This window comes from Ooceraea biroi, chromosome 10 (assembly GCF_003672135.1).
Source record: "Ooceraea biroi isolate clonal line C1 chromosome 10, Obir_v5.4, whole genome shotgun sequence".
Lineage (NCBI taxonomy): Eukaryota > Metazoa > Arthropoda > Insecta > Hymenoptera > Formicidae > Ooceraea > Ooceraea biroi.
In genome coordinates this window covers 7124377-7237806 of record NC_039515.1, presented here as the reverse complement: position 1 = coordinate 7237806, position 113430 = coordinate 7124377, and the positions used below count along the sequence as shown (strand labels likewise).

The 113430-nt window shown below is 39.3% G+C and overlaps 12 protein-coding genes across 15 annotated transcripts; 8 read left to right on the top strand and 4 right to left on the bottom strand.

Annotated features, from left to right (window-relative positions):
- The first annotated feature begins 4710 nt into the window (after window positions 1-4710).
- On the top strand, window positions 4711-8353 carry LOC105283769 (differentially expressed in FDCP 6 homolog). The gene is made up of 9 exons (XM_011346804.3): window positions 4711-5307; window positions 5522-5641; window positions 6036-6251; window positions 6330-6445; window positions 6516-6639; window positions 6786-7127; window positions 7216-7417; window positions 7501-7656; window positions 7854-8353. Exons 1-9 carry the CDS (start codon window positions 5209-5211, stop codon window positions 8102-8104), a joined length of 1626 nt encoding a protein of 541 aa, XP_011345106.1. The 5' UTR covers window positions 4711-5208; the 3' UTR covers window positions 8105-8353.
- A 697-nt stretch (window positions 8354-9050) lies between these two features.
- LOC105283770 (dynein regulatory complex subunit 2) lies at window positions 9051-15599 on the top strand. Its single transcript, XM_011346805.3, has 6 exons — window positions 9051-9781; window positions 9859-10111; window positions 14229-14452; window positions 14515-14910; window positions 15029-15160; window positions 15221-15599. Exons 1-6 carry the CDS (start codon window positions 9647-9649, stop codon window positions 15413-15415), a joined length of 1335 nt encoding a protein of 444 aa, XP_011345107.1. The 5' UTR covers window positions 9051-9646; the 3' UTR covers window positions 15416-15599.
- A 909-nt stretch (window positions 15600-16508) lies between these two features.
- Window positions 16509-21141, bottom strand: LOC105283771 (THO complex subunit 5 homolog). Its single transcript, XM_011346806.3, has 11 exons — window positions 20897-21141; window positions 20638-20775; window positions 20312-20526; window positions 20162-20237; window positions 19896-20081; window positions 19687-19819; window positions 19371-19610; window positions 19077-19179; window positions 18726-18927; window positions 16924-17221; window positions 16509-16848 (listed from the first exon to the last, which is right to left on the bottom strand). Exons 1-11 carry the CDS (start codon window positions 20990-20992, stop codon window positions 16532-16534), a joined length of 2004 nt encoding a protein of 667 aa, XP_011345108.1. The 5' UTR covers window positions 20993-21141; the 3' UTR covers window positions 16509-16531.
- A 2212-nt stretch (window positions 21142-23353) lies between these two features.
- LOC113562852 (zinc finger protein 182-like) lies at window positions 23354-29821 on the top strand. Its single transcript, XM_026973507.1, has 3 exons — window positions 23354-23971; window positions 25504-25650; window positions 26087-29821. The coding sequence occupies exons 1-3, from the start codon at window positions 23834-23836 to the stop codon at window positions 27911-27913; spliced, it is 2112 nt and encodes a 703-aa protein (XP_026829308.1). The 5' UTR covers window positions 23354-23833; the 3' UTR covers window positions 27914-29821.
- Window positions 29822-36996: 7175 nt separating this feature from the next.
- LOC105283772 (zinc finger protein 677) lies at window positions 36997-41101 on the top strand. The gene is made up of 4 exons (XM_026973510.1): window positions 36997-37427; window positions 38020-38247; window positions 39278-39459; window positions 39641-41101. The coding sequence occupies exons 1-4, from the start codon at window positions 37167-37169 to the stop codon at window positions 39735-39737; spliced, it is 768 nt and encodes a 255-aa protein (XP_026829311.1). The 5' UTR covers window positions 36997-37166; the 3' UTR covers window positions 39738-41101.
- Window positions 41102-41437: 336 nt separating this feature from the next.
- LOC105287043 (sulfotransferase 1C4) lies at window positions 41438-54093 on the top strand. 2 transcript variants are annotated; one of them, XM_026973508.1, is made up of 6 exons: window positions 41438-42126; window positions 42546-42645; window positions 52207-52402; window positions 52479-52605; window positions 53170-53264; window positions 53541-54093. In XM_026973508.1, the coding sequence occupies exons 1-6, from the start codon at window positions 41904-41906 to the stop codon at window positions 53850-53852; spliced, it is 1053 nt and encodes a 350-aa protein (XP_026829309.1). In that variant the 5' UTR covers window positions 41438-41903; the 3' UTR covers window positions 53853-54093. The 2 variants fall into 2 exon arrangements, with proteins under 2 accessions (XP_026829309.1, XP_026829310.1); XM_026973509.1 differs by having other exon boundaries at window positions 41449-42114.
- A 145-nt stretch (window positions 54094-54238) lies between these two features.
- LOC105287042 (pre-mRNA-processing factor 19) lies at window positions 54239-57603 on the bottom strand. Its single transcript, XM_011352428.3, has 8 exons — window positions 57500-57603; window positions 56881-57030; window positions 56496-56773; window positions 56188-56382; window positions 55947-56102; window positions 55643-55873; window positions 55145-55485; window positions 54239-54861 (listed from the first exon to the last, which is right to left on the bottom strand). The coding sequence occupies exons 1-8, from the start codon at window positions 57516-57518 to the stop codon at window positions 54717-54719; spliced, it is 1515 nt and encodes a 504-aa protein (XP_011350730.3). The 5' UTR covers window positions 57519-57603; the 3' UTR covers window positions 54239-54716.
- Window positions 57604-58088: 485 nt separating this feature from the next.
- On the top strand, window positions 58089-60883 carry LOC105287040 (selenoprotein M). 2 transcript variants are annotated; one of them, XR_895384.3, is made up of 5 exons: window positions 58089-58343; window positions 58579-58649; window positions 60002-60071; window positions 60144-60376; window positions 60454-60883. XR_895384.3 is itself a non-coding variant. In XM_011352427.3 (4 exons), the coding sequence occupies exons 1-4, from the start codon at window positions 58230-58232 to the stop codon at window positions 60249-60251; spliced, it is 363 nt and encodes a 120-aa protein (XP_011350729.1). In that variant the 5' UTR covers window positions 58089-58229; the 3' UTR covers window positions 60252-60883. The 2 variants fall into 2 exon arrangements, 1 of the variants encoding a protein (XP_011350729.1); XM_011352427.3 differs by having other exon boundaries at window positions 60144-60883.
- A 2168-nt stretch (window positions 60884-63051) lies between these two features.
- On the bottom strand, window positions 63052-65235 carry LOC113562818 (E3 ubiquitin-protein ligase RNF185-like; the record flags this gene model as incomplete). The annotated part of the gene is made up of 2 exons (XM_026973316.1): window positions 63052-64799; window positions 65022-65235. Coding segments are annotated over 2 exons (312 nt in total), but the record flags the coding sequence as incomplete, so codon positions are not given.
- A 1516-nt stretch (window positions 65236-66751) lies between these two features.
- On the bottom strand, window positions 66752-74082 carry LOC105287038 (E3 ubiquitin-protein ligase RNF185). 2 transcript variants are annotated; one of them, XM_011352424.3, is made up of 5 exons: window positions 73673-74082; window positions 70097-70260; window positions 69870-70001; window positions 68034-68203; window positions 66752-67811 (listed from the first exon to the last, which is right to left on the bottom strand). In XM_011352424.3, the coding sequence occupies exons 2-5, from the start codon at window positions 70246-70248 to the stop codon at window positions 67714-67716; spliced, it is 552 nt and encodes a 183-aa protein (XP_011350726.2). In that variant the 5' UTR covers window positions 70249-70260; window positions 73673-74082; the 3' UTR covers window positions 66752-67713. The 2 variants fall into 2 exon arrangements, with proteins under 2 accessions (XP_011350726.2, XP_011350725.2); XM_011352423.3 differs by lacking the exon at window positions 73673-74082 and adding an exon at window positions 73316-73666.
- Window positions 74083-76262: 2180 nt separating this feature from the next.
- Window positions 76263-112332, top strand: LOC105287039 (WD repeat-containing protein 78). Its single transcript, XM_026973195.1, has 5 exons — window positions 76263-79139; window positions 82618-83011; window positions 84158-84724; window positions 84871-85697; window positions 112205-112332. Exons 1-4 carry the CDS (start codon window positions 78676-78678, stop codon window positions 85675-85677), a joined length of 2232 nt encoding a protein of 743 aa, XP_026828996.1. The 5' UTR covers window positions 76263-78675; the 3' UTR covers window positions 85678-85697; window positions 112205-112332.
- On the top strand, window positions 76340-78319 carry LOC113562817 (DNA-directed RNA polymerase subunit beta''-like). The gene is made up of 8 exons (XM_026973315.1): window positions 76340-76391; window positions 76487-76633; window positions 76850-76996; window positions 77092-77238; window positions 77334-77480; window positions 77576-77722; window positions 77818-77964; window positions 78060-78319. The coding sequence occupies exons 1-8, from the start codon at window positions 76340-76342 to the stop codon at window positions 78317-78319; spliced, it is 1194 nt and encodes a 397-aa protein (XP_026829116.1).
- Window positions 112333-113430: the final 1098 nt, after the last annotated feature.

The window sequence follows — 113430 nt, the reverse complement described above, 5'->3', positions numbered from 1 at the left end:
GTATCTCCATTGAGAAAGGTTACGTATTGTGATAGATGTGAAGAGAACATAATTGTGATGAAAACACCGTGTAGTCGGAATTAAAATGGCGGACGATTGCGGTACTTTATCTATCTAGTGACTTTAGTGGACGGAGGCGGCGCGGCGCACACAGGCGAATTCTTACAAATTCAAAACCTAAAATATAAAATTAAGGTGTTTCCGAAATCTAGTTTAATAAATAATGTATTGACTATCAAAGAATCATTTGCAGTTATGAACAAAAATTAACCATTGTTTTAAAAAAATGCCATTTTTAATCTGACGAGTTCATATTTTTGTAAAAATTAAAAACTAAGTTATTGTTTGTATTTTAATAACATTAAGAACTCATCGATCAAAATGATAAGAACGTGCTAATAACATAAGTATCGCTAGCGTAAACATAGTATGTATACATACTAATATATTTTTATGTATATATACTATAATATTGTTAAAGCTAAATAATAAATAATAATAATATAAAATTTATTAAGAATATTTTTCAATATATCTATTTAATATATATATATAAGATATATTATATATATATATTTAATATATGATATATGGAAAGTTATTCAAGAAATATGTTTGAGACTGTTTCGACGTTATTAAATCTCTGGTGGCCCTGAAAAGGACCGATTTTTTCCGGTAAAGAGGTCGATAGTGAATAGTCCGTCAGTCAGTAATCAGTCCAGTATCCGTCACGATCGATAACTTGATTGAGTCGATTAGGAATCAATCAAATTTGCGAGGAAGTCGGGTTGAAACTGAAGTTCTTCCCAGACTTCTCTCGCATGGGCGGCTAACGCTGCTGTCGTCCTCTCCCTTCTTGGTTCCCATCGTTGAACCATTTGTGCCCAAACATTTTCGATCAAATTTAGATCTGGCGAACGAGTAGGCCATTGGATCAAATGAATCTCCGGATGATTCCGAAACCATGCTTGTGTTTCCCGCGATGAATGGACACTAGAATTATCCTGCGCTAATCGAATAACTGGCCTGTCTTCTGCGGGGTAGATTTCACGTACCGACGGAAGAAATACTTCTTCCAGTATGCGAATGTACTGCGCAGAGTTCATGCGTGTGGGAATGTCCACCAGCTCTCCGATTGTAGCGCCAGAAATCCAGCCCCACGTTGCACAGGAAATCCTTCCACTTCTGTGGATAGGCACAACATGATTAGGATTCAACCGTTGATCACGTAATCGCCATACGTGAGGTTGACGGTCGGTACACGATACAAAGACCTTTTCATCGGTCCAGATCGTGGCCTCCCATTTCTCACGGCTTGTCGCCAAGCTGTCCAAAGCAAACGCGACACGTTGCTCCCGATGTTCAGGAGTCAACGGAATTTTGTGAGCTGGACGATAGCAGTGAAGTCCGGCTTCGTTTAGTCGTCGTCTTGCAGTCCTGTCCGATATGTCGACGTCCGCAGTCTGGATGGCTTCTGCAACTGTGCCAAAAGGCCGTTGTTGCATTGAAGCGACGAGATTTTCGTCTTCGTCCCGTGTCGTCCGTCGTGGTCGGCGATCATGCAATGCATGATCACCGCCTTCAGCATACCGCTGTATCCACGTGCGTACTGTCTTTGTGGAACATGGAATATCAGCAGCAATATCTGCTACTCATCTTCTAGCTTGCCACTGTCCCACTATGCGACCTCTCACCTCGGGGCACAAATTTTTAAACACGACTTAACGCGCACCTGCAATAAGTCACAAGATAAAACGCATCCCGCGAGTTGTATTTATACGATTTGCGGGAAGCGCTGCGGCTCATTTTCAGATTGTGCATTGTTTTTCCGTGAAATCGTAACATTGGACTCGCTAATTAATCGCCAATAGGAATTGAAGAATTCGTTATATGCATTTCATTGGTTCGCATCGACACACCCCGTTGGGTATATAAACGATACGCGAGTCCAGTGATGTTATAAACAAAACGTCGTCGTCGAGAGAAGCCGGAACTCTCCCTGCTTATTTCTTCTTTTCGAGGCTGCGTAAAGGTTGTTCTACATTAGTCGCAAGCGATTGACCACATGCACATTAATCGCAAGTCGCACGAGTCTTATCCCAGCAAACACAAAGTAACAGGTAATATACATGTTAGTTATAATTTCCCACTCATTAATATAAATACAACATAACATACGTGTTATGTAACAATTACATTGTTGAGTGGGAAATTATAACTAACATGTATATTACCTGTTACTTTGTGTTTGCTGGGATTATATCATATAGTTGCCATGATAACAAAGTTCGACGCTCAGGTTATTGCAAATCGCAGAGACGCAAATGTCAAATTTGACCAAACTTTGTGACTGCTGCTTGCGAGCAGTTTACGATCGGAAGTAGTGCAGCTTACGTTCATGCGATTGCTTGCTTGCGTCTAATGTAGAACGACCTTTACTCGCAAACAATGAGGCTGTCATCACTGTATGCGACTAACTCGCATTATCTGCAGTAATATATATTATTTTTCAGGGCCAAAAATCGGTCCTTTTCAGGGCCACCAGAGATTTAATAACGTCGAAACAGTCTCAAACATATTTCTTGAATAACTTTCCATATATCATATATTAAATATATACAGGGTGTCTGAGACCACCCGTACATGCCGAATATTTTGATAACTGAGCGTGACAGATAAAAATGTTTTAATCAAAAGTTGTAGGGCTTTAACAATTACATGAAATGGTGATACATATTTGACCTTGACAGCAGTTATGCAGGAAGTCTCAAGGTCAACTTTAAAATCTTAAATGGAAACTCCCATTTTTTATTATATCATCTTCTTCTACCAATTAATTGGAACAACTTTTGTCTGAAACATGTTTTCTGAAAATGCCTCCATAGTGATACCAAATACTATGTTACACAAACCAATTATGAATACGTAAAAGCATTTAAAAAAAACTGAAATAGCTGTCCCGTATTTGGGACAGCTATTTCAGTTTTTTTTAAATGCTTTTACGTATTCATAATTGGTTTGTGTAACATAGTATTTGGTATCACTATGGAGGCATTTTCAGAAAACATGTTTCAGACAAAAGTTGTTCCAATTAATTGGTAGAAGAAGATGATATAATAAAAAATGGGAGTTTCCATTTAAGATTTTAAAGTTGACCTTGAGACTTCCTGCATAACTGCTGTCAAGGTCAAATATGTATCACCATTTCATGTAATTGTTAAAGCCCTACAACTTTTGATTAAAACATTTTTATCTGTCACGCTCAGTTATCAAAATATTCGGCATGTACGGGTGGTCTCAGACACCTTGTATATATATAATATATCTTATATATATATTAAATAGATATATTGAAAAATATTCTTAATAAATTTTATATTATTATTATTTATTATTTAGCTTTAACAATATTATAGTATATATACATAAAAATATATTAGTATGTATACATACTATGTTTACGCTGGCGATGCTTATGTTATTAGCACGTTCTTATCATTTTGATCGATGAGTTCTTAATGTTATTAAAATACAAACAATAACTTAGTTTTTAATTTTTGCAAAAATATGAACTCGTCAGATTAAAAATGGCATTTTTTAAAAACAATGGTTAATTTTTGTTCATAACTGCAAATGATTCTTTGATAGTCAATACATTATTTATTAAACTAGATTTCGAAAACACCTTAATTTTATATTTTAGGTTTTGAATTTGTAAGAATTCGCCTGTGTGCGCCGCGCCGCCTCCGTCCACTAAAGTCACTAGATAGATAAAGTACCGCAATCGTCCGCCATTTTAATTCCGACTACACGGTGTTTTCATCACAATTATGTTCTCTTCACATCTATCACAATACGTAACCTTTCTCAATGGAGATACAACGCAACGCTGCTTATATATATATTAAATAGATGTATTGAAAAATATTCTTAATAAATTTTATATTATTATTATTTATTATTTAGCTTTAACAATATTATAGTATATATATATATAAAAATATATTAGTATGTATACATACTATGTTTACGCTGGCGATGCTTATGTTATTAGCACGTTCTTATCATTTTGATCGATGAGTTCTTAATGTTATTAAAATACAAACAATAACTAAGTTTTTAATTTTCGCAAAAATATGAACTCGTCAGATTAAAAATGGCATTTTTTTAAAACAATGGTTAATTTTTGTTCATAACTGCAAATGATTCTTTGATAGTCAATACATTATTTATTAAACTAGATTTCGGAAACACCTTAATTTTATATTTTAGGTTTTGAATTTGTAAGAATTCGCCTGTGTGCGCCGCGCCGCCTCCGTCCACTAAAGTCACTAGATAGATAAAGTACCGCAATCGTCCGCCATTTTAATTCCAACTACACGGTGTTTTCATCACAATTATGTTCTCTTCACATCTATCACAATACGTAACCTTTCTCAATGGAGATACAACGCAACGCTGCTTCGTAGAATTGCACTTAGTGTGTTGATAAGTTGCATGTTTGCACTAAGTACACTTCCAACGCCATTTTTATTCCACGTATTTTACCACGGATTGCGGTACTTTATCAATCTAGTGACTTTACCGTCCGCATCACAGTCGTGCCATCTGCCGTTACCGACCGTTACTCATAACCGAAGGAAGGCATTTATGCCGTTGCTTGTACACTACACTGCTTGCACCTCCACAAATGCCTATGTTCAGGCTTCATACAAATAAAGAAAGAACGAGGTTATCGACTGTCGGAGAAGTGTAGAAAATGATGATAAACGAAGACGGAGTTATGGATATATGCGGCGTGTTTGCTTGAACTGCACTTTATTACATTCTTCGCGATTGAAACGAGATAGACGTAAGCTCAACTCTTTCAACAGCGAGAGGGAGAGAGAGGGAGAGAGAGGGAGAAAACGCTCAACGGGCAGAAAGTGCAGGAACGTACAATGATTATCTTAAACTCCCGTAATGATTCTGAACGTGAACGATATATGCGTCATCCGAGAGTGCGAGAGTGGCGAATGACAGGACTGCGAAGCATGTAGACACCGTGAGGAGCGAGCGAAGCGAGGAAGGAGGGTGAAGCGCGCCATTCCCGGTCATTTGGCGAAAGACATGCGCTCGCGAGTGTCGGCCAACACCAAAGGCGGTGCACGGACGCGATAGAGGAAAACGGGGGACACCTGTTGCTGCCGGCCGAGTCGCGCAACCGCGATGGCCTACCTGCTCAAAAACCTCACCAACAGCATCTGGCATGCGTTCCATGCGCTGCAGGCCGACGGCACCAACACGGTCGCCAAGTCGAAGCTGAAGGTGAGAACGCTGGAAGAATTTCGGAACGAAAAAAGTTCGGGCGTGGCGAATCTGTCGTTCATACATGTCTCATATTTTATTTATTTTCCAGGCATATTTTATTAAGAATATATGTTTCATTTGATCTTTTGAAATTTTTATCACTTAGAAAGTAAGATATTTTTTTACGTAATTGAATAAGGAATATTTTTTTATGATTGATACTCGTTTGCAGGTGTTGACAGCCAATATTGGCACATTGATGGACTTATATGGAGTAGAGAAGGGCTTGGAGCATTATCGGAGCACGCAGAGTCTGACATTCGACCAATATATCTACTATCTGCAGAAAGAAGTAAGATACCACGAGAAAGAAAACTGAAACTAGATTATCTGTAAAGTAGGGCAAATGTTACTGTTCTGTTGAAAATTGCTTGAGCATTTATCTGCATTTAAATTTTCAGTATTTTATAAAAAGAAGTGATTACAGTAAACATTAGAAATACAAAAATAAATTAGAGTATTTTAAGCATAAAATAAAAATAAAAATCAATTACTTTGAAAGAATTTGAAATATTTTTTACTTAATTTTTCTATCTTTAAATATTATTTTAAATATCTAAATTGTTTCAAGCTTTATTTAAAGTGTTTTTTCTTCTATTTTCAATTAAGAGCGTTAATTCGCTTCGCTTTCTCATTCAATCGAATACGTTTCATCAGTCACTGTAATTAATGTTTTATTACTTCAGGTATTCTCCTCCGTGACTGATAGTACCTCCATACAAACATTAAGAACATTAGAAGAGGGGATAGACGAGATTTGCTGGCTGGTTTGCAAGAAGCTGTATTTGGAAAGAAGAGATCCTCGAAGCCATCCTGTTTTCGAGGATCATAGTGTTTACCAGCTGTTCAGAATATTTTGCCTGTTGGCTGAGACAGAGCCGGATGCGACGGACTCTTATTTGGTTGGCCATTATTCCTTTACAAGTCGGATCACGAGAAAACTCTTTACGATGCCTGATACATTTATCTCTGCGACGCAGGTAGTGTTGCACGGCGATGAAGTGGCAAGGATTGCCTCACATTTGGTGATGTCTTTGGGTCTGCAATGGGACGCGGCAGATTTCTCGGCTCTATCAGCGGCTATCGGAATGTTCAGGTATCTTATCTGTCGGATCAAAGATAAAAATATGAGACACAGTTTGTTTACAAAATATTCCACGCGTTAGATTTCCCACGTTCCTGGCGGTTCTGGAATCCAAGTACAGTGGTGGCAACACTCTGGATACCATGGCACTGACGGAGGCGATTGATGATCTCTATCAGATTTACGTGGACAATGTGGTGAAGAAGGTAAGTGCGCTTTGCTCAAAACTGCAAAACTTACAACGGCAAATCGGGAAAAAATTAAATTACGTACAATTACATATGTAAATTATATTGTAATTATATAGCTATTATTTTGTTCTGCAAGTATGTGTTACGAAATTTTGTTACAGGGTTATTTAATGAAGAAGGGCTTCTTACTGCCAACGCTGCGGTACTTTTGGTTCGTGCTGCGTCCTGGCGAACTGGCGTATTACAAGGATTCCCAGCAGAAGGAGCCGTCCGGAGTGATACTGCTGAACGCCAACTGCTGGGCGGACACTTTGACCAACAGCGGAAGACCGGAGAGGAAATTCGTGCTCAGCACGCCTGAGCACAGATGCATAGAGCTGGCGGCGGAAGACCACAAGGGAAGGCTGCAGTGGCTCGCGGCTCTGCAAACGGCCATTCAACATGCCGGGGAGAAGATCGGATATCAGAGGAGCTTGGCGAACCAAAGGAGATCCTTACGACAAGTAAAAAGATAGAATAACTAGCAACTCAGCAAAGTAAAACAATGCTAACGATCTTATTCGTCTAATAACGTGTTTTTGCGGTTGTCAGGCGACCAAACAGGAGAAAGAAGAGACCAAGTTGGAGCTACAACATGAGAGGCAAGCTAGAATCGCAGCTGAGATCCAGGCTCGGAAGCTGGAGGCTCTGTCGAAGGAGGAAGGTGCGAAGGTCCAGCAGCTGGAGGATGTGAAACAGAAGCTGGAGCTATTGCTGCAAGAGGAGAAACAGGCTTTGCGTGATGAGGAAATAGGTAAAAGCATTTAATTTATACATCACGGTGTTTTTAACATTTTGTCATATTATACAACTAAACGCGCGCATTGCACGTTGCAGTGCGAAGTTTACAAGCGCGAGTATTGCGCGAGGAATGGGAGAAGAGGGAGCAATTGGAGAGACTGCAGCAGGAGCAGCAGGAATTGCTGGAAATGGAGAAGATGAAGAGGCTGGAATTCGAGCGAATGCAGCAAGAAAACGAGAGGCAATTGCAAGGTACCTTCTTTGAATGAAAAATAACACATTTCTTGATTAGAAACTCTTTTCACTTGCTACATTAAATTTTCTAAAATTCGAGTTTTTCTGTTCTGCACTTTTTATCTTATATTTTAAATCATTTATCTTATATTTTAATCATATTGTTTATTTTAATTTGATTTTATACTAATGCCACCCTTTGCTGCGATTTTTAGATGCCGAGTTGCGACTTCAGCAGCTAGAGGCGGAGAGGGGACACTTGGACGCCGAGTTGCGTGCCGCGTGCGAGAAGGTGAAACGCTCCGAAGAGGCCCAACTTCTATTAGAAGAGCAAATCGTGACTCGTTCTCTGAGAGGAGGCGAGAGGATCAGACGCACGCAGAGTTTCATACCGACGACGAAGGAACGACCGCTGTCCGTAGAAAAGATTGATGGCAGGTCTGTAACGTTACGGAAAAACGTCTGACACGTTTTGCACCGCTGGCAAGGGTTGAAAGGAAGTCGATGTTTATTGTTCGAATTGCATTAAAGTATTCCACCAAATAGAATAACACAAAGAGCCTATATAGAAACTATTATATACGTTGCGGGGCAGCAACACTATCTTTCGCGACGAGAACGCAAGAGATCTTCATGAGCGAGCTTCGATCAGAGTACGAATTTGATAGTTCCTTATTCGCGACAATCTTGCCTCGTCCGTAACCTTAGCCAAAAAGTATTTAGACTCGCGTATGCGAACTTTTAATTTAAGGGGGGAGCCTGCTTTAGAACGCTGAAAATAAGGTATATTTTACGAATTGTTTTTGGAGAAACTATACAGCGGATCATTATAAAACTTTGATGCATTTATTAGTACATGTTTAAAGATAAACAAAATTATTTCTTGATTTGAATATATCGCTTGTAGAGGTCGTCCTGGAGAAATCTTAGTGCAGCCGCGTCGCCGGCATTGCAAATTGCTGAGCATTCTCCTGCCTCCAAATTTCGTCCAAACTGAAAAATTGAAATATGTTCTCGTTATTTATGAATTCCCATCGTCGATGAACCAAAGAGAGAAGAAAAAAGTTGAAAAGTGCCAAAATGGTGGAGCTTAGAACACAAAAGTACGATTTTTAGGCAAAGTTGTTGAACTTTTTCATGCAAAAGTAATTGTTTAACTTAATGTTTTTATGAATATTAAAGGTTCATCGACGATGGGAATTCATAAATAACGAGAAAATATTTCAATTTTTCAGTTTGGATGAAATTTGGAGGCAGGAGAATGCTCACCAATTTACAATGCCGGCTGCACTAAGATGCCTCCAGGACGACCTCTACAGGCGATATATTCAAATAAAAAAATAATTTTTTTTATCTTTAAACATGTACTAATAAATGCATCAAAGTTTTATAATGATCCGCTGTATAGTTTCTCCAAAACAATTCGTAAAATTATACCTTATTTTCAACGTTCTAAAGCAGGCTCCCCCCTTAATTTAATTAAATTGACATGAAGTGTTTGCCAGTTTTGCAAACGTTCACTTCAAGTATTTTATAAAAACGTCTCAATTTGATATCCATGATATGACAGAATACCATATTTATATATACATTTTTCCCTTCGAACGTGTATTATTACAGATAAGAGAGTATTTAATGCTTTAAATAATTTTAAGAACTTACGGTTGATTTTGTTAGAATACAGAATCATTTTTAATACGTACGTGGAAATACGTTTTTATATTCTTATTTAAATAAAATGGCCTGAAGAATTGATTGTTAATTTAGCACTTTGTCCATGTCGAATCGGGCCTGATTCAAGTTGGATAACATTTTTATAACGTTCCACATAAACGATGTAATACTTTATACAAGTAAAGCACATGCTATTGATCAAACATGAGCAGCTACATATGGCTGACTCTGCCTAGTTCCACTGTGTTGTTATTTTTGAGAAAAATTTGTATCTTGTTAAGAATAAACGATCTGAATACTAATCAAAGTGTAAAATTCTTCATCTTGCCGCAAAATGCCGAAAAAGGGAAAGGGAGACAAACTGGCTCGTATGAGCGACGAGGAGCGCGCTCGTTACTTGCAACACCGAGCCGAATTGGAGATGGAGGCTAAACGACGCAAGCAACAATTGATTGCGGCGTTCACCAAAGTATTGCATGTTTCAAAACAAAATTATATTACAAAGCAATTGCACGTGTGTAAACTTTTTGCAATCTTGAAATACAGAACAAGTTGAGACGTGAGGAAGCGTTCTCGCGGCTGAATACCGCGAAGATTAACGAACAGTGGCGATTTATTCTGCGACGGATAAAATGTAAGGAGCTTCACGAGGATGTAGAATGTCTCTGGAGAAATTTCGATCGCATATTGAAGACCAAGGACCTCGTGATACAGCGTTTATATGATGAACTAAAGATGGCCGATATGGATCACAGAAGGCTGCAAGAGGCTCATATTCAGACGATAGATCTAATAATTGGTAGTTTAATCATATAATTTATGCGTAAAACAATTTTATAATTAAATCTCGAATTTATTTAATATAAATTTTAGTTTTCATGTAATTGCATATGCCGAGTAAGCAAAATGTGTGCAATCTGCCAGCAGATTGGCAACAGATTACTGCAGGAGTTGATAGCAAATTGGCATCCGTTATGTCCGCGTTAGGATAGTGTTCTGCCAGCGGAGCCTGCTAACAGACTCTGACGGCAGATTGGCGGCAGAAACCGAGCAGGATCTGTTAACATTTGACGGCAGATTGACGGCAGAAGCCGAACAGAATCTGCAGCTTTTGGCCATTCATATTCACGATATATTAAAGCACGTGTTTACTTTTAACACACTATAAATTGGCATTTTATATTACCATGTGTTAAAAGAACGCATTTGTTTGTTTGTTAAATTAAAGTACATTTGGTTTGATGTGTTTTTCTGACAGTTCGTTGCATAATCTCTCTCTTATTGTTAATTTATTCTAATCCGAAGTCCGAATTTTGCTTTCGAACTTCAGATTGCTCGTGGCGTGCGTGAACTACGTGGACGCTGTCCATGGGAGCCTCTGTGTCGCAAGTGCAAAAATTTTCAGAAAAATTAATATTATCATGCCAAGGCGCGTATATTAACTTATATAATTGTTAGGCTAAATCTTAACATCGAGTAAGAACTCGACGCGTGCACCGCATAGCGGTGCGGAGCGAAAACACATATTCATAGCCGTGTAAATTTGAATACTGTCAAAAGCTGCGGATCCTGTTCGGTTTCTGCTGCCAATCTGCCGTTAGATTCCGCGCGCGCAGATCTTGCTCGGTTTCTGTCGACAATCCGACTTCAAGCCATGTTTGCAGATTCTGCTCGGTTTCTGCCGCCAATCTGTTCTTAGATTTTGTGAGCAAGCTCTGTTACATTTCTGGCACCAATTAGTCGAATTAATCGTTAATAACGACTTCTGTATCAAATTTGTTGTCTTTTGGCTGGCAATAGTTGATAGAAGATAGTTGGCATCATCTGCTTTCGGCAGACTTGGCTATCCGGGTAAGCAAAATGTGTGCAATTTGCCAGCAGATTGGCAACAGATTACTGCAGGAGTTGATAGCAAATTGGCATCCGTTATGTCCGCGTTAGGATAGTGATCTGCCAGCGGAGCCTGCTAACAGACTCTGACGGCAGATTGGCGGCAGAAACCGAGCAGGATCTGTTAACATTTGACGGCAGATTGACGGCAGAAGCCGAACAGAATCTGCAGCTTTTGGCCATTCATATTCACGATATATTAAAGCACGTGTTTACTTTTAACACACTATAAATTGGCATTTTATATTACCATGTGTTAAAAGAACGCATTTGTTTGTTTGTTAAATTAAAGTACATTTGGCTTGATGTGTCTTTCTGACAGTTCGTTGCATAATCTCTCTCTTATTGTTAATTTATTCTAATCCGAAGTCCGAATTTTGCTTTCGAACTTCAGATTGCTCGTGGCGTGCGTGAACTACGTGGACGCTGTTCATGGGAGCCTCTGTGTCGCAAGTGCAAAAATTTTCAGAAAAATTAATATTATCATGCCAAGGCGCGTATATTAACTTATATAACTGTTAGGCTAAATCTTAACATCGAGTAAGAACTCGACGCGTGCACCGCATAGCGGTGCGGAGCGAAAACATATTCATAGCCGTGTAAATTTGAATACTGTCAAAAGCTGCGGATCCTGTTCGGTTTCTGCTGCCAATCTGCCGTTAGATTCCGCGCGCGCAGATCTTGCTCGGTTTCTGTCGACAATCCGACTTCAAGCCATGTTTGCAGATTCTGCTCGGTTTCTGCCGCCAATCTGTTCTTAGATTTTGTGAGCAAGCTCTGTTACATTTCTGGCACCAATTAGTCGAATTAATCGTTAATAACGACTTCTGTATCAAATTTGTTGTCTTTTGGCTGGCAATAGTTGATAGAAGATAGTTGGCATCATCTGCTTTCGGCAGACTTGGCTATCCGGGTAAGCAAAATGTGTGCAATTTGCCAGCAGATTGGCAACAGATTACTGCAGAAGTTGATAGCAAATTGGCATCCGTTATGTCCGCGTTAGGATAGTGATCTGCCAGCGGAGCCTGCTAACAGACTCTGACGGCAGGTTGGCGGCAGAAACCGAGCAGGATCTGTTAACATTTGACGGCAGATTGACGGCAGAAGCCGAACAGAATCTGCAGCTTTTGGCCATTCATATTCACGATATATTAAAGCACGTGTTTACTTTTAACACACTATAAATTGGCATTTTATATTACCATGTGTTAAAAGAACGCATTTGTTTGTTTGTTAAATTAAAGTACATTTGGCTTGATGTGTCTTTCTGACAGTTCGTTGCATAATTTCTCTCTTATTGTTAATTTATTCCAATCCGAAGTCCGAATTTTGCTTTCGAACTTCAGATTGCTCGTGGCGTGCGTGAACTACGTGGACGTTGTCCATGGGAGCCTCTGTGTCGCAAGTGCAAAAATTTTCAGAAAAATTAATATTATCATGCCAAGGCGCGTATATTAACTTATATAATTGTTAGGCTAAATCTTAACATCGAGTAAGAACTCGACGCGTGCACCGCATAGCGGTGCGGAGCGAAAACACATATTCATAGCCGTGTAAATTTGAATACTGTCAAAAGCTGCGGATCCTGTTCGGTTTCTGCTGCCAATCTGCCGTTAGATTCCGCGCGCGCAGATCTTGCTCGGTTTCTGTCGACAATCCGACTTCAAGCCATGTTTGCAGATTCTGCTCGGTTTCTGCCGCCAATCTGTTCTTAGATTTTGTGAGCAAGCTCTGTTACATTTCTGGCACCAATTAGTCGAATTAATCGTTAATAACGACTTCTGTATCAAATTTGTTGTCTTTTGGCTGGCAATAGTTGATAGAAGATAGTTGGCATCATCTGCTTTCGGCAGACTTGGCTATCCGGGTAAGCAAAATGTGTGCAATTTGCCAGCAGATTGGCAACAGATTACTGCAGAAGTTGATAGCAAATTGGCATCCGTTATGTCCGCGTTAGGATAGTGATCTGCCAGCGGAGCCTGCTAACAGACTCTGACGGCAGGTTGGCGGCAGAAACCGAGCAGGATCTGTTAACATTTGACGGCAGATTGACGGCAGAAGCCGAACAGAATCTGCAGCTTTTGGCCATTCATATTCACGATATATTAAAGCACGTGTTTACTTTTAACACACTATAAATTGGCATTTTATATTACCATGTGTTAAAAGAACGCATTTGTTTGTTTGTTAAATTAAAGTACATTTGGCTTGATGTGTCTTTCTGACAGTTCGTTGCATAATCTCTCTCTTATTGTTAATTTATTCTAATCCGAAGTCCGAATTTTGCTTTCGAACTTCAGATTGCTCGTGGCGTGCGTGAACTACGTGGACGCTGTCCATGGGAGCCTCTGTGTCGCAAGTGCAAAAATTTTCAGAAAAATTAATATTATCATGCCAAGGCGCGTATATTAACTTATATAATTGTTAGGCTAAATCTTAACATCGAGTAAGAACTCGACGCGTGCACCGCATAGCGGTGCGGAGCGAAAACACATATTCATAGCCGTGTAAATTTGAATACTGTCAAAAGCTGCGGATCCTGTTCGGTTTCTGCTGCCAATCTGCCGTTAGATTCCGCGCGCGCAGATCTTGCTCGGTTTCTGTCGACAATCCGACTTCAAGCCATGTTTGCAGATTCTGCTCGGTTTCTGCCGCCAATCTGTTCTTAGATTTTGTGAGCAAGCTCTGTTACATTTCTGGCACCAATTAGTCGAATTAATCGTTAATAACGACTTCTGTATCAAATTTGTTGTCTTTTGGCTGGCAATAGTTTATAGCAGATAGTTAGCATCATCTGCTTTCGGCAGACTTGGCTATCTGGGTGCTTTTGATTATTTTATATTTCTAATTTTAATTTTAATATTCGTATATAGGACAAATCTATATTTGTACAAATTAATATATTTTAGTTTTAATTAGATTTATACATTTATATATTATTATTTCTCTAAATTCCTTATATGAATATTTATGTGTGGTATATCCATATAGATTCATGTATTGCTTATCGTATTAATATGATACAGGGAGATACAAACAGAGATGCGAGCATCTGCACGAGTTTTTTGCACGCGAGCGCGATCGTGTTGTTTCAAAGGATGTAAACGAATTAAATAAAATACAGGAGAGCCTAGAGCAACGCTGCAGCCAATTACAGAGCATCATTTTTGGGCAGGAGAAGGAAATAGAAAACAGATTGACGCAAACGAAGATTCGGAACGCCGTTAACATATACGGCATTGTATACTTGGTAAGAATATCATGTTAATTTATAATGGATCAACTCGGCCCTTTCGATCAAAAATATTTCAGAAGGAAGACTCCTTATCGCGCTTGACGCAATACACGTCCAACGAGATTGAGAAACTATGGCGACAGCTTACCGAGACGATAACCGAGTACGAGAACATCACGGGGGAAGATATAAGAAAGCAGTATGAATACCTGAAGGAGCAGGATGACATTTACCGCGCGGACGCGGCACAATATCCGAGATTGCACGCGTACTTGCAAGGCACGATCAAGAGCCTGAAACAGGACACGCACGCGTTATCGCGGAAGAGACAGCAGAGAATAACGGAGCTGGGAGATCAGGTCGTGCGCATGAGGAAGAGAATTGAAAGTCTGAGACAGGACTTCTCCGTGAGTCAAATGCTGGACGCCACCCAGCTGAAGAAATTAACTATCGTCAGCACTAGCGTCCTAAAAGTAAGACTATCGAGTTCTAATCTCATCTAATTTAACACTGGACATTACTTGAAAAATTACAATTCGGATCTTGCCTGGAGAAGTGCAGGAGTGCCTTCCAATCGCATTCGTTTTGCAGGACTTGCGAAGGATGTCGGAGAAGGGCTCGGCGTTACTCTCGCTGCTGAAGATGTGTTCAAATTTGGAGCCATCCTCGTTAATTGTTCAGAAGTACACTTTGCACGAGCCGCAAGAGACTCTCACCGATTGTGTAAGCATTGCATGAGCAACCTATGCACGAAGTTCCTGCCACAAATGAGATGATTTGCAGATATCCGAGCCGTTCAATAAACTGGAGAACTTCTGGGAGCAGTTCAATTATATTAAAGCCGAGAACGTCTTTATGAGAAAGGAATGCGACAAACTGTCTTTCGAGAACAAGCAGCTGAGAAACACCTTACGCATGTATCTCCTAACCGTTTCTAGAACCTCGACTATAAGGCCACTTATGTCCGTTCCTGTATAAATCGACCTGCCTCCTGCACCGAAATAAGTTTCATTAGGTCGGAAGTATATTAATCTTTTAATTTATTAATCGGTTTTTAATCTTGAATTCACGCATTCACACGAATCTCGTCAAAAATATAATTAAAAAAAGAGTTCGGATAACTTTTTTATATCTCCCACATAAGTAGAGGAAAGTCCCCGATTATGAGATACCATATCGATTTTGCCGAATGTAAAGAAATCTATAGGCAGAATTTTTAAATGTAATACGTTATCTTGAAGAGAATTTAATAAGCTTTAGGTTGGTGAAATGAAAAATCGAATTTAAATATTATTTTTTCTGAAAATTAAACAAATTTGAAAAAAAAGCTTTACGCAGGATCGAGAAAGTGTGCTCCTAATATAAGATACTTCGAGAAATCGGTGTTAAAAGTGCAAAATACATCAGGATTGCAATTAAAATCTTTATTAGATAGTTTTATAAAAATACTGCTGCCACAGCCTTCGCCAAAACTTCACGATTCCACTGTCGACGCTTCCTCGTATCTCTAACCTCCATAGTCAGATTCTATAAAAATTAAATACACAAAAATTCGTAATATAAATTCGTATTAACTTTTCTTTAACCTTAAGTAGTATTTTCTTTCTTTTTATTACACTACATAATCTTCATATTCGAGCAATAATTATCTCATATTAAGAGGACCCTGAATATCTCATTATACGAGCCACACGCCTAGCGGTTCCGCGATCATGAAATCTAATCTCTACAATTAAGCAATTCAACAAATCGCGTATTTTCCTGTTACTACGATTCTACTCTATCATTGCATACTGAATTTATTGCCAACCATTTCTTTATTATATAATAAACAAGGTTAAAGACTTACCTCAAGTTCCTTTGACATGTTCACAATTTCACAAACCTTTTCTTGCAAAAGCTAAACGCAATAACGAACAATGAATTTTTCACTAAATACATTTTACACCAAGAGTAATAAGTTCATGGTGGAACTAACAGATGGTGCTCACTAGTTTAGCAGAAACCCCATTATCTCGTAATAGGGGATTCTCCTCTACTTTTAGACAGATGAAGAATTAAAAAGCACACGTTAAAAAATAATACGATTTTTATTTAACGATGAGTGAATATGCCTCCCCCCAATGACAAGAACTTGTATGGTCGAGCGCGAGTCCGGCCTCTTACGGGATGGAAAAATATCTTCTCCTTCGGCGCCATGCTCTCAGTCTCCAGGTAGATGTCGAAACACGCTCGCAACCGTTGTATTTGCGCCGTCAACGTCGGGGATTTCGTCCACATCACATTGACCTCTCTCTCGATATCCCTGACGATATCGGCGGACGCCGGCACCATCGGGCTGATGCTTACGTTAAACACCGGTGCTATCTTCGGGTAATCCGGCTTTATGGCGATCCTCGCTACGAGCTCACCTAAGGGAAGAAAGTTTCAAATGCAGATATTCGGAGACCGATGATTCGTGATAAAATGCAAGATGAAAATCGTACTGCTGCCACGGCGAAGCACGGCTTCGTAAAAGATGTCCACAGACGAAACCAATCCCCGTTGGCAGAACGTCGACGAGCTGATGAAGTTCGAGTAGCTCTTCCACGTCATGGTTGTGAATCGGTGCAGCGACGTGGAGATCTTCTGCGGCACTGGATCCGTCGTGCTGATGAAGATCGGCAGGTTACCCGATTCCAAGTGCCGTATCTCCGTGCAAAGATCCAGCCGCGCTTTTATGCGCCGCTTGATCTCTTTCAGCACACTCTCCACGCAGTCTTGTGCCAATTCCTGACTCGTGACCTGCAAGAAAAGATGATTGAAAAATTGAACTTTGATTGAACGTGTCGATGTAACGCGTACAACGAAATGGAACAAAGAAATTATCTTCAATTATTACAATTTTGCTTAGTGATGACATAATTCTCTTTCGCTTAAAGAAAGAATTGAAAATTGAATAATCTACTATTTCTAATATTTTAATTATTATAGACATATTGGGTTGGCCAAAAAGTAATTGCGTTTTTTTTTATATAAATAAAAGGCGAATTTTTCATGGGAAACAAAAACTTTATTAAACAATATATTGTCCATTTTGTTTGATTATCTTTTGCCATTTTTCAGGCAACTTCATGATTCCGCGCTCAAAACAGTTCTTATCTTTTTCAGCAAAAAACAATTACAAGAACGATTTGATATCCTCATCAGCAGTAAAGGTTTTACCATTCAAGGCGTTTTGCAAAGAACGAAACGAATGGTAATCTGATGGTGCCAGGTCTGGCGAATATGGTGGATGTGGTAACATCATGGTAACACATCCCATCCAAGCTGCAACAATTTTTCACGAGTGACCAAACTTGTACGTGGTCTAGCGTTATCATGGTGAAACACAACGCCTTTGCGATTCACCAATTCTCGACGTTTCTGTTTGATGGCATCATTTAATTTATCCAGTCGACGACAGTATACGTCTGAATTAATGGTTTGATTCCTCGCAAGCAGCTCAAAATACACAATACCTTTAAGTCCCACCAGACTGACAGCATAATCTTTCTTTGGTGAATATCTGCTTTTCAAGTGCTTTCAGCAGGTTCATCACGCTTGCTCCACGATCTCTTTCGTTTGACGTTGTTGTAGACGATCCATTTTTCGTCGCCCGTTATCATTCGTTTCAAAAATCGATCATTTTCCTCACGTTTCAAAAGAGAATCGCAGATGTCAATACGCTTAGTGAGACGAATTTCTTTGAGCTCATGTGCTACCCAAATATCGAGCTTACTAATGTATCCAAGTCGTTTTAAATGCTTTTCAACACTCGATTTCGATATGTTAAGATTCTCAGCAATCTCTCGTGTCGTTAAACGCCGATTGGAATCGATCAGTGCCTTTATTTTGTCATCATCAATTTCGATTGGCCTTCCTGAGCGTGGTGCATCTTTCGCATTAAAATCTGCAGATCGAAATTTAGTAAACGAATTTTGACACTGCCGCAGTTTTAAAGCATCTTCGCCATATACATGACATAGCTTTTTATGAGCTTGCACAGCGTTTTTCCCTTTTCGGAAGTAATAAAACAAAACATGACGAAAATGTTCTTTTTGATTTTCCATTTTGAAATCGACGGCAAAGAAACAATTGTTAACGAAATCGTGTACTTTCTTTTTCTAAAACAAGCTTGAACCGTGAGTCGTTAACCTACATAATGAATTTGCGGTTTAGAATGCAGTTACATTTCAAGACATGTATGTCCATCTGTTGGAAAAAAACGCAATTACTTTTTGGCCAACCCAATATATGCAATGTATACCTTCTGTTCGCCCGCATCGGGTGAGACGAAACGTAGACCCGCCATTCTTTGCGCCCATCTGTAGGGAATGCCTAGCCCCAGAGACGAGAATGTACCCAAATTATGTCGTGACAGCTGATACTGATTCGCGGGATTCGGACTCTGCAAACCCAAGTCTCCTGGGTACAATTCACGGAGGACCGATTCGGATACCAGCATGTCCCTGTTAATGAAATGCAACTCGTGTAAAAAAACGTTTGGAATTATAAACGAACGCGTACTTTCATACAGTATTAGAATAAATCTGATCATTAACAAAATTAATATTATAAGTTTAATAAATAAATATGTAAGTAAATGAATTTTACGTACCCAGCACTAATGCCACCCAGATCTTCCGTTTCTAGCTTCGACTCCACTGTCACGACTTTTAGGTAGATCATATAATAAAAGTGGAGAGTTAATCTCGTCTCGTCTGAAAAAAATTTATTTTATAGCAAAATCCGAATCAACATATTTCTAGAGAGATTAAGGTCGATTTAATTCAATCATCACATTACATAATAGAGTCATGCATCTTAATTTGCTCTTCTTTAATTGAATATATATCTTGGAAGCAATTGGCTTCTTGGAAGGAGTTTTATAATTATATTTCCCAGAACTCACTTTTTAATGTAATAACGATTTTTACATGCAGTGGATGTCGCTGCAGCAATTTAGATCGCTTCTCCTCCTGCCTGGCCTCCCGGGACAATCTGTGATGCCTCTTCTTGTGCACCGGTGCCTCCTCTACGACGTTCTCCGACTGAGCGTCAGCATCCGAGTCGGATTCTTGTAGACTGTCCTGACTGTTTGCACGTTTTGCTTCGTCCTCGTCGCCTTCCACTATGACTAGTAGTGTACTATCTGCAACATATTTCAACAATAAGAAACAATTTTAATTCAATTGCAAATATATGTCCAATATCCATGCTGATCGTACCATAAGCATCTCTGTAGGCGGATGCCTTTGCGTACAGAACGTAGAGCGGCGATGCGAGCAACGATGCTTTCTGATGCTCCTGTCGAATTTTGTCTAACGGCAATCCAAGGCTTTCTTGTAACGGTTTGCTTGCCTGAAAATAAATTTATCGCTTATATAAACATTTACTAATAATGTTTTATACGTTTTCTAGGATGATAGAGTTTTACCGCCAATATAGAACGTAATTGTGGCGCGAGATTATCCAAACGCGTCTGCTTCGTCTCGATACTCGACGCTACTGCCTTCTTACTCTCCGTCAATTCATCGCACAACACGGCCAGTTGCTTTCTCTGGGTCAATTCCCACTCCAGACGAGCCAATCTTAGTTGGTGCTGATTATTTTTTGTTGTCTCCTAAAATATAATTTGTCGTATACACATCGCGAGAAGAAATTTAATCTCGTGCATGAACTGTACAAAGTTTATATACATACAGGCCGCGAAATGCTCTCAGGAGCCTCCTTGTAGAATTCTTCCTCCGGAACGAGCTCTATCAATTCATCTTTAGACCTGACTCAGAGAAGAAATAATTGTTATTTAAATCTAATAAAAATCCCAATGTTTTTAAGATAAAAAAAACACACTTGAATTGAAGACATTTGACAACTTCTTTCTTCAAGTGCATCACCTCATACAACAGGTTCTGCAAATGCAAGTGTCTACTGTCTACGCTGCTCTTCGCAGCTACGAGAGAGTCACGCGCGAATTTCGTGCGGAACTTTTCCATGCGGTTTAGCTTCTTCAATTCTATGAAAGCCAAAGATGTCTGGACTTGAAGCTCGTGGATCTCATCCTTCACCTGGAATGTTTTGATAAGTTTCAGACAAGATAATAGAACAAATAGACTAATGCTTCGTGATAAAATATTTTAAATAATAAATGAAATATTTGTGGTGACTCTGTTACGTACATTTGAATCTCCGCTAGCTTTTAACTTGGCTATCTTGGCCATCGCTGCTCGAATATTGTTGCACGTAGTCAAGAAACATTCGGAATCATCATCAGGAAGCCTCTCGATAGCTTCCTTCTCTTCGTTGCTAATTATTGTCTAAAATGAATTACACGTTGCATGTACTTTACGGAACAGAAGGAATATGTGATTCATTTTCTGAGTATAATTATATTCATAAGATATGTAAATAATTATGCGATCCTTTCGATTGTTATACCTTGTACATGTCTCCGTCTTTCACTGACGTTCCACTGCTTGTATTCACCGATTTCCTCCTCTTCTTCGTGCCGTCCGGTTCGTTTTCTTTACCCATTTCGTCGATCGTACCTAAATGTATTTTCTCCAAATATATATTGGAGTGTTTTTAATTATATTAACGAAAAACCGTTGCAATAAATTAGATCTGCACAACAGGTTATATATATAATACAATCCCTAGGGCCATATCAGAGAGAAACCTGAGAGCGGCCACCAGCCTCCTGACATTTGGCGCCGCCTGACAAAGTCGACGTGAACTAGTTCGTTACGCTCGGTAATGATACAAGTGAGCATTTTCCAGCGGTACGGGAAAGTACATACCATTAACAGCTACGATTCGGCGTGAAGTGCGGTAGTCCAGTGGCTAAGCGCGAGACTCATATTTTGCCATCTGGGCAAATTGGGTTCGAGACCGAGTTGTGATAATTTTTTTTCGGATTTTTCTTTCTTTGTGTTTGCATTATATTTTTTTATTATGTAGATAATGATTTATTATGTTTTATTATATTTTGGAGATATACGTATATAATGAGACATAAACATATACATTTAACATTTGTAAACTTTTTATTTATTTATATAGTTTTTATACTGTCGAGTGTTTATTTATTATAAAATTCTGACATAACTGTACAGTGTTGCGGATGAAAATTTATATAAAAGCATTTATGCTTTTATATAAATTTTCCATCCGCAACACTGTACAGTCATAGGCACAGAGGTTGTGACACTTTTTTTTTAATGAGTCAGAATTTTATAATAAATAAACACTCGACAGTATACAAACTATATAAATAAATAAAAAGTTTACAAATGTTAAATGTATATGTTTATGTCTCATTATATACGTATACCTCCAAAATATAATAAAACATAATAAATCATTATTTACATAATAAAAAAATATAATGCAAACACAAAGAAACAAAAATCCGAAGAAAAAAAAATTATCACAACTCGGTCTCGAACCCAACTTGAGCGGATGGCAAAATACGAGTCTCGCGCTTAGCCACTGGACTACCGCGCTTCACGCCGAATGGCAGCTATTCATGATACTTTCCGTACCGCTGGAAAATGCTCACTTTTAGATGTAAATTTCTCCGAAACCAAGGCTCATACACCCAAACCCTCGAACACGACATTAATATTTTTACCTTCCCTTTCGAACGCACTATGACTCGTTCGAAAGTAGAGTTTACATGGGAAAGCTTCCTTGTGAATAGTTTGGACACGAATCATGTATCATTACCGAGCGTAACGAACTAGTTCACGTCCACTTTGTCAGGCGGCGCGTCAAACGTCAGGAAATGTGCCCGTGGAGGCTGGTGGCCGCTCTCAGGTTTCTCTCTGGCCATATGCAGAACGCGCTGCAACGATAAAAGCGCTTTCGTGGCTTCTCAGCCAATCAGGTTGCTCTTCAGCCATCTTTAGCTACTAGTGTTTTTCTTCAACTCTGGCGCTGATTGGCTGCTGCCGCGCGCGTAACGTGAACGTACGTATGCACGTTGGGGAGATGGCAGCGCTGGTCTGACTCGAGCGCGGTTAAGCCCGGTGTCCACGATGCTAGAAATCGGTCCGAGTTCTCGGTCCGAGAAATATGTAGCCAATCAACTTGCGGCTTTTTCGTAAAAGTGCAAGTTGATTGGCTACATATTTCTCGGACCGAGATCTCGAACCGATTTCTAGCATCGTGGACACCGGGCTTTACTCTCCCGTGGTTAAAGTCACTAGATTGATAAGCACCGCAATCCGTGGTAAAATACGTGGAATAAAAATGGCGTTGGAAGTGTATTTAGTGCAAACATGCAACTTATCAACACACTAAGTGCAATTCTACGAAGCAGCGTTGCGTTGTATCTCCATTGAGAAAGGTTACGTATTGTGATAGATGTGAAGAGAACATAATTGTGATGAAAACGCCGTGTAGTCGGAATTAAAATGGCGGACGATTGCGGTACTTTATCTATCTAGTGACTTTAGTGGACGGAGGCGGCGCGGCGCACACAGGCGAATTCTTACAAATTCAAAACCTAAAATATAAAATTAAGGTGTTTTCGAAATCTAGTTTAATAAATAATGTATTGACTATCAAAGAATCATTTGCAGTTATGAACAAAAATTAACCATTGTTTTTAAAAAATGCCATTTTTAATCTGACGAGTTCATATTTTTGCAAAAATTAAAAACTAAGTTATTGTTTGTATTTTAATAACATTAAGAACTCATCGATCAAAATGATAAGAACGTGCTAATAACATAAGCATCGCCAGCGTAAACATAGTATGTATACATACTAATATATTTTTATGTATATATACTATAATATTGTTAAAGCTAAATAATAAATAATAATAATATAAAATTTATTAAGAATATTTTTCAATATATCTATTTAATATATAATATAAGCAGCGTTGCGTTGTATCTCCATTGAGAAAGGTTACGTATTGTGATAGATGTGAAGAGAACATAATTGTGATGAAAACGCCGTGTAGTCGGAATTAAAATGGCGGACGATTGCGGTACTTTATCTATCTAGTGACTTTACCCGTGGTAACTCCGGGCCATTGCTGGCAAGTAGTAACGCCGATGTAATCGGCTCCAAGTCCATGTTCTCGCCCCTTGTTCTACGCGTCGACTTCCCATTCACGCGCATATCCAGCGACGCAACCGGAAGAGCACCGCCGCGTGCCAGAGGGGGATCTCGCGACGACGCACGCTGTACCCGGGAGGCAGGAGCGTTTACGCGGCGGGCGGACGGCATCGCGTCGTCGGTGCGGTAGCGTTTAAACGGCGCGAGACGGGCGGCGGGCGTGGGTCCGTCATCGTCGGTTGTCACGTTCAAGTAGTCGAGTTCGTATCTGAGCGGGCGTCTACGCCGATCGACTAATCGACGATGGACGGGGGCAAGGGGGACGACGCGAAGATGTGCAGGCTTTGCGGCCAGTACGAGAGGATTTACATCGACGTGTTCGGCGAGGAGGGCGTCAAGCGCTTCCTGGGCCGCAAGATCCACACAAAAATCAACATACAAGTGAGTGCTATGGCCGCGCGTGGCGTTGCCCTCACGCTCGACAACCACCCTCTCTCTTTGCTCCGTTACGGGGGTGCGCGCGAGGGACCGCGAAACGGAAAACGACCGGGCCAGCGGAGCGGTGAACACTCCTTTCCACGCCTTCTCCCGCTTTTCCGCGCTTCCCGGCGCCTCGTTCCCTCTCGTCGTTGCTAAAAGTCGCGGGCCTCCCTCGGCCCACCGCATGTACGAGCAACGCGCGCCTTGGCGTTCCCGTCACGCTTCTCGCGCGTCGCGGCGCGTTATTTTACGCCGTGCGTTTACGCCGACACCGCGAAACGCCGACATTCCGCTCGAAGAAGCGTTTCCCCGCGCGGCGCTTTTCGCTGAGACGGCGGGCTTATTGATATCCAGTTACGCCTGGGGTCGATCGCTTCGTCCGAGGAGCTTCTGCCGCTCAAACGCTTCCCGAAATTTGCCCACGCGAATGAATCTGCGTTCTCGTGATTTATTAGACACACAACTCGAGAATAAGAAAATGCGCGCACGCGTGTACGGCTTTTCACGATTTCCGCAAGATGTACTACTAACAAAGAACAAAAGCTGCTTTTTGTAAGTCATCGAAGTTACACCTGGCTGAGCTCGTCTCTGTACTATGCTAATTTTCCTCTCCTTTCCGTCTCTTTCGTTGAAAGATCAACAAAGCGGCCCTTAGCCGAGTAAAAATAAATAAAAATAAAATTGTATCTATGTATATGCTGTATATTAAAAACTAAAGAAATTATTGGGCCGACCGAGAAGTTTATGCCGAGTTTTTTTAGCAAAATTTAAACAGATGTGTATATTTGTAATTGCAAATTGAAGCAAACTGAAGAATGACATGACACGTTAGTTCTTTATGTGATTAACAGTCTTGTTAGGTCCAATAATGTCATTAGCACAGCGAGAATCAAATTTGCACGTTTAAATCTGTTATCACGTCGCTCCAATATTGGCAATCGGTATGACTTACCCGAATTGATTTATAGATGCTAATGTACACAAACTATTTTATCGATTAGCTTCTGCAGAACTTCCTGTAGGATTCTTGTCGGGAAGATGTTTGCAATCTGTCAATACTGATGCACGAGACAAAATTTTACAGTGATTCTTGAATACGCAAGTGCCTTACGGCTGTTATACAAATTAACTTTACATTTGTACAAATTACTTTTCTGAATCTTTCTGACATGGACTTTGCTCAAAATTGTAAGTGTGGATCAAACGTAAATCTAAGTCTCTCTCTCAACAACTGCGGCCTCCGGTATGTAGCTTTGGAGTTTAGTGGGTACCAGATAGCAATGGCTATGTATCTAACTGTATATGGTGTATCTATAGAGCAGAGCGGTAGCATACATACCTTGTAACTTGCACATTTAATTAATCATTTAATAATTCGTAATGACTGACACTTTATAAAAAAAGAGCATATGGGGTAACTATCAGATAATGTTTCTTTCTAAGCCTCGCAAACATGCTTTCAAGTACTTAGTTACTTTTGTTCTGAATCACAGATAGATGAGAAGGATCCTCTGCCTAAGGCGATCTGTGTACAATGTCTGGGCAAGCTCGAATTCGTTTGCGACTTCCAAGAGGAGTGTCTGCGTACCCAACAGGTGTTACGCGATCGGTACAATCCGCAGCCAGTAGTAACAGAGTCTGTAAGTCTCTGTACATATTTATATCTCATCTACCGCTCTATCGCTCTTTCACCATGCTACTGGATCATGTTATAATCAGCTCTTTTATTTCGCATTAATTTCAAATAGAGAGAGAAAAAATGTAATATAATCAACATAGTAAAAATTATTATATACTGTGACGATAATGTAATACAGTAAGCATATGCTGTGAAACTATATTATTATTATTTATTGTTTAATATTGAGCTTCATAAAACTTATTATACTTAGATTTCATTGGAAAGTGCAAGTAGAATATAAAGTATTATCAATGTAAAAATATTTAAATAAAATATCCAGTAATTTATGAGAATTTCCTTTTCCAATTGCTGTTAGACTCACTCGCGCTATCATTGAAGTAATAATAGCTTATGCTGGTACCCACTTGTACGTTTTTAATTGAATCTCTCTCCAGGTAGAAATAAAGGATGAAGACTCAACTTCGTCGGCAGGCACATCGTCGTTGGACAATAAGAACAGTATTGAAAAAGCTCTTGATTCCAATAGCAATGAACCCGAGGAAAGCCAGGGTGTAGTCGGCGTGGTCGTCGTCTCGATAGAGCAGCAGAAAAAGAGGCCTTCCACCTCCAAAACTCCTGCGCCAAGAAGCCTCCGCAGTCAGCAGCAGCAAGCGCAATCTTCCAAATACAGCAACGGGACTAACGCGGAAAAGAGCGCGCGGAATCATGGCCAGAGTACGGAAATGTCGCCGACCCGCTGGCTCAGAAGCAGGCAGAGCGCGGACTCGTCGCCCACCACGGACAACGAGAAAATGCGGAGTAGGCTGAGGAGTCGCGACATCGTGGAGCAGACTCGATCCGCAAACAGCAACGTTGAGGAAATCGACACGGATATGGACACGCAAAGCTCGCAGCACGATCCATCGACGATTCAGTTGCCGACCTCGGCATTGAACAAGTTGCTGACGATCGTCTCCGGTTCTCCCGATATCGAGGTCTCCGTGAAAGAGACGAAAAATCGGAACAGCGACGCCGAGGACATTAGCTTTACGGTGGAGCTGTGCAAAAAGCAGAACGACGATGTAATAACGGTGCGCGCGCGAGTTTTACCCGATCAGGGCTACTGCCTGGTCGACACGGTGATCATGGATCTGCTGCGCAGCGAGGACAGCACGGAGGTGAACGATATCGTCAACAACATCCTCAGCGGCACGTCCGCGAAGAGCGGCAATGGCGCGGCGGCGGCGGCCAAGCTGAAGGACCTGGTGGAATTGGAGCAACGATTAGAGGCTACGCACCCCGAGGAGCTCTTCAGGATCGACGGTGAGGAGATCAAGGTGGACGACAACGTGGAGCAGGTGATGAACGAGCAGACCGGCTACGCGTGCAAACTCTGCCGCAAGTTCTACGAGCGTCGCGACAAGTGCACGGTGCACGTGAAGACGCACCTCGGTATCAAGCAGTACACCTGCGTAGTCTGCAGTGCCAAGTTCGTCTGCAAGTCCGACGTGATGAAGCACATCCGATGCTCGCACACGAACCCCAGGCCGATACAGTGCCCGAAATGCCCGAAGCGGTTCAAGTCCAAGTTTTATCTAGCCGAGCACGACAACGTTCACAAAGGGGTGCGCCCGTATAGCTGCACGGATTGCGGGCAGAGCTACCACCACAAGGTGTCGCTGCAGATCCACATGAAGTCGCACCTGCCGCCGCAGAATCTCGCCTGCGAGTACTGCGGTAAGGTGTTCCCGTTCCGCACGCGGTTGCTCGGCCACATCGCGAGCGTTCACATGAAGAAGCGGCGGAACTTCCGCTGTCGCTTCTGCTACAATCTCTACTCGAGCCTGGCGGTGCTGAACGAGCACATCAAGACGCGTCACGCGACCACGTACACGTGCGAAACGTGCGGGAAAACGTTCAAGGTCTCCTCCAAGTACAAGGCGCACGTGATGCAGCACTCCAATCCCAAGCCGTTCGTGTGCCACATTTGCAACAACCGCTACGCGTCCAAGGCGTTCCTCAACGAGCATTTGCTGAAGCACGAAGGTCTGCGCAAGCACGTATGCCAAGAGTGCGGCGCGCGCTTCGCGCAAGCCAGCCACCTGGCCGCCCACCGCCACGTGCATGGCGAAAAGAGGCACGCGTGCCCGGAGTGCGGTAAGAAGTTCAACCGGCGCGATAACATGAAAGTGCACCGCAAGCGACACTTCGAGGAGAAGACTGGCAAGCGAAAAACCGTTGCCGAGGCGACCGCGTTGAACGCGTCCGCTAACGAGAAATAGCGGTGTGAAGACCCAATGGTGATGAGAGATCATCACTGGAGAGAACAGAAAAGACTAAAGATTTTCATAGAGGTCTACGGATACGATGATTGCGAACGGTCGGAGAGCGAAATTCCGAGACTGGACACGTAGCGAGAGACCATGGTAGATAGACGATTGCTCAAGCATGACGGCCTTTGTCTCCGGTTCTCCCGATATCGAAGTCTGCGTGAGAGAGACGAAAAATAGACGGAATATGCCGAGGACGTTTACGGCGGAGTTGTGCGAAAAGCAGAATGACGATGGTGCACCATGTCCTAGTGCTTCACCGAATTCCCCGGATCGTCTCTGACGTTCTTCTTAGCTTTAGCAATAACCGTAGTAATACGTCTTCCCTTTCCTCTACAAGAATTAAGTTCTACTCTTTCCACGCATACATTTCCCTTAAAAAACTTATTTCCAGAATTAAAATCGATTAAGATCCACGAATAAACTTTCTTTGCAGTTCCGTAATTGCTTTCTCCTGTTTTTGTCTTTGGATGATAGTTGATCATCGATTTTCGGACGTGCATGGAATGGTTTCTCGGCACGTTTGATTCCATTCGAATATTTACAGAAATATCAATATATTATTATATTTCTAGTGAATATCAATCTCAATAATTATGAATCCAGATTGATAATAAAAAAATTATGTACACGTCTTATCCTTAAATATTTCCTTTTCTGAGAACAGTGAATATTTGGATAGTATCCATTAGATCTTAATATAACTTTAACATAGATATTGCTTTTTTTATGCCTGTTCACAGCCAAGAATATAATAATCCGAGGATAATAATTACATAACTTTATTATGAATTTGTGAATTCAATGAGCATGCAGAGCATATGACCAGGGATAGGGCTTCCAAACCAATAATCCCACGGAGATATTTTCTATGTCTTTATACATGTTGTGTTCATGAAAAAACAAAATTGTGATGACGCCTCTCGAATCAGGCTTTTCGATCATTTTTTGGAATACCTTTTACATTAACCATCATTATATTAAAAGTATATGCATGATTATATGTAGAAAGGTATAAGAATAACTATTGGGTTATAACCAAAGTTCGTAGCATTATTTAAGCGAAATTCCAAGCATATATACATGTGCATAAATATTTATTCAAATACATATACACCATCTTGTTCTACTAACATTTGCTATCTTTGTGATAGCTTCATGATTCCATCTTTCCAAAATTTATCATTTTTTTAATTAAAAAAATTAAGCAACGCTACTTTTGTTATAATCCAATATAATTCATTAAATGTATATATATTTAATGAACAAAATGTACATATATATACGTTTTGTAAAATGTATATGTCACGTATATTTTGTTCAGTAATACTGATATAAAACTGATGTAAGGATAGTCCAAGTGCCTTGATCCAAATTTTTGATATTAAAAATCAATCTATCGCGCGAAGAAAGTATGATTACGTTTAATAAATACATTATAAATAGTGATTTGTTTTTAATTAAATTAAGAGAGCTAGACAGAACGTGACAACAAAGCATGAATTATAATTGGATATTGTAAACTACGAGTTAATTATAAATATTAAGAAAAGGAAGATTTCTGCTGTGCGACTACTATAGCACACGCTCTGCTGCAAGCGAGATTATAATTAGCCGCTTAATTAATATTGTAATTAATAATTAATTGAAATCTTCTTTATACCTAAGTTAAACGATAAGCAACACGCACTATTTTGTACATGTATAATCAGATAAAATTCCTTCTCTTCGACGAAAATATTCATGTTATTAATGATCGCGTAATTGGTAAGCGACGTATGTAGAATACAATTCTCACTTAGAGACACACTTGTTTAAAGATTCCATTCTTCTCTTAATAAAGGTACGATATTTTTGAGACGTCTTCTTTACTTTATTCTGCGCTCAATTTTAGCAAAGTGACATATTGGAGAGATTTAGGAACGTAGTTTTGTATTTCGCAATCAATCCTCTGTCGTTTACTATTCTTCAGAAATATAAATAATAACGTAGTAAGCACAATTAATGCTTATTAATATTTATATGCGCGCATCATTGTATTTATTATATTATTGAAATTATATAAATATAATAAATATAATTGCGTGCATTGTATACTGATGAATATTCTACTAGTGGAAATAAGAAAAAATTCTTATATCGAGTTTGCTTAGAAATGCTTTCTTACAAAGTTATAAACCAATATTGAAAAGAAATATGAGATAAGTACAACGGAACATAGTGTAGAATTTGGAAGGTCGAAGATGTTTATGTTATGTGTATTCACATGTACCAATTTTGATGGAAAATGTGCCGCTGCAGTTTCGCCAAAACAGCTGGATACAGTTAGACGGTTGTCCATCGCACTGTGCTAGACAAGCTAGAAACTGGTTAGATGAACATTACGCTCATAGGTGGATTGGTCGAGGAGGACCGGTTTTCTGGCCTCCAAGATCGCCCGATTTAACGCCTCTTGATTTTTATTTATGGGCAACTTTAAAAAATAAAGTTTACAGTACAGAAGTAATCTCGCTTGAAGATTTAAAGCAACGAATTACTAATTCGGTTACTGAGATGCAACAAAATTTTCAGGAATGTCGTACCGTAACAAATTCTGTACTACGTCGATGTCTAGCTTGTATCGATGTGCAAGGACAACATTTTGAAATGCGTCACTAAATCATTGCGTAGATAATTTATATTTTTGTGAAAAAATCCGTTGTTACTTATCTGATATTTCTTTTCAATATTGGTTTATAACTTTGTAAGAAAGCATTTCTAAGCAAACTCGATATAAGAATTTTTTCTTATTTCCACTAGTAGAATATGCTCCCGCAGTTTGTCGGTTAAAACCCGGGACACCCTGTATACTCCATCTAAATATTACTTGCTTATGCATCTAATAATAATCTTAGTAGATTTTGTGAGAATTTAACATTGTTAAGACTGTAATTCTTATTTAATTGTTTTATCAAATCACAAGCACAAGTTCTTTTTTTAACGCAAATTTCCTTTTTTACGCTGCTATAAAAAGATGACGCGTGATCAACATGATGAAAGGTATATTATCTATTACGAATTATCTGTTACTTTATTTTTAATATTGTTTTTGTGAGCGGCATTTTTATTTCAGTTTGTAATAAATAAGTATAAATTCTTTATCATTAAAATTGTATTGGATTATTTTAGATCTCGGAACACGATGGTCTGCCTCAACAAATTTGTAGACTTTGCATGGCCAAGATAAAGTTTGTGGATGACTTCTGTACGAGTTGCCATAACGTCCAGATTAAGTTAACTGCTGATGTAAGTACTATTCATTATTAATCCTTGGATTCCACTCCCTAAATATTTATTTGGTTTATTATAGAAAAGAAGCGAGATTGAACAATCGTACATTTACATATTTTGTGTTTCTATATATATATGCTTGTTGCGAAAATAATAAATAAAATAAAAGTCTGCATTTATATTACGTCGACGATCATCGATAATTTCGGGAGCGGTTGAGAGCATCGACTTCCTCGCGTGTTTTCAGTTTTTCATATCCTCAGCTGATCTAGTCTGTCTAGTGTTTGAATCATAATACTATGTTGTCATCAATTTGTCGCGGGTTTTTGTATTGTTATTTTCATGAACTCAGTTCCTCAGAATCCACCCAGCGTATTCTTAGATCAAATAAAGAAAGCTATCACATCGCTATTAATACTCACAAACATTTTACATTTTACAAACTTTACATTCCATTCTCTTAAAGAACCAATTCCCTGTTTCTCATCACAATGCCTAATATAACTTTTCGTAATTAGATAAAGCAGGAAAAGAAAAGGAAATATGATGCTGCTAACGACGCCGAGGCGAACAAAGAAAACACAGCACCATCAGCAGGCAAATGGAAAAAGAGAAGAACTTCGAACACGGGTCATATATCCAGCTCTCTCACCAATTTGGATGTAAGAACAGTTAATTGAGTTGTGTTCATGTGGATCATATTATTAGTATTCGTTTTTTTATAATCGAAATTGTATCGCTGCATAGAATCTGGAATTCTAATCTTTTCAGTTTTCAGCTTTAGAAGAGAAACTTTATTTTGTGCGTAGCCCAGCAAACAAACTAACAGGTAATATACATGTTAGTTATAATTTCCCACTCAACAATGTAATTGTTACATAACACATATGTTATATCGTATTTATATTAATGAGTGGGAAATTATAACTAACATGTATATTACCTGTTACTTTGTGTTTGCTGGGAGGTAATAGAATCTTTTTGAAATTCTCTCTTTAGCTGCGAGTGCATCTGACGATTTTCGATTGTCTATTGATGATCTCTTTAATTACCTGTTGAGAAAATATTATTCATAAACAGTATATTGTTTACTTAGGATTTTGCATCTTCCATGTTACATTTTCCTAAATAATAATGCGATTAATGCTACGCTCATCGAACTGTCTTCCATATCCTAATTATTCTGTCTCTCAATACCATTACAGACAATGTCCAAATTGGATGAGTCGCAAGAGAAAAACCCCGTACGAAATTATCTGTACGAGATCGAGCCGGCGGAACCCGACGTTAAAAAGGAACTCGACATCAAGGAGGAATGTGCGAACGAGGAAGAGTCGTCTTCATGCTGTCCGAATAATCCGATGGTGTGGATTCCCTCGTCGAATCTGCCTGCACATGAACCGGATAGATTCGAGCAGGGTGCTTCAAAAGAATCATTGCTCGAAAAAGCGGACGAGAGAGAAGATCTCGAGTCTAACGAGGCTGACGTACCGAACGATCCGAAGTCTTCCATGACCGTTTTGGATCTGCCGGAGGTTACTCCTTCCGAATCGGATCCGAATTTATCTGGCGTGGTGAATCAGCAGAACGCAATTACCAATCCCTCGTTGGTATCGCCAAGCAGCAGCTGCAACAACAACGACCGTAAGCCGAGGATCACCGAGCTGATGACGAAAGAGCAGAAGCAGATGATAGAACAATATTATAAGATAGACATGAGCATCGTGGACAAGGAGAAAGTGCAGAGCCACATGACCGTGCGGGAAAAGGCGAATATCGAGTGCAATATCTGCTCCTTCAAATATTCCAGACGTGACAAGTGCGAGGTGTGTTAAAACTGCTGCTCTTCGTGCTTCCAGAGCTTCCTAATGTTCTGATGATTTAATAATTAAATTAAATTTAATTAATTAATTAATTAATTTTTTAATTAATCTAATACCCAGATAGCCAAGTCTGCCGAAAGCAGATAATGCCAACTATCTGCTATCAATTATTGCCAGCCAAAAGACAACAAATTTGATCCAGAAGTTGTTATTAACGATTAATTCGACAAATTGGTGCCAGAAATGTAACAGAGCTTGCTCACAAAATCTAAGAACAGATTGGCGGCAGAAACCGAGCAGAATCTGCAAACATGGCTTGAAGTCGGATTGTCGACAGAAATCGAGCAAGATTTGCGCACGCGGAATCTAACGGCAGATTGGCAGCAGAAACCGAGCAAGATCTGCGCGCGCGGAATCTAACGGCAGATTGGCAGCAGAAACCGAACAGGATCTGCAGCTTTTGACAGTATTCAAATTCACACGGCTATGGATATGTGTTTTCGCTCCGCACCGCTATGCGGTGCACGCGTCGAGTACTTACTCGATGTTAAGATTTAGCCTAACAGTTATATAAGTTAATATACGCGCCTTGGCACGATAATATTAATTTTTCTGAAAATGTTTGCACTTGCGGCACAGAGGCTCCCATGGACAACGTCCACGTAGTTCACGCACGCCACGAGCAATCTGAAGTTCGAAAGAAAAATTCGGACTTCGGATTAGAATAAATTAACAATAAGAGAGAGATTATGCAACGAACTGTCAGAAAGACACATCAAGCCAAATGTACTTTAATTTAACAAACGAACAAATGCGTTCTTTTAACACATGGTAATATAAAATGCCAATTTATAGTGTGTTAAAAGTAAACACGTGCTTTGATATATCGTGAATATGAATGGCCAAAAGCTGCAGATTCTGTTCGGTTTCTGCCGTCAATCTGCCGTCAAATGTTAACAGATCCTGCTCGGTTTCTGCCGCCAATCTGCCGTCAGAGTCTGTTAGCAGGCTCCGCTGGCAGATCACTATCCTAACGTGGACATACCGGATGCCAATTTGCTATCAACTTCTGCAGTAATCTGTTGCCAATCTGCTGGCAGATTGCACACATTTTGCTTACCCGGATAGCCAAGTCTGCCGAAAGCAGATGATGCTAACTATCTGCTATCAATTATTGCCAGCCAAAAGACAACAAATTTGATACAGAAGTTGTTATTAACGATTAATTCGACAAATTGGTGCCAGAAATGTAACAGAGCTTGCTCACAAAATCTAAGAACAGATTGGCGGCAGAAACCGAGCAGAATCCGCAAACATGGCTTGAAGTCGGATTGTCGACAGAAATCGAGCAAGATTTGCGCACGCGGAATCTAACGGCAGATTGGCAGCAGAAACCGAGCAAGATCTGCGCGCGCGGAATCTAACGGCAGATTGGCAGCAGAAACCGAACAGGATCTGCAGCTTTTGACAGTATTCAAATTCACACGGCTATGGATATGTGTTTTCGCTCCGCACCGCTATGCGGTGCACGCGTCGAGTACTTACTCGATGTTAAGATTTAGACTAACAGTTATATAAGTTAATATACGCGCCTTGGCACGATAATATTAATTTTTCTGAAAATGTTTGCACTTGCGGCACAGAGGCTCCCATGGACAGCGTCCACGTAGTTCACGCACGCCACGAGCAATCTGAAGTTCGAAAGCAAAATTCGGACTTCAGATTAGAATAAATTAACAATAAGAGAGAGATTATGCAACGAACTGTCAGAAAGACACATCAAGCCAAATGTACTTTAATTTAACAAACAAACAAATGCGTTCTTTTAACACATGGTAATATAAAATGCCAATTTATAGTGTGTTAAAAGTAAACACGTGCTTTGATATATCGTGAATATGAATGGCCAAAAGCTGCAGATTCTGTTCGGTTTCTGCCGTCAATCTGCCGTCAAATGTTAACAGATCCTGCTCGGTTTCTGCCGCCAATCTGCCGTCAGAGTCTGTTAGCAGGCTCCGCTGGCAGATCACTATCCTAACGCGGACATACCGGAGTCTGCCGAAAGCAGATGATGCCAACTATCTTCTATCAACTATTGCCAGCCAAAAGACAACAAATTTGATACAGAAGTCGTTATTAACGATTAATTCGACTAATTGGTGCCAGAAATGTAACAGAGCTTGCTCACAAAATCTAAGAACAGATTGGCGGCAGAAACCGAGCAGAATCTGCAAACATGGCTTGAAGTCGGATTGTCGACAGAAACCGAGCAAGATTTGCGCACGCGGAATCTAACGGCAGATTGGCAGCAGAAACCGAGCAAGATCTGCGCGCGCGGAATCTAACGGCAGATTGGCAGCAGAAACCGAACAGGATCTGCAGCTTTTGACAGTATTCAAATTTACACGGCTATGAATATGTGTTTTCGCTCCGCACCGCTATGCGGTGCACGCGTCGAGTTCTTACTCGATGTTAAGATTTAGACTAACAGTTATATAAGTTAATATACGCGCCTTGGCACGATAATATTAATTTTTCTGAAAATGTTTGCACTTGCGGCACAGAGGCTCCCATGGACAGCGTCCACGTAGTTCACGCACGCCACGAGCAATCTGAAGTTCGAAAGAAAAATTCGGACTTCGGATTAGAATAAATTAACAATAAGAGAGAGATTATGCAACGAACTGTCAGAAAGACACATCAAGCCAAATGTACTTTAATTTAACAAACGAACAAATGCGTTCTTTTAACACATGGTAATATAAAATGCCAATTTATAGTGTGTTAAAAGTAAACACGTGCTTTGATATATCGTGAATATGAATGGCCAAAAGCTGCAGATTCTGTTCGGTTTCTGCCGTCAATCTGCCGTCAAATGTTAACAGATCCTGCTCGGTTTCTGCCGCCAATCTGCCGTCAGAGTCTGTTAGCAGGCTCCGCTGGCAGATCACTATCCTAACGCGGACATACCGGAGTCTGCCGAAAGCAGATGATGCCAACTATCTTCTATCAACTATTGCCAGCCAAAAGACAACAAATTTGATACAGAAGTCGTTATTAACGATTAATTCGACAAATTGGTGCCAGAAATGTAACAGAGCTTGCTCACAAAATCTAAGAACAGATTGGCGGCAGAAACCGAGCAGAATCTGCAAACATGGCTTGAAGTCGGATTGTCGACAGAAATCGAGCAAGATTTGCGCACGCGGAATCTAACGGCAGATTGGCAGCAGAAACCGAGCAAGATCTGCGCGCGCGGAATCTAACGGCAGATTGGCAGCAGAAACCGAACAGGATCTGCAGCTTTTGACAGTATTCAAATTTACACGGCTATGGATATGTGTTTTCGCTCCGCACCGCTATGCGGTGCACGCGTCGAGTTCTTACTCGATGTTAAGATTTAGCCTAACAGTTATATAAGTTAATATACGCGCCTTGGCACGATAATATTAATTTTTCTGAAAATGTTTGCACTTGCGGCACAGAGGCTCCCATGGACAGCGTCCACGTAGTTCACGCACGCCACGAGCAATCTGAAGTTCGAAAGCAAAATTCGGACTTCGGATTAGAATAAATTAACAATAAGAGGGAGATTATGCAACGAACTGTCAGAAAGACACATCAAGCCAAATGTACTTTAATTTAACAAACAAACAAACAAATGCGTTCTTTTAACACATGGTAATATAAAATGCCAATTTATAGTGTGTTAAAAGTAAACACGTGCTTTAATATATCGTAAATATGAATGGCCAAAAGCTGCAGATTCTGTTCGGCTTCTGCCGTCAATCTGCCGTCAAATGTTAACAGATCCTGCTCGGTTTCTGCCGCCAATCTGCCGTCAGAGTCTGTTAGCAGGCTCCGCTGGCAGATCACTATCCTAACGCGGACATAACGGATGCCAATTTGCTATCAACTCCTGCAGTAATCTGTTGCCAATCTGCTGGCAGATTGCACACATTTTGCTTACTGGGTATCTTCTTTTTCTATCTCTAACTGAATGGTATTTATTTATAGTTTGTCTCATTTGCGACAACACTTCCGTAAATATGTGTTTGCTGCGTTGCCATTAAGATTGTTTCCGTTAGGTACACATATGGGGGCACTTCAACATGAAGCCGTATCAATGTACAGCGTGCATTTTCGCAACTGTGACTCTCAGCAATATCCGTTGCCACATTAGAAAAAATCATCTAAAACTCAAGCCGTATCTCTGTCAGCAATGCACGAAACGGTACACGTCCTCCGTGCTCCTGCAAGAGCACATGAATACTCATACCGGTGCACGGCCATACAAGTGTGGGGAGTGCAATTTCGCCAGTAGCAGTCGGCAAGCTTTAAGTAATCATAAAGACACTCACAAATTGAACAATGTAAGTGAAATAAATTAACTTTTATCTCCTACTTTATCGTAATACCTAGAGGCAAGTCGTCGCGTCTGCCGATCTACCGACTCTCTTTCTATCTACAATATCTCTAATTTACGTTATCGCTTCCACGAGATTGAAAACTTAGTCGCTGGATTCGATATTTCGATTCGAGATCAGTTGCTAATTCGGAGATTTCTGAACAAATAAATCGAATTTACGGCTCTCTGCTCAAGCGCATCCGATTCTCTGTTGATCTTGTTTAATGGTTGTTTCTGTTTGCTTATCCTGTCTGCCTAAGTGAATCTGTCATTTGTCGAGTAACGTGAAAATTCCTGTCTGAACTCCAACAATAATAAAAGTAATTTACAGAATAAATCTCGCAAATATACATGTCTCGATCTTTCCAATTTTAATTTTAATTTAATTTAATTTTAATAGACCTTGCAATTTTTATAGATGAAAGCATTAATTAATAAATCAATTATTGTGCAATGTATTTCTATATTCATCGCGAATATTACATGCGCATTAGGTAAATCACACTTATAATCCCAATGTATAATTCGTTATCGATACCTTTTCTTATCCGTTACAGAACTTACCTTGCTCCGTTTGCAATAAGAGCTTTTCCTCGCGCGTGAGATTACGTGCGCACAAACGTATTCATAACGCTAATAGGATAATGTGCGAGCTCTGTCGGGTTCACTTGTTGAGCGAGAAAGCTCTGGAGGAGCATCGAAAGAAAGTGCACTCACAGGATTACATTTGCAACGTGTGTCAGAAGACGTTTAAATCCAGGAAGGCATTACACAATCATATGAATGTAAGAGAAACCTCGCTCCATTAATATTTATTTATTATTTATTTATTTGCGTTACTCACTCATGTAACTAAGATTTTATAAAACTATATAACGTTTCTTAGATATACAGGGTGTCCCGGGTTTTAACCGACAAACTGCGGGAGCATATTCTACTAGTGGAAATAAGAAAAAATTCTTATATCGAGTTTGCTTAGAAATGCTTTCTTACAAAGTTATAAACCAATATTGAAAAGAAATATGAGATAAGTACAACGGAACATAGTGTAGAATTTGGAAGGTCGAAGATGTTTATGTTATGTGTATTCACATGTACCAATTTTGATGGAAAATGTGCCGCTGCAGTTTCGCCAAAACAGCTGGATACAGTTAGACGGTTGTCCATCGCACTGTGCTAGACAAGTTAGAAACTGGTTAGATGAACATTACGCTCATAGATGGATTGGTCGAGGAGGACCGGTTTTCTGGCCTCCAAGATCGCCCGATTTAACGCCTCTTGATTTTTATTTATGGGCAACTTTAAAAAATAAAGTTTACAGTACAGAAGTAATCTCGCTTGAAGATTTAAAGCAACGAATTACTAATTCGGTTACTGAGATGCAACAAAATTTTCAGGAATGTCGTACCGTAACAAATTCTGTACTACGTCGATGTCTAGCTTGTATCGATGTGCAAGGACAACATTTTGAAATGCGTCACTAAATCATTGCGTAGATAATTTTTATTTTTGTGAAAAAATCCGTTGTTACTTATCTGATATTTCTTTTCAATATTGGTTTATAACTTTGTAAGAAAGCATTTCTAAGCAAACTCGATATAAGAATTTTTTCTTATTTCCACTAGTAGAATATGCTCCCGCAGTTTGTCGGTTAAAACCCGGGACACCCTGTATAGGTCATTGATTTAATATCGATATGCGTTCGTATTAAATTCATGAAACGGTTATCGAATTTGACGAAAGTTTATAAATTGCAAATCAGAAGAACTAGCATTAACATTTTATAAATTATGCCGTCAATGTTGGTCACTACAGGTTCACGCAGAGGCCAAGTACAAATGCAACATATGCTTGAATACATATAAAAGTAAACATATCTTGTCTGAGCACATCCTGAAACACGAAGGCATACGAAAATACAACTGCTCTGTTTGTGATAAAACTTTTGCGCAAATGTCGCACTTGGCTGCTCATAAGAAGGTGCACGGTTCTCCCGGGTAAGATATTTTCGAAAGAACATCAATGAAATTAATGATTAGAGCAGGAATAATTTCAACGTGACTATTAAAAAATTAGAACGTCATGTTTGAAGCAAATTGATCTTAGTTTAAGCAATATTGCTTCACTTAATGTGAATAATAATATAAAATTCTAATTGCAATATTTTTTTATCAACAGCTACAAGTGTGAAGGTTGCAAAAGGGAGTTTAATCGTCGCGACAATATGAAAATTCACATGAAGCGATGTGTAGCTTGCAAAGCTTTACCGGCGTAGATGTTTAATTTATTAGCTTAGCAATTAATAATTATTGATTACAACATAGTTTAAGATTTTTATGTTTTATTTGAAGTTTTATTCATCATAATCAAATAAGTTATATTATCAAGATGATCGATCATAACTTTTTATCTCTTGTAATTTAAATTTATAAAATTGCTTTGAGCATATAATTGCTTTGCTAGTCTCAGTTTACCAATAATTTAATTGTGATAAGAATTGTCATTGTATTTAAATGACGATTTTTTTCTAATTCTAGTTTCAATTAATTAAAAGTGTAGTTTATTGGTTAATTGTCATTTTTACAGAAATAAGAAAAATCTCAACTTAATCAAGATTCGAAAAATAAGATTTAGAAATAGTAACGGGAAGTTCCTACATCATGTATTGTTACGTCGGTGCCACTTAGCTCCAAGAAAAGACTGTCTGAGTTTTAAAAATTTTTTATTTTATTTTCATATATGATATTTTGTATTTTATACATTTTACATTACAAGGTGATACATCTGCTTCTCCGTCCTACTTGATAAGTACTCGATTCTCGACGACTCGATGTATACATATTTTTATATGCAAAAATGCAGATTGCATAAGGGTTTGTGCATTCTGATAATTCATTGAAAAGAATCTTATACGCTTTTAGATCATGTTTAAAATATATGTTTATTTTACTATTGTTTGTACAGATATCCGTATGTATCAGCTTCATGTTGATACTGACAATTTTAAATATTTAATTTAAAAAAACCAATTTGCAAATTTTTAAATGCCTTTCAAATGTCATATAGTCTTTTTCAGATTACATACTGTTTTACTATTGATATGTTCTCGCTATTAGAGTTACTATAATCAGTTTGAATAACAGGATTTAGGCAAAATCTTGCGAGAGAGTGAGACATGCGCGATCTCTCTCTCTCGCTCTCCTTTTCTATCTCTAGTAACTCTAATCGCCATTAAAGTTTTACGGAAATAAGAAAAATATTAGCTAGATTCGAAAAATAAGACTTATCTTAAATAGTATCGAGAAGTTCCTACATTTTTTGCGGCCAGAAGACAAAGCAGATCAGTGAGTGCTCAGTGATTCTTTATTATGCTTGGTTTCTGCACTTAGATCCAGCGACGTTCTAAAGGCAAGAATCAATTATATTAAACAATCAGTAAGCGCTCACTGATCTGCTTCGTCTTCTGAACGCAGCCGTTATGTATTAGTACATCGGCGCCACTTGGCTCCAACAAAAGACTGCCTGATTTTTATAAAATTCTACACTCTACTTTTATACATAGTATTTTTGTATGGTATTTTATACAACATTTTACACCGAATTGTAATAAATAATGATAATAAATTAATTACAAATGTTTATTTTTTCAATTTCATCCGTCTCGTATTCGCTTAGCGAGCATTCGGAAATGAATCTACGATTTTCATAAATGAAGAATCCGATTTGTATATTTAACTTTAAATATATTTAAATATATTTAAAAATATTTAAACACAGAGTTGATCTGACATTTTTTTATCTTCTCTTCCGGAAATCAGAGATCAAAATGGGAAAGCCATGTTTTTCGAGAAGAGAGCCCACGGTAAATAAATCGGAGAAAGTTAACCGACTGGCCTGAATTTTTACTAAGCCTAGGCTCTCTGATGGAACGGACTGGAATGGGCCGTCAGTCGATTCTTGGCACAAGGCGAAGCGAGGCAGTTTTGAAGACGATTGTCTTGGTCAAAACAAACAAAAAAGTCAGTACATAGTGATTACACAGGCAGGCAAGAATACTTTACGGTACTTTCAGTTTGTATATCGTCGAGTATCAGGGTCATCGTTGCTCAGCTCAAATCAAGTCACCATCAGAAAGTGTACAGACCGTTTCTTTAATTCATAACTTGTCGGTATCGATCCGCGGAGAACGATTTGTCTCGTCGCCGGCACGCGTGCGGAAACGCTTGATAGTAGTGATTGGGGAACGATGAGAAGCGGCAATCGGAGCGAAGGACGGAGGAGGACCCGCTGACGGACAGGAGAGAACGCGCGAGTCCACTCCGCGTTCAAAGACTCGAGCGGTAAAGCCGCTGAAGTAGCTGCCGAACTATCCACCGTTCGTCGTAATCACGAATTACGATAACTAGTGATAACTATTAAGTCGAGGAATCGGTTGGAAAGGATGACAGCCCAGCAGCTTCCTAAGTATGAGCTTCTACCGAAGGAGAAGACGGCGGAGTTGTTGAAGGTGTTCAAGGGCGAGAGGACCGGATGGGTACTGGTCGGCCCGAAAAAATACTTCTTCCCGTACAGATATACGGAACAGGGCGCCGGATTTTATAATTTCAAGGCTCGGCCGGACGATACATGGGTTCTTTCTTATCCAAGATCAGGTGTGACGAGAAGTTGCGTACAAATAGTAATCTATTTCATTTCAACATTTCCAGTGCGATAGATATGCAATAGACAATTAAATTATAGGATTATCTACATTACTATCTTGCTACAAATAAAATTTAATTATAATATAATTAAATAATGCGGACAGAGAAATAAAGATCATGTGAAAATATTTAAATATATTTTTTAAAAATAAATCCTATATTTATTTTATTTATTTAAAATTAGGATATATTAAAAATATATCCTAATTTTATAACATTTTCTAATTAATGTCCCTCACTTATGACCTCTTGATTTTTGCATGATATTTAATTAATGTGCTAATAAAATAGCTTTTTAAATTATTTGTGTTAGTTATCCATTTATCATTTTGATAGTGATATCTTCATTAACACATGATAAGATAGCGTTATTTTTTTAGGTACAACTTGGACGCAAGAACTAGTTTGGCTGCTATCAAATAATTTGGACTTTGACACGGCGAAAAAGAATCTGCTTGCTGAGAGATTTCCCTTTCTCGAGTTAGTACAGCGGAAAATATGCTTGCACAAAAATAAACGCACTCGTGCATCCGGCACAAATTTCGCACAAGCGTATCGTATTTTAATTGCTCCGTTCCGTTTGGATGCAGCATCCGCAATAATTTTCATTAGATTGTTTACCGCACGTATTATGATGAACGAACTAGCTTGTGCGATGTCACATTACATCGCGTGACAATCGCCTATTACGTGTTGACAGTTATATAGCAGTAGATGGAAAATGCTGTAATTTATGTGCACATGCGTTCGCTTAAAAGTAGATATGTATGCGTGCGAAGGCCACTTGTTGAATAATGGTTTTCGCACGTTATACATATGTCTCTATATAATTATAGATATGTTTATTCATAATACATTCTAATTAAAACTGTGAAACGGGACGTCTCAAAAGATATTTATTTCTATATTAGAATAACTTGTTATAGAGTATATAGTGAGTAGCAAAATGTGTGCAATCTGCCAGCAGATTGGCAACAGATTACTGCAGGAGTTGATAGCAAATTGGCATCCGGTATGTCCGCGTTAGGATAGTGATCTGCCAGCGGAGCCTGCTAACAGACTCTGACGGCAGATTGGCGGCAGAAACCGAGCAGGATCTGTTAACATTTGACGGCAGATTGACGGCAGAAGCCGAACAGAACCTGCAGCTTTTGGCCATTCATATTCACGATATATTAAAGCACGTGCTTACTTTTAACACACTATAAATTGGCATTTTATATTACCATGTGTTAAAAGAACGCATTTGTTTGTTTGTTAAATTAAAGTACATTTGGCTTGATGTGTCTTTCTGACAGTTCGTTGCATAATCTCTCTTATTGTTAATTTATTCTAATCCGAAGTCCGAATTTTGCTTTCGAACTTCAGATTGCTCGTGGCGTGCGTGAACTACGTGGACGTTGTCCATGAGAGCCTCTGTGTCGCAAGTGCAAAAATTTTCAGAAAAATTAATATTATCGTGCCAAGGCGCGTATATTAACTTATATAATTGTTAGGCTAAATCTTAACATCGAGTAAGAACTCGACGCGTGCACCGCATAGCGGTGCGGAGCGAAAACACATATTCATAGCCGTGTAAATTTGAATACTGTCAAAAGCTGCAGATCCTGTTCGGTTTCTGCTGCCAATCTGCCGTTAGATTCCGCGCGAGCAGATCTTGCTCGGTTTCTGCTGCCAATCTGCCGTTAGATTCCGCGTGCGCAAATCTTGCTCGGTTTCTGTCGACAATCCGATTTCAAGCCATGTTTGCAGATTCTGCTCGGTTTCTGCCGCCAATCTGTTCTTAGATTTTGCGAGCAAGCTCTGTTACATTTCTGGCACCAATTTGTCGAATTAATCGTTAATAACGACTTCTGTATCAAATTTGCTGTCTTTTGGCTGGCAATAGTTGATAGAAGATAGTTGGCATCATCTGCTTTCGGCAGACTTGGCTATCCGGGTAAGCAAAATGTGTGCAATCTGCCAGCAGATTGGCAACAGATTACTGCAGGAGTTGATAGCAAATTGGCATCCGGTATGTCCGCGTTAGGATAGTGATCTGCCAGCGGAGCCTGCTAACAGACTCTGACAGCAGATTGGCGGCAGAAACCGAGCAGGATCTGTTAACATTTGACGGCAGATTGACGGCAGAAACCGAACAGAATCTGCAGCTTTTGGCCATTCATATTCACGATATATCAAAGCACGTGTTTACTTTTAACACACTATAAATTGGCATTTTATATTACCATGTGTTAAAAGAACGCATTTGTTTGTTTGTTAAATTAAAGTACATTTGGCTTGATGTGTCTTTCTGACAGTTCGTTGCATAATCTCTCTCTTATTGTTAATTTATTCTAATCTGAAGTCCGAATTTTGCTTTCGAACTTCAGATTGCTCGTGGCGTGCGTGAACTACGTGGACGCTGTCCATGGGAGCCTCTGTGCCGCAAGTGCAAACATTTTCAGAAAAATTAATATTATCGTGCCAAGGCGCGTATATTAACTTATATAACTGTTAGGCTAAATCTTAACATCGAGTAAGAACTCGACGCGTGCACCGCATAGCGGTGCGGAGCGAAGACACATATTCATAGCCGTGTAAATTTGAATACTGTCAAAAGCTGCAGATCCTGTTCGGTTTCTGCTGCCAATCTGCCGTTAGATTCCGCGCGCGCAGATCTTGCTCGGTTTCTGCTGCCAATCTGCCGTTAGATTCCGCGTGCGCAAATCTTGCTCGGTTTCTGTCGACAATCCGATTTCAAGCCATGTTTGCAGATTCTGCTCGGTTTCTGCCGCCAATCTGTTCTTAGATTTTGCGAGCAAGCTCTGTTACATTTCTGGCACCAATTTGTCGAATTAATCGTTAATAACGACTTCTGTATCAAATTTGCTGTCTTTTGGCTGGCAATAGTTGATAGAAGATAGTTGGCATCATCTGCTTTCGGCAGACTTGGCTATCCGGGTAAGCAAAATGTGTGCAATCTGCCAGCAGATTGGCAACAGATTACTGCAGAAGTTGATAGCAAATTGGCATCCGGTATGTCCGCGTTAGGATAGTGATCTGCCAGCGGAGCCTGCTAACAGACTCTGACAGCAGATTGGCGGCAGAAACCGAGCAGGATCTGTTAACATTTGACGGCAGATTGACGGCAGAAACCGAACAGAATCTGCAGCTTTTGGCCATTCATATTCACGATATATCAAAGCACGTGTTTACTTTTAACACACTATAAATTGGCATTTTATATTACCATTTGTTAAAAGAACGCATTTGTTTGTTTGTTAAATTAAAGTACATTTGGCTTGATGTGTCTTTCTGACAGTTCGTTGCATAATCTCTCTCTTATTGTTAATTTATTCTAATCTGAAGTCCGAATTTTGCTTTCGAACTTCAGATTGCTCGTGGCGTGCGTGAACTACGTGGACGCTGTCCATGGGAGCCTCTGTGCCGCAAGTGCAAACATTTTCAGAAAAATTAATATTATCGTGCCAAGGCGCGTATATTAACTTATATAACTGTTAGGCTAAATCTTAACATCGAGTAAGAACTCGACGCGTGCACCGCATAGCGGTGCGGAGCGAAGACACATATTCATAGCCGTGTAAATTTGAATACTGTCAAAAGCTGCAGATCCTGTTCGGTTTCTGCTGCCAATCTGCCGTTAGATTCCGCGCGCGCAGATCTTGCTCGGTTTCTGCTGCCAATCTGCCGTTAGATTCCGCGTGCGCAAATCTTGCTCGGTTTCTGTCGACAATCCGATTTCAAGCCATGTTTGCAGATTCTGCTCGGTTTCTGCCGCCAATCTGTTCTTAGATTTTGCGAGCAAGCTCTGTTACATTTCTGGCACCAATTTGTCGAATTAATCGTTAATAACGACTTCTGTATCAAATTTGCTGTCTTTTGGCTGGCAATAGTTGATAGAAGATAGTTGGCATCATCTGCTTTCGGCAGACTTGGCTATCCGGGTAAGCAAAATGTGTGCAATCTGCCAGCAGATTGGCAACAGATTACTGCAGAAGTTGATAGCAAATTGGCATCCGGTATGTCCGCGTTAGGATAGTGATCTGCCAGCGGAGCCTGCTAACAGACTCTGACAGCAGATTGGCGGCAGAAACCGAGCAGGATCTGTTAACATTTGACGGCAGATTGACGGCAGAAACCGAACAGAATCTGCAGCTTTTGGCCATTCATATTCACGATATATCAAAGCACGTGTTTACTTTTAACACACTATAAATTGGCATTTTATATTACCATGTGTTAAAAGAACGCATTTGTTTGTTTGTTAAATTAAAGTACATTTGGCTTGATGTGTCTTTCTGACAGTTCGTTGCATAATCTCTCTCTCTTATTGTTAATTTATTCTAATCTGAAGTCCGAATTTTGCTTTCGAACTTCAGATTGCTCGTGGCGTGCGTGAACTACGTGGACGCTGTCCATGGGAGCCTCTGTGCCGCAAGTGCAAACATTTTCAGAAAAATTAATATTATCGTGCCAAGGCGCGTATATTAACTTATATAACTGTTAGTCTAAATCTTAACATCGAGTAAGAACTCGACGCGTGCACCGCATAGCGGTGCGGAGCGAAAACACATATTCATAGCCGTGTAAATTTGAATACTGTCAAAAGCTGCAGATCCTGTTCGGTTTCTGCTGCCAATCTGCCGTTAGATTCCGCGCGGCAGATCTTGCTCGGTTTCTGCTGCCAATCTGCCGTTAGATTCCGCGTGCGCAAATCTTGCTCGGTTTCTGTCGACAATCCGATTTCAAGCCATGTTTGCAGATTCTGCTCGGTTTCTGCCGCCAATCTGTTCTTAGATTTTGCGAGCAAGCTCTGTTACATTTCTGGCACCAATTTGTCGAATTAATCGTTAATAACGACTTCTGTATCAAATTTGCTGTCTTTTGGCTGGCAATAGTTGATAGAAGATAGTTGGCATCATCTGCTTTCGGCAGACTTGGCTATCCGGGTAAGCAAAATGTGTGCAATCTGCCAGCAGATTGGCAACAGATTACTGCAGAGTTGATAGCAAATTGGCATCCGGTATGTCCGCGTTAGGATAGTGATCTGCCAGCGGAGCCTGCTAACAGACTCTGACAGCAGATTGGCGGCAGAAACCGAGCAGGATCTGTTAACATTTGACGGCAGATTGACGGCAGAAACCGAACAGAATCTGCAGCTTTTGGCCATTCATATTCACGATATATCAAAGCACGTGTTTACTTTTAACACACTATAAATTGGCATTTTATATTACCATGTGTTAAAAGAACGCATTTGTTTGTTTGTTAAATTAAAGTACATTTGGCTTGATGTGTCTTTCTGACAGTTCGTTGCATAATCTCTCTCTTATTGTTAATTTATTCTAATCTGAAGTCCGAATTTTGCTTTCGAACTTCAGATTGCTCGTGGCGTGCGTGAACTACGTGGACGCTGTCCATGGGAGCCTCTGTGCCGCAAGTGCAAACATTTTCAGAAAAATTAATATTATCGTGCCAAGGCGCGTATATTAACTTATATAACTGTTAGGCTAAATCTTAACATCGAGTAAGAACTCGACGCGTGCACCGCATAGCGGTGCGGAGCGAAGACACATATTCATAGCCGTGTAAATTTGAATACTGTCAAAAGCTGCAGATCCTGTTCGGTTTCTGCTGCCAATCTGCCGTTAGATTCCGCGCGCGCAGATCTTGCTCGGTTTCTGCTGCCAATCTGCCGTTAGATTCCGCGTGCGCAAATCTTGCTCGGTTTCTGTCGACAATCCGATTTCAAGCCATGTTTGCAGATTCTGCTCGGTTTCTGCCGCCAATCTGTTCTTAGATTTTGCGAGCAAGCTCTGTTACATTTCTGGCACCAATTTGTCGAATTAATCGTTAATAACGACTTCTGTATCAAATTTGCTGTCTTTTGGCTGGCAATAGTTGATAGAAGATAGTTGGCATCATCTGCTTTCGGCAGACTTGGCTATCCGGGTAAGCAAAATGTGTGCAATCTGCCAGCAGATTGGCAACAGATTACTGCAGAGTTGATAGCAAATTGGCATCCGGTATGTCCGCGTTAGGATAGTGATCTGCCAGCGGAGCCTGCTAACAGACTCTGACAGCAGATTGGCGGCAGAAACCGAGCAGGATCTGTTAACATTTGACGGCAGATTGACGGCAGAAACCGAACAGAATCTGCAGCTTTTGGCCATTCATATTCACGATATATCAAAGCACGTGTTTACTTTTAACACACTATAAATTGGCATTTTATATTACCATTGTTAAAAGAACGCATTTGTTTGTTTGTTAAATTAAAGTACATTTGGCTTGATGTGTCTTTCTGACAGTTCGTTGCATAATCTCTCTCTTATTGTTAATTTATTCTAATCTGAAGTCCGAATTTTGCTTTCGAACTTCAGATTGCTCGTGGCGTGCGTGAACTACGTGGACGCTGTCCATGGGAGCCTCTGTGCCGCAAGTGCAAACATTTTCAGAAAAATTAATATTATCGTGCCAAGGCGCGTATATTAACTTATATAACTGTTAGGCTAAATCTTAACATCGAGTAAGAACTCGACGCGTGCACCGCATAGCGGTGCGGAGCGAAGACACATATTCATAGCCGTGTAAATTTGAATACTGTCAAAAGCTGCAGATCCTGTTCGGTTTCTGCTGCCAATCTGCCGTTAGATTCCGCGCGCGCAGATCTTGCTCGGTTTCTGCTGCCAATCTGCCGTTAGATTCCGCGTGCGCAAATCTTGCTCGGTTTCTGTCGACAATCCGATTTCAAGCCATGTTTGCAGATTCTGCTCGGTTTCTGCCGCCAATCTGTTCTTAGATTTTGCGAGCAAGCTCTGTTACATTTCTGGCACCAATTTGTCGAATTAATCGTTAATAACGACTTCTGTATCAAATTTGCTGTCTTTTGGCTGGCAATAGTTGATAGAAGATAGTTGGCATCATCTGCTTTCGGCAGACTTGGCTATCCGGGTAAGCAAAATGTGTGCAATCTGCCAGCAGATTGGCAACAGATTACTGCAGAAGTTGATAGCAAATTGGCATCCGGTATGTCCGCGTTAGGATAGTGATCTGCCAGCGGAGCCTGCTAACAGACTCTGACAGCAGATTGGCGGCAGAAACCGAGCAGGATCTGTTAACATTTGACGGCAGATTGACGGCAGAAACCGAACAGAATCTGCAGCTTTTGGCCATTCATATTCACGATATATCAAAGCACGTGTTTACTTTTAACACACTATAAATTGGCATTTTATATTACCATTGTTAAAAGAACGCATTTGTTTGTTTGTTAAATTAAAGTACATTTGGCTTGATGTGTCTTTCTGACAGTTCGTTGCATAATCTCTCTCTTATTGTTAATTTATTCTAATCTGAAGTCCGAATTTTGCTTTCGAACTTCAGATTGCTCGTGGCGTGCGTGAACTACGTGGACGCTGTCCATGGGAGCCTCTGTGCCGCAAGTGCAAACATTTTCAGAAAAATTAATATTATCGTGCCAAGGCGCGTATATTAACTTATATAACTGTTAGGCTAAATCTTAACATCGAGTAAGAACTCGACGCGTGCACCGCATAGCGGTGCGGAGCGAAACACATATTCATAGCCGTGTAAATTTGAATACTGTCAAAAGCTGCAGATCCTGTTCGGTTTCTGCTGCCAATCTGCCGTTAGATTCCGCGCGCGCAGATCTTGCTCGGTTTCTGCTGCCAATCTGCCGTTAGATTCCGCGTGCGCAAATCTTGCTCGGTTTCTGTCGACAATCCGATTTCAAGCCATGTTTGCAGATTCTGCTCGGTTTCTGCCGCCAATCTGTTCTTAGATTTTGCGAGCAAGCTCTGTTACATTTCTGGCACCAATTTGTCGAATTAATCGTTAATAACGACTTCTGTATCAAATTTGCTGTCTTTTGGCTGGCAATAGTTGATAGAAGATAGTTGGCATCATCTGCTTTCGGCAGACTTGGCTATCCGGGTAAGCAAAATGTGTGCAATCTGCCAGCAGATTGGCAACAGATTACTGCAGAAGTTGATAGCAAATTGGCATCCGGTATGTCCGCGTTAGGATAGTGATCTGCCAGCGGAGCCTGCTAACAGACTCTGACAGCAGATTGGCGGCAGAAACCGAGCAGGATCTGTTAACATTTGACGGCAGATTGACGGCAGAAACCGAACAGAATCTGCAGCTTTTGGCCATTCATATTCACGATATATCAAAGCACGTGTTTACTTTTAACACACTATAAATTGGCATTTTATATTACCATGTGTTAAAAGAACGCATTTGTTTGTTTGTTAAATTAAAGTACATTTGGCTTGATGTGTCTTTCTGACAGTTCGTTGCATAATCTCTCTCTCTTATTGTTAATTTATTCTAATCTGAAGTCCGAATTTTGCTTTCGAACTTCAGATTGCTCGTGGCGTGCGTGAACTACGTGGACGCTGTCCATGGGAGCCTCTGTGCCGCAAGTGCAAACATTTTCAGAAAAATTAATATTATCGTGCCAAGGCGCGTATATTAACTTATATAACTGTTAGTCTAAATCTTAACATCGAGTAAGAACTCGACGCGTGCACCGCATAGCGGTGCGGAGCGAAAACACATATTCATAGCCGTGTAAATTTGAATACTGTCAAAAGCTGCAGATCCTGTTCGGTTTCTGCTGCCAATCTGCCGTTAGATTCCGCGCGAGCAGATCTTGCTCGGTTTCTGCTGCCAATCTGCCGTTAGATTCCGCGTGCGCAAGTCTTGCTCGGTTTCTGTCGACAATCCGATTTCAAGCCATGTTTGCAGATTCTGCTCGGTTTCTGCCGCCAATCTGTTCTTAGATTTTGCGAGCAAGCTCTGTTACATTTCTGGCACCAATTTGTCGAATTAATCGTTAATAACGACTTCTGTATCAAATTTGCTGTCTTTTGGCTGGCAATAGTTGATAGAAGATAGTTGGCATCATCTGCTTTCGGCAGACTTGGCTATCCGGGTAAGCAAAATGTGTGCAATCTGCCAGCAGATTGGCAACAGATTACTGCAGGAGTTGATAGCAAATTGGCATCCGGTATGTCCGCGTTAGGATAGTGATCTGCCAGCGGAGCCTGCTAACAGACTCTGACAGCAGATTGGCGGCAGAAACCGAGCAGGATCTGTTAACATTTGACGGCAGATTGACGGCAGAAACCGAACAGAATCTGCAGCTTTTGGCCATTCATATTCACGATATATCAAAGCACGTGTTTACTTTTAACACACTATAAATTGGCATTTTATATTACCATGTGTTAAAAGAACGCATTTGTTTGTTTGTTAAATTAAAGTACATTTGGCTTGATGTGTCTTTCTGACAGTTCGTTGCATAATCTCTCTCTTATTGTTAATTTATTCTAATCTGAAGTCCGAATTTTGCTTTCGAACTTCAGATTGCTCGTGGCGTGCGTGAACTACGTGGACGCTGTCCATGGGAGCCTCTGTGCCGCAAGTGCAAACATTTTCAGAAAAATTAATATTATCGTGCCAAGGCGCGTATATTAACTTATATAACTGTTAGTCTAAATCTTAACATCGAGTAAGAACTCGACGCGTGCACCGCATAGCGGTGCGGAGCGAAAACACATATCCATAGCCGTGTAAATTTGAATACTGTCAAAAGCTGCAGATCCTGTTCGGTTTCTGCTGCCAATCTGCCGTTAGATTCCGCGTGCGCAAATCTTGCTCGGTTTCTGTCGACAATCCGACTTCAAGCCATGTTTGCAGATTCTGCTCGTTTCTGCCGCCAATCTGTTCTTAGATTTTGCGAGCAAGCTCTGTTACATTTCTGGCACCAATTTGTCGAAGTAATCGTTAATAACAACTTCTGTATCAAATTTGTTGTCTTTTGGCTGGCAATAGTTGATAGCAGATAGTTGGCATCATCTGCTTTCGGCAGACTTGGCTATCTGGGTAGTTATGTATTTTAATTAAAATTTTTAGATATCGTAGATGCTCCCGCGATGTCTTCTTTTTTTTATCTTGTTAAGATGCGTAATAGATATTTAGACATATTCTCTCCCTGCAACTCTCCAGATTCAGCATGTACAATCATCCTGAAGTGACGCAGGAATTTGTGGAGATGAACAAAGGTGACGAGAAAAAGCAGCATCTATGCCGAGAGTTGGGCAAGCCCGGTTATGAGGTCATCGCCTCGATATCGTCACCCAGATTCATCAAAAGCCACTTTCCCTTTAGCATGCTACCTGGAATTTTGGACGTTGGTTGTAAGGTAATAGAAGAAAATTGCAGAAACACACCGGCAAGTTCCGGTCTTGTCATCTGACTTCATAGCGCTTTTCCCAAAGATCGTCTACGTGGCACGCAATCCAAAGGACGTCGCGGTCTCCTGGTATCACCTAAACCGAGCGATTAAGACGCAAGAGTACATTGGCGACTTCGTTACCTTCTGGAATTACTTTCGGAATGATCTCAGTAAGTAGAAAAATAAATAGAAATCACATACGATCTTTGCATTTCATTCTAAAGAGATATCTGTTATATCAAAAGTATAATTATAATAAATAATATAAATAGATTAGATACTTAAAATTCCAAGATGCGTGAGTTTTGTGTTTAATGACAGGTTGAATGACAAATATAATTTGAATAATCTGAATCATAATTATAATTTTATCAGAGATTGCAAAAACGCACGTGCTGTCTTCTGCTTAATCGTAAATAGTAATATCGTGCTTATAATCCTTCAACAAAACAACTTTTCGAATATCTATCGATTATTTAAAACAAATTGTGGTAGGAAAAGGAATATATTCTGAAAAAATCTGAATTCACAGGATAAATGTTTGCAATCATTCAAGCGAGGCAAGTAAAAGGTTGCGAGTGTATAATTTCAATTCTCACGCGATGTATGTCATACATCGCTATTCATATTTCTAATAGCGACAAGAGTTTGCATTCGTCTTGTATTTTTCGCTCTTTTTCTGGTCGAAATCTCTCTTAATAAATCTAATAAGAATTTTGAATTATTTTTTCAAGCACCTTGGAGCCCGTACTGGGCTCATTTGAAAGAGGCTTGGGCGCTTAAGGACCATCCAAATCTACTGTTCATGTTTTACGAAGAAATGATGCAAGTAAGCATTATTAACGCAATATATTAAATAAATCACATTCATGAAATTATTTCTTTTTCTTTATTCTTAAATGGATGCCGGATGTCGCATTGTAAACTACTTTACTTTCTTTTTTCTCGTCATACTTTAGCTATTGTACAAGATTTTTAAAATTCTCAAGAAGTTTTGTTATTAGTAAAGCAATTAGTAATCAATGATAGAATATTTTTCTGCGTCTTTGTCTTCTTATCTGCATGAGACGTTAATAAAGAAAAAAAAACGTTAAATAATTTACAGGATTTCCCAAAAGCAATCAAGAAAGTAGCAAAGTTGCTAGGTAAAACTTACACCGACGAGCAGATAGATAAAGTGGTCGATTTTTTAAACATCAAAAATTTCCGCAACAATCCAATGGTCAACAGTTCCGAATTGAAGGATTGCAACGTTATACTGGCTGATAATTTTGTCAGAAAGGGCGGTAGCGGAGGATGGAGGGACATGTTCACGCCGGAGATGGATGCTGAGGCAGACAAGTGGATCGAGGAGAATCTCCGAGACACCGATCTGCGTTTTCCGTTCTTCAACAACAATATAGACAAGAGGAATTGAAGAATCGTCGAAAAGATCTTAATCGGATATCTGAATCTAGAATAAAATACTATCGTTTAATTTTACAAGTATATTTAAATTTGAAGGGGATGTAAGGTATATTTAAGGATAATGCTAGAGATAATTCGATTCATAAATCACTTAGGATAATTAAATAATCTTATAAACATATATATGTTATATAAGAGCAATATAAATGATTAATACAAGTAATAAACATTTGCTACAGATGGCTTAGTTAAATCATGATTTTATCATTTCGTTACGAAGTCATTTCTAAATTTTATTTGATCTCTTGATATGCTGCGCGAAATCTGGCAACTTGTATGATGCTTTGAACAGAAATGAGATAAAAAGAAATCATATATAAAATGGAGACGTACATATATGCTGCTACTGTATAAAATATTTATTCTCCAGAAGTCGCATGTGTGACTTAAGGATTACAAATATATCTCTCGTCATTGAACGATCGCGTTCTGTTCGAGTCGCAAACAAAAACTGCATAGAACAAAGTGACATTTTTGATTTTACGATTGAATCGAAAAATTCGCACTTGAAAGATCGAGCAGAAAGCTCGGGTAAAACACGCTTTTTCGATCTATAATACATAAAATCTGCTTTAAATGTGAAGCATAAAATGGACCTTACGAATATTCACGCTTTGTACATTTCTTTTTTTGCTGAGAGTCTTTATGTAGCGATCATTGTTTCTTCAAACTTATCACGTTTAGTCATCGAGTCAGAATTCAAGAAATTTGTGAAACTCAAAAAACTAAGTCAAGATTATTCGAGTTTGTTAGATACATTATGGAGTAACCTAATTGGATATTAAATAACAAAAATTTGTTTACTTCTAGAGATTTACGATAATCCGTAGAGCTTCAGTGTTCTATCCATACTGGTGGAGGCAATGTATTGCGCGTGCTTTCCAAAGCGAACACCGGTGGCTGCCGCCGTGTGATCGTTCAAGACTTTCAGTTCTTGCCATTGTTTACAGAGATATACCCTGAAAAAGATAATGTAGGCAGTATAATTTTAAATCAACATACATCATTAAGTTATGATCATCATAAATTCGAAACCCGTTTTCTAAAACAATTTTAAAAAAGTTTTCGATCATAATCATAATCAAATAATACTAAAATTTTATGTAAAATATTTTACATGTCCGCCTATCACTAAAAGATTAATTTTTTAACGACCTCCACTTTTTCTAAATTTATAACTACTTAATTATCGTCGTTATTATGTAGTAATGATTGTTAAGTTAATAAAATTTAATATTCTACCTGACATCCGTTCCGGCCACGGCCAGATATGTGCCGCTTTGGTCAAAGCAAATGTCCTTGACTTCGTAACCCTCCTCCAACTGCAGTGTCTTGAAGTTCTTCAGCTTGCGCAAGTCCCAAAGTTTGACGCACGAGTCCTCCGCAGCCGTTGCCAGGTAGTATCCATTTTCGGAGAAGCTGATAGCCGTGATCGGACCAGTGTGACCTGGGAAGTTTGCCACGTTCGACTGCTCCTTCAGATCCCAGATTTTCACTTGTGAATCTGCCGTGCCAGTACCAAAGATCAGGCCGTCAGGATGGAATTGTGCCGTGGTCAACGGTTGCCCCACTTGTCCGGCCACCTTAAACAATTCGAGCACGTACATCTTTTATCGCATCTTTATACAGAAATAAATTAAAGCACAGAAATTAATTTGCTCCTGCCTAGAATAGTTTTTGTAGACTTAGCGCAGCTTTTTGATGTAATATAAGGGTACACCGGATTCGTTTGAAACGTACTTTAGTTAGCAATCTGCCAGTGCGTATGTCCGAGAAAGCCCAGTGTTGGTCCAGAGACGAGCTCAGTAGATAATCGCCGGTCGGGTGCAGGGATAATCCGGTGACCGGAGCGTCGTGAGCCTTGAGCAGCAAAGTCGTCTGGCTGGTACCGACGTTCCACACGCGAATCGTCGTATCAGGTGACGCGGTCATCACTACGTCTTCTTCCGGATGGTAAATGACTCGCGTAACCTGGAAAAGATCAAGGAAAATTCTCAATGTTACAAAGAAGCAGTGAAAAGAAATAATCAAGACAATTCCGCACCTTTTTCGTGTGTCCTTTCAGAATAGCAACCACTTGCTCGGTATCTTTGTTAAACACAGTGGCATTCTTGTCAGCGCCACCCGTTAGAATCTTGCTGGTGTCACCACTGTGAATATCGAGCGCGAGGATTCCGGGCACGCTGGCAGAGTGAAGTCCCTGGAACCACACGTAAATATTTAATAGCAACTTAATTCGATAAATTTTTAATTAAAAAAATACAACAAATAAAGGAGATGCTAACAGGATGAGACGCAAGAGTCTGGAACGACCGAATGTTGTCCTGCGGCATCAGATCCTCCGGCACTGATCGTCCACGTCGCTTTCGTTCCTGAGTGAGAACGGTCGCGCGCTCCTGAAGCTTCTGAATCACATCCTCGGTAATACCGGCTTGTTCCATCGGTTGAGCGGCAGTGCCGCCGGCCTCCACTGCCACAGCCTGAGGAAGAGGGAAGCGCGAGTCATTTGCCAGTACAATTAAAATTGCAGAACGTACGTACATAATTTGTAACATATAGAAATATTTTGATACACAGAACAACGATAACGTACTGGCTGTGGAATTGCAGTCGGCTGAACAATTCCAGCCTGTGGTTTGAGAGTGGCCAAAGCTTCCCTGGCAGCGGTAACTTCCTTAGTCAATCTAGCGATCACGCGACAAGCTGCATCGTGCTGATACAAAGCGTGGGACAGCTCCTGTCTGGCGGCCTGAAGCTGCTGTCGCAACGTAAACGTGTGTAACATAACGGCGTCCCATTCGTCTTGCAGATTTTTCAATATCGCAGGAATAGAAGTTGCGCTAGGCGGTTTCGGCTTGACAATTGGACTCGCTATAAAAAAAAACAATTGTTGAGTATATCAATGATCCTATAAGCATATCTGTATGTATGTATGTGTATATACATACAAGTATGAAAGAAATAAGATTAAAAAATACCTTTGACATCAATGAGCTGTTCAACAGTGAGCTCCTTGCCGTTGATAGGATCCACTCCATTCTCAGTCACATACTTCTCGATAAGTCGTTTCTCGAATATCGAGCCTGAGACAGGTGATATAACTGGGTGCTCCGGCACCTCATTGGAAACTATAAATTAATATTTTTAACTTAGATTTAATATTAATGATAACAACTGTTAATAATCTTTTCCAACTCTTTGAATTAGCTTCATTTACATTGAGATTTCGATATATTGACTATAAATCTTTTCGAATAGTTGAAACAATATGCAGCAATAATTGATACAAATATATCAAATAAATGTTATTTAAAATGGTTATATTCCGCGCGATGAATTTAACTGTATGCTTTATGAAATTCTCTCTTTACAACGACTTGTCATATTTTATCATATTAATTAAAGTTTGTCAGCAATGTAGTTTTATATTATAGGTTATGTCCGCCGACTCTACCGGCGTGGAACTTCGCGTTTCCCAGCGCTATGTCGATCTCTTAGTTAAGTTATTGTCGTCGTGCAAATTTACAGATTACGGACAGAGATTAAAAGGGAAACCGACTTTTTCATAAATCGTTTTGCACGTTTGCGAATACTCACTTGCACAGCACAGCGCCATTTTCCACGCCTACAACGCCGGACGACGCGCGCTTATTACTGCTCGTCAGTCTCGCCAGATGGGCCGCCGCGCATGCGCGAAAACAGCGGTCCTTTGGCAAGACTGCTCCGTCGATTATCGTTTCTCATCTCGATTAATCTCGAGACGCGCGTCGCGGCGCGTCGTTCGTAAATTGTCAAAGTGTTGCTGTGAAAAAGCATCGAGCGCATCAAATGCAGCAATTTCATCCGCAGCAAAACAACACAAGAATTACAGAAGATTACGAATGAAAATATTTCAGAAATCGAGATTACATAAAATGTCAGAGTTTTAGGCCGACTTTCATGAACGCCGTGCGATGCTTTTTTACTCCTTATGCTCGATAAAATATATATTGACCTCATAAATCATTCGAAAAAGAGTACAATGGAGAGAGTTTTGAAGATAGGACGGAAGTGGCGAAAATGTAACTAGACAAATAGACCCGGGCATCTAATCACGTAACTTTTCCCCTAGTATGGAAAATGAAAAATGAAAATTTCGCGTGAACTTTTGCGTTATGATTTGCTGCTGAGATGAAGAAATTTTCATTTTTCATTTTCCATCCTAGGGGAAAAGTTACGTGATAGATGCCCCGATAATAAGCGCAATTTTCACGAGAAAAAAAGCAAAGCGATCTAGTTAGTCGGAAGCGGCGGTTTCCGCTTCCTACGCCGAAATCGAGTGTCGAACATGGCGTCTACTGCGGCTGTCAGCTATCTTCTCGCGATCGCGCTCGCGCTTACCATCGCTCTCGCTCCTCTCGCGAGTTTTGCGAGTCCTTACTATGCATCCGCGAGAGTCGAGGTAAGGCGGTTTCGCATTTACGTTAAATTTCTTGCACCCTCCCGCGGCAATCATTCAACGGAAAATTCACGTTCACGCAGCTGATTCCTGCGTTCTCGTAATCGCGACACGATCATTATTGCGTGACAAGCGCCTATCGTTTGAACGAAATCTTACGAGCCTAGTCATCGCATTTGTGTCTCGCGTCGATCGTCACGTTACGATAATGCTAACGTTTTTCTTCGTACATTTTCAGAGCTGCAAGGGTTGCTCGCTTAACCGGCTGCCAGACGTCAAACAGTTCATATTCGAGGACTTGCCGCAATAGTATCCTTTATGCCGAGGTATTAGTGTGGTAGAGGAAAGTCCCCGATTAAGAGATACCATATCGATGTTGCCGAATGTAAGGAAATCCATAGGCAGAATTTACAAATGTAATACGTTATCTTGAAGAGAATTTGATAAGCTTTAGGTTGGTGAAATGAAAAATCGAATTTAAATATTATTTTTTCTGAAAATTAAACAAATTTGAAAAAAGAGCTTTACGCGGGATCGAGAAAGTGTGCTCCTAATATAAGATACCTCGAGAAATCGGTGTTAAAAGTGCAAAATACATCAGTATTGCAATTAAAAAACTTTATTAGATATTTTTATAAAAATACTGCTGCCACAGCCTTCGCCAAATCTTCACGATTCCACTGTCGACGCTTCCTCGTTTCTCTAACCTCCATAGTCAGATTCTATAAAAATTAAATACACAAAAATTCGTAATATAAATTCGTATTAACTTTTCTTTAACCTTAACGTAGTATTTTCTTTCTTTTTATTACACTACATAATCTTCATATTCGAGCAATAATTATCTCATATTAAGAGGACCCTGAATATCTCATTATACGAGCCACGCGCCTAGCGGTTTCGCGATCATGAAATCTAACTTCTACAATTAAGCAATTCAACAAATCGCGTATTTTCCTGTTACTACGATTCTACTCTATCATTGCACACTGAATTTATTGCCAACCATTTCTTTATTATGTAATAAACAAGGTTTCAAGACTTACCTCAAGTTCCTTTGACATGTTCACAATTTCACAAACCTTTTCTTGCAAAAGCTAAACGCAATAACGAACAATGAATTTTTCACTAAATACATTTTACATCAAGAGTAATAAGTTTATGGTGGAATTAACAGATAGTGCTCACTAGTTTAGCAGAAACTCCATTATCTCGTATTAGGAGCATATCTCATGATAGGGGATTCTCCTCTAATATATATTTTTCACTGAACATTTTATTATTATTTGTTACATACATAACATAAAGTCATGCAAGAACATAAAATACGTAAAATATTAATGTGGAAGAACTATTTGTCTTTTATATAAAAGTACCTTATTTTTTATGCCGTATAAATGTTTATTCTGTATATAATACATAGTTTATTTAATTTGATTTATTAATTATAAGCAAAATTCGTTATTAATTATCGCGCGTTTCTGGCACTTGTCAATTCTTATTAAAATCAGATAAGTTACTTTTTTAAAAACCTGTTTATATCAAAGCATAAATAAATGAATATAAATATTAAAAAAAGCAAGAACAAAATCTCCTTTCAAACCGTTATTTGTTGTGTCGTATTTCGAATAATGTAAAGAGTTTCCTTAATGTGTGACCAGCGACAACGTTGAATTTAAACATATCCAAGGTGCAGTACCAGAACTCGTGCTGTTTAATGACCATGAAGAGGTACGTCAATTAAAGTAGCTCATATAATCAAGTATGACATATTACCATTAACGTTTTCCGCTACTACCGCAGGAAATCGAGCGACTGGTGCTCTCTAGCTTGACTCGGCAAGAGTGCAACGAGCTGCTAGTCTCCAAAGGCTTCAGCAAAAAGTCCAAAGACAATAAAGACGAGATGTAGATCCACCAATGGTTCGGTCACGCTCGTCCTAAGGAACAAATTAACCTGGTCGCAACTGGTCACAAATAATAATTGTTAGGGAGGGGACTTATTCCTCTGAAGAGTCGTTCTCGATCGTAAAAATCGTTAAGTTGAATTCTGATTCTTTATCTCTTTGTCTTATTACTTGTACTTAATAACAGTTTTCCCTAAAACTAACTAGGTAAACGCACACGTTGTGGATATCCAAAGCGCAGAAGTCACGTCCGACAGTATTTCCAATGTAAACTGCACGCGTCGCACGAAGTAACGATCGTTTTCAGGATACTTCTATTACGCACAAGTTATTCTCTTTCGTCGATTGCTATTATTTCTTTGATGCAATTGGTGAGGAGAGAAGCTGCATACCTCCCCCCCCCCGTGAGCTGCAATCTGTGATAACGACACTAGATCGACGGTACGATGGATTTTTACGTTACAGCATGTAATCCGTTGCTTCTAATTCTTTAATTCTCCCGCGCGCGACAGAGTTTCGTCGTATCAAAACAAGATCAAAATAATTGTATGAACTTACGAATGTGTACTACCAGATGTACCATTACAGTTAATAATGTTAGATTAAATGCATAATATATTAAATAACTTTAAGGAGATGTCCAAAGCGCGTGTTTCTGCAGGTAGTCTCGCGATTGCACGTAGCGTTCTCTTCCGATTAAACTTCAGTAGAATTTCAGAGCAGATCGGTGCGCGATTAATTAAGGGGGGAGCCTGCTTTAGAACGCTGAAAATAAGGTATAATTTTACGAATTGTTTTGGAGAAACTACAGCGGATCATTATAAAACTTTGATGCATTTATTAGTACATGTTTAAAGATAAAAAAATTATTTTTTGATTTGAATATATCGCCTGTAGAGGTCGTCCTGGAGGCATCTTGGTGCAGCCGGCATTGCAAATTGGTGAGCATTCTCCTGCCTCCAAATTTCATCCAAACTGAAAAATTGAAATATTTTCTCGTTATTTATGAATTCCCATCGTCGATGAACCTTTAATATTCATAAAAACATTAAGTTAAACAATTACTTTTGCATGAAAAAGTTCAACAACTTTGCCTAAAAATCGTACTTTTGTGTTCTAAGCTCCACCTTTTTGGCACTTTTCAACTTTTTTCTTCTCTCTTTGGTTCATCGACGATGGGAATTCATAAATAACGAGAAAATATTTCAATTTTTCAGTTTAGACGAAATTTGGAGGCAGGAGAATGCTCAGCAATTTGCAATGCCGGCGACGCGGCTGCACTAAGATTTCTCCAGGACGACCTCTACAAGCGATATATTCAAATCAAGAAATAATTTTTTTTATCTTTAAACATGTACTAATAAATGCATCAAAGTTTTATAATGATCCGCTGTATAGTTTCTCCAAAACAATTCGTAAAATATACCTTATTTTCAGCGTTCTAAAGCAGGCTCCCCCCTTAAGGGCATGCTGGAGTTGCTAGTGAACTATTTTTTCACTATAGCGATGGTAATTGCAGTTTCGAAAATTCTCTTTATTGCTTGTGCAGAATAAAAAATCCTTTTCCACAAATGAAGTATAGATAGAAAGAAAGTCCGCTCTACAGGACTTTATATTCAAAATGGAACAAAGTTAGAAAAGACAAATGCAAGTTTTTAACTTTTTGCCATTTTGAGTATAAAGTCCTGTAGAGCGGACTTTCTTTCTATCTATACTTCATTTGTGGAAAAGGATTTTTTATTCTGCACAAGCAATAAAGAGAATTTTCGAAACTGCAATTACCATCGCTATAGTGAAAAAATAGTTCACTAGCAACTCCAGCATCCCCTTAAGGGGGGAGCCTGCTTTAGAACGTTGAAAATAAGGTATAATTTTACGAATTGTTTTGGAGAAACTACAGCGGATCATTATAAAACTTTGATGCATTTATTAGTACATGTTTAAAGATAAAAAAATCATTTTTTGATTTGAATATATCGCCTGTAGAGGTCGTCCTGGAGGCATCTTGGTGCAGCCGGCATTGCAAATTGGTGAGCATTCTCCTGCCTCCAAATTTCATCCAAACTGAAAAATTGAAATATTTTCTCGTTATTTATGAATTCCCATCGTCGATGAACCTTTAATATTCATAAAAACATTAAGGTAAACAATTACTTTTGCATGAAAAAGTTCAACAACTTTGCCTAAAAATCGTACTTTTGTGTTCTAAGCTCCACCTTTTTGGCACTTTTCAACTTTTTTCTTCTCTCTTTGGTTCATCGACGATGGGAATTCATAAATAACGAGAAGATATTTCAATTTTTCAGTTTAGACGAAATTTGGAGGCAGGAGAATGCTCAGCAATTTGCAATGCCGGCGACGCGGCTGCACTAAGATTTCTGCAGGACGACCTCTACAAGCGATATATTCAAATCAAGAAATAATTTTTTTTATCTTTAAACATGTACTAATAAATGCATCAAAGTTTTATAATGATCCGCTGTATAGTTTCTCCAAAAACAATTCGTAAAATATACCTTATTTTCAGCGTTCTAAAGCAGGCTCCCCCCTTAAGACAAACGATCCCAAATGATTATTCGTGAACGAATCAAGATGTAATATTTTCCTTAATATATAATTATATCTTCGCATTTAAAACTTGTATTTACTGTTGCAATAATTTCATTGTATTCATTGCATATACGTGGAATGTAATTGTATATGTTGTGTTATATGTACATGCAATTATATATTTATACGTGAAATTTTATTTATGTAAAATTTTGGGACGCACAATTGGTGCGTATAAATAAATGATGAAGATTGTAAATTATTCGTATTTTATTTCTCGGCAATCAGAAATACGAGAAGGTTAAACGCATACCTGAATACCCTGAAATGCCTAAATGAAAAGGATGTTCCACGACAGAACTGAAAATGAAGGATTGTCGGATGAGAATTATGCCAAGTCATTGCTGATGACGTTAGCACGATATTTATCTTTCATATTGCACGTATATTACAATTCATTGTCCTTCTCGAACATGTATACATTATCTTAACTTAAACTCTAGATTATATTCATGTATATACATTATTCAAATTTCCGCCTTTTTCGTATTCTTGCTTCTTGCGCGGTTTTTTCGCAAAAAATCCGCGCAATTCACCTTAATAATATTAATAATATCCCTTGTCTCGTATCCTTAAATTACATATCTCTTTCTTGCTTAAATATGTCGAAATAGCGGCTTTGCGAGCTCTCTTTTCTACGGGTTGTATATAATTTGTATATACACACATGCATACACACGTAGGCTGTTCCATAATGTGGGTTTTCCAGCAACGACACAGTGCGACACAGTGTATCATTCTATCTTCTTTCAATACCAGCGAACAACAAAGACAGAATGATACGCTGTGTCGCACTGTGTCGTTGCTGGAAAACCACCATATCTAGTCAACGCTCGTATGGAGTTAGAACAAAACGAGTTGAATTAAAAAGTCCTATACGTATTTTTTCGCGATCTTTGCAACAATAAAAGGGGACAGTTCATAGTCTTCTTGTATTAAAGTCATCTTAAATATGACCTTAAGATATATTTGGTAGCCAATCAGATAGTATTATCTACAATACATGCTCCAGACTATCTCGTAAGAATAGATTATGAATTCTTATTAATTAAAATTTGCAAATCTTAATTAGGCGCGTCGAGACAGTAGGCGGGGCGAACGACTCTGGGCGCACGTGACCTGTTAAAGACAATTAGAGAAGGATACCAGTGACGTGTTGTCCCTCCCTTTGTCGCGGCTAAAGATCGGCTGCTGTTGCTGCCGCGTTTATTGCCTCGGCGCGCGAGACGCGCTTTGATTTTCTTGATCAGTTGACAATTCTTGTTACTGCGAAGGTCGCAAAGCGATACATAGGACCGTTTGGTTCAAACCGCGGAAGTAGAGCGAGTTAAAACCCACTCTACTTCCGTACGAGCGTTAGAGCTAGCTCAATAGGCTGGGAGACCTCGCGTGTATGTACGCACACATACACGCACGCATGCACACAAGAGAGAAAGAATGACACTGAAATATCAAAGCTGTCGAAATCGTAGAAAAGCTGTCCTGCTCGAGATATTTCACGTGCGAACAAGCGCATCAAATCGCGTTCTCGAACAATTGTGCGGCCGATACCAAATGCATGTATCCTTCTTTTTCTTGTTTTATTCCGACTTCGAAGACAAGAAGAAAAATATATTATAATCGCGATTAAGTTTAGAGATTAAGCGTCACGACAAGGCGCACAGGTGAATTTGTATTTTCTCCTTTGTTTTGCTTCTCCAAAAATAATTTTGCGAAAACCAAAGAGCGATGTAACATTGCGATTATCATCATCATGAGCGGACAGAACAGAGATAACTAGGTATAAGTAGTTATATAAGCATTAAAAGATTACAGGGCAGACTGGTGTGTGATTTAGGAGCAATGTTACGCCATCAGCAGCCAAGCGATGAATATCACTGCTAACCACAGAAATATCTTCGACAGGAACTGTTCCTCCTCGTATTGCGGCGTGCCTCTGGGAGCTGTAAGTTAATTTACTCACAATTATCATTTAGTATATCTACGTATTTCTCTTCTTCTTTGTAGAAATAATTCTCCAACGATTTCGATTATTATAAAAACATCACATTTTCTTATATTTATTAGTTAGTATGTTCATGTGTCTAGGGGAAAAAACGAACGAGGGAAATGTCTCCACTGATCCAATGCAAATCACTAAAATTCTAAATCAATACGTCGCGTACCTGCGCTTGGTCGTGTATCGCTGAAATTGAAAGTTGACGTGAAGAAAGCGAACGGAAAAGTGCCGATGCCGAATGACATGTAGGAGCCGTCGCCAAAGCCGAAACCAGAGAAGCCTACGTTGGCTTCTGGCTCTGATCTTTGACCGGCTGGGCGTGGTGGCACGTTATTCCTGAAACAAGATCGGTTCCGGTTGATTTCGAGATTCAATGCCGTTCACATTAACAGCATAATGTGACGCGTAGTGTTAAAGAGAGAACAGATCCGACACTTCACGAGATATCCTTCGTATCCTCGATAAGCGGATAACATAATTTAACATATTATATCACTTTAGTTATATTGGGTCGTCCGGAAAGTTCGTGCCGATTTTGAAGGAAAATTCAAAGGCAACATTTTTTTATGTCGATAAATATTTATTGACTTATGTATGCACCGTTTTGTTTCACAACCTTTGTCCATCTTTCACGCAACTGGAAGATTCCATTCTCCAGAACTTCTTAGGTTTCTCGGCGAAAAACTCCTCAAGGTGGTTTTTTATGTCGATCAAAGAGTTGAAGTTCTTGCCGCTAAGAGAATTTTGCAAAGACCTAAATAAGTGAAAGTCTGAAGGTGCAATGTCTGGTGAATACGGTGGGTGAGGTGGCACATCCCAGCCAAACTCCAACAATTTTTGTCGGGTAGTCAAAGAAACATGAGGTCTGGCATTGTCCTGATGGAACACGACGCCCTTCCTATTGGCTAATTCTGGACGTTTTTCCTGAATCGCTGTCTTTAATTCGTCCAGTTGCGAGCAGTACTTATCTGCATTTATCGTTTGGTTGTGTGGTAGGAGCTCATAATATAGGATTCCTTTCCAATCCCACCAGACACAGAGCATGACTTTTTTTGGATGAAGGCCGGCTTTCGGAGTGGTTAATGCTGGTTCATTTCGCTTACCCCAGGATCTTTTTCGTTCTACATTGTTGTAAATGATCCATTTTTCGTCACCCGTCACTAATTGCTTCAAAAATGGTACGTTTTCGTTGCGCTTGTACAGCGAGTCGCAGATGGAAATGCGATCCATTAAATTTTTTTCGGCCAAATTATGCGGAACCCATACATCATAGCGACTTACGTAACCAAGCTTCACTACATGATCGTGGACAGTGGTTTTCGATATTTTCAGTATCTCTGCTAATTCACGTGTCGTGTAGCGCGGGTTATTCTCACGATATTTATCTTTCATATTGCACGTATATTACAATTCATTGTCCTTCTCGAACATGTATACATTATCTTAACTTAAACTCTAGATTATATTCATGTATATACATTATTCAAATTTCCGCCTTTTTCGTATTCTTGCTTCTTGCGCGGTTTTTTCGCAAAAATCCGCGCAATTCACCTAATAATATTAATAATATCCCTTGTCTCGTATCCTTAAATTACATATCTCTTTCTTGCTTAAATATGTCGAAATAGCGGCTTTGCGAGCTCTCTTTTCTACGGGTTGTATATAATTTGTATATACACACATGCATACACACGTAGGCTGTTCCATAATGTGGGTTTTCCAGCAACGACACAGTGCGACACAGTGTATCATTCTATCTTCTTTCAATACCAGCGAACAACAAAGACAGAATGATACGCTGTGTCGCACTGTGTCGTTGCTGGAAAACCACCATATCTAGTCAACGCTCGTATGGAGTTAGAACAAAACGAGTTGAATTAAAAAGTCCTATACGTATTTTTTCGCGATCTTTGCAACAATAAAAGGGGACAGTTCATAGTCTTCTTGTATTAAAGTCATCTTAAATATGACCTTAAGATATATTTGGTAGCCAATCAGATAGTATTATCTACAATACATGCTCCAGACTATCTCGTAAGAATAGATTATGAATTCTTATTAATTAAATTTGCAAATCTTAATTAGGCGCGTCGAGACAGTAGGCGGGGCGAACGACTCTGGGCGCACGTGACCTGTTAAAGACAATTAGAGAAGGATACCAGTGACGTGTTGTCCCTCCCTTTGTCGCGGCTAAAGATCGGCTGCTGTTGCTGCCGCGTTTATTGCCTCGGCGCGCGAGACGCGCTTTGATTTTCTTGATCAGTTGACAATTCTTGTTACTGCGAAGGTCGCAAAGCGATACATAGGACCGTTTGGTTCAAACCGCGGAAGTAGAGCGAGTTAAAACCCACTCTACTTCCGTACGAGCGTTAGAGCTAGCTCAATAGGCTGGGAGACCTCGCGTGTATGTACGCACACATACACGCACGCATGCACACAAGAGAGAAAGAATGACACTGAAATATCAAAGCTGTCGAAATCGTAGAAAAGCTGTCCTGCTCGAGATATTTCACGTGCGAACAAGCGCATCAAATCGCGTTCTCGAACAATTGTGCGGCCGATACCAAATGCATGTATCCTTCTTTTTCTTGTTTTATTCCGACTTCGAAGACAAGAAGAAAAATATATTATAATCGCGATTAAGTTTAGAGATTAAGCGTCACGACAAGGCGCACAGGTGAATTTGTATTTTCTCCTTTGTTTTGCTTCTCCAAAAATAATTTTGCGAAAACCAAAGAGCGATGTAACATTGCGATTATCATCATCATGAGCGGACAGAACAGAGATAACTAGGTATAAGTAGTTATATAAGCATTAAAAGATTACAGGGCAGACTGGTGTGTGATTTAGGAGCAATGTTACGCCATCAGCAGCCAAGCGATGAATATCACTGCTAACCACAGAAATATCTTCGACAGGAACTGTTCCTCCTCGTATTGCGGCGTGCCTCTGGGAGCTGTAAGTTAATTTACTCACAATTATCATTTAGTATATCTACGTATTTCTCTTCTTCTTTGTAGAAATAATTCTCCAACGATTTCGATTATTATAAAAACATCACATTTTCTTATATTTATTAGTTAGTATGTTCATGTGTCTAGGGGAAAAAACGAACGAGGGAAATGTCTCCACTGATCCAATGCAAATCACTAAAATTCTAAATCAATACGTCGCGTACCTGCGCTTGGTCGTGTATCGCTGAAATTGAAAGTTGACGTGAAGAAAGCGAACGGAAAAGTGCCGATGCCGAATGACATGTAGGAGCCGTCGCCAAAGCCGAAACCAGAGAAGCCTACGTTGGCTTCTGGCTCTGATCTTTGACCGGCTGGGCGTGGTGGCACGTTATTCCTGAAACAAGATCGGTTCCGGTTGATTTCGAGATTCAATGCCGTTCACATTAACAGCATAATGTGACGCGTAGTGTTAAAGAGAGAACAGATCCGACACTTCACGAGATATCCTTCGTATCCTCGATAAGCGGATAACATAATTTAACATATTATATCACTTTAGTTATATTGGGTCGTCCGGAAAGTTCGTGCCGATTTTGAAGGAAAATTCAAAGGCAACATTTTTTTATGTCGATAAATATTTATTGACTTATGTATGCACCGTTTTGTTTCACAACCTTTGTCCATCTTTCACGCAACTGGAAGATTCCATTCTCCCAGAACTTCTTAGGTTTCTCGGCGAAAAACTCCTCAAGGTGGTTTTTTATGTCGATCAAAGAGTTGAAGTTCTTGCCGCTAAGAGAATTTTGCAAAGACCTAAATAAGTGAAAGTCTGAAGGTGCAATGTCTGGTGAATACGGTGGGTGAGGTGGCACATCCCAGCCAAACTCCAACAATTTTTGTCGGGTAGTCAAAGAAACATGAGGTCTGGCATTGTCCTGATGGAACACGACGCCCTTCCTATTGGCTAATTCTGGACGTTTTTCCTGAATCGCTGTCTTTAATTCGTCCAGTTGCGAGCAGTACTTATCTGCATTTATCGTTTGGTTGTGTGGTAGGAGCTCATAATATAGGATTCCTTTCCAATCCCACCAGACACAGAGCATGACTTTTTTTGGATGAAGGCCGGCTTTCGGAGTGGTTAATGCTGGTTCATTTCGCTTACCCCAGGATCTTTTTCGTTCTACATTGTTGTAAATGATCCATTTTTCGTCACCCGTCACTAATTGCTTCAAAAATGGTACGTTTTCGTTGCGCTTGTACAGCGAGTCGCAGATGGAAATGCGATCCATTAAATTTTTTTCGGCCAAATTATGCGGAACCCATACATCATAGCGACTTACGTAACCAAGCTTCACTACATGATCGTGGACAGTGGTTTTCGATATTTTCAGTATCTCTGCTAATTCACGTGTCGTGTAGCGCGGGTTATTCTCGATCAGTGTCTTGATTTGGTCATCGTCAGTAGTAGAGGGTCTGCCCGAGCGTTCTTGGTCTTTAAGGTTAAAATCACCAGCTCTAAACTTAGCGAACCACTTACGTACGGTTCTTTCAGCTAAAGCGCCTTCTCCGTAAACAGAACATATCGAATTTGTTGCTTGTGAGGCATTTTTGCCTTTCCGGCAATAGAAAAGCATCAAGTGTCTAAAATGTTCTTTGTTTTCTTCCATCTTCAAAAGAGTACAAAACTGACACGAATCAATTGATCTGAAACAACTTTTTTCCTAAAGATGCGTTGAAATGTCACCTTTAAGCATATGTATATAACTCGTATGTTTTCAATAACATTGATATATTCAGACATGTTCCAACGCCATCTATTAAAAATCGGCACGAACTTTCCGGACGACCCAATATTTTAAAATACATATTAATAATTATGAGGTAAAAAAATAATTAAGGTGAAGAAACTAAGATTAAGTGATCCTCGATAGACACGTGAGGCATATAAATTCATGTAAAAATGCATAACTCCAAGCTCTAAGCAACGCATAACGTAACGTGAAACTGAAATGGATCGAGCTTTCAGCCTGTCAGGAACGGTGAACGCGAGAGTCGCGTACCTCGGGTCCTCATGTTTCGTAGCACCGCGTCCATACAATGGAATGACTTTGTCTCTGCTTATGGCGGCCTTGCACACTGGGCAAACCTGCCTGGTAGGTCTGGTCTCCAGCCATTGATGCAGACACGGCCAACTGCGTACGTAGTATAATGCATGATTGTTATCATCGGATTCTCATGAGGAAATTTTCGGAAACTTTGTCATCAGTATGATCAGGCGAACATTTACCAGAACAGGTGGCCGCACATACTGACCACCGCGTCCTTCGCGGTGTCCAGACAGATATTGCACTCGAACATCCTGTCATCCTTCTCCTTCTCCTTCTCCTCCGCGGATCCCGACGGCTTGGACGGGCCCGCCTGTTCCCTTGTCCTGCTCATTCTTCCAATTTCCTGCGAAGCATCCACGTATCACGTAATGTTTTCACAAATGTTAACGCACTTGCAAACCAGACATGATCATTCAGCGCGCTCAGAAACCACTTGTGACAACTCTGAGCGAGATGTATAATCGGTAATTCTTGAATAATTCTTAAGGGGATGCTGGAGTTGCTAGTGAACTATTTTTTCACTATAGCGATGGTAATTGCAGTTTCGAAAATTCTCTTTATTGCTTGTGCAGAATAAAAAATCCTTTTCCACAAATGAAGTATAGATAGAAAGAAAGTCCGCTCTACAGGACTTTATATTCAAAATGGAACAAAGTTAGAAAAGACAAATGCAAGTTTTTAACTTTTTGCCATTTTGAGTATAAAGTCCTGTAGAGCGGACTTTCTTTCTATCTATACTTCATTTGTGAAAAAGGATAGATAGAATAAAAATTCTGCACAAGCAATAAAGAGAATTTTCGAAACTGCAATTACCATCGCTATAGTGAAAAAATAGTTCACTAGCAACTCCAGCTTCCCCTTAATATTGTAATTATTTTATATAAATTATTGTGTGCTCAATTGCATTATTCTAAATTTATAACTTGTGCGAACTTCGATCTAGACAACTCGAAATTGCTAACGAGTCGTAGCTAACGATGATTTCTCTGCGTATCATATGACATAACAGATTACATACTTATGTCCCGTTAAATTTGGCGGAAATAATTCTATTACATAAATTATCGCGCGCGCGCACACATGTTATATACGAGGTGCAAATGTCGACGAGCGTGTTGCGCGAGATCACCGTGCGACTCCTGCTAAACGAATTACAGAGTGCGTAGCGTCCCTGACGTACAAATGCGTGACGTACGAAAGAGATCACGTGCATCGGCGATAAGAAGCACGGGAGAAATGCCAAGAGTATTATTCACCGAAACGGGCAATATCGATTGATTTTAGCGATGATGTATCGATGCCGTGATGCTGTTATATAGGTACCCATACAGCACGAAAACATTTCAGAAATATTTCAGAAGTATTTCATCTGACAGATGAAAGCATCTCATAAACATTGCAAAATGTTTCTGCAACAGTTATGAGACAACTCCGGAATAGCAAAATGTCCGCGACACTTGCATTCAAAACCTTATAGAAAGGTTGCTGAAAGGTATAGATCAATCTGCAACCTTTCTGAAATATTGCCGAAAGATTATTAAAATAGCTGAAATCTTTTTGATACATTACTAAAGGTTAATTGAAATAATTTTGAAACTTTCCTATGATGTTGCACACAAATTACAAAGCTCCTATTAAAATCAATTGAAAATACTTCAGAAATTATATTTAAATTTATTATACGAGTATTCAGAAGATTGCAAATACTAAAAAGTTATAATAAAAATTATATATAAAATGTATTTATTATTTTTATTGTACGTTTTTATTTAATATTTGCAATCTAATTAATACAATAAATATGATTTCTGAAATATGCTTAATGAAAAAATACATAATATATATATAAGATGTATATAGATATGCATATATATCTATATATATAAGATATATAGATATACATATACATAGCTAAACCAAGTATCCACCAAGTTTCCCTTTAAAAAGCGTGAATTGTTGGCACATTGACAAAGAGCCATTCTTATATTATATATTTTCCTTTTTCTTCCTCCAAATAGTTGATTAAAAGGAAAGAATTATATAGATATATAATTCTCTGTTCAACCAACACTTATATTTGAAAGAAAAAAAGGATACGTGAAGATAATGCATTTTTTTGTCAACTGGTTAGCTTCACTAAAGCTCGAATACTTGGTCTAGGTATATATATATATATATATAATTTTACTTTTTACAATATTCACATTTTTTCAAATTTATTGCATGTGGTAGGTTTTAGAAACATTTCTGTTGCAACATTTCATATGACATATTGCGGAATCCTTTGAGAAATGTTGCATATGAAATGTGAAATCTTGAAATGATTTTAAAACCTTCCTGAAAGCTTTCTGTATTAATCGGTGCTGTATGGGTACATATTAAAAAAGTATGTACAAAAGTATCGACGCGCGTAACGAACATCAACGCGAAAAATTGACGAAATTATCACGAGTATTACCTTAGAATAGATAACAATTTGTTATTTGTGCGTTTTCGAGATAATATTTAAGCTCGAATCATCGATAATTCGATGTAATCGCGGAGGAGGGGACATCCATATCTATTAATCTGCGCGGGGTCTTGTGCGTGTACAGTACCGCGTTTTATCGAGAAAATTACATTCGAGTCGAGGCTCGCTGAATTTATTCATCGAAAATTATTTACTGTGATTAAATTGGTAATAACATTGTGCGATCTTTTATATAGTTTCTTGAAAAACATAGCAAGTTTTGATATTTAATATTATAATAAAATTAATTATAGCAGAATTTCTATTCTGCTATAATTAATTTTATTATATAATTCTCCGACATTGAATTAATTTAATTCGTGTATTCGTATGCTTTTAAAGCGATGATTTTTAATATTATACTTCTCTCACACGTGTACGTGCTCGCTGAGGAAAATAACTTCTCTCTCCCTCCCGTGCCTATTTTGCCTACTTTACCACGTCATTCTATTTGCATTTGCATTCATCAAAGACATACATACACATTGATGCATTATTATCGGTACTCAACTACTTTTCCTATTTTCTTTTAACATTTTCGTTATCTTAATTGTTGTTTCCTTTCTGCGTGTTGTTTATTATCCTTTCCGTTATTAACGGCAAACTGACCCGAAACCACCAATAAATCACTCTTCCTTTCTCTCTCACTACGTCATTCTGTTTGTTACTTACGGCAATTCTCACGATCGTACAACGAGGAACAGCAATTTATTAATTTCGCGTGCTAAATTTTTCTCTCGGTTTTTATTTATTACTGCTTTCTGCATTACTTGTCAGTTTAGAGATTCATAAAAAATTAAGTGTCTATACCCGTGTCAACACTTTTTTGCTCTCTTTCTCTCTCTCTCTTGCATCTTCATACGTCACTCTGTTTATCACGCATACGTACCTGTTGCCACACATTTACGCATCGTCTGTTTAATTGCATCTACGACATAACCTTTTATTATACAACTTTGCCTTCGTACCAGTTATTTCAACAATTTTCTGCATTCTGTCATGACTGACAGCCAACCCTCCCTACCTCCCTATCCTACACGTCATTCTTATTACCCACTCCCATATTCACACATCATCCGATTCTTAGCTCGAACGATCGAGCGACATAACCTCTCACCGTCTTCCGTCGTTTCTCGCACATCTACTCCAAAAATTTTGATATCGTTTTATCGCTATTTTATCTTTCTATCTCCCTCTCTCTTTCACTCTCGTAGAACTGCCCGAAAATTCGTAGAACTGCACTCACTTTCGCCAGGAAGAGGGCAGGCCTGGCCCGCTCGCGTACGATGCAGCCGCGATTCCTTGCCCGTCACGCGAAGCGGATGCACGAATCCGGTGCACAGTACCGGTAACAAGATCCGACGATCTCGCGAGCGGAGATGAACGGCCGGATGATCGGTCGGAGCAGAGCGCGCTGTTACACACGTACAGGACGCATCTCGCGAACAGGATGTCGGCCAAGAGACGGGAGACACGTAATGGGCCCGATCAGCACGTCACACGTCAATGCAAATCGCAGCCCCGCGTTCGCGACGGAATGACTTTATTCGCGACGCGACGATTTTCTGCACGCGCGAGAGGACACGGTCAATAATCGCGACTCCGATCGCAACGATCGATGACGGGCGAGAGTGCGAGACGTTTGATCAGCGTAGTCACTAGGCACGGGTAGAGAACCTCAAGTAAGAGTATGGACATCGTGGATTCGCACCTGATTGGTGGGATCGAAAATGGCGGATTTGAGGTTTATCAATTAAGGACTCTACTAAATAAAATACATCTTTGTTAGAAAAAGAAATTGCACCTAACATTAATTGTGAAAATAACAATATCTTTATAAAATAAATATTCCTGGTGGAAAAATTTATCATATTTTCTAAAACAATTGGAACGTTTCTCAGAATAAATCAGAAAATCTGAAAAAATTTGAAAAATCATTACTTTTTATTATGGTTTATAAATTTTCATACATAGAGATACTGAAAATTCTCATCCAGTCATTTCTGAAAAATATTGAGAAAATAATAATTTTTCAGAAATAACTGGATGAGAATTTTGAGAATATTTCAGCATCTCTAAGTATGAACATTTCTGTAAGATAGTAATAATTTTTGAGAATATTTCTGATTGTCTAAGTTATGAGGAATAAGAATCGTTCCAATTCTAAAAAAAATTCTGAGACATCCTGAAAAAATCTGATAAATTTTTCCACCAAGGATATCCATACTGCTCGTTTTTCTGCATTTGTTGGCAAAGTTGCCATGTAACATCTTCTTTTATCCTTATTTGTACAACATCGTACACAATACCCAGTCATTTCGCTTACTTTTCGTACACTAATATTTTTAATCCTAAAGTAAGGAAGGTTATATTGTATACTCCTTATAGATAGTGACCATACGAGCGCCATTTTCGATTCACGATGTCCATACTCTTACTTGAGGTTTTCTAGGCACGGGGAGTTGGTGGAGAAACAGGCAGCGCTTTTATTGACATAGGTGGAGAGGATAAAGAGTGAAGTTAGCCGCGTTAGATGGCGCGAGCAGTATCTTCGAATTGGTTGAATTTGTTCGATCTTGCTGGCGCATTTTATTGAGAACGAGAAGATGTGATACGACGATTTCTCGGGGTGACAAAGCATTGTAGGGAAAGAGATCTTCATTGGGGAAACGAGCGGCGAGAGAGGATGAGAGAAAAGAGAATGAAATAATACATAGAATATGAAACACATTACGGATGAACCCTAGTAGCACAGTACATTGGCACAATATTGGGAAATAATATAAATCTAATATTCAATATTGGGTGTGAATTGAATTTCAACATTGGTCCCATATTGTAAGGTGGACGCCTTCTCTTATTTAGCCAATGTCGAAGCAGCAATATTGGTCCAATAATGTGAAACCATTAGACCACCAATATTGCGTTATAATATTTATGGAATGTTATTAATATATTGGATCAATGATTTTATTCCAGCATTGGATTAATATTATAAATTGAATGCTTTCTCATAGCTAATATTGCATAATTGGTCATTGTATCCCAGGCAGCACACTCTCTAAATTTCGTATAGTGGAATCTCACTCTTTTGGAATGAGATATCACCTCAAGCAATAATGATTTCAAAAGAAAAGAAGAAGAAAAGAGTACCGGATCGGTTTTCCGGATGGTTATTTATAAGGTGATAACGCAAATGTTTCTTGCGAGAACTTCACGCCTGACCTGGCCATTTATCGGTCGCTTGGTGAATCAGAGGCGGGAACCTCTCTCTCACACACACACACACACACACTTATGTTGATTTTTGTCTCTTGTTCCATAATCGAGTACATTGAAACGTATATGTAAAAATAATTAATACTCGCAAATTAAGTAGAAATTACTATTTTTTTCTATATTAATTATATAATTTCGAATCAATTTAATAAAACACATTTTTCGTTTCTGTGAAAACGTGAAATATACGTTTTTAAAATTTAGGTCTAAAAACGGTTTCTATTTAAACCAGGCGAGAAGTTCTCGCAAGAAACATTTGCGTTATCACCTTATAAATAACCATTCGGAAAACCGATCCAGTACTCTTTTCTTCTTCTTTTCTTTTGAAATCATTATTTCTTAAATGGTACTTTATGTTTCTTATAGACATTATATATGATATTGATGTCATCGTGGGTGTAAGATATTGGTATTTCATTTGCATGCATTTTATAACCCATATTGATATTATCATGGGTGTATCGATATTGGCAGCACATTTATGTTTATTTTGTAACCAATATTGGTGTCATCGTGGATGTGCAATATTGGTATTACAGTTACATTTACTTTATCACCAATATTGATATTTGCATGGGTGTATCGATATTGGCAGCACATTTATGTTTATTTCGTAACCAATATTGATGTCATCATGGATGTGCAATATTGGTATTACAGTTACATTTACTTTATCACCAATATTGGTATTTGCATGGGTGTATCAATATTGGCAGCACATTTATGTTTATTTCGTAACCAATATTGATGTCATCATGGATGTGCAATATTGGTATTACAGTTACATTTACTTTATCACCAATATTGGTATTTGCATGGGTGTATCAATATTGGCAGCACATTTATGTTTATTTTGTAACCAATATTGGTGTCATCGTGGATGTACAATATTGGTATTACAGTTACATTTACTTTATCACCAATATTGGTATTTGCATGGGTGTATCAATATTGGCAGCACATTTATGTTTATTTTGTAACCAATATTGGTGTCATCGTGGATGTGCAATATTGGCATTACAGTTACATTTACTTTATCACCAATATTGGTATTTGCATGGGTGTATCGATATTGGCAGCACATTTATGTTTATTTTGTAACCAATATTGGTGTCATCGTGGATGTGCAATATTGGTATTACAGTTACATTTACTTTATCACCAATATTGGTATTTGCATGGGTGTATCGATATTGGCAGCACATTTATGTTTATTTCGTAACCAATATTGGTGTCATCGTGGATGTGCAATATTGGTATTACAGTTACATTTACTTTATCACCAATATTGGTATTTGCATGGGTGTATCGATATTGGCAGCACATTTATGTTTATTTTGTAACCAATATTGGTGTCATCGTGGATGTGCAATATTGGTATTACAGTTACATTTACTTTATCACCAAAATTGGTATTTGCATGGGTGTATCAATATTGGCAGCACATTTATGTTTATTTCGTAACCAATATTGGTGTCATCGTGGATGTGAAATATTGGTATTACAGTTACATTTACTTTATCACCAATATTGGTATTTGCATGGGTGTATCGATATTGGCAGCACATTTATGTTTATTTTGTAACCAATATTGGTGTCATCGTGGATGTGCAATATTGGTATTACAGTTACATTTACTTTATCACCAATATTGGTATTTGCATGGGTGTATCAATATTGGCAGCACATTTATGTTTATTTTGTAACCAATATTGGTGTCATCGTGGATGTGCAATATTGGTATTACAGTTACATTTACTTTATCACCAATATTGGTATTTGCATGGGTGTATCAATATTGGCAGCACATTTATGTTTATTTTGTAACCAATATTGGTGTCATCGTGGATGTGCAATATTGGTATTACAGTTACATTTACTTTATCACCAATATTGGTATTTGCATGGGTGTATCAATATTGGCAGCACATTTATGTTTATTTTGTAACCAATATTGGTGTCATCGTGGATGTGAAATATTGGTATTACAGTTACATTTACTTTATCACCAATATTAGTATTTGCATGGGTGTATCGATATTGGCAGCACATTTATGTTTATTTCGTAACCAATATTGATGTCATCATGGATGTGCAATATTGGTATTACAGTTACATTTACTTTATCACCAATATTGGTATTTGCATGGGTGTATCAATATTGGCAGCACATTTATGTTTATTTTGTAACCAATATTGGTGTCATCGTGGATGTGAAATATTGGTATTACAGTTACATTTACTTTATCACCAATATTAGTATTTGCATGGGTGTATCGATATTGGCAGCACATTTATGTTTATTTCGTAACCAATATTGATGTCATCATGGATGTGCAATATTGGTATTACAGTTACATTTACTTTATCACCAATATTGGTATTTGCATGGGTGTATCAATATTGGCAGCACATTTATGTTTATTTTGTAACCAATATTGGTGTCATCGTGGATGTGCAATATTGGTATTACAGTTACATTTACTTTATCACCAATATTGGTATTTGCATGGGTGTATCAATATTGGCAGCACATTTATGTTTATTTCGTAACCAATATTGGTGTCAGCGTGGGAACAACAATATTGGCAATGTACCTGCATTTTATCAGTAATCAATATTATCATTGCATTGGCCAATAATGGCCAAGATATAACCAATATTGCCCAATATAACCAATATATAACCAATGAATTGCCAATGTATTGTGTTACTAGGGAAAGAATGAGAATTAGTCATTGCAATAAATATCGTAATCGCGATTACGGAAAATTAAGAAATATATTTTAACAAGATCCTACAAATTACAGTGTTATGTACATTGTTATCTCTTCACATTTTCTTTCGCATTCGATATCGATCTAACATTTCCATGGAACCCTAGAAAATGGCTGCGGAGACGTTGGTACCACTCGATACCACCGGTATCGAGATTCGAGAATTGAAATCTCTGCAACTTCACTCAGCAGGATGAAAACGAGCGACTTGGGATCGCCGCTAAGGGCATCCTCCAGGATTCCCAGCGTCACCTCCTCCAGATTGAAGCTGAGTGCGATCGGACGCGTTCGCAAAATTGGCTGCGAACGGAACGTCGCTTCGGCGCTTCTTCAGCAACGGCACGCTCTTCGAATTATTCACGACGATGTCGATGTGACGCCGAAACCGCTGACCCACCCGGACTTCAGCGTCATCGACGAGAACCAGATGACCGCTTTGGAAACTATTGGCCCGTTCCAAACGGGGAGCGGCTCCCAATTAATCGCGTCCGCGTCGAGGATCAGCGGCCTCAGGTCCAGCTCGTCCATTCTGCTGAGAGCCTCCCCGGTGCCGTCCGACGATCTGCTGATGGAAAGTCTGCTATCGACCCAGGTGTGCGAGCCTTTGCAAGTCGAGGAGGAAGAAGACGTCGCACCATCGTCGTTCTTTCTGCCCACGTAAGCATTAATATTAGACACATCGATAATGTATATAAATTAATTAAAAATATTAGAAATTGTTTTTATAAATTTGAGAACAGATTTATATGTTGCCTTCAAGATAAACAGAATAGGAAAAGAATATGAAAATTAAGACTTATAAAATTATATTATAATAGAAATATTTATTAACTTTTTTCTATTACAATATTAAATGTTCTTCGCCAATGTTTAATATGAACAATGAAAGATTATTCGACCATTGATTGGCAAGCTCACTTTATTTATTAATGTGACGTTTCGACCAAGGTTTCTGGTCCTTATCAAACCATGTGTAGATTACATTAATAGTTTCGTCAACAATATTTGAAATATGGACGCATTGTGGGCGCAAAAGTCGTTAATTTCAAACTGAAAACCAAACCACATATTCAATGAACTATTATAATATCTATAAACATTAAAATCCTGTACTTACAATTGCACGTCACTAATTAAAAACACAGTAAATCAATTCATTTTTAAAACACTAAGTCGATTTGTAGAGTTCACAGCAACTAAACTTCATGGGACAACGGCTCACGTAATAATGATATCGCGTGGAGGAAAACATATTTTCAAGCTCGTCTAATGATCGAATCGCAAACACCAGGAAGGCTGTCAGTGTCCTTTTGTAGATTAACCGGTCTATCCTGCTTTTTAATAAAGTACATCTCGGCTATGTCTCTTCTTCTGTTGAATACATCGCGATGTAAAACGTCAGGATCAGACCAATCAAACTCATGATTAAAAGTCAACCGATGTTTGCTGACCACCGACTGATCACTGACAACCTTCCTGACATCAGCCCTATGTTCCTTTAATCTTGTTTCAACATGTCTTTTGGTTTGTCCGACATAGCTCGCATCACATTGTAAACAATTTATCCTGTAAACTATTGGGTCGTCCGGAAAGTTCGTGCCGATTTTGAAGGAAAATTCAAAGGCAACATTTTTTTATGTCGATAAATATTTATTGACTTATGTATGCACCTTTTGTTTCACAACCTTTGTCCATCTTTCACGCAACTGGAAGATTCCATTCTCCCAGAACTTCTTAGGTTTCTCGGCGAAAAACTCCTCAAGGTGGTTTTTTATGTCGATCAAAGAGTTGAAGTTCTTGCCGCTAAGAGAATTTTGTAAAGACCTAAATAAGTGAAAGTCTGAAGGTGCAATGTCTGGTGAATACGGTGGGTGAGGTGGCACATCCCAGCCAAACTCCAACAATTTTTGTCGGGTAGTCAAAGAAACATGAGGTCTGGCATTGTCCTGATGGAACACGACGCCCTTCCTATCAGCTAATTCTGGACGTTTTTCCTGAATCGCTGTCTTTAATTCGTCCAGTTGCGAGCAGTACTTATCTGCATTTATCGTTTGGTTGTGTGGTAGGAGCTCATAATATAGGATTCCTTTCCAATCCCACCAGACACAGAGCATGACTTTTTTTGGATGAAGGCCGGCTTTCGGAGTGGTTAATGCTGGTTCATTTCGCTTACCCCAGGATCTTTTTCGTTCTACATTGTTGTAAATGATCCATTTTTCGTCACCCGTCACTAATTGCTTCAAAAATGGTACGTTTTCGTTGCGCTTGTACGGCGAGTCGCAGATGGAAATGCGATCCGTTAAATTTTTTTCGGCCAAATTATGCGGAACCCATACATCATAGCGACTTACGTAACCAAGCTTCACTACATGATCGTGGACAGTGGTTTTCGATATTTTCAGTATCTCTGCTAATTCACGTGTCGTGTAGCGCGGGTTATTCTCGATCAGTGTCTTGATTTGGTCATCGTCAGTAGTAGAGGGTCTGCCCGAGCGTTCTTGGTCTTTAAGGTTAAAATCACCAGCTCTAAACTTAGCGAACCACTTACGTACGGTTCTTTCAGCTAAAGCGCCTTCTCCGTAAACAGAACATATCGAATTTGTTGCTTGTGAGGCATTTTTGCCTTTCCGGTAATAGAAAAGCATCAAGTGTCTAAAATGTTCTTTGTTTTCTTCCATCTTGAAAAGAGTACAAAACTGACACGAATCAATTGATCTGAAACAACTTTTTTCCTAAAGATGCGTTGAAATGTCACCTTTAAGCATATGTATATAACTCGTATGTTTTCAATAACATCGATATATTCAGACATGTTCCAACGCCATCTATTAAAAATCGGCACGAACTTTCCGGACGACCCAATATTTATTGACTTATGTATGCACCGTTTTGTTTCACAACCTTTGTCCATCTTTCACGCAACTGGAAGATTCCATTCTCCCAGAACTTCTTAGGTTTCTCGGCGAAAAACTCCTCAAGGTGGTTTTTTATGTCGATCAAAGAGTTGAAGTTCTTGCCGCTAAGAGAATTTTGTAAAGACCTAAATAAGTGAAAGTCTGAAGGTGCAATGTCTGGTGAATACGGTGGGTGAGGTGGCACATCCCAGCCAAACTCCAACAATTTTTGTCGGGTAGTCAAAGAAACATGAGGTCTGGCATTGTCCTGATGGAACACGACGCCCTTCCTATCAGCTAATTCTGGACGTTTTTCCTGAATCGCTGTCTTTAATTCGTCCAGTTGCGAGCAGTACTTATCTGCATTTATCGTTTGGTTGTGTGGTAGGAGCTCATAATATAGGATTCCTTTCCAATCCCACCAGACACAGAGCATGACTTTTTTTGGATGAAGGCCGGCTTTCGGAGTGGTTAATGCTGGTTCATTTCGCTTACCCCAGGATCTTTTTCGTTCTACATTGTTGTAAATGATCCATTTTTCGTCACCCGTCACTAATTGCTTCAAAAATGGTACGTTTTCGTTGCGCTTGTACGGCGAGTCGTAGATGGAAATGCGATCCGTTAAATTTTTTTCGGCCAAATTATGCGGAACCCATACATCATAGCGACTTACGTAACCAAGCTTCACTACATGATCGTGGACAGTGGTTTTCGATATTTTCAGTATCTCTGCTAATTCACGTGTCGTGTAGCGCGGGTTATTCTCGATCAGTGTCTTGATTTGGTCATCGTCAGTAGTAGAGGGTCTGCCCGAGCGTTCTTGGTCTTTAAGGTTAAAATCACCAGCTCTAAACTTAGCGAACCACTTACGTACGGTTCTTTCAGCTAAAGCGCCTTCTCCGTAAACAGAACATATCGAATTTGTTGCTTGTGAGGCATTTTTGCCTTTCCGGTAATAGAAAAGCATCAAGTGTCTAAAATGTTCTTTGTTTTCTTCCATCTTGAAAAGAGTACAAAACTGACACGAATCAATTGATCTGAAACAACTTTTTTCCTAAAGATGCGTTGAAATGTCACCTTTAAGCATATGTATATAACTCGTATGTTTTCAATAACATTGATATATTCAGACATGTTCCAACGCCATCTATTAAAAATCGGCACGAACTTTCCGGACGACCCAATATAAATGCAAAGAATAGATTAGAAAGATCTAATAATCATCTTATTTGCTTACGCAGTGACGACTCGGCAGTGTTTGCCGCTCGTCCGGAAAGCGTGACGATTACATTGAAGGAGACACAGACGTTCTTCATCTTCGAGATGCCGCAGATGACCGAGGATCTGCGAACGCCCGAGGGAGAAGCGATCCAACAGGAGAACGAAAATTACGAGTGTGTGACGGTAGGACCCGGCTCGAATCGCAAGTTGCTGGATGCCGAGGCGCAGACGATACGCATACTGACGAAATCGCGTGGCACGTACTTGGGTCTGAGACCCCGTCGGAATCAAGGAATGTTGGCGAGCGACTGGGTGATCCACGATATTTACGCGGCGCCCGAACTGATGACAGAGGAGAATGGACGTCTGATCGTGCACTCGAGAGAGTCGATGCGCCGGATGCGAGAGGCACGGGTAAGAATTCTTGTTATTTTTTTCGGGAAACTTCCGCTTTTACACCGTTAAAAATTGTGCGTCCATATGTTAAAATTTTCTTGTGTTGCCATGTTTTGATTACTACTTCAATGTAAAATTAACATACAACTGATATGTTATTATTTTTATAACAATTTTATATGTTACATTAATGTTAACTTCATAGCTTAACATTTTGTGTACGTCTCTTAGAAATGGAATATTATTTGAAATGCTTTTAACACAATAATTTTAAACAATCAACATGTTACAAAGTCAGTTTAACATTCTAAAAGAAGTTAAAGTAAATCTTCAAATAATCATGAACTTTGACATATAAAATAATCAAATTTACTAAACTTAAATGTTTCTATCAAAAATAATTTAAGTTGAAATAATTACTATCATGTGTTAATATAACATAAAAAGTAAATGTTCATATTGTACGAACGAAAATGTTCTATCAACTTTTCTGATGAGTTATTGTAACTTCTCTTCCATGTAGTTTTCAATTACTTTGTATGTTATTTTTACATCACACTTAAAGTTACAATAACAAAAATAAATGTAAAGTATTGTGTTAATTACTTAACATTTCTAGTTTGTCAAGAAGTAACATATGACGAATGAGTTACTTTAACTTAAAATTTAGAGTGGACTTTCTGGGACATGCCAAAAATGTTAAAATTAACATTTTATCTTTTACTGTGTAGAGAGGGATTGTTTAGTGTGTCGAAAACGTGCAACTTGAGACATCGCGATAATTTAACCCTCGATTCTAAATTATCTATAATTAAATAAATATAAAAATCCATAACATATACATTTATTTAATAGCTACGTGTGCATGTTTTTGTAAAAATCAAATAATTATTGTCACTTCTTTTTAATATTGATTCTATGATACCCGAAGAATCTATAAATGAAGCATAAAAATAAGATACGCCTTGTATAATGTTTAAATCAAATTTTTAAAATCTTGAGAAATTATAATATTTGTTAACAAAGTAGGAAATGATGCGTGACTGATGTATGATTAATTTTTTTGGAAAAAATGTAGAACAATCTCTATGAATCAGAATTGAATTTTCCTCTTGAAACATCCAATACTAAATACTCATGTCGATGACTCCATGATGATGACAGGAGCTTCGCTACAAGCTTCCCTTGCCGGAGACATCCGATCCGAGCATCGAGGAACAACTGTCTCGCATCTGCCAGGAGACTCGCTTCCGGCACGCCGCGCGCGTGATGGAGCGTATCATCGCGAATAACGTGTTCGCGACAGCGCAGAAGCGCTTCGCCGGGCTGATCAGGCGTGATCCATGTGACCTGGACCTGAAGTTCGACTACCGACTGGACCTCTTGTGGACGCACACGTGCGAAATGGCGCGCGACCGTCCCGTAGCCGCGTTCCGCTGGAGTCCGGCCAACGCGGCCATCCTCGCCGTCGCTTACGGCGCCCAAACCGGGTCCGACAGAGCGAAGGGGCTACTGCTGATCTGGTGCGCGAAGAACCCAAGCCAGCCCGCTCGCGATTATACCTTCGACAGTCCGTTATCGGACATCGATTGGAGCAGGGAACGGCCGAATCTCCTGGCAATCGGTTTTTATGACGGAAGCATAAAAGTCATCAACGTCAGTGCTAAAGAACTGAATGTCATCCGGCAGAGTCGTAGGGAGACGTCGCCGGCCTGCTCGCCTCACTGGCAGGTACGAGTGTCAATGTGTCATCGTATTACATGGTTTTCCATCATTGTTTTCCTATTTTTATCGTCGATCATGAAAGATTAATTATCTTTGTAATACTTTGACTTTCCATCGTATTAAAATATTGATATACTTTGCATTCATCTCAGGTGCAGTGGTGGAGCGGCGACGAGCAGTTCGACTTCCAGGAACAGATCTATACCAGTGATCAAGACGGTCGGGTGTACTGCTACCGTTTCAGCGAGGATTTCCTCGCGTCGGAGATCATGCGCTTGTACAGGGTGGAGGGTAAACCCGGCGGAGTCACCAGAACTGATCATTGTATGGCGCACGACGTGCTCATCAGCCGCCAACCGGGTGCACTCGTTCTCCGACGGCATCCTGCCGTCAGTAACGTCTATTTCGTCGGCTCCGATGAGGGTTGCATCTATCGATGTTCCACCAACTACCTGGACCAGCACACGGACAGTTTCCTGGCGCATGACGGTCCGATATACTCCATGGAGTTCTCGCCCTTCTGCCAGAAGCTGTTTTTGACTTGCGGCGCCGATTGGTGCGTGAGGATCTGGGTAGACGGCCTCACCGAGCCGCTGATAATGCTGTCCACTGAGATGGCCTGTGTGCGAAGTGTCTGCTGGAGCCCTACGTGTTCCACTATAATCGCCAGCATCGTTAACGATCAGATTTGCATCTGGGACATCCGCAGGAAGACCCACGTCTCGGCCTCCGTAACGATCCCGACGAAGGGAGCGAGATTGGTCGCGGCTGACATCACGGCGAATGGGAATCAGTTGGTAGCTGCTGATGTCGAGGGTACTGTTTACGTCTACAATCTGGAAGGCATGTCGTTCCCACCTTACGATCAAACTAAGGTGTTGATCGAGTCCATTCACAAGGCGCTGGTGACCAAGCCGAAATTGCTGAAGAAGCTGAAGAAGCTTGGCCCGCCATTCTAATCATTCGACGCGGCGATGGGGTAAGTGTTAGACAAGTATACAGGGTGTTTCCTCTAACTGTAGCACTTAGAACATCTCTGCTTCCTTTGATGATATGAAAAAAGTCAAAGGACGAAAATTGTTCGATTCAAAGAGACTAGTACTCTGGTAAGAAAATTATTTTTTTAATGTGACCTTTCACAAGACATCAAGGTCATGAACATTTTTTTAAATGAGATGGTATATTTTTCTTAACGAAATGATGTAGCTTGTAAAAAAAACAAATTCAACCATACAGAATACGTTGACCTTCAAATGACTTTGAACCACAAAAATCACGGTTAGGAAAAGAAACTCTATTTATTGTATGTATAACTACAAAGATATACCTTTTTTACAGATGTTCGAAATGGTCACCGTTTACTTCCATACACTTTCGATGAATAAACGATTGTTTTACGTTTTTGAGAGATTCCGGAGTAATTGCGGTGCACGCACGCTGAATTCTTTCTCGCATATCTCCAGGTGTTGTCGGAATATCGCGATAAACTTCATTTGCACGGAACATACTCAACGAACCATTTCCTGATCGCTGGATCGGACGCGGTGGAAGAATTTCTTGGCCGGCTCGATCACCAGATCTTACGCCTCTTGATTTTTTTCTTTGGGGACACCTAAAAAATGAAGTTTATCGCGATATTCCGACAACACCTGAAGATATGCGAGAAAGAATTCAGCGTGCGTGCACCGCAATTACTCCGGAATCTCTCAAAAACGTAAAACAATCGTTTATTCATCGAATTCGAAAGTGTATGGAAGTAAACGGTGATCATTTCGAACATCTGTAAAAAAGGTATATCTTTGTAGTTATACATACAATAGAGTTTCTTTTCCTAACCGTGATTTTTGTGGTTCAAAGTCATTTGAAGGTCAACGTATTCTGTATGGTTGAATTTGTTTTTTTACAAGCTACATCATTTCGTTCAGGAAAATATACCATCTCATTTAAAAAAATGTTCACGACCTTGATATCTTGTGAAAGGTCACATTAAAAAAAATAATTTTCTTACCGGAGTACTAGTCTCTTTGAATCGAACAATTTTCGTCCTTTGACTTTTTTCATATCATCAAAGGAAGCAGAGATATTCTAAGTGCTACAGTTAGAGGAAACACCCTGTATATTACGGACTCTTAAAAACATAAAGAGATAATTAAACGAGTTAAAAATATTTTAAATAAAATTACAAAAGTAATCTTCTCAAAAATAATTATAAAATTACACTGCCCACGTAAACCTTGCCGGATTTACATAAGATTTCTTTATCGACCGCGGAACTCCACGATCATCCCCAGCACGTGGGGACCCCTCTCGGTCTCTCGATCGCGGTGCAGTGAGCCCTCGTGGGCACACGACGAGAAGGAAAGAGACGGACCAAGAGAGAGAGAAAGATAAACGCGCGAACGCTTGGACTTGCCGCGGGCTCTCCGCCGGCGGGGTCCGCTCGCTCGCGGAGGCCGGGACCGGGCCCGGGGCCTTCCGGTGCGCGCGAGAGGAGAGAGGGGCCCACCTCACCCTGCCCTGTTCACCGCGTTGCCCGCTGCTCGCGGGCACGAACCGCGGCTACCGCCGTCAGCGGGCAGTCTCTTATTACGCCCGCGCTCAACTCTACGCGAATTCTAACTACTCCTTAGACCGGTCGATGATATCGCGCGAGTCAGGATATCGACGCCCCGTAGACGTCACGTCAAGGTCTTTTCGGGACGTCCGCAGAGAGAAAGATTCCGAGTTTCCCTGCTGACTATCTTGTTCGCGAGAGTTGACAATGTGGACGAGCACGCGAGTACCGGGACTCGGAAAATCAAGACTCGCTCATTAAGCAAGCGGCAAAGTCGAGGATAATACGTGGACGACAATGCCGAGGGACAATGTGGGCCTCGACGAGGAGTGAACGCAGTTTCCCGATGTAGGAATGACACCGATGATATTGGGGTACGGAATCGCCGAGTAAGGCGGATCGAGTAAATTTCCTAGCTGATGTGGATGTAATGTGATATCGCGGATGTATCGGGACTTTGACCGAGTGAGCGTAAATTTTGTCATGTCAGAAGAGAGCACTCGACTCAGTAAACAGTAGAGAACCTTAAGTAATTTCTACCGAGCTATCCGACGGGATATTTTGTGGAGAACATGGATATTGAAAGCCCAACAGTATTGCGGGATCATTACTACGAAATTAACAGCAACTGATGAACAAGGTTGATTTGCTTAATGAAGAATGATAGTAACAACAATTGAGAAAATATTTTGCGGCTAATTTGTAATCTATTTTGAAAGAACTATATTCTGTTGAGAGAAAACTGCGTTTTCCTGTTTAGATCACTTTTTCAAAATGTTTTTGAAAAATATTAAGATAGAGATCCTGAAATTTAAATTGAGATTTATTAATTAATTTAATCCTTATTTCGGAGTTTTCCTTAGAATAGATTGCGGATTTGGGTTTGAATTAAACGAAAAGTTCGAACCCAAATCCCGCGGCCAGAGCTCGCTCGGTCGTGATATTCAGATCAGCGTTGCGTTTCTCGCGGAGTTTCACCGATCGGCGTAAATCGGCGGTTTCTGCGAGCGAACGAGGACGAGGCAGGAGGTGGATCCTCGTCCGCTCGTGGAAGAGAGAGGCGATTAGCAGACCTCGTCGCCTCGGCAGTAGGATCACGTCGGCGTTAACACGCGCGCGCCAGGAGTCCGCGTCGGGACGCACACCGATCGTCGCGATCGTCACCGCGATCGACGGTACTTTTTATTCGAAACTATCCGAAAAAGAAGATTAGTCCGCGAGCTAGAAATAGGAATTAATTATTGTAAAAGAGGATTCGAGAGAAATGAGTCGCCGATACGAGAAAAGTTAGTTGCCAAAGAGATAAGAAATTTTAACAAACGGAGAAGAAAGGCGTATTCATTAAAGAAGAAACGATTATTCAAGGAAGCGAATTAACTTTTACAGAGGGAATGTATGATGGCAGAGCAGAAATCTTGTATCATTGCTGCCTGAAAACGAAAGTGGAGAGATATCGAGAATATATTCCTACCTTCCTGTGAATTCTTTAAACAGTGGGACGAAAAGGCCGAGTATTGAATTTTTTCAAGTGGAACGTCGGGTGTACACCGCAGTCGGCAACGATGCGGAACCCGCTTTAAACCGCAGGCCCTAGGCCGATGACCAGCCGCTCCGCAGGATAGAGACGGCGGCTAGAGCCGATCTTCGTTCTGCAAAAAAAAATCAGAATTAAAAAGTAAAACGAACGAAACGTCAAGAAACATCACGTCGGGACTTAAAATCCACACTGTACATAAAGACTCGGTGCGAAAAAGTTTGTAACGAGGAACTCTGATCGACTCTCGAGGGAGTCACTCTCCAAAGAAAGAGAGATAGAGAGAGAGACAGGAGAGGAGGAGAAAGAGAGAGATAGAGCGCGCGTGCTGTCTCGCGACTTTTAACGCGCACCGTGTATAACAGCTCGAGAGCAGTGTTCGCGAAATTGCACGTCTCTGCACGCATACACCGGGTGTGCGCTATGACTGACGAAATTGTCGGACGCAACGGGTGGTACACAAGTAAGTTCACGCCGCAAACATTATCGATCGAGATTAATTCTTAAATTATCGCCGATTAGATATTACCATTTGTCAAAGCGAGACAGTCCGCTCAACAGAAGCTCCTTTGTCGCGTTCGATCGAACAAAACTTGTTTTGCTGGATTAAACTCGAAATAGATCGTTCCGTAAATATACCATCGCAACGTGCAAATTATAAAATTTTATAAATTACTCATAAATATTATTCAATTTTTATATTATGTTAATATATGTATAACGTTAATTGATTAATATTAGCGTTAAACTTTTCTAACTTTTACGATTGATAGATCTCTAAATATTTCACAAGAGTTTCTACAAACTCCACACGTTATAAACGGATGCACAAATTATCTTTCGGGTTCAATAATTTCTATGATCAGTCTCGAAGGGCTGAAAGGACATAACTTTCGACCTCGTACTCCCGATATCATTAGCATCGATCTTCTTGTTCGAAATCATCCATCTTTCTCGCGCCTCTCCGTCGCCGGAAAAAGCGAAAATAAATAAATCAACTGTCCGCGCGAATTCTTACCGGCAAAAACGTCGGTCCCGGGCCGTCAAATGAAGATGGATGCGCCGGACGGGCCGGTGCATTTATTTTTCGCGGTTCGCAAAAGGCGCACGGGACGAGAAAAGAAGCTGGCAGCACATTGTATCCGCTCGTAAATCAGCCGCGACTCGAATTATTAGCGCGCGAGTTCGTGCGATCGATCACCGAAATCGATTTTATTGCCGTTATTTCGGCCACGTACACGCGTCGAAATTAATATTTTTAATTGCGCGTGAAGGATGATTAACGGTCGCCAAACGATGACCGAGGTCTCCCTTCGATCGCTTTACTAATGATAATAATAATCATGATATTATGTTAGTAACAACATCTAATAATAAGTATAATAGTTTTTATTATAAAGTACCATTAATTTTAGAAATATTTTTACGATATTTGCAGAATATTTTGTCGGAATACTTTTTATGTTAAAATATTAGATTGTGTGTAATAATGAATAATCATCTATAATAACATGTAATTTAATATCAGGTATTATATAAAAGATTTCTTTGTTAACATATATTTATATAATGACAAATCGCGACAAATCTTTGCATCAATATAATATTACTTAATTTAATGTTATTACATATTATTATAATTTCTACGACAATGTTTCCTCTCAAGTAATATATTCTTGTTACTATAATTATTATTCGCATTCTAACGTTTCTGCCTCTCCAAATAATGCACTGACGATCTCTTAATACTCCTTCATCTCGCTCAGCGCTTTAATGACTCCTCTTCTCTAGAAACGAAGACGCCCTCCTCCTAAAGTAGTGTAATTCCGATTCAGATACAAATTGATGCTCATCGCTATTCGAATAAAGTCGTCAAGACTTCGAGACTGGTGACACTCTCGGAATAAATCGCTCATCTAATCGCTGATTAGAGACGGAGATGGGAGTGTTTCGGACTTGACGATACGAACTTTCTAATACGCCTTAAGGGGGGAGCCTGCTTTAGAACGCTGAAAATAAGGTATATTTTACGAATTGTTTTTGGAGAAACTATACAGCGGATCGTTATAAAACTTTGATGCATTTATTAGTACATGTTTAAAGATAAAACAAATTATTTTCTGATTTGAATATATCGCTCGTAGAGGTCGTCCTGGAGAAATCTTAGTGCAGCCGCGTCGCCGGCATTGCAAATTGCTGAGCATTCTCCTGCCTCCGAATTTCGTCTAAACTGAAAAATTGAAATATGTTCTCGTTATTTATGAATTCCCATCGTCGATGAACCAAAGAGAGAAGAAAAAAGTTGAAAAGTGCCAAAATGGTGGAGCTTAGAACACAAAAGTACGATTTTTAGGCAAAGGTTTTGAACTTTTTCATGCAAAACTAATTGTTTAACTTAATGTTTTTATGAATATTAAAGGTTCATCGACGATGGGAATTCATAAATAACGAGAAAATATTTCAATTTTTCAGTTTGGATGAAATTTGGAGGCAGGAGAATGCTCACCAATTTACAATGCCTCCAGGACGACCTCTACAGGCGATATATTCAAATAAAAAAATAATTTTTTTTATCTTTAAACATGTACTAATAAATGCATCAAAGTTTTATAATGATCCGCTGTATAGTTTCTCCAAAAAAAATTCGTAAAATTATACCTTATTTTCAACGTTCTAAAGCAGGCTCCCCCCTTAATTACCGTTAATATTCGCGATTTTCGCGTCAGAATTCACGCGCAGATTTCCTCGAGTTCTCCAGAACGAAAAGTCTCACTTGTCCGCGAATGCTTTCACCAAGTGCTTCGCGAGCTAGAGTGTGGGAGTTCAGAGTTCAGGAAATAACGAGTCCATGCACCGGCCAAGGTGTGTTATTTAAAAGTCACTGGGTACGCGAAAGATTACACACAAGATAATTCTGCTAAGACACTGAGACTTTCACCATTCTGGTCGTTTGACGTGATTAAGTACATGAAGACTAGAAAAAGAATAGAAATTCCATTATATGGTTAGCACGACTTCGTCGAATAAATTAATTAGTCTGCAACCAATAAAATTTAAAAATAGGAATTTATGAAATGTTATTATTGGATTATTTATTGATATTTATGATATTACAGGAGAAAATTAATAACTTTATATATTAATACTTTCATTCAATCATATTTAATTTCGACTTTGCTATGTAATTCATCATTCATCATCGCATCATTAATAAACATTACCATTTTACTATTAATACAAATGATAAGAGTCATTAATACGGATTCGGGTAATGTTGTCACAGGGTTTTTCAATTTTAAGCCAAAAATTTCTATATAACTCGACGTATTGACAGTAACAAAAGTATGTAACATGATCATTAAGCATTATAACATTTATATCGATATCAAACTTGATTGATTTCGCTTTTTAGATAATCCTGTAATTCATGTTCTATTAACAATATTTTATAACGTCTCTCTATAAACTCGATCCCGGCTAACGGAGTGGCGTAAACGGTAGCATAAATTATTCTTCTTGACTTCAATGACTTCTCGGACCCGATCGGTGGGATTAGTTGAACGGTGCACGTGTCTGTGCTATCTCATCCGCGTTTTGCCTCGTGCTGCCCGCATACTCGACGTCATTTCTCAGATTGGGCCCCTCTCGCCTTCTTATCATATTCGCTCACGGTATCATAAATACTACGACTGCCCCGTCGACTACCGGTTCTCAGGTCTAAAAGTCTGAATGCTCCCAGAGGTTGTGATACAGATTCTATTATATTAACGATCTTGTAATTAAAATAATATTCAAAGCAGTATATTCTCCAATTTAAATGAAATTTAAATGAGAGTATATTTTTCACTTAAAAGAAACCGAAATACACATTATAAATTGTCAAAAAGTCAAAAAGTTCGATTTTTAATATCGAAATGCATGTATTGGGTTGTTCGGAAAGTAATTTCGTTTTTCACAAAGAGATGTCGTTAGTCGCGTTCCTCGATACTTAACCTTACTCTAAGCGGCAAATTCGTTTTATATTTTGACAACTGACATTTCAGACGTCATTTAGTATCTTATTGTGTTGCGATCTGTCAAGTAATTGTTTTTTGGCATCACATCAAACATGGAAAATCAAAGTGAGCGTTTTCGTAATATTTTGCTTTTTTACTACCGAAAGGGTAAAAATGCAGTGCAAGCGAGAAAAAAATTGTGTGCCGTGTACGGAGAAGATGTATTGAGTGAACGTCAGTGTCAGAATTGGTTTTCGAAATTTCGTACTGGAAATTTCGATTTGAAAGATGCACCACGTTCAGGTCGGCCAATTAAAGCTGATGACGAGAAAATAAAGGCTCTGGTCGATGCAAACCGTCGCATAACAACACGCGAAATTGCTGAAAAGTTAAATTTATCGAATTCGACCGTTTACGATCACTTGAAACGCCTTGGATTCGTTTCAAAGCTCGATATTTGGGTTCCACACAATTTAAAGGAAATTGACTTGATTCGACGCATTACCATCTGCGATTCATTGTTGAAACGTGAAGAAAATGAACCATTTTTGAAGCGAATCATAACTGGAGATGAAAAATGGATTGTTTACAACAATGTTAAGCGAAAACGATCATGGTCCAGGCAAGATGAACCTGCTCAATCGACATCCAAGGCAGATATTCATCAAAAGAAGATGATGCTTTCTGTATGGTGGGATTGGAAGGGAATCGTATTTTTCGAGCTACTACCAAGCAACCAGACGATTGATTCGAAAGTGTATTGTCGTCAGCTGGATGAATTGGATGCTGCCATGAAGCAGAAGCGACCGGAATTGGCGAATAGGAAAGGTGTCGTATTCCATCACGACAATGCCAGACCACACACAAGTTTGGTCATCGCCAGAAGCTTTTACAGCTTGGATGGGATGTGCTACCACACCCACCATACTCTCCTGATCTGGCACCATCCGATTACCATTTGTTCCGGTCTCTACAAAATTCTTTGAATAATGTAAACTTCGATTCAAATGAAGGCGTCAAAAATCACTTGGTTCAATTTTTTGTCAATAAGGAGAAGGACTTCTATGAGCGTGGAATCTTAAAGTTGCCAGAAAGATGGCGAAAGGTAGTGGAACAAAATGGCCAATACATCACTGAATAAAATTTATTCTAAATATGAAAAAAACCGCCCTTCATTTTTCCTTGAGAAAACGAAATAACTTTCCGAACAACCCAATAGTATCTTATTGTGTTGCGATCTGTCAAGTAATTGTTTTTTGGCATCACATCAAACATGGAAAATCAAAGTGAGCGTTTTCGTAATATTTTGCTTTTTTACTACCGAAAGGGTAAAAATGCAGTGCAAGCGAGAAAAAAATTGTGTGCCATGTACGGAGAAGATGTATTGAGTGAACGTCAGTGTCAGAATTGGTTTTCGAAATTTCGTACTGGAAATTTCGATTTGAAAGATGCACCACGTTCAGGTCGGCCAATTAAAGCTGATGACGAGAAAATAAAGGCTCTGGTGGATGCAAACCGTCGCATGACAATATGCGAAATTGCTGAAAAGTTAAATTTATCGAATTCGACCGTTTACGATCATTTGAAACGCCTTGGATTCGTTTCAAAGCTCGATATTTGGGTTCCACACAATTTAAAGGAAATTGACTTGATTCGACGCATTACCATCTGCGATTCATTGTTGAAACGTGAAGAAAATGAACCATTTTTGAAGCGAATCATAACTGGAGATGAAAAATGGATTGTTTACAACAATGTTAAGCGAAAACGATCATGGTCCAGGCAAGATGAACCTGCTCAATCGACATTCAAGGCAGATATTCATCAAAAGAAGATGATGCTTTCTGTATGGTGGGATTGGAAGGGAATCGTATTTTTCGAGCTACTACCAAGCAACCAGACGATTGATTCGAAAGTGTATTGTCGTCAGCTGGATGAATTGGATGCTGCCATGAAGCAGAAGCGACCGGAATTGGCGAATAGGAAAGGTGTCGTATTCCATCACGACAATGCCAGACCACACACAAGTTTGGTCACTCGCCAGAAGCTTTTACAGCTTGGATGGGATGTGCTACCACACCCACCATACTCTCCTGATCTGGCACCATCCGATTACCATTTGTTCCGGTCTCTACAAAATTCTTTGAACAATGTAAACTTCGAATCAAATGAAGGCGTCAAAAATCACTTGCTTCAATTTTTTGTCAATAAGGAGAAGGACTTCTATGAGCGTGGAATCTTAAAGTTGCCAGAAAGATGGCGAAAGGTAGTGGAACAAAATGACCAATACATCACTGAATAAAATTTATTCTAAATATGAAAAAACCGCCTTTCATTTTTCCTTGAAAAAACGAAATAACAACCCAATACATGTATACAGGGTCCGGCCAGCAAAATCCGGACAAATTTAAATTTGAATTTCTTGCCTCATTGGACTTCGGCGGTAGTCATTGTTGACGTTCGGGCAAGTCAGATGTTTGTAGTAAGCGTGCAGTAACTTCAAAATGTCCGAACAGATAAGATCGAGTGCGGAGTATAACCGAAGAGCGGCGATAATCGAAAGCCTTCGCGCTGGGCATTCGCAGAGTGAAATTATTCGGTTCTTCGGGTACCCGAGATCGACCGTGTATGATGTTGCGGCTAAATATTTGGCTTCGGAGACGTCCGAAAAAGGTTCTGCCAATCCGACGAGGAAGAGCCATTCGAAAGAAAAGTCGGTAAGGACCCCAGCAATTATCGAAAAGGCTCAAGAGCTCATCTCGGAGGACCCAGGGCTGTCTCTGACGAGATTGGCAGAAACTGTAGGTGTGAGTGACACTAGAATACGTCGAATCGCTGAAGAGGACCTACGCTACAAGTCCTATGTGATAAAAGTTCGACAAATGCTCTCTGAGGCTGCTAAGATGAAGAGAGTCGCTCGCTCTAATTTGCTTCTGAGTTCCTTGAAAAACGAAGCTGCGGGGCGCATCAGGTTTTTTTCGAACGAAAAACTTTTCTGCCGATGCCGAGGTGAACCGAAGGAACGACCGTTGGCTCGCCCACAACCCCATGATAGCTAGGACGAAGTTTCCGGCCTCTGTTCACGTCCTAGGCGTCGTCTCCAGTGAGGGTCACGTCATGCCGCCCCATTTCTTTCCAAAGAAAGAAACCGTCACAAAAGAGGTTTATTTACACGTTCTGACGAGGGTAGTGAAACCGTGGATGGATACCGTGGCCGCCGGCAGGCCGTACATCTTCCAGCAGGACGGCGCACAGTGGGGCCTAATGACATTTCGTGTTTCAAAAAAGGCTACAGTCTCTAAATCTGAACCGATTTCGATGAATTTTTTTTTAAATGAAAGCTAATAAAATTTAAAACAACTTTGTGGGATTAGATTTTTGTTTTTTTGCTTTCCTTCTTTATTAAATCACATGTAAAGAGGAAATTTACAAAAGTTTGCAATTGAACACCGAATAACTCATTTCATATCTCATATTAACATCAGACACAGATATTATTGACACTAAGCATTCAAATCCTGATTAGGCTTGACTCATTAGGCTTGAGAAAATCGTACAGACTAACATAACTTACGAAACCCCTTATTTTAACTTAACAAAAATGAAATTAATTAAAATAATATCTAGTTTTAAAAATTAAGAATTAGTGATATTTAAAAATAAAAGAAAAATATAATTATTATTGTTATTAAAAAACTGGTTTACAAAACCTATTGTTCTTGAAATAATAAATTTTGAGATTCCGTATCTATAGATATAGATATAGATATGGGAGCTACCACTAGTGATGTACAAAAAGTTTTGTAATTTTTACATTTTGACGAATAAAATTTTGTTTAAACAAATTGTTCATTTTGTCCGGATTTTGGTGGCGGACCCTGTACATATAATAGAAGCAATAATATTGATAATATCTATATCATAGATAATGTCTAATCATAAACAATGATTATTTGGAATAATTTATTTCTATTGAATGCAATAAAGTAAAATTTGACGCAAAACTTGAACCGAAGGTTTTGACTGATCCAATATAATGTTATATTAAATATCTATCTATATATACATTATGATACATATCAAATTTCTTGGAAAGTTTTAATATTAAAGAGATATTAAATAATTTCAAACTATAAATCTATTTAAATTACCACTTGAAAATGTGTATGCATAAAAGTAGTGGTTCCTTCAATATGCGTTTCCGCTTCTAAGCTAAACCCATATTCTCCCGATATCAAAACGGACTGTAAAATATAGCTCTTGCCATGTCGTGAATCAGTGTGCTAAATTATTCCGGGACACGGCGACGTTCTCGGGCGAATCCGCGCGACGGTCATGCACGCTTTGTTTCGCAGTGCACGTCCAGCAATTAGTATTCAGTCTACTCGGGACACCCAGTGTAAGCGTGTATATAAGATACTGGCTTCCTCGAGTAAACTTGTTTATCAAGTTACACGCAGCGAGCACTGGCGAACCTTGCTGGAAAAAGACGAGAAAGAGCGAGGATTCTATGACGGGATTTCATCCGCGTCTTTCCCATCGGCCACCCGGTACTCACCGTAAGAAAATACACATTGTGACGCGCAAACGCACATCACGCAGCTTGAAATAAATTTATTGTTATGCGCTCGCGTTCGCGCGAGGCTTTTCTCCGGGAGTTTGCAGAGTTGTCTTGAAAATAAATCAGTTCAATCTTAGAAATTGCACTTTCTTGCGATTAAAAAATAATACATTCAACAAAGTTATAATGCATAAATCTATCTTTTTATCATTTTCTAAATATATTTGTTTTTGCCACGTCATCCGAAATAAATTAAACTCAAGCGTCGGACTTTAAATCGATAAGTCATCAAGTTTCCTTATAAAGCTTTCGGGTCAAGTTATCTCACGCGTTTCTCAAATTAATCCATGAATCACCGAAGTCTCTCGTATTTCTTTTTCTTCCACACGCAGCCATATTATGTAGCACAATTAATCTAAAAAAGATACATAGAAGTTCTCTCTCTTTCTGTCTTTTTCTTTTTTTTATTATTTCTAGGATCGGACACATTCGACAAGTCCACTTGTGATTCATTGCCTCGCGAAATTTCTGACGGGACACCAATTTACGTTACGAGTCCTTACCAAGAAGTTATTAACATAATCTTGAGATAAACGCCCGTCGTAAAATTAAAAAGCTCGCACTCCGGCGCGAGCGAGTGCTCGTCGCGCGTCTTCTTTTTGCCGGATGAGGGAGAGAATTACCTTCTACCATCCTGCACGAAGGGCGATTCACATCGGGCCAGGAACCTTTGCTCGAAATCGTACAAAAATGAGCTTGAGCTTGCGTCAAATGACATCGGGTCACCGCCGTTTCTCCTCCACATGATGTTGCAATGATCCATGCAAGCAATCATGCGTCCGCTTCTTCTCGATTCTTTGTACTATGTATTTGTTATTCATTTGCAAAGTGTAAAGTTCAAATGTTTCGATTCTAACATGAAAATTAATGAGAATCATAATCAAACAACATGTTTAACGTACATTATATGAAATATGAATGGATCGTATTTAATAAAAAATATTTTAGTAGAGGAAAGTCCCCGATTATGAGATACCATATCGATTTTGCCGAATGTAAGGAAATCTATAGGCAGAATTAAAAAATGTAATACGTTCTCTTGAAGAGAATTTAATAAGCTTTAGGTTGGTCAAATGAAAAATCGAATTTAAATATTATTTTTTCTGAAAATTAAACAAATTTGAAAAAAGAGCTTTACGCAAGATCGCGAAAGTGTGCTCCTAATATAAGATACCTCGAGAAATCGGTGTTAAAAGTGCAAAATACATCAGTATTGCAAGTAAAAAACTTTATTAGATATTTTTATAAAAATACTGCTGCCACAGCCTTCGCCAAATCTTCACGGTTCCACTGTCGACGCTTCCTCGTTTCTCTAACCTCCATAGTCAGATTCTATAAAAATTAAATACACAAAAATTCGTAATATAAATTCGTATTAACTTTTCTTTAACCTTAAGTAGTATTTTCTTTCTTTTTATTACACTACATACTCTTCATATTCGAGCAATAATTATCTCATATTAAGAGTACCCTGAATATCTCATTATACGAGCCACGCGCCTAGCGGTTCCGCGATCATGAAATCTAACTTCTACAATTAAGCAATTCAACAAATCGCGTATTTTCCTGTTACTACGATTCTACTCTATCATTGCATACTGAATTTATTGCCAACCAATAATAAAGAAATGCTTTATTATGTAATAAACAAGGTTTAAAGACTTACCTTAAGTTCCTTCGACATGTTCACAATTTCACAAACCTCTTCTTGCAAAAGCTAAACGCAATAACGAACAATGAATTTTTCACTAAATACATTTTACACCAAGAGTAATAAGTTTATGGTGGAATTAACAGATCTCATATTAGGAGCATATCTCATAATCTCCTCTATTATACAGGGTGTCCCGGGTTTTAACCGACAAACTGCGGGAGCATATTCTACCAGTGGAAATAAGAAAAAATTCTTATATCGAGTTTGCTTAGAATGCTTTATTACAAAGTTATAAACCAATATTGAAAAGAAATATGAGATAAGTAACAACGGAACATAGTGTAGAATTTGGAAGGTCGAAGATGTTTATGTTACGTGTATTCACATGTATTCATGTTCACTATGTCGAAACGATTCAGTATGATTGTTATCAGAAACGAGTCGAATTTTGTAACTGGTATGTGAATGCAGTAGAAAGGAACAATCTTTTCTCATCAATGATATTATGGACAGATGAAGCGACCTTTACAAGACGAGGCATATTCAATTCTCATAATAGCCATGTATGGGCTCATAATAATCCACATACTACCAGACAAAGAAACTTTCAACACGAATTTCGATGTAATGTTTGGATGGGTATGCTTCATGACCGGCTTATTGGTCCGTTCTTTTTACCTGACCGATTGAACGGAGAATCTTTTCTGGCCTCCAAGATCGCCCGATTTAACGCCTCTTGATTTTTATTTATGGGCAACTTTAAAAAATAAAGTTTACAGTACAGAAGTAATCTCGCTTGAAGATTTAAAGCAACGAATTACTAATTCGGTTACTGAGATGCAACAAAATTTTCAGGAATGTCGTACCGTAACAAATTCTGTACTACGTCGATGTCTAGCTTGTATCGATGTGCAAGGACAACATTTTGAAATGCGTCACTAAATCATTGCGTAGATAATTTTTATTTTTGTGAAAACATCCGTTGTTACTTATCTGATATTTCTTTTCAATATTGGTTTACAACTTTGTAAGAAAGCATTTCTAAGCAAACTCGATATAAGAATTTTTTCTTATTTCCACTAGTAGAATATGCTCCCGCAGTTTGTCGGTTAAAACCCGGGACACCCTGTATAATACTAAAATAACAGAAAATATTATATAATCAAAAAGAGAGACGAAGAGAGGCAAAAGGAAATAATAATTACGCTTTATTATTATATTATCGAATTATGCACACCAGCAGCGTTTCAAACTGTACGGTGTATCTTAACGTTAACGAATCATGCAGAACGCGAATTACCTTGGAGATATCAAATTTAATTACTGAATTACCTTGAAATCCAACGAGATGGAAAATTCGTGTCGGTGAACCATTATGTTTCGGGAGACCGATAGTTTGCGGTAAAATTATCACGCCGGATATGCGAACTGTTCTCTCGAGAGCAACGCAGACTCTCCCGAAGTACCGGATGTGGACCACCACGTGGAGCGTCTTTTCACCCCCTTCGAGGCGATTATTCGGATATTACGCGAGTGTCTGGCTCTGGCACGGACATAGAGGATGTGATCCTCGTGTAGGACGCGGCATTACGTCGAAATTGCCGAGGAATGCCCGTGTATAGCCGCCATTTCTTCCTTCCATCGCATCTCACGAAAAAAGGAGGAGACGAGCCGCGGCGGGAAGGACGAGCGCTACTAAAAGTCGACCGGTTAGCAAGAAGCGAAGGTCAAGAAAAAGAGAAGGAGGAGAAAGAGGAGAAGAAGGAAGACGAGGATCCGACCTCTCAAAGAGCGAGACGATCGCGAGGAAAGGACGACAGAGACAAAGAAGCGAATGTTAATGAGGCAGATCGACCTCTCGCATCGCGAGGATCTCACCGGCACTCGCGGCCGGAACTCCGTTTCTGGCCTCGTCAGTCCGGCTCGCCGAATTCGCGATGATCGCGAGCATAAAATGAAGTAGCCCAGCGAAATAGTCGATCGATGATATTACAATGAATAATAGTAAATTCATAAAACCTGTGAATAATGATCGAGATGTAACAAGCAGAAGTAACACGAAGTTGCACGACGATTTTGCCTCGTGAGTCAACTTTTATTTTCCACCTGACGCGAGTCAGAGTTCGAGCATCCTCCATTTACATAAAAGCAACTTTTACAGCAAAAGTATCGTTCGGTTAATCTTTAGTTAGATTGCGACGTCGAGATACCTGATTGGACAACATTACCGAACACGAATTTCTTTTTCTCTTAATTATGAAAAAAATTATTAAAAATCGAAAAGTTTCTCTTAAGAAAAATAATTGCCTATATCCTTTTTACATATCTTTTTTACTTTTTCTGAGCTATTAGAATATCACGCGTGAAAGAGCACGTTTAGTCGTGCCTAAAATATGTACTTGCCGTTGCCCACGTGTCAGTTACGTGAACGCTCAAGTGGCCTAGCAGTGTCCTTTGAAGGGTTGAGTCGCGATATAGGCTCGTTCCTGTTCTTCTTCAGGCCATTCTCTTTCTCGACTCGTGCGATCCGGTTCTTTGTTGCGACGGACGGGGCCCCGCTCGAGATTGATCGTGCGGCGGTGGGCCTAACGAGGCACGACGGGTCTCAAAATCCGCCCGATAATTAATGAGAATCGTCCGGGCGAACCGTGCAGTAACGTCGAAACGCAACGTCGATGCATCTCGGACCTGACTCACATACGCATAAACCGCTCTTTCTATTTCTTCTACCTTTGATTATCGATAAGCTCGCGTTAAAGCCAGCGTTCTTTAATCGAAATTTTATATCTGCAATATTTTCGGAAAGAAAACGTTTTTTATTTTATTAAATCGCGCTGTTTCTCAAATACGGCAGAATTTCTGCAAAACAAAATATGTTTTTATATTTTTACATATCTTACTCGATTTATTAAAATAAATTATTAACTGAATTAAAATTTTTATTATTTACTTGAAGGTATTGTTAATTGAATTAAATGTGTCTTGCACCCTGTATTATGATATTACTCACATTATTATCCTCTGTTTAAACATTTCCATTATTATATGCCTATCTTTATCTAAATTGTTTATTTCTATCTTACTCACATATTACTTACTTTTCGCTTACATCGCATTCTACTTTGTTTGCTTGAGAAACTCTCAAACACTCACTTGCAGTTCCTTTGGAAGTCCACCTCGAGTACCGTTAGATAATTAATATACTGTTGACGCGCGCACAAAGGGAGTCCGCCATTAAAATTTCATCCGGTAGTCCGAGATCCTCCGTGCATACACGTGCACGCGTGCCACGTGGCCGTGCATCGACTCTCAACGATCTCTGTCTCTAAGAACATAATGCCTCGGCGGTCCCCGTTTCGCTCGAGGAAGCCCCCGGAGACGTGCTGCCCCCCGAGGCACGTATCGCGCAGACGGCCGATAGAATCTTCCTGCATTTGTACGAGCGAGTTCTTCCGCGAGAGGACTGGAATATTTATCCGCTTGAAAAGAGTATACAGGGTGATTCAGACCACCCGTACAGCCCTTTTATTTCGGAAATAGAACATTTTAGAGAAAAATGTTTCAGACAAAAGTTGTATGGCTTCGAGGGGGACATAAGATGGTATCATTGGTTTGACCTTGAAGAGTTACTTGAAGGTCATATTCAATTTCTTAAATAGAACCTACTATTTCTCATTACATATTCTTGTAGCTTATCTCGAGAGCTTTCCAAAACACTGTAATAAAATATTTTTTCATTGAGTACTTTTCGAGTTATGAGGCTCCAAAGCAGTACTTTGAGGTACTTTGACATAAAGGACAAAATATGTTGTATGTTGTTATGTCATAGTGTCAAGTAAATCCTTAGGTATTATTTTAAGGTCAAATTACCTTTCCACTCAAATCTCTGTAGTTATGCATGTTTAAAAACATTCGGATCATCCTACTTTTAGCGCTATCCAGGAACAACGACGTGGACGTAGTAGAATTCTGTTCCCTTTGGGGTGTTGGTTTAACGTGAGTAATCCCCTTGCCTCTCACGTGGGTGCGTGCGTGTGTGTGTATGTGTGTGTGTCTGTATTCAAGTAAGCTAGTGTTCAAAGTGAGCACCATTCTTTTCAATGCAAACGTCTACTCTGTTTTGAAAAGAATTGGTTGCTCGAAGAATTTCATCGCTACTTAATGATTGAATTGCTTCTGTTATTCTGTTAATCATGTCATTCCTTGTAGTTGAGCGATCACGGTATACTATGTCTTTTATCCTTCCCCATAAATAATCCAGGACAGTGAGGTCCGGTGATCGAGGTGGAAAATCGATTGGACCATATTTGCCTATAATAATATGTTTCCCAATAAGTGGATATTGGGAAACATATTATTTATCACTGCACGAGCAACTCTGGATGTATGTGACGGGCATCCATCTTGTTGTCCCTGGATAGCGCTAAAAGTAGGATGATCCGAATGTTTTTAAACATGCATAACTACAGAGATTTGAGTGAAAAGGTAATTTGACCTTAAAATAATACCTAAGGATTTACTTGACACCATGACATAACATACAACATATTTTGTCCTTTATGTCAAAGTACTGCTTTGGAGCCTCATAACTCGAAAAGTACTCAATGAAAAAATATTTTATTATAGTGTTTTGGAAAGCTCTCGAGATAAGCTACAAGAATATGTAATGAGAAATAGTAGGTTCTATTTAAGAAATTGAATATGACCTTCAAGTAACTCTTCAAGGTCAAACCAATGATACCATCTTATGTCCCCCTCGAAGCCATACAACTTTTGTCTGAAACATTTTTCTCTAAAATGTTCTATTTCCGAAATAAAAGGGCTGTACGGGTGGTCTGAATCACACTGTATATGCACGTAGGGATGTACGTGTGTGCACGTATATAACGTCGTGAACGTTGGTATTACGGTAACGTCTGGGCCTTTTTTTTGAAAACTTGGGCTTGAAAAAATAAAGGAAAATAGTATAACAGAATATACATATATGTAAAACAGATATAAAAAATATGTGCTTTATTAAAACGTATATAAAACATATATAAAGTGTAATTGCAACACATAAGATGTAAATGTAATAGAAATATGGAAATATGGAAATGTAAGTACGACAATAAGGGGTATTATGTGAAAGATTTTATTGTCCCTTACTCAGAAATTTTACGATCCCTCCAGGGTGAGTTTTTCCTCTGACGCGTTTATTACCGACGATTTTCTTTCGTGAAACTGCAACGTCAAATCTCTCTCTCTCTCTCTATCTTTCTCGTTAGCGTGAAAACACACACGCCGGATCTCTTTTATGAATCCCTTATGCACGTTCCCGTAGAAGCTCGACGTGCCGCGATCCAGAGACAAAGTAGGCCACGTCGAAGTGGTCCAACCTGTATAATCATCGGCGTACTTAACGTCGTGAAAAATCAAGGCCGTCGTTGACAGCCTTACGGCCGCTACGTGTGCCCGTTAAAGAGCGCTATTGCGGCTCTTGTCTCGGCCCGGCGAATCGATTTTACGTTCGTGACATTGAACGAATCTGCTTTCATAGCAATTTGCTGAAGACATTTTAGATTTGAACAATTCTCGCATTGCAAGATTGCAGAATGTCTAACATTTTCATATTATTTTTGCATTCTCTATTTCAATCTTTTCTATTCTTTTTTTAATATTTATTCGCGTTATTATTCTTTACATTATGTTTATTCATTAATACCAAGATATTTTATTAACAATATTTTTGATCCCCTTTTTCCTCTTAACGATTCAATTTTCAAAAACCGTTCAATCGATCTTTAGAGGGGAACAAGGGGTGGCGAGATCATCCTGATCGAGATCGAGCATGGCGCACTCCATAGATTGTTAACGGCTGCTACTGGACAGCGCGTTTGTCCGGAGAGAATTCTTGGGCGTTCACCTCTCTTGCGCCGGAGAAGAACGGCTTCCGGTCGCCCGATGGACGAGGCTAACGAACGCCGCGCGTGGTATCCGGTGTCCGGGTCCTGGTATCCGTTTACCGCGCCGAGGGTGGTCGCGCGCGTTGCTCGTCTCTGTGGGCCCTCGTCACGTGGAGACGCGTGTTGTGTGCCTCCCTTTGTGGGCGACGCAATGCCACGTGTGCACAAGAGAGCGCAAGACACGACACGGGACGAGGACTGATCTGCCGAGGGAATTGTAATTTAGTTCACGATTGGCTTGAAACTCAAGTCGATTCAGATCAATCTTAGCTTGAGCTCTTCTTCATTCACCGTGGCTTTATTCCTCCGAGGAATTATTAATTTTACAATTTTACGGTATTTTTCAGGCAATGTGATTTTTATGCACTCGAATTTAAATTTAAACTTGTACTTTTATACGTATCTTGAATTTTACACGATTCAGAGTTTAAATTGAAAGCTTTCGATATTTAAAATTTCTATTGTAATAGGACAATTTTTCTTTAATTTCGCAGAGTAGCTCTTACAGATGATGTGATCTCAGCAATGCGCAACACCTTGCGTAAACCAAGCTAGTCCCTTTCGGGTGTGAAAGACCATAATATCCAGTCTGGGAAAGACACGGGGATTGCGCTGGTCAGGGGTCGATTGTCTCCAGGGATCGGAAGAGAGGCAGATCTAGAGAGTGAAAAGAGAGTAGAGAGAGAGAGAGAGAGAGGAAAGGAGAAACAGTGGGGGAGGGAAAGAGGGAAGGAGGAGGATCGTAGCGTCCTTGCCCGCAGCTCCGAACTGGTTATGTCAAACAGCCGAGCGATGCGTGTGCACGTTGCCCTGACTCACTTTCAGCTTTCCTGTTGAGACGAGGACTCACAAGAGACTTTACCTTTCCGAAATACCAGCTTTTTTTCAGCACCCGCTCTTCTGGTTCCTGTTCTTTCTGATATCCTCCTTGCAGTCATCATCACATATCTCTCAGACGAGCCAATACCTTTTTTATACCTTTCATACCTAGATAATCATAGAAAAAGCTTGAAGAGCTTCAAGAAGAAGCTCCTTGATGTTCTCTCTCTCTCTCTCTCTCTCTCTTCCGAACTGCGAGATGACAGACATTCGCGAGGAAAATCGTTCGCGTTTCCGGAATACATAGAGGAAAGTCCCCGATTATGAGATACCATATCGATTTTGCCGAATGTAAGGAAATCTATAGGCAGAATTTAAAAATGTAATACGTTCTCTTGAAGAGAATTTAATAAGCTTTAGGTTGGTCAAATGAAAAATCGAATTTAAATATTATTTTTTCTGAAAATTAAACAAATTTGAAAAAAGAGCTTTACGCGGGATCGAGAAAGTGTGCTCCTAATATAAGATACCTCGAGAAATCGGTGTTAAAAGTGCAAAATACATCAGTATTGCAAGTAAAAAACTTTATTAGATAGTTTTATAAAAATACTGCTGCCACAGCCTTCGCCAAATTTTCACGATTCCACTGTCGACGCTTCCTCGTTTCTCTAACCTCCATAGTCAGATTCTATAAAAATTAAATACACAAAAATTCGTAATATAAATTCGTATTAACTTTTCTTTAACCTTAAGTAGTATTTTCTTTCTTTTTATTACACTACATACTCTTCATATTCGAGCAATAATGATCTCATATTAAGAGTACCCTGAATATCTCATTATACGAGCCACGCGCCTAGCGGTTCCGCGATCATGAAATCTAACTTCTACAATTAAGCAATTCAACAAATCGCGTATTTTCCTGTTACTACGATTCTACTCTATCATTGCATACTGAATTTATTGCCAACCAATAATAAAGAAATGCTTTATTATGTAATAAACAAGGTTTAAAGACTTACCTTAAGTTCCTTCGACATGTTCACAATTTCACAAACCTTTTCTTGCAAAAGCTAAACGCAATAACGAACAATGAATTTTTCACTAAATATATTTTCCACCAAGAGTAATAAGTTTATGGTGGAATTAACAGATGGTACTCACTAGTTTAGCAGAAACTCCAGTATCTCATATTAGGAGCATATCTCATAATAGGGGATTCTCCTCTATCTTGTGCACGGCAACGGTAAATGGGGCGTCGCCCTTAATTTTTCCACAACTACGAGTAAAACAAATCGTCGAAATTACCGGCAGGGTGTAATGGATTTGTTCGGAGACTTTCTTAGCCGGATCTTCTCTCCCCGATCGAGACGCCGGAAACCGGTCCTCGAATGCCGGGTTTTATTAAGTCCCCGCCGGAGTACGCTAATGCGCTTAATTAGACGCTATAAACTTTGAACCCGCATTTGCATGCGCTACCAACTACCCGAGGGCTTAGTATCGCCAGCATTAATCTGTTATTTATGCGCGACAAATAGGATAAAGCAAGAGAGAAACGTCGACGGGCATGGTGGAAAAAAGGGGGTGTATCGAATCCGCGGTATTCCGCTGTGTTCCGCGTAATTAGCGATACTAATTAACGGCCGTATTCGCCCTCCTATCGGGTTTAATTACGTTGAAGGAGCAAGCTTCCCTGGCCCCGCGCGAGTGTAAGTCAATGTTGCAGCATTTTTAACGTTGTTCATTCACGCGTAATGCTTCGTCAATTTATCGTTAGAGATCCATTGTAAGAATGTTTCTGATCGCAACTAGTGATTCAATATGAAATTTAAACTTTCACTTAAATGTAAACAATTTAATTTTTCCCTAACATGAATACGAAAACAGTGTAAATTATTATATTAAGTTATTAACTAAATAATTCGAGTCACATTTAGATGACGATACAACTCATAGTAGCATTCAATTGTAAAAATATATCAATATCAACATTTGTGAATATTATAAAATATCCTGAGTAGCATAACATAATTTAACTAATTACATAAATCCGCTTGTAATTCTTCAAAAAGCAGTATTTTTAAATAAAATGATAGACTAAATCAATTCTATATTAATTTTATAACAAATAAAATGTAATGTTGCTGTTAAAGTGGCATATGCCAGTTTTCCAAATACTGGCTCTTTGCGAATAATCAGAAATTAATTTTCCCAACATTGAGTGCGCACTCGCGAGAAGATTGAGAAATTCTGAATTAGGTTCGCGGTGCAATCAGACGGCGCGCATTTTTATTCTCTTTTTCTCTCTTGCGTTGGTAATAATAATGTTAGAACTGTTCTCGTCAAGAGAAAAAGAGAGAAATCGCGAAAGAAATCCGAGGTCGCGAAACTCAACGTAATAACATATTCCGCGACCGCGGAGGATGCTCGCATCGCTTTTTGTGCACGGGGCGTAAATTTGCGCGCTCGGACCGCGCGCAGAAACGTTTTATCCGCCGTGTAAATTATTGCGTGCGTGCACTAAAGTCCGCCGACACCTCTCGCGCGTGTAACGGGCCGCTCGAGGTTGTGCAGCTTTTCTAATCCGACGATCGTAATCCGCGCGATGAATGTGTTCATCAGGAATCTGTTGCGCGAATGTTTCATCGCTGCCGTTAGCAGACGCACCTGCAAAAGTATGAAGTCGAGCCGTGGCACCGATTATCCGAGAACGGAGAACCAGTCCTCTTTGCGAGTTCACCAGTAATTAAATAATTAATTATACTCGGTATTCAAGTCCCGATTTACAGTCAGTTTGAAGCAGAATCCAGTAGAATTTATAGTTCCACTACTGTTACTTGAAAAAAAAACAAGAATTATGTTTACAGTCATTATGCGTAATATTAAATTTAAAACTACGTGAAATTACTCTAAATAATTATATTATATTGGGTTGGCCAAAAAGTAATTGCGTTTTTTTCCAATAGATGGACATACATGTCTTGAAATATAACTAACTTCATTCTAAACCGCAAATTCATTATGTAGGTTAACGACTCACGGTTCAAGCTTGTTTTAGAAAAAGAAAGTACGCGATTTCGTTAACAATTGTTTGTTTGCCGTCGATTTCAAACTGGAAAATCAAAAAGAACATTTTCGTCATATTTTGTTTTATTACTTCCGAAAAGGGAAAAACGCTGTGCAAGCTCATAAAAAGTTATGTCATGTATATGGCGAAGATGCTTTAAACTGCGGCAGTGTCAAAATTCGTTTACTAAATTTCGATCTGCAGATTTTAATGCGAAAGATGCACCACGCTCAGGAAGGCCAATCGAAATTGATGATGACAAAATAAAGGCACTGATCGATTCGAATCGGCGGTTAACGACACGAGAGATTGCTGAGAATCTTAACATATCGAAATCGAGTGTTGAAAAGCATTTAAAACGACTTGGATACATTAGTAAGCTCGATATTTGGGTAGCACATGAGCTCAAAGAAATTCGTCTCACTAAGCGTATTGACATCTGCGATTCTCTTTTGAAACGTGAGGAAAATGATCGATTTTTGAAACGTATGATAACGGGCGACGAAAAATGGATCGTCTACAACAACGTCGAACGAAAAAGATCGTGGAGCAAGCGTGATGAACCTGCTGAAAGCACTTGAAAAGCAGATATTCACCAAAGAAAGATTATGCTGTCAGTCTGGTGGGACTTAAAGGTATTGTGTATTTTGAGCTGCTTGCGAGGAATCAAACCATTAATTCAGACGTATACTGTCGTCAACTGGATAAATTAAATGATGTCATCAAACAGAAACGTCGAGAATTGGTGAATCGCAAAGGCGTTGTGTTTCACCATGATAACGCTAGACCACGTACCAGTTTGGTCACTCGTGAAAAATTGTTGTAGCTTGGATGGGATGTGTTACCATGATGTTACCACATCCACCATATTCGCCAGACCTGGCACCATCAGATTACCATTTGTTTCGTTCTTTGCAAAATGCCTTGAATGGTAAAACCTTTACTGCTGATGAGGATATCAAATCGTTCTTGGAATAGTTTTTTGCTGAAAAAGATAAGAACTGTTTTGAGCGCGGAATCATGAAGTTGCCTGAAAAATGGCAAAAGGTAATCAAACAAAATGGACAATATATTGTTTAATAAAGTTTTTGTTTCCCATGAAAAATTCGCCTTTTATTTATATAAAAAAAACGCAATTACTTTTTGGCCAACCCAATATTTCTGCTTGTTCTTTAAACTTATTTTAGCCTCAAGAGAGCGAAAAAGTGCGTTACACAATTAATTATCACATTTAAAAATTTAATATTATTTTAATACTTATATTTACGAATATAAAATATTTTAATATATAAAATTGATTGATTGATAATATATTGGGTTGGCCAAAAAGTAATTACGTTTTTTTCCAATTGATGGACATACATGTCTTGAAATGTAACTAACTTCATTCTAAACCGCAAATTCATTATGTAGGTTAACGACCACGGTTCAAGCTTGTTTTAGAAAAAGAAAGTACGCGATTTCGTTAATAATTGTTTGTTTGCCGTCGATTTCAAACTGGAAAATCAAAAAGAACATTTTCGTCATATTTTGTTTTATTACTTCCGAAAAGGGAAAAACGCTGTGCAAGCTCATAAAAAGTTATGTCATGTATATGGCGAAGATGCTTTAAACTGCGGCAGTGTCAAAATTCGTTTACTAAATTTCGATCTGCAGATTTTAATGCGAAAGATGCACCACGCTCAGGAAGGCCAATCGAAATTGATGATGACAAAATAAAGGCACTGATCGATTCGAATCGGCGGTTAACGACACGAGAGATTGCTGAGAATCTTAACATATCGAAATCGAGTGTTGAAAAGCATTTAAAACGACTTGGATACATTAGTAAGCTCGATATTTGGGTAGCACATGAGCTCAAAGAAATTCGTCTCACTAAGCGTATTGACATCTGCGATTCTCTTTTGAAACGTGAGGAAAATGATCGATTTTTGAAACGTATGATAACGGGCGACGAAAAATGGATCGTCTACAACAACGTCGAACGAAAAAGATCGTGGAGCAAGCGTGATGAACCTGCTGAAAGCACTTGAAAAGCAGATATTCACCAAAGAAAGATTATGCTGTCAGTCTGGTGGGACTTAAAGGTATTGTGTATTTTGAGCTGCTTGCGAGGAATCAAACCATTAATTCAGACGTATACTGTCGTCAACTGGATAAATTAAATGATGCCATCAAACAGAAACGTCGAGAATTGGTGAATCGCAAAGGTGTTGTGTTTCACCACGATAACGCTAGACCACGTACCAGTTTGGTCACTCGTGAAAAATTGTTGCAGCTTGGATGGGATGTGTTACCATGATGTTACCACATCCACCATATTCGCCAGACCTGGCACCATCAGATTACCATTTGTTTCGTTCTTTGCAAAATGCCTTGAATGGTAAAACCTTTACTGCTGATGAGGATATCAAATCGTTCTTGGAATAGTTTTTTGCTGAAAAAGATAAGAACTGTTTTGAGCGCGGAATCATGAAGTTGCCTGAAAAATGGCAAAAGATAATCAAACAAAATGGACAATATATTGTTTAATAAAGTTTTTGTTTCCCATGAAAAATTCGCCTTTTATTTATATAAAAAAAAACGCAATTACTTTTTGGCCAACCCAATATTATAAAATAATTAAAGAAAGCTGCAATTCATTGAATTTCTAATTTTGTTATTAATTAAGAGGTTTATGATAAGAGTGATATTTACGATAAAGATTGAATTACCAGTACAAACAATGAGAATACTTGAAACCACTTGCGATTACCCGCAATATCTGAATCGCCAAGGGACGCGCGCGAGATGCGGTGCGATTAAAATGATAAATCCGCCGGTTACGGTATGAAATCCGCTACGGTATGCACGGAGCCGTCGCTCGAAGGTAGATCACCTGTCGTTACCTATTAGTCAAGGGGACCTCGTAATTATTAGCTGCCGGGCCCATTAGCGTTAAGGAGCAGAGCGTCCCGTTCTCGACCTGCATCATCGCCTAGAGCGAAGCTCGGCCGTTCGTCGTTCACCTAGTCCCAGAAATATTTCAGCGGGGGCTAATGAATTTTGATAGCCGGATCTGCCGCGTAATCGCGGGCCCCGCGAGCGTGTCCGATCGCCGCCGTTTCGTAAAATCGTCGATCTCGGGACGGTGCAGTTACATCGCATTTTTATCGCGTCGAGAGAACGCGATGACGGTTAAATCGAACGTCACGAACGTCGGCGGAGAGCTGAGTTTAATTGGGGGTTGAAGAGGCACGGGGATAGATTTACGGAATTATGAGTTATGTCTCACGTGATTTCTCCTCTCTGTTGCAGGAAGACGTTCCTTCGCAAGCTAGATGATGTTCGTCAGGTTCTGCAGGCAAGCTCCGAATGGTGAGTACTTCGAAATGTCAGATTTATAGGCGTGCTGCGTTAGTCATGAATTTAATATGATTTAATATAATTTTAATACAGATATAATTTCATATACAGGGTGTTTCCCCTAACTGTAGCACTTAGAATATCTCTGCTTCCTTTGATGATATGAAAAAAGTCAAAGGACAAAAATTGTTCGATTTAAAGAGACTAGTACTCTGGTAAGAAAATTATTTTTTTTAATGTGACCTTTCACAAGATATCAAGGTCATGAACATTTTTTTAAATGAGATGGTATATTTTCCTTAACGAAATGATGTAGCTTGTAAAAAAACAAATTCAACCGTACAGAATATGTTGACCTTCAAATGACTTTGAACCACAAAAATCACGTTTAGGAAAAGAAACTCTATTTATTGTATGTATAACTACAAAGATATACCTTTTTTACAGATGTTCGAAATGATCACCGTTTACTTCCATACACTTTCGAATTCGATGAATAAACGATTGTTTTACGTTTTTGAGAGATTCCGGAGTAATTGCGGTGCACGCACGCTGAATTCTTTCTCGCATATCTTCAGGTGTTGTCGGAATATCGCGATAAACTTCATTTTTTAGGTGCCCCCAAAGAAAAAAATCAAGAGGCGTAAGATCTGGTGATCGAGCCGGCCAAGAAATTCTTCCACCACGTCCAATCCAGCGATCAGGAAATGATTCGTTGATATGTTCTGTGCAAATGATGTTTATCGCGAGACAATAAATAGAGTTTCTTTTCCTAACCGTGATTTTTGTGGTTCAAAGTCATTTGAAGGTCAACGTATTCTGTATGGTTGAATTTGTTTTTTTACAAGCTACATCATTTCGTTAAGGAAAATATACCATCTCATTTAAAAAAATGTTCATGACCTTGATATCTTGTGAAAGGTCACATTAAAAAAAATAATTTTCTTACCAGAGTACTAGTCTCTTTGAATCGAACAATTTTCGTCCTTTGACTTTTTTCATATCATCAAAGGAAGCAGAGATATTCTAAGTGCTACAGTTAGAGGAAACACCCTGTATAATTAATTCAATTAATTTTTTATGCTTCGTAAGCGAAAAAGACTTGGGTCAATTTTCGCATTTGACACATGCAACAGTTGGGTCCCATGTGCAACCGCTCCATGACACGTTCAGTTTTT

Excerpts from the sequence above, each read along its gene's own strand:
- LOC105283769 (XM_011346804.3), top strand. The coding sequence starts at position 5,209 with ATGGCCTACCTGCTCAAAAACCTCACCAACAGCATCTGGCATGCGTTC. Across the intron at positions 5,308-5,521 it reads TCGCCAAGTCGAAGCTGAAG|GTGTTGACAGCCAATATTGG; the intron begins GTGAGAACGCTG and ends ACTCGTTTGCAG. Across the intron at positions 7,657-7,853 it reads AAACGAGAGGCAATTGCAAG|ATGCCGAGTTGCGACTTCAG; the intron begins GTACCTTCTTTG and ends TGCGATTTTTAG.
- LOC105283770 (XM_011346805.3), top strand. The coding sequence starts at position 9,647 with ATGCCGAAAAAGGGAAAGGGAGACAAACTGGCTCGTATGAGCGACGAG. Across the intron at positions 14,453-14,514 it reads TATACGGCATTGTATACTTG|AAGGAAGACTCCTTATCGCG; the intron begins GTAAGAATATCA and ends AAAATATTTCAG. Across the intron at positions 15,161-15,220 it reads AAGAGACTCTCACCGATTGT|ATATCCGAGCCGTTCAATAA; the intron begins GTAAGCATTGCA and ends GATGATTTGCAG.
- LOC105283771 (XM_011346806.3), bottom strand. The coding sequence starts at position 20,992 with ATGGGTAAAGAAAACGAACCGGACGGCACGAAGAAGAGGAGGAAATCG. Across the intron at positions 19,180-19,370 it reads AATCGTTATTACATTAAAAA|ACGAGACGAGATTAACTCTC; the intron begins GTGAGTTCTGGG and ends AATTTTTTTCAG. Across the intron at positions 16,849-16,923 it reads CGTGCTTCGCCGTGGCAGCA|GTGAGCTCGTAGCGAGGATC; the intron begins GTACGATTTTCA and ends TTCTTCCCTTAG.
- LOC113562852 (XM_026973507.1), top strand. The coding sequence starts at position 23,834 with ATGGACGGGGGCAAGGGGGACGACGCGAAGATGTGCAGGCTTTGCGGC. Across the intron at positions 23,972-25,503 it reads ACACAAAAATCAACATACAA|ATAGATGAGAAGGATCCTCT; the intron begins GTGAGTGCTATG and ends TCTGAATCACAG. Across the intron at positions 25,651-26,086 it reads AGCCAGTAGTAACAGAGTCT|GTAGAAATAAAGGATGAAGA; the intron begins GTAAGTCTCTGT and ends ATCTCTCTCCAG.
- LOC105283772 (XM_026973510.1), top strand. The coding sequence starts at position 37,167 with ATGAAGCCGTATCAATGTACAGCGTGCATTTTCGCAACTGTGACTCTC. Across the intron at positions 37,428-38,019 it reads ACACTCACAAATTGAACAAT|AACTTACCTTGCTCCGTTTG; the intron begins GTAAGTGAAATA and ends TATCCGTTACAG. Across the intron at positions 39,460-39,640 it reads AAGGTGCACGGTTCTCCCGG|CTACAAGTGTGAAGGTTGCA; the intron begins GTAAGATATTTT and ends TTTTATCAACAG.
- LOC105287043 (XM_026973508.1), top strand. The coding sequence starts at position 41,904 with ATGACAGCCCAGCAGCTTCCTAAGTATGAGCTTCTACCGAAGGAGAAG. Across the intron at positions 42,127-42,545 it reads AAGATCAGGTGTGACGAGAA|GTACAACTTGGACGCAAGAA; the intron begins GTTGCGTACAAA and ends TTATTTTTTTAG. Across the intron at positions 52,606-53,169 it reads TTACTTTCGGAATGATCTCA|CACCTTGGAGCCCGTACTGG; the intron begins GTAAGTAGAAAA and ends TATTTTTTCAAG.
- LOC105287042 (XM_011352428.3), bottom strand. Across the intron at positions 55,486-55,642 it reads CTGGCAGATTGCTAACTAAA|GTGGCCGGACAAGTGGGGCA; the intron begins GTACGTTTCAAA and ends GAATTGTTTAAG. Across the intron at positions 54,862-55,144 it reads GTGGCCGGAACGGATGTCAG|GGTATATCTCTGTAAACAAT; the intron begins GTAGAATATTAA and ends TATCTTTTTCAG.
- LOC105287040 (XM_011352427.3), top strand. The coding sequence starts at position 58,230 with ATGGCGTCTACTGCGGCTGTCAGCTATCTTCTCGCGATCGCGCTCGCG. Across the intron at positions 58,650-60,001 it reads TTCGAGGACTTGCCGCAATA|CGACAACGTTGAATTTAAAC; the intron begins GTATCCTTTATG and ends ATGTGTGACCAG. Across the intron at positions 60,072-60,143 it reads TGTTTAATGACCATGAAGAG|GAAATCGAGCGACTGGTGCT; the intron begins GTACGTCAATTA and ends CTACTACCGCAG.
- LOC105287038 (XM_011352423.3), bottom strand. The coding sequence starts at position 73,354 with ATGCAATTAAACAGACGATGCGTAAATGTGTGGCAACAG. Across the intron at positions 70,261-73,315 it reads GCGTAAATGTGTGGCAACAG|GAAATTGGAAGAATGAGCAG; the intron begins GTACGTATGCGT and ends GATGCTTCGCAG. Across the intron at positions 70,002-70,096 it reads ATGTGCGGCCACCTGTTCTG|TTGGCCGTGTCTGCATCAAT; the intron begins GTAAATGTTCGC and ends CTACGTACGCAG.
- LOC113562817 (XM_026973315.1), top strand. The coding sequence starts at position 76,340 with ATGGATGTGCAATATTGGTATTACAGTTACATTTACTTTATCACCAAT. Across the intron at positions 76,634-76,849 it reads TTACTTTATCACCAATATTG|TTACATTTACTTTATCACCA; the intron begins GTATTTGCATGG and ends TTGGTATTACAG. Across the intron at positions 77,965-78,059 it reads TTACTTTATCACCAATATTA|TTACATTTACTTTATCACCA; the intron begins GTATTTGCATGG and ends TTGGTATTACAG.
- LOC105287039 (XM_026973195.1), top strand. The coding sequence starts at position 78,676 with ATGAAAACGAGCGACTTGGGATCGCCGCTAAGGGCATCCTCCAGGATT. Across the intron at positions 79,140-82,617 it reads TCGTCGTTCTTTCTGCCCAC|TGACGACTCGGCAGTGTTTG; the intron begins GTAAGCATTAAT and ends TTGCTTACGCAG. Across the intron at positions 83,012-84,157 it reads GCCGGATGCGAGAGGCACGG|GAGCTTCGCTACAAGCTTCC; the intron begins GTAAGAATTCTT and ends TGATGATGACAG.